The sequence below is a fragment of the Peromyscus maniculatus genome, chromosome 18, assembly GCF_049852395.1.
Source record: "Peromyscus maniculatus bairdii isolate BWxNUB_F1_BW_parent chromosome 18, HU_Pman_BW_mat_3.1, whole genome shotgun sequence".
Taxonomy (NCBI): domain Eukaryota; kingdom Metazoa; phylum Chordata; class Mammalia; order Rodentia; family Cricetidae; genus Peromyscus; species Peromyscus maniculatus.
Window position 1 is genome coordinate 45,142,743 of NC_134869.1, and position 121,896 is coordinate 45,264,638.

General features: G+C 38.9%; 1 long non-coding RNA gene across 3 annotated transcripts; it reads left to right on the forward strand.

The window, feature by feature from the left end:
* Positions 1-14,166: 14,166 nt before the first annotated feature.
* On the forward strand, positions 14,167-117,424 carry LOC143269191 (uncharacterized). 3 transcript variants are annotated; one of them, XR_013045595.1, is made up of 7 exons: positions 14,167-14,432; positions 20,061-20,140; positions 26,617-26,712; positions 30,985-31,059; positions 71,901-72,093; positions 115,089-115,195; positions 117,157-117,424. It is a non-coding gene; the product is annotated as an uncharacterized LOC143269191 (long non-coding RNA). The 3 variants fall into 3 exon arrangements; XR_013045596.1 differs by lacking the exons at positions 115,089-115,195; positions 117,157-117,424 and having other exon boundaries at positions 20,010-20,140; positions 71,901-73,475; XR_013045594.1 differs by lacking the exons at positions 115,089-115,195; positions 117,157-117,424 and having other exon boundaries at positions 71,901-73,475.
* The last annotated feature ends 4,472 nt before the right edge of the window (positions 117,425-121,896 follow it).

Here is a 121,896-nt window from a genome sequence, read left to right on the forward strand (position 1 = left end):
AACAAAAATGACTAAGTGAAATAACCGTAAGGAAATTGCTCTGAGACTGCTCCACCTTCCGTGCTTAGAGGACCATGTCAGTGGACAGAGGGCTTTGCCCTCATTGTACAAGCTTGTGAGAACTGCATTAGACAAATTATCACCTACTGCATCGCATCACAAGGATGGTTAGTGAAGGCGATATTTTGTGATGCAGGGTTACGTCTTCCCTGTGCTCAGTGTGGGTTTACAGCATAAGAAACACTGGGTAAGTGATAGGATATTTAGAGGGCACAAATTTCCCTTCATAACCTGGTGAAGAAATAACTTGAAAGAAAACGAGATAGCCGGTACATAGAAAATAGAAGTGTCTAATGGCATAGTATCTGGGATATGTAGTCCTCATGCTCCTCCCAAGGCATTAATTAACAGGCAACATTTGCAGACATGGGTTTCTAAATCTGGAGTCCTCTTCCTTCATGGAAGTTTGTTCTAGCTGCCATGATATCCTTTTCTTTTCCTTGATGATTTCTGCCCTTTACATTCCAGCTCCCCGTACACATCATGGTGATCACATTTGCTTCTCAGGCTACTGCAGCCATGATACTTCTACAAACAAGTGGCTTAGGAGCCCACTACTCCAGTGCTGTGGATTAGAGACCTTGCTTGAGCTGTCCGTCACTCTCTAGTCAGATAGGACTTGACCATGTTCTCATTCCAGCTGCTGTGACAAGTTGGCAGGAATGTCTTTGCATGCCCTTACTCTTCAAAGACCTCTTTTGTAAAAAAAATATACACAGGTTTAAGTCAGTAAAAGAGCATTTTCGATAGTGTTCTCCTGATCGTCAGCATTGGGAGGATATTAATGGGCAACTGTTGTGAGGACTACCATGATCAAATTGTTTTAGAAATGTCAGTCTGCAAACTTTCTTCTTTGATAATGCAAAGAAAAATCTAGAAAGTTCCATAGAAATAACACTTGCTTAACTAGGATTAGTGGAATTCTTTAGCTGAAGAACACAGCATTTAACAGCATTCTCTTATAGTCCTATTTTAAAATATTCACACTATATTCTTCATTGTCATATCCCATAATAATAACAAATGAAGCTAGACTCCCTGCTTCTTCTGACATTGTGCACATGGACATAATTAATTCCCATGCTTATTTTGCTCTGTTTCTTGTTAATTACCCTGTCATAGTCACAACTTACCTCCTGGTGAACTTGGGTTTTCTAGAGGCACACACAGCAGGGAGAAAAAGGAAGGCTGCTGTTTAAGAAGGCTTTGGATACCTCCTTAATGTACAGATCAACCAGAAACCAGAATCATCCTGTCAGTGACATAAACCAGACCCACAAACACAGGTGTCATGCTTTCTCTCATGGGTGGAACCTAGGAGGAAAAAAAAGGACAAGATTATGATAGGGAGACTACCAGGCATATGGAAAGGGAAAAAGCAGGGGAGGGAGAAAGAGAAGGCTGTTAAAAAATATTTGGTAAACATGGTTAAGGCATATCATGTGCATGCATATAAATGCCATGATGGAGCCCATTGCTTGCAACAATTCATATCTAATAATTTAACTGATATGCAGATATTAACTCAGCTCTTTATCTAGTTTGTTTTATTCTTTAAGGTAAGATCCAGTGATCTACATTTCAAATCAACACCCTAATGGCCAAAATATAGGAGAGTCCATTCTGAACAAATTGCATTACAGAGCGCTCATCTCTGAACATAATCGCCATTGTTTTAATCAGAGAACATGGGACTCCTTGCAGGAGACCTACACAGTCAGGTCCATTCATGATTAATATTCCAGCACAGAAGGAGAGGTGGAGTGTGTCCTTGGGTCCCTGCCTGAGACCCCAGTGCTTTTTGTTACACTTTCCAGCGCACATTACGTAATTCTTTCCCAACTTGTGAGTACCCTTTTTGCTTTGGGAGGTGGTGGAATTCAATGACTATGGAAGGTTAAATTATCTGGGAACCCCATCCATGTAGCCACGGAGAGATCATCATTTAGGCAGGGCCGAGACTTTCTTGTGGCTGCAGCTGCTTTGGGCTCTCCTGTGTTTCCGTAAGTAACTTCTCACCTGTGCTCTGTAAGGAAGCCTGATAGACTCATTGGATGCCCAGCTTGGACTTTGTAGAGTTCTGCTTTCTGTCACTGGTGCCCTGTAAGGAAGTGGTGGACATTTGCTCATGTCTCCCAGGGGAAAAGTTCTGGCGACAAATGCCAACACAGGATAACCCTGTTCCCTAAAGTAATACAAACTTAGACAGTTAGCTTACCCTAAAAGTGGGACAGCAGTTGGGCAAGCCTCTGGTTAACTGACCACCTTTTCCATGAATGTCAGGCAGCCCAGATCGCCTCCTCAGGAAATCTGTCTAATTCTTTGTTTACTCTTGCTTTCTACTGGATTTTAGGTTGATCAGCTCACTCTTTTATTTTGTGTTCTATGTCCTCTCTTTATTTTGTCTTTGTAGATAGACTTTTTTTCCTAATGATCACCTTCCCATTTCCTCAGCACAGCCCTCTAAGAGCCCTTATATTAGTTGGAACCACTCACTTGAATCAAACCTGGCCATACTTGACTAGAAAATTCTATCGTCCCTCAATTTTCCTACAGTATGAATCTTTAGCTCAAACCCCAACATTCTTGAATCTGTGGAAAATGTGGAGTCTCTTTTGTACCTTTAATTAGTCCACCACACTTTGCATTTAAAATCTGATTAATATTCAAGTATAAAGATGTGTTTATGGGTCTCCTATCTCCCCCTTTGTCTTGTTCATGGTTAAGAAATCCAAACACTGCCTTTGGATTTTCATCTGCATGCCCATCAGCTTCCTGTTTGGCCAAGAAAATAAAAGGCCTGAGAAATATGCAGAAATTGTGAGTGTTGTTTGCATTTCCCTGAAATATGTTTTTAGCTGAAGGGGATCAAATCAATAAAATATGATGAAACCATATGCTCATTATTTCAAAGGAGAACAGCTGCTGCGGGGGATATTGGGAGATTTATTAATTCCACCAGTACCGCTCAGTAAGGCTGGATATCTCCAAACCTGATTTCCTAAATAAAATGCAAGTCAGTAGGAAAAGTTCACATGTAGAATTTGCACTAATAATCTGCTTACTCTAACTCCATAATTACTTTTGTTTTTGTGAGAGAAGTTGTGATGTTTAAAATTGTCAAGCAAACCAAGATAGTCTATGCAGTGGAGAAGGTTTATAGCATGGCCACAGTTTGGAAATACCTCATAAGAAGGAGGCAGGGCAAAGTGAATGATGGTTACTATGTGTTACCTGTGCATCTCATTGACTTTAAGCCACCTTGGTGCTCATCAACTATCTGATATAAGAGACAATGTCGTCGTCGTCTTCTTCTTCTTCTTCTTCTTCTTCTTCTTCTTCTTCTTCTTCTTCTTCTTCTTCTTCTTCTTCTTCTTCTTCTCCTCCTCCTCCTCCTTCTCCTCCTCCTCCTCTTCTCCTCCTCCTCCCCCTTCTCCTTCTCCTCCTCCTCCTTCTCCTCCTCCTCCTCTTCTCCTCCTCCTCCCCCTTCTCCTTCTCCTCCTCCTCCACCAGCATTTAAAGTACTGAAATATCTTTGTGGAGGTTGTTAACCTCAACTACAAAGTGTATTCTTCTGTAATCCTAAAATTTCAAGCGAAGAATTTTTAAAGACAATTTAATTTTTATTGAAATAAAACGGACATTCATTCAATTGCACATATTTGAAGAATATTTTGATAACTTTGGACATTAATACAGCTGAGATCGTGAACCTATCTATCAACCCTCAAATGTTGATGCACAGTCCTTGGAGCCCCCTTCGTAGGACCCCTCACCCCAACCGCTGATCTGCGTTCTATGGTCATGTGTCACACTTCCCTAGAGGCTGCTCACAAATTAATTCCCAAAGCAGGGCCTTCCTTCCCTTTTTTCTTAGGGTATTGTAAATATTAATAGTGACAATAGTTAATTCTTTTGTGGCTGAATACTAATTTGTTATCTGGTTTTATCTTTTGTATATTCATATGTTGGATATTTTTGTTATATAAAATTTCTAGGAGAATTCAAAGGCAAGCTCTTCCCTCCTTTTCTTGTAGGGGCAAATGCTCCCACTCCTCTTGGGTAGTCCCTTGAATGGTTATTTATGTGGTTGAACCATGACATATGATCCAGCCACTGAACTATTACCATTCCCTAGTGGCTGTGCTATGTAACACTTCATAACCTTTATGTACAGTTCCCCAATAACCAGTGACTTTGAACATCTCTTTATGTACCTCCTTGCCAAATATGTCTTCTCTTTCTGCATATTTCTTAAACAGTTTTGCTCATTGTTAATCTAGTTGTTTTTTTCTTCTTATTACTGAATGCTGTCTTGCTTACAAGTTCAGAGTACACACCCACTATTGGATAAATATTTCATAACTTCCAATTGGTGCCTTCAATCTAATTTTTGGTATAGTATATTTTGAATAAAAATGAAATTTGGTGAAAGCTGCTGATATTTTAAAGTAGTTTTGCTTTTGATATGAAATGTAAGCCATTTTTGTCATATCAAAGTCCTCTCAGTTTTTCCCTAGTCTACTCAAAGTGTTTCAGAAGCTGGATTCTTCCATCATATCTATGATTCATAGTGAGATTTTTATTTGAATAAAGTATAATCAAAATAGATATCTGTTTAAGTTTTACATATGAATACTAATATATAACTTATTATTGAACAGTTAAATTATTCTTATTTGAATTGCCTTGGAACAATTGTCAAATTAAGGTGAGGATATCTTTTGGATCTGTTTTGGGATCCTGTCTAGTTGTATTTACCTAAGAGTCTGCCTTTACATCACTACACTGGTATTTTGTTAACCAAACTTTATCACACTTAAAAAGTCAGGTTAAATGGCCCCTCCTTTAATATTTTCAAAGTTGGATTGGTTCCTACAGATCCTTCGTATTTCACATATATTCTAGAATTAGCTTTTTAATTCTTCTAAAAGTGCTCAATTTTGACAAAGATAAATCATATTAGATTTATAGATGAATTTGTGAGATACCTTTGGGAACACAAAGCAAAGCCATAAACTGAAAACATGTTTAAATGCCCATCAAACTCGAGTGTGCAGACAACTGTGGCCTCTTCACAAAAAGAAATACCATTCAGTCACTTAAAAATATCAATACATGCAACAACATACATACATGAACCCCTGAAGCCAGCGTCAGTGTGAAATCAACAAAGACAAATGGCTTATATTTAAAAATCCTAGTCATAAGGAATTTTAGGAATAAAAAAATATACAGTGAAAAAAAGGTTAGTGGTTTTCAGGAGTTGAAGCAAGAAGAGCCCACTCTACAGGCATGAGATGGGCATGTTCCCAGTCCTGCTTGTGGTGGCAACAACATGGAAGCATGTGTTTGTAAAAGGAACCCCTGTAATTGGACACTTAGATTTTGTATGTATATGTATTATGTTAAAAAATGAACCTAATAAAAATCATATACAGAAGCTATAGTGGATATCTCCCTAAACAGCGAATGTTGAGAAGGTTTAGTTTCTGCTCTGACAATTAAAGGTGCATTACTTTTGATACTGTGCTTCCCATGGATGGCTATTAGCTATTTAAAGTACTGTAGCTGCCAAGGTAGAAAATTCAAATGACCATTTAAACTTATGGAAGAAATTTAGGTAAGTAGAAAAGCGTTGATGCAGCCAATGATTTGGTAAAAGCTTAATATTATAGAATGAGTTCTTTTTTTGTCCCAAACCACAACACTTTTGGCAGATTTATAATGAAAAGATTTCTATGTTGTTTTTCTTGAAATAATCATTTCCTCCTGGTTCTGAGGCTGAATGCCATGACTTTCTCAACTTAAAGTGACCACACCTAACATCAGTTCATTGCAGAGGGAGTTAGAAATACCTAAGTGTTTTCTTTTTTGACAACTCTTTCTCCCTTTTATTATGAAAATGATTCTCAATTAAAGAATGCTTAACAGTTGGAATGTTGTCACACAGCCTTTATAATGTAGCATCAACATTTGGTAATGATTCTAAAAATACTTTTGAAATATTTGCTTTTGGTTTTGTATTAAGTGCTGTGCATGGGGGGAACCATATGGTTAAGCATTTTGTAACTTTTTTTTCAACTGGTATTATTGCAAACCTAGTACCCTGAATGTAACAGAGAATATATAAAGTCTTACTAAAATTTAAATGCTCAAATGAAAGACACATTGAGTTAGTGAAAATGGCAGGGTACAATAAAAGCCCTTTAATTTACTAGCTACTAGAGGCGTACACACTTTAGAGCTGATATAAATTAAGGGGGAAAAAAACCCCTGATTTTGTGCAAGAAATTCACAATTCAGGGATATAGAGGTTTTCTTGTTATCACATTTACATTCTCAGTATCTCATGGAGTTCATAGATGAGACTTATATATATTTTTTTTCTCTTTTACTGGCAATTACTTTTCACTGTGTTGAAGATAATGAAACTGAGCTGAATCCTAAAACTATCTCTGTTTGTGAATCCATTGGCATCTTCTAATTCCGGTGTATAACTTTATGGCTGATGACATTAGGATGTAGCTTTGGGGCTGATGATGTCAGCATGTCACTTTGGGGCTGATGATATCATCATTGTGTAGCTTTGTGGCTGATGACATCAGTATGTAACCTTGGGGCTGATGACATCATCAGTGTGTAGCTTTGTGGCTGATGACATTTGCCCCAGGAACATTGATACTTCTGTATCCATTGTGGAGCCAACCCTGTGTGCTGGCCTGCTAAACAACCATACAGATAACATTTCAAAAGGTAAGCACAGTTTTAATCTTACCAGGATAATGATAGAAAAATAAAACAATGAGGAGAGCATTCCTGACAGAAGGAAGACATGTTTAAAATACTGCAATTGTATCACATCCAGCATGAAGTGAAATTTGAGGTAAAATATAAGTGTTATTCAGATATTTCTGAAATCCAAATAGTGTGTATTATATAAATAATACAACATTAGATATACAAGACCATTGTGGTATGCTGATGTCTGCTAAATCTCTGTTCTCTGTCTCTCTGTTGCCTCAGAATGAATTTCCTTTATTGCAATTCCCTGTGAGGTCAAGTGACGTCAAGACACAAGCTAGCCGTCAATGAGACCAAGACTTTCTGGAAGTAGGAGCTTTTGTCTTTACCTCACCCCTGTCTCTAGGGAGGCTTTTGTACCCCATACCATTTCTGGGATGTCATTATCTAAGCAGTAGGTGCAGAATGACCACAACATACACACACACACACACACACACACACACACACACACACACACACACACTTTGATAGCCGTGTATTCACTGAAACGACCCCAAAGATCTTTCTCTTGACTGAAGTATCAGACTTAATTAGCTGATTAAGCTCGGTTCCAAGAATGGACACATGAACAGAAGCTTTCATACTTTCTATTCCATAGCCTATATCCATCTATCATTTCTTGACTTATTAAATAGGCTCTACCATTTAGAAAGTTTTTTTAAAAAATAGCTCTTTTGTTTGGGCTCTGCTTCCTCCATCTGTCCCTCCCTCCTCCCTCCCTCCTTCAATTGGTCCCTTCATTCCTTCCTTCCTATACAGGGTTATACAAGGCCATTTTCATTCATGTATAGAATGCATTTTAAGTAGTGGCAATATTTTCTATTTCCATCTGCCTTCCCCCATCCCATTATTCCCCTGGGATCCTAGATAGATTCACTTCTAGTTTTATATCATCAGAACGTATATGAAATTATGTGTATGAACCATCTAGTGCCCACAAATGAGAGAAATTTCATGTCTGTCTTAGACTGACTTAATTCACTTAACATGGTGATGTCTAGTTACATGTACTTTTCTACAACTGAAATAACTTGATTCTTTTTGCTTAAAATTTCCTTTGTGTGTATACACACTTTTTACCCATCTCTGTTGTCAGATACATGGTCTACTCCATAACCAGGCCTTTATGAATAGTGTTGCAGTAATACCAATGTCCACCTTTACCTGTGATGTGAAGTGTAAATCTAATTAATCTTAGCAATAAAAACCGGAAATCAGATATTGGGGTAAAAACCTGAAAGATCAGAGAAGCTGGGGAGCAGCCACCAGTGACTTCCTACGTCTTCTGTTCCTCCAACCGGAAGAGTCTAGTTCCGGTCTCCGCCCTGCCTTATCACTTCCTTTTTCCTCTCGGTAGAGACTTCCAGACCTCTAAGGTTAACGAGTGGCTAGCTCCACCCTCTGACTCTAAGAACTTTGTTTGTCAGAACACAAACAAAATATCACACAACGGTGATGTGCCGACCAAGAAGTGGTACAACAGGTTCATAGGTAGATCTCTCTTCTGTTTGGTGAGGTACCTCCATACGCAGTTCCACAAGGACTGGGTTAGTTTACATTCCCAGCAGCAGCTACTGCTGTTTCCTTTTGTTTGCATCCTCTCCAGAATGTGTGGCCATTTGTTTTGTTGACGACTGCCATTCTGTCTCCGGTGAGAGAGGACTGAGAGCTAAATCAAGTGCTTAATGAGTTTGTCTGCCGGAAGTGCAACGCCTTTCCATGCAGATGAGGGGTACAACCAACACAGAAAGTTAGTCATGAGACTGGATGACTGTTAGGCCTATTATGTTATACAAGAGGGATTTAAGTTTTTTAAGTTAATTTATTTCTATTTTATATGTATAGGTGTTTTGCCTGCATGGATGACTGTGTGCCAGGTATATTCGGTGCCCCCAGGGTTCAGAAAAATGTGTCAGGATCCGCTGGAGCGGAAAGCACAGTCATTGGTCACTATGTAACTATGGGAACCAAACCTGGGTCCTCCTAACCCCTGAGCAATCTCTCTGGCTCCAGGATTTAAGTTTTACTAATAGAAAAAGAGCATCGCTGTTGAACTTCCTCCAGAAATATGTCATAATCAGAGCTCCGTTTCTGAAAAATAAATGGCCAATTAAAAGCACTCTGAGCTGGATAGGGCTGCAGAAATGTCTTGGCAGTTAAGAGCACTTGCTGCTCTCCCAGGGGACCTGTGTCTGGTTTCCAGCACTCAAGCAGCTTCAGAGCGTAGAATTCTAGTTCCTGGGATCTGGCTCCCTTTTCTGGTGTCTCTCAGACACTACACCCCTTTGGTGCACACACATCTAGTAAGACATAAACACATATATGCAAAATAAATGAATACATAAATAAGTAAATCTTTAGGGGAAAGTGCTGAGTTGCCAGTGTGGTATCATTTTTGTATCAGCATGCGGTTTCATAACTCTTAAATAGCAGCATCCATCTTTTTGTAAACCCATGTGTCAAATCTGAAGAACCATTTAACGTATGCAAAGATATCGGCAACCCTTTGTTTTTACTTCCCTGAACTCTACAGTCAGAAAAAAAAATAATAAAATTAAGTGATTTTCACATGTAAGTTGTCCAAATGCAGGATTGTATCTGTATGAATATGACACTTAGCAGTTCTTCAATAAGGAGTTAAATATCTAAAGCAAGTTGAACCAAAGGAGTGTCTGGCAATACAGAACATGAGCAGGGTGATAGGGTTGCAACTGGGCTGGCCAGAAACAGAATAATCTGCAAAGATGGGTGTGAACCAATGAGTCTTACTGGATTAAAAAAAAAAATGCTAGTAGCAAATAAAAGCTCCAGGCATCATAAAGTAGAACCAGTTATCATGTCTTTCCATTATTTTGTTACCAAGGTTTTTTTTTTTTTTTGGTTGTTGTTGTTTTTGCTATCCAGTTTATGTTCATGGTAATTAGTGAGGTGACTGATAATTAAATGTGTGTGCCTACAAACTCTAAGAACAAAAGTATCATAATTATTACACTTACTCAAAGGTCATTTAAAAAAATGTTAACTGCTAATCAGGACCTCGGAGATGTGCATGAAAAGTTTGAGACTTTTTAACAGGAAAAGAATTTGCAGAGAGAAAGGATATTTATAACCCTGCCTTATTTACCACTATGTGTAGGTTACCAAGTAACCTGGGGAACTTTGAAAATGTTGGCAAATAAATAAATAGATAGATAGATAGATAGGTAGATAGGTAGATAGGTAGATAGACAGATAGACAGATAGGTAGGTAGGTAGACAGACAGACAGACAGACAGACAGACAGATAGATAGATAGATAGATAGATAGAAAGTAACCCATTGTTTAAATTGGGCTCCATTAGTAAAGAATTAAATTATAATGTCTAGAACACAGCATACCAGAAACTATATAACCCGGTTCCTATCCAGCTAAGAACTTCATATGAATATGGAATCTGTATATATATCTAACCGCCCCCCCCCCACTGCCACCTTTCACCACTGCTCAGTTCCACTGTCGAGCTTTGCTCCTCCACGTTGCCCTCATCCGCATTTCTCTCAGGTCCGTGTTCACCTGTGCTTTTTCAATTTCATCTAATGTCTCCACTGACCGCTCATTCTTTTAATAAGTTCTCTGTCCACAAAGGCTGGCTTCATCATGATTTCTTTTTCACTGCTCCAGGCTTTGGGCCTCTTTGGGGAATAATACTTGATAGATGGTTTTACTATTTCTACTGAGGCCCAAAGGGTTTTCTCTGGTCAGAATGAGGTGTTATGTATATGTTTGTTTAAGATAAATTGGTCCACAGCACTTCATTGCTCAAAATCCTCCAGTGGTCTAACCTCACATTTCAAGCCTTACTTCTATCTTTCCTGCTCCCATTGTCCCGCCTCTGTCCCCACACAGCTGGATGAACCCATCATAACCTCAGGCCCTTCTCATTTGCTGTTGCTTCTGGGAGAAAACATTTTTTTTTTTTACTCTCTCTTTTTTTAATCATCTACATCTTTCTTCTATTCCCATTTCTATACAAAGTGTCACCTTCTCAGAAAAATGGCTGGCTTACTTCTTACGTAGTGTTCTCTTTTTTTTTTTCTTAAACCTCTTTCTCTCCCACTTTCATTCATTATTAACAAGTGCCAACCACTTAAGAAGATATTCTGGTATTTTCTTCCGCGAACAGAAGGTGAGGGAGGAAGCTAAACTGGATTAGAAATAATCTGGTTGTTAACATAAACGTGGAGGTAGCAACTAACATGCGATATCTGTCCTCTTCAACAAACTGAAGCTACGGTAGCCTGTAGAGCATTGGTTCTCACCCTCAGTCTTTGTGTGCATGTGTGTGTGTGTGTGTGTGTGTGTGTGTGTGTGTGTGTGTGTGTGTGTCTGGGGGGGTCAAACAACACTTTCACAGGGGTTGCCCAAGACCATCAGAAAACACAGATATTTACATTGGGGTTCATAGCAGTAGCAAAATTACAGTTATGAAGTAGCAATGGAAATAACTGTGGTTGGGGGTCAGCACAGCATGAGGAACTGTATTAAAGGGTCACAGTGTTAGCTGCTGCTGTAGAGAAATTTTACCTCTTCAAGATGAGTGACGTGTGTTTCTTCAGAAGAAGTCCATTACTCTGGAGACAACTCAAGAGAGGGAGTTCTGCTGCAGTGGTTTTCAGTGAGGTTTGCCTGGGTAGGGTGAAGTGGGACCCAGACAATAGACGTGGTTTTGACATGCCGTCTATCTAGAAGAAGGTGAATCATTAAGCAGAAAGTTTTATTCTGATAAATTCTAGCCTGAGTCTCTTCTTTTACCCTCAGATTGTAGAAGCATCAGCTTCCTACACTTGTTCCACCTTAGTTAGAAATGCAGAAAGCCTGTACCTAACCTTCTGGCCACAGAGTTATTTTCTCTCCGTTGGGCTATATTTCACTATCTTTGATTGTTCTTAAATAGCTGCTGGCAGTCCATGGCTGCTTTTTATCAAAAGCAAGGATTCTTCATCCCTGATTTTCATCTAGCATGGGTTCCTGGGAGCCTGTCCAATTCTCATCCCCCTGCAAAATCGAATGGAAGCTGTTCGTTTCATCATTTCTTTGAAAACAGCTGAGTCGCAAGCATTCTAAACTCACAAAGTAGACTTGTCCCTTCAAAAGGAACACAGCTCAAATGTGCACAATTATAGTTTCTGTCTTAACATTTAAAGGACCGACTATTAGTGACCAAGAGGGAAAATGTGTAATTCATAGACATTTACTTTATAGTAGAGCAGGAGTCTATGTGAAGAAGATCAGAAAAGGAATACTTTTTTGTTGCTTTGTTGTCTTTATCAAACATGGTGAACAAGGATGGAGAGTTCCTTGTCCCTAGAAACACAGAATAAACTAAGAAAGGACACCTGAACCACCTACTGCTTATTGGACTTGGCATCTGTCACCATCCTTGTCCCTTTCTTTCTTTACAGCTAAAGTTATGGTAAATTCTGACTAGTCTAGAGACATGAACTCCTGGGAGACTTGGAGAGCAGAAAGCAGGACTTTTTTTTTCTTATGTCGATGCTGACTTTCCACTATCCAGTAGATGCTTGGCTCTTTGAGGGTAGGGCAGGCAAACCATTTCAGTGCACACACCAATGGTTACAGAAGTAATTCCTGCCCTCTGTAGCATGCCTAGCATAGTTTTACCTGAAGAAAGATGGCCTAAGACGGCCCCTTGAAATTTACTCATCCAAACCCTTCCCTGGTGTGCTCATACTTAGCTGCCTGTGCTACCTACGCACTCTGCTTTCTTTATCTAAATCTACCTGATACAGATGTAGTGTTTCTCACCCTCAAAGGACATTGTTCAGCGAGGGCCTTTTGTGAGAGAAATGCTTTAATTTCTGATGATTGGCATGCCATCAAATTGTGGGTGGCTTTGAACACAGAAGCCAGGTCCTGAAGCACCCTGCTGCGGGGTTTCCCGATTCACTCTTCAGTTGTAAAGCAAACCTCCCCAAGGACCACAGAAACTGAGAACCTTGATCTGTAGAAATAGATGAGCTGAATTGAAAGGGGGTAACGCTGAAACAGCACTGGTGTCAGGCTGTTCCCAATTTCTCGGTTTCTCTTTAATATTTTGAACTAACAACGGACTAATTGGTGCTTGCTTATCCTATTTCCTTAAGGCAAATCACTTGCTGGGAATTTATGAGTGCAGTAAGTTCACATTTTTGAAATAGTTTAAATTTTATATGTTACTGAGAAAAATGTAAATGGGAAAAAAAAAGTCTTAGTATTTTCTTTTTTCTTATAGTGAGGTTTTCCCCATTCAAGTGGTGGTCAGAACTTTGCCTGTGTTCTATGGCTTTGGGAAGGACTGAATTATATACTCCCAGCTCTCTGGTTCTGTAACTGTTCATCCAAAGGCTACACTGGAAAAGGATTCTATTATGACCTGACACAGTATAATGTCTTTGACAGTTATCACCCCATAAATTGTTTGTTTAATGATTTTTGCCAAGAAGTGACATTGGGATATAAAGGCATTTTCTATTACCCAGATACTCATTGACTTTGCTTGCATAATGCGTTTAAGCTTTAGAGTAAATTTAAAGCAAATTTTTGTCTTATTGAGAAAAGTGATACAAACTTTGACTAAAATATAGTGAGGAAGCAACTTATTTTTCTTGTACTATCCTTTGGGCAAACGAAAGGTGTAATTTTAGACTTATTCTAAAATCTTCACTCTGTAAGCACTTTTGCCTTTAAATAATATTTCTGTGCTAAATATGGTTGTTGGACTCAGATGAATACATAAAATTCTTAATAAAAATGTTAATATAAACCAAATATAAATGGCCATTTTATAGACAGTATATTGTTTATTCTTTTTTATTAAGTTAAATGTTATTAATACATTGAGATAACTATTAAATGCATAGTTGGATAACTGTGATACATTAATAGATCTGTATATGGCTATAAAAATCCAGAAAATTTCCATGTATCTGCTAAGAGTACAATTCCTGACACAAATGCTTTATATTCCTATCATCATAAAAGGCATTTATTACAACTGGACTCACATGCTATGGATTCTTTTATGTATGGATTATTAGTCTGTTCCACTAATGATTTTGGGTATTTGCTCAAGATGATAGGCACAGCACTATTTTATTTTTTGTATTGCTAACTGCAGTAAAAGTTTTGAATTTTCTCTTCAGCCCCATGTACTATTAATTCTTCTGAGCTATTATTCCTCAAGTTATTGTAACCATATGTTTTATTTTTAAATGAACTATAAAGTATTTTTGATTATCATTTTTATCAAACAGTTATTGCTGTTAGGCTTTTGTTGCTGCCCAAAAATACCTACCTGAGAAAAAACTTCAAGGATATTGTGTCTTCAGGGGTTCCAGTCCATAGTCATCTGACTTGATTGGTTCTGGCTGGATCCTGCACGATAAAAACAGAACATCATGGAGCAGGGCTCTGTGGAGTGAAACTGCTCACCTTATGGCAACCAGGAAAGCAGAGAAATAAGAAGGGACCCGGAAGACATGGCTTCTGTTTCTGGATCATGCCCCCAGTAACCCACCTCCTCCAGGTAGGTCCCATGTCCCACTTGGTGCTAACTCCTAATAGTACCCTCCTACTGGGGTCCATCAAGGGATGCACACATTTTATGAAGGCAAAAGCCTCACCACCTGGTCTCCTCTCCACACCACCACCACTGGCCATGGTTACTTTGTGATACGTTCTTTCTATTCCTAGTTTCTTCTAGGTTTTTTACTCACAGAGGTATTTCAGACTGTCAATGGCCCTTCTGTAGTTCATTTGTCTGGACAAAAATTGTTTTTTTTTTTCCATCTGTGTGCCTTCATTATTTTTTTATTACCAATTGCCTCCAGTTCGAATATAATGAGCTTAGATATGAATTTTATATCTTTGTTTTATTTTTTCCCTTTTTATTATATTATATTATTATTTCAATTAATTTTTAAATTTAAATGTATTTTTGATCATATTCTTCCCCTTTCCCAAGTCCTTCCAGATCTTCTCCCCCTTCCTTCCCAACCAACTAAATAAAATCCCAAAATAACAAACCCCTCCCAGAAAAAATAAAATGAGGAAACAAAAGGTAAAGGTTAACAACTGAACTGTCACTTATACCCGCTGGGAGAGAAAATCCGTTTTCTCCAACAGAGTGCACTGTGTGTATCAGCCACTCTAGGACAGGCTCATGTCCCAGAGTAGCTCACCAACAAAGTTTTTGTTTGTTTGCTTTTCTTTGTGTTTGTGTGTGTTTATATGTGTGTAATTTTATTTGGTTACAGTTTGGTGTTTCTTCCCCCTACTTGAGCATTTTTAAATATTTTTTTTTTATCTATCTTTAGGTTTTACTGTATTCCTTGGATATACAGCTCCATGATTTTTAAAAACTCCACCATTAATTCTTCATATATTCTTTCCTGTGTCTTAAGCTAGCTACCTGGAAGTCTAATTATACATGTTTGTTATTCCATTTTATTATGCCCCATGGAAGGATCTGTTCTCCTCCTCCTCCTCCTCCTCCTCCTCTTCCTCCTCCTCCTCCTCCTCCTCCTCCTCCTCCTCCTCCTCCTCCTCCTCCTTCTTCTCTCTCTCTCTCTCTCTCTCTCTCTCTCTCTCTCTCTCTCTCACACACACACACACACACACACACACACACTTTTTGTGTTATGACACATATCTTCCCTATTGGTTACCCTTGTCACAGCCACAGACCATATCTCCTGTCTGCTGGTAAGTTTGTTATCAAGTGTGCCATGATTTTACCTCGCATGTCCATTTCATCCTTTCTCAGAGTCCCCTCTGCTCATGCCTGCCACCAGCATTCCCACTGGGATCTTTATCTTGTTCATCATTGTCATTTTAAACCCCCTGCTTGATTCCGTCGCTTACGTTGATTTCCAATCATGTTCATATTTGCCTCGTTTCTCGATAGCCAGTTCCTCTTTCTTCCTCCTTTTATATGTTTCCTCATCTTTAGAACTGACTAAACTAGGTAATCCCCCCACCCCTGCAGAGCCGGCCTCCTCTGTCTACTGCATTGGAAGTGTGCTGAGTGAGTCCATCTCTGGTTCAGTTTAGCTGTTTAGATTTTGTTGTTTCATTTCATCTGAAGATTTTTTTTTTCTTTTTCACTGTTATCCACAGTGCACCACATGCTCAGAATTCTTCTAGTGGCTCTTATGTTTAGTGTAGAGATATGTGGAGAGCACTTTCCCAGGGCTCCTGTTCCACCTTCCCTTTGAAGTGTGTTCTAGTGGCCCGTGCCTCCAAACAGATTTTTCTCTGTTCTGTCCAGCCCCCCCCCCCTCGCTACTCTGCTGTTACTTGTTACTGGATCTTGGTTTTGTTACTGGATCTTGGTTATGTGCAGAGGAGTACGTGTCTTCTATTATCGCAGCTTTCAATGATCCCAACTATTATTTACACAGGAATAAGATATTAGTGGTTCAAGAAAAAGATTTCATTTTCAGCCAAAGCAGAGAAATTTCCTTTTTATTTTTAGCAAAATGGGTTTTCTCATGTTCCTAGAGAAACTTGTGTGGACGGACACACACACACACACACACACACACACACACACACACACACACACACACACCTCTCCTCAAACCTGTACCTGCAGGTGATTTTACCATTTTCCATATATTTCACAAACATCTGATGAGGTCTCTCTCTCTCTCTCTCTCTCACACACACACACACACACACACACACACACACACACACCTCCCTCAAACCTGCACCTGAAGATGATTTTCCCATTCTCCATATATTTCACAAACATCTGATGAGGTCTCTCTCTCACACACACACACACACACACACACACCTCTCCTTCAAACCTGCACCTGCAGGTGATTTTTCCCATTTTCCATATATTTCACGAACGTCTGATGAGGTCCACACAGAAAAGCTTTTGAGTAGCTGCAGAGTCCAACAGTGATCCATGCTTAGCCCTTCACTGGTGACTAAACACTGAGGCTGAACCTTTCTTGCCAGGTTATAGAGTTAGCCCTTCCCCTTCCACGGTGTTCGGCCTCCGGAAGCCAGCAATCCGTGTTGACATCTGGTTGTTGGTTTTAGATTTTAGGCTTACTCAGTGGCTTTTAAACTGACTTTTCAAAGTTATGGTTTCATAGATTACCTGACTTTTTCTTGCTGTTGGTTTAAGATTAAGCTCTTGCCAACTTTATGTCCCTGAAACAGAAGATGGAAGTCTGCTTCCATTTTAAAAGACTTATTTTTTTTTTCTGGATAAAGAATGTACAGTGACAGCTATTTTTTTTTAATCTATTATAAATTGTGTTGTGTTCCTTTCTGTCCTGTGTGCTTTGGTGTAAGAAGTCTATGACTTTTCTTTCTTTTGCCTCTGTGTGTTCTCAGGATGCCGCTCAGGGCGTTTCCCTCCTTTGTGCTATTTTAGCATCTGTGCTACAGGTACCCTTTGTCTGGCTTTGTTCATCTTCCTGGGTCTGGGAGTCTAGTTTTCCTAAATTTGGATTCTTTTTTTGTTTCAATTATTATGCCGGTTCTATCCTTCTGGGTGTGATGTGATGGAACTACTTGATTTTGGCCCATCAGCCCCTCCGCTTCTGACTACTCTTTTAGGGTGTTTACTTGTTTGTTTTTCCCCTCCGTCTGTCTTGGCTTCACGGTCTCTGCTGTAGTTTCATGGAGCTTGCTGATCATCCATCATCGTTGTGCTCTGCAATCTGCTGCTGCATCTGCCCAGCATTCTAGATATAGATATGATGATGTGCGTTTGCCTTTAATAATGCACATCTTCTGTTCTTTCATTATTTATATGTTTTTCTTTACATCCTTGATCATGTTTCTCAGAATTCTGATATGGCCTTTGCCTTAACTCCGTCATTTCTATGTCTCTTTCTGCTAACAATTTCCCCTGGTCAACAAGACATTTCCCCCCTGCTGTCACACATTTTTAATAATTTCAATTGAATGCTGGATATGGGTCAATACTCAATACTCTTCCTCGAGGTATTGCAGCATTGGCTGGAAAGAGGCTCAGTCATTCAAAGAATAGTATGAATTTTTAGTGACAGGCTTATTTCCAAGTATTCTTATGTTGGTTACATTGTATCTTATATTTTAAAATTTCCACTGCTACCTTGTCTTCAGAAAAAAAGACAAGATTTCACAAGGGGATGTAGTTTTCCCTCTGCTTTTTCTTCAAACCCTGTACTGAGTAAGTTTATTCAATGCAGATAATGTTTGAACCTGAATCATCCTCCCTGCATAATACAAGATAGTATTTTAATCACTTCGCTTTCCTTAAGTGACAACGTATGAAAGACTTACCAGGACTGACTGTGTCAAAAGATTAGTTTTTGACATGGTAAAAACACTGACACATTGGAAGTCTGCATCCTTAAATCTTGGTGATGCTGTGAAAATCAGTTCTGTGGTTTATAAACTCAACCTCTGAGATACCAACTTGCCTTCGAAACACAGCTTTTCATTAGTATTTGTTTACAACTTGATTACAGGTAGCTTGCTTATGCCTGCGCTATGAAGGCATCACGCATCTGCAGTATGTCCTTTTGCTTTCGGCAAATTTTCTCAACTCTAGTAACCTGAGTTGGAACATTCTCACTCTGTGCTAGCCCTAAAGGCTCATTTAGTTCATTTTCTCCTGCCTGCGTTCACTTCACAGATAGTCACTTTATTTTTAGTAACACACCCTGGGAAACTCCTATGTAAATTTCTGGAAAATTTTGAACTGACAATTTTTCTCTCATTCTCTCTCACTAATTCCACCTGCCTCTAGCTCCCTGCTCTGCAAGTCTGTCTTATTAATTTATCAGCATTCCTCCAATTGCTTGGGGTTATTGTATATCACCATCTGGGATATTCTTCCAGGAAGGAAAATGTGTGTTTCTGGGCTCATTCATTCACTTACCTTCCCTGATGATCGTCTCACTCTCCAGTGTATAAAATAGTTCTGTGTACATTACATACTCTCTAATTTAGAGTGAGATGGCGAAGGTGATGTAGTTCATTATGATCAGGAAAAAATTTTTGAGTAATTTGTTTGTCTATATGGAGCTTTTCTAGATTACAGTTAACTCCATAAACTGAATTATAATCCAAGACATGGATGGTTTTTCATCATTCTTCATATGTAACTGTCACTTCGTCATCATTCAGACTGAGCATCCACCCTTATGCATGGCCTATGCTCACAGCAATCTCCCTTCTGATGACAGCTCATTTCTCTTGGAGTTTGTATTTATTTGTAATCACCACTTACACTGTTCCTATAGAATAGTGGTTCTTAACTTAGGAGTTGCAATCCCCCTTTTTTTGGGGGGGGGGGAAGTGTTGAACAACCCTTTCATAGGGGTGGCATATCAGATACCCTGCTTATCAGATGTTTACATTACCATTCATGACAGCAGCAAAATTACAGTTATGAAGTAGCAACAAAAATAACCTTTGGTAGAGGATCACCACATGAGGAACCATATTAAAAGGCTGCAGCATTAGGAAGGTTGAGAACCACTGCCATAGAATGTTATGATTTTTTTTTTTAAATTTTCACTCAAAAGAGCTTCAGGAAATCCATGAAATTGATAAAATTCACTATCTCCCTCCAACCCCAAACAGAGAAGAATGCTTAGAATCACCCCCAGACAAGCAAAACAGCCTAGAAGAAGCTCACACTACCTGAGCCACCCAGGAAGAATACTTTCCAACCTATTGAGGGGGCTGTCGGCTCTGCAGTGTGTTCCGTGTTTCCATCTACTGTGAGCTGTCACCATGCTGGGGTGAGCCTTGGTGATATAGCCGTCTTTGAGTCTTTTCTGTTCCTGCAAGTAACCCCTCATCTTTATTCCTCTAAGTAACCCCAATAAAATTCATTGTTGTGCGCGCACACACACACACATACACACAAACAAAAAACAAAAACAAAAACAAAAAAACAATCAACCAAACAAAAAGACCCAAGTTTGATCAAGATTTCTTCTATCAGGGAGTGAAAAATCTGTCTCATCAACCTGTATCCTGATCAAAATTAGAAAGATAGTTTATTTTTAATAATGTATTTTAATACATCTAACTAATACCAATCCTTTTTGACACATTTGTTAATTGCTGTCTTTCAAAGCACTCAGGATTATTGAAGCATAAACCAAGCTACATAAATTTTATCCAACAGAACTCCACATGAGCCTGGATTTACAGTCTCCCCACTCAGCTTTGCTGAATAGAGGGTTTGCCAACGAAGCACTTTACGAGGTGAGTGTCTTGTGGGATTTCGGACAGTGACTGGAGTCACAGTCCCTTGGCTTCCCCTTGTCATCACTTATGACCTTCTCTTTAGGGTTCAGCAAATGTGACAGCAGGCTGGGGTACAAATGCCTTATGTCTCCTGTATCTTCCAGAAAGGGCTTTCCAATGTTTTCCTCTCTGGCATAGAATTGATATTTATCCTTCTGAAAGCTAGGAGTAAGTTAGAGCTTGAACACTGAGGGAACATACAAAAGAAAAAAAAAAAGTCTTGTGCCAGGACACCAATCTGTAATGCTTAAAAACAAACAATAAAATAAAATAATTAAAAAAACCCACTAGCCTTGATGTACAAATACAAAGCTGTGTTTCAAAGGTCAGTTGGTATCTCAGAGGTCGAGTTTATAAACCACAGAACTGATTTTCACAGCATCACCAAGATTTAAGGATGCACACTTCAATGTGTCAGTGTTTTTACCATGTCAAAAACTAATCTTTTGACGCAGTCAGTCCTTGTAAGTCACTTGATGGAAAGAGAAGTGATTAAAATAATTGTCCTGTGTTATGCAGGGAGGATGATTCAGGTTCAAACATTATCTGCATTGAAGAAAAAGCAGAGGGAAAACTATATTTTCTTGTGAAATCTTGTCTTCTTTCTGAAGACAAGGTAAGAGTGGAAATTTTAAGATCTAAGTCAACAAATACAGACACTGAAGTTAGGATGAGGAAGGTCAAGGTATCTAGGAATTAGCTACAGAATGCTTTCGTTAGTTGTTGATTCATTAAGCAAATACTTCTGAAAGACAAGACCGTACTGTCCGATAATGAAGCCTCTAGTTTATGGTTTCAAACTGCTGCCATCTGATGTGCTTAGCAGACACCCATGTGTGACAGCTCTCCTACCAGGCAGTATAAACAAAATCCTTCCGCCACTGCTGAAAGTCTCAGTAATCACCGCTAAACTGTCCACGTGTCATCCTGTGCTAGGGACTTGGGACTTGGCACAAAGGTGCCATCACCTTGACACAAAAGATGACGTTGCTATCATATGGTCCCTGAGGAGAATGTTTCTTGAGAGATGAAGTCCAAGAAGTGGAAACTGGCTGGGTTATGTGAAGTCATGGCTACAAAGAGAAAGCAGGTTCACTCGGCACCATCCCAACCCTCTCCAATTTTACCTTTGGTACAACAGAGTAAAAATAAGCCTTACAGTCCCTACATCCTCTTCCTAGTCTTTCCTCTCCTTGCTTGTTTTTAACCAGGTTTCTGTGGAGGACTTTTGTTCTAAGAAATGAGCAGCTTGTGGTAGCATACAGTGCTTCAAAGAGTCTACGGGTAGACCACAGGAAAATGAGATGTACTTGTTATGGCAGCTGTTACAATTTATTTTTTGCTTATTTTTATTTTAAATATTTTGTGTCAACCATTTTCGGCTTGCACCATCCCATAGCAGAGCAAAGCATTTTCCATGGCTCCTTTGGTCCCATTTGCATGATATCCAGTATTACCTTTGTGACCATCATGTATTGTATATTTGAATGCTTTTCCTTCACCAGATAAAATGGTCATGTTGCCTGAAAATAATAATGAAATACACACTTCTGGGCTTATAGAAAATGTAGCTAAAAAGAAAGAAAAAAATCTCTCCCACAGAAGCAAATAAAATAGACAAAAACAACAACAACAAAACAAATCAGAAATGAAATGCCAGTACTGACCCAACACAAAGAAAAGGAATTAAAAGGAAATACAAAAATCCTGTGTTATTAGACAACTTTGAAGCAAAGGGCAAATTCCTAGAAAGATATAGTTTTCAAAATTGAATCAAGAAAACAATAAAATGTAAATAGATTCAAAACAAAAAAATCATTGAATTAGTAATTTAAAATATTCCCATAATGACAATTTAAGCCTAGGTACCTAATGTGGTTTGAATGAAAATGGCCCCTATAGGCTCAAAAGTAATTGTACTATTTAGAAGGATTAGGAGGTGTGGCCTTGTTGGAGTAGGAAGTATGTCACTGGGGGCGGGCTTAGAGGTTTTTAGAGGCCAAAGTCAGGCCCAGTGGCTTCTCTCACTTCCTGCTGCCTCCAGATCTGGATGTAGAACTCTCAGCTACTTCTCTATCACCATGTCGGCCTGCAGGGTGCCACGCTTCCCTCCACCCTGATAATGAACCAAATCCCCAAAGCTGTAAGCCCGCCTCAATTACAATTCTTTTCCTTCTAAGAGTCCCTGTGGTCATGGTGTCTCTTCACAGCCACAGAGCACTAACAAGATAGTACTGTTCTTGGTAAATTTTATCAGGGATATCAAACCTCCACAGACTCTTTGCCAGCAAGGGAAGGAGGAATACTCAAACATCAAGGGCTAACTTTATCCATGACTTACAAGGTTGAACAAAGAAAAAGCGATTGATTCAAATATTTCTAAGTGTGACCTTGAGAAGTCCCTAAGGTGATGGTAAAAGGTGCTACAGTTGAGATGTTCTGAAGGCCACGTTTCCCATCACCATGTTTCTCTTTGTCTTCTCTCATGCTGTTGTGCGCCATAGTCCTACAGTACTATATACTGTATATAAATAGTGCTACAGTACACCAAAGCTGTGTGGGTCACAGACTCAATTGCCTGTTATGACTTCTGAACTAGGAAATTGGATGGCAGCTCCCTCCACACTGCTTCGGCTCTTCTAGGAACACTACAGTGCACTGCTCTGTCTTTCCCTTTGTTCTTATAGAAAACACTCCCATGGGAGATTTGTGGAGTCTGTCAATGTTTTTAGAGCATTGACTGACATGGCTGTTTTTTTTAAACACCTAGCTTTTCAGGCTTCAGGTGAAAAAGCAATTGACCCCTGGGTTAACATGGTGCTTAAAGGCAGAAATGTCAGCCAACTCTTGAGAACCCCAGGGATCAATTGCTTTTTTTTTTTTTTTTTACACCTGTTGGAATTCTCTTGAACAAATAGCATCATAAATAGATCTGTTCATGATAGAAGGCAAAGCTGTGGCTGTGGCACACTTTCCCACACTCCTTTTAGGGCAGAACTCAGAGATGGAAAAGCCTATTTCTTCCAGTATGTTATGGCGTGTTGAACACCTGCAGCCTCTTCAAATCCGCTAGAGGGCAGTGTTGCTTAAGTCTGAATGACCACCTGTCACGGGTGCTGTAATTGTGAACATCCTCCCAGAGATCTCTTGAGGAATAATTTCGCATTTGAAGTGTGTGCTTTCTTGGCAAAAGTTCTGTGAAAAGATTAGCCCTTTCAAGTATGAACAGGAATAAAACTAAGGCTAAGTTTTCTGTACTAGCAAATTGGTTAGTCTACCGACTTCTTAGGAGACCAGACTCCTGAAGATCCTCAGAGGTCCATGTTCCTGAGACACACACTTGCCCTTCACAGCTCTCAGACCCTCCTCCATCTGGATTACTCATGTTTATCCTTCTCACTTCTTCCCTTTGTGGCTTCGTCTGTGATGTCTTCTTGTTGATCTCCCCTCAAACTCTACTCTGTGAACAGATTTTCTTGGAAGACAAAGGATATGAAAATATTTCTAGGAAATAAGGCATTTTAAATACCTCTGTATGATAATCTTACCCACTGCAGGAAACAAATTTGGAAATGTCTCACGTGAATGTCTGAGATGAAGATTAAAAAAAAAAATGTGTGTGCCCTGTTTCCTCTGGGGCAAAAGCATCAGACCAGTCCTAAGTTAATGAAGTCTCTATAATATGAAGGGGATTTCTATGTATTGTGTGTGGTACTTTTGAATGGGAAAAAAATCCTTCAAGGAAAGACAAATCTATTTCATTATTTCCAGTATTTATCTTAAAACACTACGTCTGTTGTAATGGTACCATATGAGCTATGCTCTAGTTCTAGAACTTACCATGCTGAATGGTCCTATTCTTGGCTTTTCCCTCATCTTGTGTACATCATCTGTGTTCTCTTTTTGTTTACAAACATTTAAAATTTACTTTTAAAAATTTCATGCATGAATACAACGTATCATGATCATACTCCCCCCCCCCCTTTCCTCACAATTTCAGACCTCCAACATGTCCCCACCCAAATCATATTTTCTTTTTTTTTTTCCCTCGAGACAGGGTTTCTCTGTGTAGCTTGGTGCCTTTCCTGGATCTTGCTCTGTAGCCAAGGCTGGCCTCGAACTCACAGAGATCCGCCTGGCTCTGCCTTTCCAATGCTGGGATTAAAGGCGTGCACCATCACTGCCTGGCTTCTTTTATTTTTTAAATAACAGTGCTTCAGCAAGTACTTCCTATATGCCCACAGATAAGGGACCATTCACTAGAGCATAGTCAACTTATTACTGGTCACAAAGAAAAACTATCTCCCTCTCCTAGTTACCATAAGCTACCATTTACCCAGCTGGGGGTAGGATGAATGAAACCCTCATCTATCCACCCAGGAATTTAAAAAAAATCATTATATTGTTTCTAGAAGTTTAAACACAAACTGAGTATGTTTTGATCAGAACCACCCCAACCCCCCACCAGTTCCTCTGCTATCCGCCCACTCCTGTCCTCTCCCTACATCATGTGCTCTATTTTTATACCCACTGAGTCCACTTCGTGCTTCCTGTACGTGCATAGGTATAGAGCCATGGGCATAGGACTGGAGCAGGTAACCCTCTAGCAGCCATCAATTACAGACGGCTCATCTGCAAGGGGTGGGACTTCCTGAGTCCCTCTCCACCCATGCTGCGATTCCAGCTGACCTTCAGACTTACACAAGTCTTAGGCATTTGGTGACAGTGGCCGCAAGCTCATGTGGACGACAGCCCTGTTTTGATACCGATGTATATTACCTCTGGCTCTTCATTTTTTCCTGCATCCTATTCCCGGATGATTCTTCAGCCCACAGCGAAGAGATGTGATGTAGGCGTCCCAATTTCGAGCGGGGCACTCCGCGGTCTCTTATTCTACTCTATACACATCGGCCAATTGTGGGTCCGCATTAGCTGCTGCCCAATAGAAGCAGCTTCTCTGAGAACAGATGGGGGAAGCCCATATCTATGGCTGTAAACGTAAATAGTTAGAAGGCAATTTGACAACACAGCCACTTAGCAAACTAACAATAGCTGATTTCACCCACCCTGAGGACTGTGACCTCCCCGGTTCTGGACATTTGAGCGGGTTTACAGTAACAGCATGGATTCTCTATTGTGGAACAGGTCTCACATCTACTATCAAAGCAGTAAGTTACCCTCAAACAGTCACTATTGCACTAGCGGTACGTCATGTCTGGCAGATCGGTATTACAGCATTCCTGGTCCAGTGCTGGGCGAGTTCATCTATGTCTTTTCATTTCTAGCAGCCTGTACAGCACCTTCCAGCACCATGAACGCCAGGCAGTTCAGCCCACAGCTGATTTCTCTATGCCCGGCAACAAATGTGTGTGGTGTCTTCAGCACTAGGTTTTGCCATTTAGTTACTGTGGACCACCAAAAGCAGTGGCAGTACCCCGTGGTTTTTCCAGACCCCAGGACCTCCTTGACCAATAGTTACCACATAGCATGTTATCCCATAGCCTTTTAAGTATTTGTTCAGTGGAATTCGTCTAAAAGTTTGGTGGACAAATGAAGTTATTGAACAAAATTTGGATTTACTTCAAGGAATGAAGCAGTTGTTTAGATGATTATTTGAATGAAGCAAGCATGACTCCTAAAAGAAAAAAAAATCATGGATGTCTAGACAGACTAAATATGAGTGTGAAAGTCACTGGTTATTTGCTCTAGTTGCAAACATGCCTTTAAAAGGTTGAGAAACTCTATCCGTAGGTCTGTGATAAAAGTGAACACATACCAAGAGATTACCTTTTCTTTTTCTGGTTAAAAAGCACCTCTCTAAAATAATTCTTAATATGTACAGTGTGGAAACTGCCCAACATAGAACCTGCTTTTATGTTACTACAAGCTGCACAAGGACATCCTATGCTTTAGAAAGGCATTTACAGTGTTTTTCTTGTGACAGTTTAGAGTTGTGGGTCTGAAGATTAAGTAATGTTAATACTAATGTAACAAAACAAGACCATTCCCTTGTTTTCCTTCCTGCTCAATTCACATACATTTTCAGGCTTACTTCTTACAAATCGTATGACACAATTGGAAACAGAGACCTTTGCCTGTGAGGGTCACCTTCCCCCTGCTGGGGGAGACCTTTCCCCCTGATCCAAACTGGAAGAATTTCCAAAACCCCAGCATTTGGCGAGGTTCCCGGATGAGAGTTCTCTTGATCCCATGTCTGTTCAGGGGCCCACTGTTGATTTGAAACACGACTGTTGTTCGGACTAAAAGAATCCTTGTGTGAGCTGTATCCTGAGTGCTGAGCACTGCCCGCTGTGTTCTCATTGCTGATGAGTGAACAGGTTAGAGTTTTATCAACCAGGTACACGCTGAACTAAATAATGCGTGTATATGCTTTAGAACAACAGAAGTTTCCATTCTATTGCTTTTACTTGCAGGAGCTATTGGAACACTTCTGAGGATGGGTAAACCAATGCAATAAAACATTTGAAAAATTCAAAGAAATGTTGAATTTGGGATAGACTATATGAAAGGTAAGTTTTTGTTTTTTTTTTTTTTTTTTTTTTTTTTAGGTGATGATCTAAAACAATTTGAGGGAACTAATATAGAAATGATAGACCAGTTATGAAAAGTCATTTACTGTGTGTGTATAATTTGTATACATTATCTTGTGTCATTCTCATAATCACTTTAAATTTTTTTCTGTGTTGATGGGGAAACAAGAGTTCAGAGATGCTGAATTATTTGCTGAGGGCCACATGGCTTCTTGGTAGCAAAGGCTGGTTTCTTATGCACATAGATCTGTAGCTAGTGAATCAGAGTTCTTGAAGACAGCTAGAATTTAAGGATACAAATGACCCCAGGTAGCTGATAGTTGAATAACTACACCTGCCAGTAGCTAAGCAATATCTTGTTCCAATGACAGACATGATATTTACAGTGAAACTGACCTTTTTCTGTATGTAAGAGATTCAGTACAGGGATATGAAATTGACTGGTGAGGTTGGACCTTCCTGTAGTGCTTTCAAGGTTAAGACCAAAGAAAGAAAGAAAAAATACTGATCCTGACAACGGGCTTATTCTAAATAGCAGCTACATAGAAGGCCGAGGAAGGCATAGGTAGATTTATGAAAGGCTGGTGTGATGGTTAATAGTGATTATTAAATATGCCCTAGCACAGTAAGCCATGATGAACACCCTTCCCCTCAAGTGCCTTTTGTCAACTGTCTTGTCTCATCAACAAAAAAAGTAACTCACAAACTTAAGTATTTTTTCCTTAATTATTATTATAGTGGCCATTTTTTTTTTTTTTTTTTTTTTTTTTTTTTTTTTTTTTTTTGGTTTTTCGAGACAGGGTTTCTCTGTGTAGCTTTGTGCCTTTCCTGGAACTCACTTGGTAGCCCAGGCTGGCCTCGAACTCACAGAGATCCGCCTGCCTCTGCCTCCCGAGTGCTGGGATTAAAGGCGTGCGCCACCACCGCCCGGCTTTATAGTGGCCATTTTTGATCAAGGTATGAATCTTAGGTTTCTTTGGGGACAATTGAGTTTCCATCAGTGGAAAGAAGCATGCTATGGAAATTATGCAAGGAATCTCCCTATAAGCTCAACACTCCAACTCAGGCTGTATTGGATATATGAGGATATCTTCCATAAAATACATAAACTGCAGTCATTTAAAATTAATTTAGAAGTTAAGATATAAGTGTACTTATATGTTATAGGGTTATACTAAAGTTATATGGTACTAACACAATGAAACAAAACAGAAGACCCAAATGTGAGTACCCAAACATAACAATAACTAGCTGATGTTTAACAAAGAGGCAAATCCCACACAGGGGAAAAGGATCTTTTATTGAAAAGCATCTTCGATAAGTGATGCTGGGAAAATGATGCCCACGTGAAGAATGAAATTAGACCTGTATCTATCGTCCTGCACAAAAACGGGCTCCAAGTTGATCAAAGACCTCTATGTGAAGCCCGAAACACTAAAACTGCTAGAAGAAAATGTCAGTAGTCCCCCACCAGACATAGCTGCAGGAAAGTTCTTTCTGACTAGGACTCCATTTACCCAGGAATTAAGGCCAATATTTAACAAGTGGGACCTCACAAAACTAAAAAGCTTCTATACAGCTAAGGAAATGATTAGTTGAATGAAGAAGAACCCACAGAATGAGAGAGAATCTATCAGCTGTACATCTTAGAAAATATTAATATCCAGAATATAAAAATAACTAAGAAAAAGGTATAGGAAACAAATGACTCATTTAAAAAGTGGGCTATGGATCTAAACAGAAAGTTTTCAATAGAAGACATAAAAATAGCTAAGAAATAACTCAAAAAGTGTTCATCATCCTTAAGATTTTGGAAAATGCCAATTAAAACAACTTTGAGATTTCATCTTAGCCCAGTAAAAATGGCTAAAATAACAACAACAACCCCTGAAAACAGCAGGTGCTGGTGAGGTTGCAGGGAAGAGAAACATTCATTCACTGTGGTTAGGAATGCAAATTGGTCCAGCTACTTTGGAAGTCAGTATGGAGAATTCAAATAAAAAAAATCTACCATGTGACCCAGCTATTCCATTCCCTGGTATTTGCCCAAGGAACTGGGTATCCTACTCCACAGCACTTGCTCAACCCTGTTCATGGCTCCTCTACTCACAATACCTTCAACAAATGATTGGGTAATGAAAATGTGGTACATATACACTGTGGGATACTATTCATTTCTAAAGAAAAAAAATGGAGCAAAAAAATTGCAGATAATTGGATGGACATAGAAAATATTGAGTGAAGTAACCCAGACTCAGAAAGACAAATGCCACATTTTCCGTCTCATCTGCAATTCCTTACCCCACATCTTCAGATGTAGACACCAAAATCAGGAAAATATAAATAAGTGGTGACTTGAGAGGGGGGGAGGAGTGGAATACAGGGGTTTTGAATCTGGAAATGAATAAAAGGAGGGGAAGGTCTAATTGCGGAGGAGGGTGGGAGGCTAATACAGAAGGAGAAGGATGGAGAAAGTACAAAAACAGTTTGATAAAGCCTCAAGGAAGCTTATCATTTTATATTTACCTTAAATCATATTTTATATATATGCACACCTATATATAGTATATATAATTTAAGTTTATATAATGATATAATTATATATAATTATAGATATATAAATTAAGATTATATCTGTACATAATCTTAAAGCCCCTTTAGGGTTGGCAACACTTCCCACAGGAACATAGTCTTACAAAAGCCTCCATACCAGGCTATCCCAGTTTCCTTAAGAGTGGTTGGTTAGGGTAGTCCAAGTGATTCCTCAAAACACTAAGACTGTGACTATTGCCCCTGTTGTCCCTCAGAGGTCAAAGGTAAGCCCCTGTTGCTGAAGACACTGCATATCTGATCTGGATCTAACCTGAAAGCCTCCTTCATGCAATCTAGCTTTCACAGTAGCAGAAAACCCGGCAAGCTGCTGAAGGAGGGAAGCAATTAACAGTCCTACCCAGACGAAACACCTGTGAGTCACAACGACCAGGGGGACAAGATAGCTGTAAAGGCACAGTAGCTGGCACTCACGTGGTCACGGTGGTGACTGACAGCTTGTTAATTGGACTCAAGGCCCACCCAGCAGGAGGGAAATCATGCCTGGTACTAGGAACCAAACCAACTTCCTGGGGCTGGTGAAATCATGGCTCTAAGGGAGAGAATTCAACTACTGCCATTTCAGTAGATCAGCATAATTCCTAATTACATTTTCAGTCTTTGCCTCATACACACATTTGAGTGTGCTACCACCCATCTTTAAAGAAGCATCTCTTTACAGCAAATAGGGATATCACACACACACACACACACACACACACACACACACACACACACCCTTAACTGGGCACAATGGAGAGATCAGCAGATCCCGAGGAGCCCGGCTCCAATGGCTGCATCTCCATAGCAGCTCTTACATCTGTGGTTCAGGAAATCTGGAAGAAGGGCCTGGAAAATTCTAAGAGTCAGAATACCAGAGAGTCTACTGTGCAATATAGTCTTTCACAGAAACAGATCTGCATAAGCAAGACCTAAGCAATGGCAACATTAATAGACACGTTAATCAAGAAGGAGAAAAACCTCATGGGGTCCACTCCTGGACAAGGAAATATGGGCAACTGATGACTGCTGGGAGAGGGAGAATTGGCCTCCTCCAGAGATGAGTCCATAATTGGTTATCCAGTGAAAGGGATCAGCCTTGAGACACATAAATAACAAAAAATGGACCACATAGTTTGTGTTTATGTACTTTTTCATACATATACATACATATGTAATGACAATAATCCAGAAGTTATGAATTTCAGAGCGAGGGGATGTATAGAAAGAGTTGGAGGGAAGAAGCTTGGGAAAGGCTGGAAGGAGGAAAGGGAAGGGGGAAAGTAATATAATAAGATTTTAATTAAAATATGTAAAAATATATGCAGATCTGACACACAATGATAGTGGCCATGGTGGTAGCATCAAAATATGGAGACAAAACTCACCTTTGGTTTAAGAGTGAAGTTATTAAAGGAACTCCATTGCTTGACTGTCATGAGCATTTCCCAGACTGGGGGTTTCCCTCTACCTACATATACATAAGCACACAGGCATACACTGTAACTAGATTAATGTATACTGGGAGACGCATGTTGAAGTTGATAACTTGTGCCCCCAAGGACAGTCTTAATGGACACTGCCAAATACTGCTTTCTCGTCATACACAGAAGAGCTGCAATTTGTACTGCACTTTCTTTGTCTTTTTTTTTTTTTCAATAGGGTGAAGAAATTCCATCGACAGTGAGAAAATTCATTGCAGTATTAGGATATAATATTTACTCTTGGAAATAAGCGGTAAGTTGACATTTTTGAATCTCACAGTGCTTACATACACCTAACTAGGGGCAAAAAAAAGGTCAAATATAAAAGGTAAAATATAAAGAGTTTCATTGTATCTATCTTTGAATTTGCTGAGAAAATTCATTAGTACTTTTAATTTTAATAGAGACATTTCACTAGAACTAATTTTTTATAAAAGAAATATATGATATAAAAGTAATGTGCACCACTTAAAGGCCAATTTATAAAATACTTAAAATAATATTTTCTTAAATCAAAGAAAATGATTAAATATAATTAGCAATTTCTTTGCAATTAAAATTAAACCTGAAATAGTTCTAACTATAGTCATAATGGCTTCAAGAAGTCATTTCACAGGTATGCTTATTTTTATTTTGAATAACTCATAATTATATCTGAACCCGTGATCTTATCGCTAGAAGATAATGACTCACTTGTATGAATCACTTAATTGGCATTTAAGCAGCACAAGCTTCAAAGAAAAAGCCGCACCCCTCAAGGGATTCAAGGAAAGAAAAGGCTTGGTGTGTGTTTTGGGGTGTTATCTGCAGTTGTCCCCCTCCTGTTTGCTTTTGCTCTCTCTGATTTTAGTTGTGTTCTGTTAACTGCGGTTCTGGGAGCGTTATTCCCATTAAAACAAGGCTTGCTCTGGCCATGCCCTAACTCAAGGAGTAAACAAAAGCTGGGATGTTTCTGAAGAAGCAAGTTTCCTTTGTGTGCCTCATTACAAGAGATAGTCACAGAAACTATGACAGACCCACAACTTTGTATAAAGTCCACTTCAGCCTCACACAGCAGATGCTCCGGCAAGGATGTTCACCCAACAGCAGCTCTCTAGTCTTTGACCGGTGCCACTCCGCTATTGGTCTTTGCAGACAAGGATAGTTGTTTCAATGTGTCTTATGTTATCCTCTGCCTCATGTCTTGAAAACCTTCTCTCTCTGCCTGGCCGACCGCTGACTTACCACAGTATGGTTATTTCCTCTGCACTGCTCTGCTGTGTGGAACTAAACTTAATCATCTCTGGGGAGCCTCTCTGAACGTTATGTAAGGTGGCAATCTGAAAATATTAAATGTGATAGTCCATAAAAAAACACAACTATTTTGAAATTATCCATGGCTCTGTACACCCCTGGAATCTCTCTCTCCACTGGTTACTTAGAAGCTATACCAGCTGTCTGGTTGACTATCACCCATGGAAGTGTCTGGGCTACAGTAGAGTAAGTCACAGGCCCTTGAAATGAATGACACGAAATGGTATGGTCTGTGTTTTCAGGAAATACTTACCATAGTCCTTTACTTAATAGCTTGACAGGACATCACTATGCTTCTATTGAGTGCCTCATCTTGCCTCATTTCATAGGCTCGCCATCATCTTACATCATCAAAAGAGGGTGTATTCATTCAGCAGGATACTATAAGGAGAGATTGTGTTCCCGTAATTATTTAGTATATCATTATAACTGTTCTGTTTTATTAGTAGTTGCGTTAAATCCCTTGCCATTCCTAATTTGCAAATTAAGCTTTATCATGGGGAGGTATGAATCGTTTAAGGAAACTATCACAGATACAGGGCTTGTTGCTGTCTAGTTTCAGGCATCCATGAGGGTCTCGTGGGCAAGGAGGGGACCACTGTCATCTTATGTTTCTCAACCAAACTTTGCATGTTTCAGCATCTGTAAGTAGCAGGTTTATGTCTGTGCCACTCTAGGAACTGTGTTTGCCTTTTTTGGAAGCCAAAAAAAAAAATTAGTTTGGGCGTTAGTGGAAGACAGGAGACTCCAAGGTTGTGTGCCAAGGCGCTGATATTCACAGTGCAGCCAGAGGCTTGTGAGCATCAGCAGACATTTGAGTTCCCCAGCCCTCCTCCCCCACCCCTGTGCTCTCAGAAGACCAGGCATGCAGGGAGCAAAGAGGATGCCTCCACATACATCCTTGCTGTATCCCGGAAGTGGCATCGCTGTTTGAATCCCGTAGCTTCCCTCTGGCCAGACTTTCAGGTGACGGTGACCAGTCAGGACTATCTGAGGCTACCTGCAGGAAGAAAAACACACCATGCCAGGGAAGCCTCAGGGCATGCAATAGTCAGGGTTCTAAGAGGAACAGGACTCATCAAATGAAAACCAAAACCACATGGACGTGTTGAAATAGGGATAACAGGTGTCTCACCACTGGGAAGCCGACCGCCTGGTAGTTGTTCAGTCCTTGTGACTGGGTGCCTCTGCAGTTCCCAACTGGTACAGAGGACCTGGAGAATTCCTGGTCCTGAGCCAGTGATGGAAATGTGAGGACCCTGGTTCTGACATCAGAGAAGGAATCTGTAGCAACAACCATAGGATGGATTAAATTGCTGGCTAGATGGAAGGCAGACAAGTAGAAGGTGACTGATCCTCCGGCGGCTATGCCCTTTCCATCTGGACTGTTAACTGGGAGTGCAGCCCACATTTCGGGAGGGTCTTCACATGTAAGTAAAGGAAATCAGGACAGTTCCTCAGCTGAGGCTCCCAACTCAAGCGATTTTTTTTTTTTTTTTTTTTTTGGTTTTTTGAGACAGGGTTTCTCTGTGTAGCTTTGCGCCTTTCCTGGAACTCACTTTGTAGACCAGGCTGGCCTCGAACTCACAGAGATCCGCCTGCCTCTGCCTCCCAAGTGCTGGGTTAAAGGCGTGCGCCACCACTGCCCAGCGCAATTTTGATGTACAGCAAGTGGACACTAAAAACAGCCATCATAGAGGAAAATCTTGAATTTTCAACTCTTATTTTTTTTTCCTTCCCTTTCATTGAGTCATGGCCCAGGAGGCACACAGGATTAGAGAAACTCCGTCGGGCCACATTCAGATACAAAACTCACGCAGTGGTAAAGGCAGGGACTAGGAATCAGGGAAGTAGAGTCAGAGATAAATTTTAAATTTGTATATGTGTATATTAGCTCACATTCTACTCAGCACTGATTTCAGAAAACAACATAAAAAGTCTAGGATGGCTGGGCGGCAATGGCACACGCCTTTATTCCCAGAACTCAGGAGGCAGAGGCAGGAAGATCTCTGTAAGTTCAAGGCTACCTTGGTCTATAGAATGAGATCTAGGACAGGCACTAAAACTACACAGAGAAACCCTGTCTTGAAAAAACAAAACAAAACAAAACAACAACAACAAAAGTCTAGGATGTCCATCTTTTGTTCTTTCAAGTTCCCTCCAAGTAGTGGATGTGCAAGAGATGTTTGTTAAGTGGATGATCAAGTAATGAATCATCGTTTCCTCCATCCTTTTAGTTTTTCCTTATTATTCCCATGGCCCCCAATCCTTTCCTGTGCACCATAGATGTTCCCTAGGTTGTGACTCTGTTTCCTTCCAGTGCATTGGTTTATGCAGCTGTCCACACTGTCTTCTTAATTTTCAGACTCTCGGGCCTCATCGCTCCACACATTTTCCCGATGGCACTGTTTCTTCTCCTTTACTCTGTTTTTTAAAAACGTTAGTTCATTGAGTATTTTACACAATGGATTTTGATTGAGAAGTTCACAGCTGGGTAAGATTAATGACTACCCTCCCTCACTCCTCACCCCTCACCCCCACCCCCATACACACTCTCCCTCTCCCCCCACCCCCCATCCCCGTGGAGGCCTGCACTGCTCCTTTCAGGGCAATGGAAGCTTAGCCAGTAGGGATGAGACATCCAGGTAAGTCCTGGTGAGTGTGGAGTGTATTCAGCAATACGGTCTTATCGTCTAGTTCTGGAAGATAACCAGAAGAAATGGCAGTAGCCTCTCATGTCTATGGCATCCTACTGACCAGCAACTGCAAAAGCTATAACCCATTCTTGGAACTGGGCTTTTTATCTGTGAACGGTGGTGTCTAGTAGAGACATTGTTGCCTGGTTTTAGGGTAACTCCATTTAACTCTTTGTATACGTGGGTATGTTATATTTTAGAAGGCTACTGCAGTACTCGGTTTCCTTATGATTTTTCCTACAGGTCTTTAGTGTTACTTGTGCCTTGTTGGTCTTATTTTAGTTTCATTACTGTCATGCAAGTGATGATTTCTCTAGCATCCTCTGCTTGGGTCTTTTATCATTTCAAAGGAAAGTGTTGATTTCTAAGCCTTTAATTCACTTGTGTGAACTTGCAGACCCCTCCATAGTGCAGCTACAGGCTTTAGTAATGTGCTCTATGGGAGGCCGCACACTTGTGGAAGAATGTGCTGAGATGTGAGGGATACGGGGGACCGTCACTTACTGTGGTTTTATCTTGAAGGGCTGGTTATCTGCAGATACAGGGTAGATCCCATGTGAGCAGCACCTTCCTCAGGCTTCCTCGGAGAGCAGCAGGGGGGGTCTTAGCTGGAGGAGGAGTGGGCAGCTCTTCAGGGCAGCCAGTTGTATGGCTTGCCCTCGGTGTGTTCCTCATCTTTCTCGTAGGGCCGTTGTTCCAGAGTTTTGGCAACATAGGGAAAAACTTTTTTTTTTAAGTTTCTGATATTTTATCTATATTTTCCCAAGGAGATTGGTAGAATTGAGTCTGTGCCCCACTTATAAAGCCTTCAGTCCAGGCCATCCATTATTTGTTCCCACTTCTCTGCACAGAGCTAGTTTCTAACATTACTGGAAAGAAAGAGATAGATTCACCGGGGAATGTTTTCTATGGCCTCCATTGCTTTAGCTAGCCCACTCCACCCATGTCCCAGTCACGAGCAATGGTGGCAAAATATGTAGATGTTGCCCAACCTCCCTTGGCCCTCCCCTTGGCTCCGTTATTTCACTGATGGTGTTCTCAGTCCTTTCTGATCCTCAATTCCTCTTTTACTTTCAGGCTTTAGACACAGAGACCTGGATCTCACAATAAAATTGATTTCCTATGTTTTTCTCCTCTTTTACCTCAGAATTCTTTCATTCATTCTCTGGATCCTGGCTGGCACCAGATTTGAGTTACCTAAGTTGATGGTCTCCTTCCAATTCCGAGAGTTGAAGCCTTCCACATGGGTCTCCGCTACAAAGCCAATATGGGATTTGGAATCTGGCTTCCTATTAGTTAGTTTCAGGTCCTGAGCAGAATGGCTTTGCCTTCCCAGGTCCCTGGTCAATAGAAGGGATTATAATAACGCAAACATCATAGGATGGTTTTTGAGGAGAAAGTAGGTTGAGAATTTATTGAGAACATTACTGGCAATTGCCAGTACATATAAGTAAATACAATAACATAGTCCACCAACTCAACTTGACTCTCCTGAATCAGGAAGCAAGCTTGATATCTGTCCTGACTGGCAAAGCTAAATAATTTTCTCTTTGAGGTTTATGATATTTCAACTCCAAACCTGAAGCAGTTGTATCTCTCTGTTCTTTATCAAACGCCCAGAATGTTCTAGTCTTAGCACTAAACAGTAATAAAATAAAAATTTACAATTTAGGCCTCTAATTAACCTAAAAACTGCCTAAAAACTATGAGGACTTTGCATTTAAGGTCACATAAAATGTATAGAGACATAGAGGATGTGTACTCCATGGGCAAATTTACCTCAAGGGTAATTAAAAGCAAGGATAAAGGTTAGTAAATCCACTGTAAAAGGGACAAGATAAATAAGGGCTGATGTTGGTAGCTTGACTTTTTAACCTGACAACTTTTGCTGTGAGTGTGCTTGGAGTATACATGTAATGAAAGCCATTCTCTGGGAGAAAGCTTCAAAACACTGGTGCATTCCCACTGCATTCTCAATTAGACCAACTCCTTGTTGAATTTCACTTTCTTCCAACTCAGCTGACTTCTGGAGTCTGGAATCCTCTGTCCTGAAAATCTGTCTGTATTGTCCAATTTCTGTTAGGGTCATGTTGACATTCTGTTTTTCCTCTGAGTTCAGATATTTTTCAAAGGTCAACAAAAAAGCCTCATTTATCTGAAATCTGCCCAGTTAGCATTTATTTCTCCTAAGTTATTAATCCCTTCAAAAATTCTATCAAACATCTAACTCTATGAATCTCATACTCAATTGTCTTCACTGAGTTTCTATTTCAATTGAAATAATTTTTACAAGCTTCCAGCTGTTTCTCAAGGTCCATCAACTAGAGGACATTTGCCTTTTATGATTAGCTTGAAAGAAACTGAGCCAATACCACTTCTGGCTTCATGAAATGCAAGAAATAAAACATGTGACTCATAATAGTCAGCATGACTCCTGTACAATGCCACCATAGTCTGATATGATGTCATGAATTTGCTGTCCTTCATACTTACAAGAATAATTAAAGAGAAGGAGAGATTCCAATCTTGCCTTCGGGAAAGAACTTGTGTCATTGTGAACTGCCCAGGGCAGAGGGATGCCAACACAAAAAGAACAGATAAAATTCTTTCAAAATATGCCAAGCAAGGTCACCGGCCTCATAGCTCCAATGAATATCAGGTTGTACTTGGCATTTTAATGTTAAAACACCGGCAGCGTTCTGGTTCTGTTCAGGTGGAAAGGAGACAGGTTAAACAATGATTTCAAATTGTTCTTACACAATGTAGGTCTTTTTCTTATATGGGAATTTGCTGGAACAAAAACAGCTGTTGCAGTCCTTTGCCTTATTAACTCCACGCTTCTTATCCATCTAGAAGTATGGTTCTCAAGTCAGAACAGCTTTGCTCCCCGTGGGGCATCGGGCAACATTTGCATGCCTGACAATGTTTACATTTGGATGTGGGAAGAGCTGTTGGTATAACAATAAGGTAGAAAACCAGGGGCTGGCTGAACACCCTCCTGGGCACAGGATATCTGCCCACTACAGAGTTATCTCATCCTAAAGGTCGGTATTGCCAGCGCTTTAAAAGCATGCTAGGCATTTAAAACCAGGAAGCAAGGTCATTCACAACCAAGAACTCATGTTGTTTCAGGGAACTTGAAACTTTAATCGCCTTCCTCCAACAAAAGACTGACAGAAATTTCAAAATAGCTTCTCAGAATGCTTTCATCTTTTCTTTGGTATTGTGATGGAGGGCTTTGGGGAAAAAAAGGAGAGGACAATGGTTGTTATAATGTGCTTGAAGTGTTTTGTAACATGAGGAAAGAGGTACAGCTACTTAGGGCTATTGCAAAGACAATGCCCGTGGCATACATGAGCATTCTTTGCTCACATTCTTAGCCACCATCCCTGGCTTCTATTTGACTTTGAGAATAATCTTTATCTTTCACCTGATACTTCCTGTGGAACCCCAACACACACACACACACACACACACACACACACACACACACACACACACACACACACCATACCTGCCCACAAAACTCAGTGTGGCAATTTTCATAAGAAGCCTCATCTTTCTCAAATGTCATAGGTTAGGTTTCCAAGTCCATTTAAATAAGCAAAACTCTTATCTGCTAGTAAAATTTTTTCTTTGTGGATGAATTACCTAGGAAATAGTCTCTCTTGCTTTAATGTGATGAAATGAGCTATTTGAAGGTCTTTAGTGACATTCAGTATCTGCAGATTTGATAATAATGATTTACTACAGGCATAATTCCTGTTGCTAATGCTAGGAGCTTTTGTAAATTAACATCCTTAGTGGTTTTAGATACATAAGATGCACAACTTAGTTGGGATGCACAGCTAAGGGAGCAAATGCGGTGAAGAATCAAACCTGTTCTTCACAAGTGAAGGAATCAACATAGCCAGAAATAAGCCACCTTACTGTTTTCAGACTGGAGCACTTTTGAGATTCACAACCTGTACAGATGGGGGTTATATAATTCTATCATTCTTTGATTCCAACTCCCTTAGAATCAGTATTTCCTTTCAATATCTGTTACTTCAGACACAGAAAAGAACCCCTATTCTAGATAAGTAGTTACAAGTCAAGACACTACAGGATTTATGAAAGAAATATTTATTACGTGAGCTAGAATTGGGATGTTCAAATTATCACACCTCTTGGCTCTAAATTTTTCACAAGGCTTTGTAAGTTAGATTGAAATTTTAAAGGGGCAGTTAAGACTGATTTATTTCTAAACACAGTATCCCAAATCATCCTTCATTAAAGCTAGGGCATTTATCTGGTATTTCTCTCATCATGGACATGTAGTCCATCAGACATTTGCTACACCAACTTATGTGAATTCAGCTTTGACAAACTAAGTAATGTGACGTCCCATTTTGTAAACCCACAGAAAATGTAGGAAGGAAGCTCTGAATGACTGAAGTCTAAGTGAATGTATATTTTGACATGGGCATGGCCCTGTCAAGGATTTCCAAGACCTTGGAGCCATGAAGCAATTGATAAAGCCATTACCACATAGCTCAGGCTCAAGAAGAATGGCAAAGATTTTCTCAGAGTATGTGTTTTCTAGGGGTGTTTAACAATTGATCAGTGCGTGCAAATACTAACAACTGCAGCTTCCCCCTACCAGATGTTTACAGTATGAGATTGCTCATGTCTGTAGAAGATACATACTACATAGAATAGCCAACCCCTTCCAATGTGCTGTTCATAGTAAACACCCAAGGTTCCAGGTTGCACTGGTACTTTTTAGAGAACCTCCCGTATCCCAGTTTTGCTGTGTCTGTGTGTCTGTCCTTTCTTCATTCCCTCACAGCCCTTAGCCAGTGTTCTGGGACACAACTCATGTGGGCTGTAGAAAGAAAACACTTTGCAACTTGGAATCTATTTGAAGAGGAAATACATCAATGCCTTTTAATAATGAATTTAATTAATTGCTACTTAACTACAAATTGAGTGACTTTATAAACAAATACAGAGTGTTTCCTTTCAGTATTTTGATATCAAACACTGACTATTGTTAATACAAAGATCAATAGTCAGAGATAATCACAAGTTTGGGGAGACCTTCCAAAGTGGTCTAATGATGTGGTCATCTGACTCTACAAAAATTTTTTAAAAACATGTTTTGTATAGTTATTTTTGTGCATGATATTCTTGAATATTAACAGCATTGAAATCCTTCATAGTGAATACCAGATATTCCTAGACCACATTGCAAGAGCTGGTCCAACAATGAAAAAACAAAAACCACTTTAAAGGAAGTGGACATTGAAAGCAGCTGAGAAGGATGTCTGGTGTAACGTGACTGCATGTGGAAAGAATTAACATCTTTGTAGAGAAGAAGGAGATGACATGTTCCTGACTTCTCCAGGCTAGCCTCCCAATTCTTCTCCATATCCCCTGTTTTCATTTTGCTCTTTTATTGAGATATAAGTTTCAGTATTCAGTCCATGGTGGCCTAAATACATCATGTAGCCCATACTCAGCCTTGAACTTGCAATTTTCCTGCCTCTGCCTCCTAGTGGGTAAGATTATAGACATCAGAATCTTCTTTCTCTTTTGTCTTTTCCTGTTGGGCTTTGGAGACAGGGTATCATGTGGCCGTGGCTGACCTTGAACTTGTTTTGCAGCTGAGGATGAGTCAAGGTGTTATGTTGGTATGAATCAATACCCTGGAAATGAACTGATTTATTAGTGTAGTAATTTTAAATGTAGTAGATCCTTTGACTGTTCTTTGAGGTTCCTTTATTCTTAGAACTTATGCTATATGCACACATTTCTATTGTTTTAAAATATTTTTTATATTTTGAGGTTTTAATATAACTGTGTAATTTCCCTCTTCCCTTCTTACTCTCTCACCTTCTGTTTTTGTACCGGTGGGACATCCACTGTCGTTTCTTTGTTCCCTCTCTTGGGACTTGATCTCACAGTGTAGACAAGAATATACAGTCTGTTCTTTTTATAGCCTGAGATTTTTTTCCCCATCAAAAGAATGGTCATCCTAAAATCATGACTTCAGATATTATAAGTCATACTAGACTTTATCAAGAATATTTGTCAATTATGATAAGAGCCTGTGGTGATATATTTGTAATCTAAGAGATAAAGCTTGCCTGAAGATAAGAGAACAGACACAGCCACAGAGTTAGCCACAGAGATCAGGCAGTGGTGGCATACACCTTTAATCCTAGTACTTGGGGAGGGGGGACGTAGAGGTAGAGATCCATCTGGATTTCTGTGACTCCAAGGCCACACTGGGCTACATGAGATTAATCTAGTCTAAAAGAGAAACACAGCCAGGCAGTGGTGGCACATACCTTTAATTTCACCACTTGGGATCACACACCTTTAATCCCAGCAGTAGGAAGGTTGAGACATATAAGGTTGAAGAATATAAGGTGGGAGGAGACAGGAACTTGGTCTCTTCTTCAGGCTGAGGAGTTGATGAGGGAAGAGGTGGTAGTTGTGGCTTGCTCTGCTCCCATCTTTCAGCTTTCACCCTGATATCTGGCTCCAGGTTTTTATTATAAGACCATTTAGGATTCATGCAACAAGAGCCTTCCCTGATGATATCTTTGTTTCTTTGCTTGCTTTTTTCCTTGACTGATCATGATAGTTTGTGTTCTAGTTTCCGTTAGTTGCTCTGATATAATACTCTGGCCAACATCAACTTAAGGGAGGGAAGGGTTTGTGGTGATATTGTGTTCCCCAAAATATTGTGTGACCCTAATAAACTTATCTGGGGTCAGAGAACAGAACAGCCACTAGATGTAGAGGCCAGAAAATGGTGGCACACACGCTTTTAATCCTATCACTTGGGAGGCAGAGATTCATCTGGATCTCTGTGAGTTTAAAGCCACACTGGATATAGCCAGGCATGGTGACTCATGCCTTTAATCCCAGGAAGTGATGGCAGAAAGCAGAAAGGTATATAAGGCATGAGGACCAGGAACTAGAGTTGGTTAAGCTTTCAGGCTTTGGAGCAGCACAGTTCAGCTGAGATTCATTCTAGATGAGGACTCAGAGACTTCCAGTCTGAGGAAACAGGATCAGCTGAGGAATTGGCAAGGTGAGGTTAGCTGTGGCTTGTTCTGTCTCTCTGATCTTCCAGCTTTTACCCCAATAACAGGCCTTGGGTTTGCTTTTATTAACAAGACTTTAAGATCCATGCTACAAGGGTTCATTTGGCTTACAACTGCAGATTGAAGTCTATCATTTCAGGAAGCCAAAGCATGAATTGAAGGCAGCAAAATTTGAAAGCCGGCCTGCTCGCTATTCTACACAGCACCCTGTTTGACAAAAGGACTCACTTCGCATCTGAAGAACTGTGACAGGAACCATGAAGATGTTTCCTGTTGCCCAGCAGGCTGGACTACACTCATCTAGCTTTCTTATAAAATTCAGAACTGCCTGGATAGGGAATGGTTCCACCTGCAGTGAACTGGGCCCTTCTACACTGATTAACAATTAAAAAATCTCCCCAAACACATCCACAGACCACTGTGTCCTCGGCCATGCCACATGATAGTCTCTTCCCGGGAAATTCTGGCTTATGTCAAGTTGATGGTTGCAGCAGGGGCCATTTGGATTTCCAGTATCCATTCATGCAATTTTGTGATGGTTTTCACAAAGCAGTGGAAATAGTCTTATGTGACTCTTAGTGCTTTGTGCTACAAATTCCAAGCACTTGCCTAATTTGGTTACCACTTCCCCCTTGAAGTGCCCTTCTTCGCTTACCAAATCACAACACCGTTCCTACAATTCTCTCCGTTTCTCAAGAGCTTCTTTTCTATCTTGCCATGTCATTCCGTCACTCTCCGCCCGATTCCACCCCTCAACATGTAAAGTCTACCAACATTTTCAGGACTTGCTGAATTCCTGATCACCACAGCCTGAACTCTCCCAGATCTTAAATCTTGCTGCGTCCAAATTTAATTCCAACTATTTGGTGAGAGTCTCTGCTATAGATGGGTTTTGTGAAGACATCAGATGATACGTCTTCCTCAATGCTCCGGTCTTTGCAGTTAGCACAATGGCTTCTTCCAGAGCGATTGCTCCTTCCAACCAATTCATCTAGGACTCATTGGACAGCATTTCAATTTTAATTTAAACATCACCCCTGAGGAGGCGCCTTCTCCAACCCTGTCTTAGTGTTTCTATTGCTGTGATTAAAAAAAAAAATGATGAAAAGCAGCTTTGGAAGGAAAGGGTTTGTGTTGACTTATAGCTTGTAGTTCATCATCCAGGGAAGTTTGGGCAGGAACTCAAGACAAAACTGGAGGCAGGCGCTGATGCAGAAGCCATGGACGGGTGCTGCTTACTGGCTTGCTCCTCGTGGCTTTCTCAAGCCTGCATTCTTACAGCACCCAGGACCACCGGCCCAGGAGGGGCACTGCTCACAGTGAGCTGGGCCCTTCTATGTCTACCACCAACCGAGAAAATATACCACAGACTTCCCCAGACAAATCTGGTGGGCACATTTTCTCAGTTAAGGTTGCTCCTCCAAAATGACTCTAGCCTGTGTCAAGTTGGCATAACACTAGTCAGCACAAGCCCTCTAAAGCTGACTTCGATTTTATTCTTCTGACTTACCACAAACCTTTGTCCATAGCTCAGTGGTACAACTCATTACATTTTCTGATATTATTGGCTTTATATTTGCTCCAGTAAAACATTTGTGATAATTTGACTCTACTGAACATACATTTTTTTGTAAAGGACAGAGATCAAGTACCAAGATTTTCTTCTATTTCCTTGGTTATTTATTAGAATATTTTTTTTTTAAATCTCTGGCACCTCAGAAAGTGTTTGGCTTTGGAAGATAATATTAACAATGAAGGACTGCTATATAGCCTGTGGTCAAAAGTAGAGAAGTGATGATATTTTTTCTTCTCTTACCATTTACCACGTGAATGTCAAGAAGCAAAGAGCCTCAGTGTGGGAATACTAACATCACTGACCATGAAGACCCTCTTCAGGAGTGACAGCTAGCTGGACTGGGGCTACTGAAACCCTCTAAATCAGTTGTTCTCAACCTTCCTAATGCTTTAATGCAGGTCTTCATGTTGTGGTGTCTCCCAATCAGAAAATTATTTTCATCACTACTTCATAACTGTAATTTTTGCTACTGTTATTAATCTGAATCAAAGTGTAAATATTATTTTTGGAGACTGAGATTTGCCAAAATGGTCATGACCTGCGGGCTGAGAACCACTGCTCTAAATTTTCTGCAACTCAAGTTTTCAGGTAGGTAATGGTCACTTGTTAGAAAAGCCAGGGTCATTTCGTATTTGGAGAATCCATCCATTTTCAAGTCATTAACTTCACTGTATCTCTAAAATTCATCTTCTCTTTATTTAGCATGTCTCTCTGAAAGTTTCAAGCACTGCCTATTGAAGGAGACCAGTATTGCTTTTCAGCGCTAAACTTTGCATTTCATTCATGATGCGACAGTAAATAAAATACACGTATTCATCCCTATGTGGACAAGCAATCGAAAGAGCCGTTCCATGATATTACTCATCTGCAGGTGTTTGCACATTTGTCTTTAACTTTCATCTCTATTTCCAATTTTAATGTTGTCTACGTTTTTCCTTCCCTTGTAGATCTTGTCAATTTCCTAAAACTTAAAAGCCATTTGTTGTTGACTTTAGGATCAGTTGTGTTCTGTGGTCACAGCATTTCCAGCTCAACACTTTAAATCAGCCAGTGTTTCATTTCATCAGCTTCTTCCTAGTGACTGTCCTGACCTCATCTCCATTCAGGAATGAGCCGCTAAGTGTTATCTCTGTCATCCGCCATTCGACTCCTTCCTTCTTGTACATGCTTGGCATCCTTGAAGTAAATTTTTATGGGTCACATATCATGAACAGAAAATGGACAAATAGATCCCTATTTTTCCATAAGACTCAAATGCCATTTATCTCTGATCAAGTGTATTGCAGATTTTCCCCTGTTCCCATTGTTTGCTTTTCATTCAACAAACATACTAGAATGTTTAAGACCAATGTTTATATCTTACAAATTTATCAGCAAGAGAAAATCTTATGCAATCATATAATTTTTCTTTGCCTCAATGTGAAATATAGCCTTAAAAATCAAAAATACTTCACATTTCTTGCAATTTGAACAGTAAATTACTTATAAAGAAAAGACTTTAAATGCCTGCCACAAAGAACACTCATTTTTCCAGTCCAGGTCAATTGTCTCCACTGGTTTTGGGTCTACTGTGAAGTAGAACATCATGGTGAGGGCTATGTAGTTGAGACTGTCTACCTCATGAATGTTGAGAAGAAAGGAGTGAGGTAGGGTAGAAGAAAAGGAGGGAAGGGAGGAGAAAGAGCGGACATAGGAACCAGGGTTTCAATATCCATTTCAAGGCCACTCCCACCCCTATAATTCAACCTGTGTCTGCTATGCTTTGCCTCTAAGTTACTACTAGCTCCCACTAGCTGGGACCGATTCAACACATGAAATCCAGGGCAGCTCCATATCAAGGACCCCAGTGCCTCAGCCACATGGAAGTGGCAAAGCCTTCTTGGGGTAAGTCTCAGAGGGCTAGCAAAGCCTTCCTCTGGTCCATGTGTGGATGCTGATAGCGTATGCAGAAAATGTCTATCATAGCTTTCTCCCCCTGGATATTTATGGTCCAAAGACTGCTTCACTACAAAGGATGCTACTATCAAGATTAGTTGGAACTACTTCCTTGTTCATCTGAATGTAGTAACCCTGTTTCCTGATTCAACTGTATAGAATAAACATGCTGAGCTTGCAAGGTGCTGTGACTTCTTCATCCAAGACCTCAGCCTACCCAATCCTAGCTTTCCTTTGTCTAAGTGTCCCTGTGTTTATCCTTTCTCTCTTCTCCTATCCCTAGTTAAGGTTCTGGGACTCAAGCCATGGAAGGGCTTGACAATGAACCTTTGTGGTGTATTTGAGATCAAACTGCAACAATGCCTAATAGCAAAGTGATTAAGATGCATTTAGAACTGTGTTATCTGCTCTAAAGACCATTTTGCATTGAATCTCAAGACAGCTTTCAGTAGGTGGAATGTCTGCTGTGCCTGCTCTTTATATGAAGCTACTGGAATTTACAGAATTTAAAATGTGTCTAAGGTCACATAGTGAGTAGAAAGAAAAGCTATAACCCTGAAACATGGCTCACAATGTTATTCTTGCCCATTTTTCAGCTAGAGAAACATAAAGTTCAACCAGGCTGAACACAGCCATGATACTAGAGGAGGATGGAGTGGTCACTAACAGTCTTCACAGTGTCACTATCCATTACTCCAGTGTTGCATGAAACAAGGGTGTCCTGAATTTTTTTTTTTAAGCTCAGTCCAGTATCCAGTTTTGTTACCTTTTCTGGGGAAAAAGTGGACAGTCTATCAAATAAAGTGTCAGGAAAGCATCTTCAAAATATATACCCATCAAAAGAACAACCTGCCATTTCAACAACAAAATAATGGGCCTGCTGTAAAAAGACCTACTGGCAACACAGAGGAGCTGCACATTTGGAAATAACTCCAGGCAAGAGGGAAAAAATCATTTCACATAAAATGACATTTTCACATTCTATAAATTTGCCCTGTAGCCTATCTGCTTTTGTAAATATAGACAACTGTATTTACTCAGAAACTATTTCATACATTTATTCTTACTTATTCTAAAATTAACTCTTTTTAATATTTGCTTAAGTGCCATAGAAGATATTGGTTTTTATATCTCAGATGTGATGTTCTTATTTGATTTTTAAAAACTCTTATAGGGAAAGGCTTTTAAAACTACTTTTCATTTTAAAAAAGAGATCAGACATTGTTTTGCAAACATATGTTTCAGCTGAACTGGAAAAATCCTGACTTCCAGATACAAAAACTAGAGTCAGGCTAGTTTGGCCCCCTGGCACTGAAGTTAATGATGGTGGGAGGGTTTAGGACTGCTTTTTTGTATTTTTATGATGCTGAGAATCAAACCGGGGTTCTCATACATGCTAAGCAAGCTGTTTACTACTGAGCCTGGACCACTATACTCCCAGTCCAAGATGTTAACCTCTTCAGAGTATCTTTCAGCTGATGGACATGCAGTCTGGCCATGGTTAGGCAGGTTGGTTGGAAAAGGTGGCAGAGTGAACAAGTATGTAGATACTGTTGCAGAAATTGCTTCTGTTCATTGTGGAAGGCAACTCATGATCGGTTATAATGAAGAGCTGGGCATCTAACAGTGGTTAGGAAATTTTCTAGAGTCATAAAGAAAGGACAGATGGCATTCTGAGTTGGCATTGGTTCAGAAATAAAAAATATGTTTTGGGGTTATGCTGTGTTTTCGTGGGTATATGATCACTACTATAGGTAAGCAAGTTTAACCAAGGTCAGTTTGTGGGCCCCGAGAGTACCTAAGTCCGCAGGTTTCTATTTTTCTCTTTCTTTCTCCCTGCAAGCAGGAGAGCTGCTTGTTATTTTACAAACTACTTTGAAGTTAGAAAATAGCAAAACAAAAAGTAGATCAGGCAGCATTCCAAAACATTGTATTTTATGTCTTGTCAAAAATTTAATGCCTATTTTCCTCTAGTTTTATTGTGATATATTGCTCTTAGGTCAGGGGGTATTTTGCAGTAAGGAAAAGAGCCTTGAGATCGAATGAAATAATGGTTCCCAGAATAAACCTCACTCCAGTCGGTGACCGAGGTCAACAAATGTTGACCAGATAATGATTATAATACTGATTTTGAAGATCCAGATTAGTTAATAAGATGATTATCAAACCAGACAGCTAAGTATTACTTTGGATAGTAATCTTTGACTCCTTCAAAAGACCAATTTCAGTTCATTGTTTAGTTTTCTACTTTTCATTCTGTTCCTCAGTTTATGACACAGCATGTGTATTGTGCTTGGGCAATGTGACCATGTAACTACTTAAAATCTGGCATCAAAAACATAAAAAAGAGCTCCTGATTCACGGCTTTCAGAGATTGTCTGCTAGTCCCCATTGGCTGGCTGACTGGAGGACTCTGTCACTGTTGTAAATCATTTCTCTCCCTACCTAGTCACACTGAATTGTTCCTAGAGAAAAATAATCCAATAATCAACAGCAGCAGTAAGTCAGAAACTCAAGTTTTATGAACTTTCACGTTCAGGAGAGCCTGGTTATATGTAAATAAGCCTTAGTCTAGAGAAGAGAAAACATGCCTAAAAAAGTTCATTGTTTCTGTTATTCACTTGGACCAATAAAATCATATGTGTGTATAGATTACAACATGGTATTTTAAAACACTTATACATGCATAATGGCTACACTCTGAAAACTTAAGATATGCAGTACCCCAGATGTGTATTATTTTAGCAAGACTCTTAACTAATTGTTTTCTTGAGAAATTTCAATTATTTCATATTTTGTTGTTCTTGTCAAAGTGATGTAGAACAGAACTTTCTAACTTCACCTGTATTCTTTGGCTGTCATCTTTCCATCCTCCCTCCCCCACAGCCCTGGTTAACCACTGCCATGTCCCTCACTGACTCTGACTTGTACAGATTCTACATACAGGTGAGGCCATGAGGTATTGGTCTTGCTGTGCTGGCTTACCTCATTTCGGATAATGTTCTCCATGTTTGCCTCTGTTGTTTCAGATGACAGGATCTAAATCTTCTTTTAAAAGCCTGAATACATTATTTTCTTTGTCCCCTCATCATTCGGTAGGAACTGAAGTTGATTTCACTTCTTAGCTACCGTGGATGGTGCCACAGCAGACCCTGGCATGCAGCTGTCACTTCCACGGACGCAAGAAAGGAGCGCAGGTGTCACGTGTTGTGTCAGCGAGTTCCTTTGGGTTGAGGCATGACCTCCTCAAAAGAGAAGGGAGGCTCCTTAGATGCAGGAAGCTAACAGAACTGCAAGCTTGGGAAGCCCATGATGCTTGAAAGATCTGGAAGCTTAGAAAAATGACAAGGTTCACAGAGCCTCTCCACAAGGTTATGTAAGCAGCAAGCAACTGCTAGGGAGGGGAGAACTCCATTACAGTTGCCTTTAAGTTGGACAGGAAGCTCCAGGGATGCAGCCTCTGGGATCTCCACCCATGCCAGGATGGGCTTTTTGGTGACACAATTACCTTATGTCACCCACGCTCTGTGAGTGACCCCAGTCAACTCTCTGGTTCATCTAGCTAGAGTCGGAAGGAATTGTTCCTTTGAGAAGAATCTTGGAGAAGAATGTTTCTGTTCCTGCCTGTCCAGAAAAGAGTCATGCGACAAAAACAAAACAAAACAAAAAAGCCTCCTGGGTTAGCTCTAGTTTAGGCTCTTACAGAAAAGAAACAGACACACAAGTCATGATAAATAAAACATTAGGTGGCAACATGACCTCATATCAGATGTAACTGATAAAAGTCTAAAGGTCTTGGTAATTCAAGGCATTTATTCTTTGATTTCAAAGCCCTCTCTAGTGAGACAGAATTATGGGATTATGCTCGCTGGTGCTGTGTCTACTCAGCATAGAATACTGACTTACTACATCTAATGGGCAGTGAGTTGTGGTTGAATCATTTTAGTTTGAATTTTCACATTTTCAAAGTAAAGAGAATTAGAGACACATTTCTGTTATTTGTAAATGGATGTTTTTCTTTGTCCCTCCCTGTTCCACAGCTGCTTCCAAATAATCACTCAAAGGTTTATATTAATTATAAATGCTTGGTTGACGGCTCAGGCTTATTACTAGCTAGCTCTTACACTTAAATTAACCCGTTTTTATTAATCTATATATCACCACTTGGCCCACAGCTTACTTTCACATCTTGCTTATTTGATGGTTTGCAGATTCTGCCCCAATTCCATCCTTCTCCCTGTATCTTCCATTGGCTTTCCCACCCAGCCTTATTCTGCCTGGCTATGAGCCAAAACAGCTTTATTTATCAACCAATGAGAGCAACACATTCACAGTGTATAGAAAGACCGTCCCACAATCTTTCCCACTTTCTGTCCAATCGTTTTAATTTCAACACAGTAAAATAATATACAACAAAACGAATTATCAAGTAAGAATCAGTTACAATACTCAGTCTATTTGTATTTGGCAAAATTATAGAAAATATTCTATCATCTGTTCTATCGTTGTGACTCTAAAGTTTCATATGAAATTTACTTTTTTTTTTTTTTTTTTTTTTTCGAGACAGGGTTTCTCTGTGTAGCTTTGCACCTTTCCTGGGACTCACTTGGTAGCCCAGGCTGGCCTTGACTCACAGAAATCTGCCTGCCTCTGCCTTCCGAGTGCTGGGATTAAAGGCATGCGCCACCACCGCCTGGCGAAATTTACTTTTTATAGTAACTAAGGAAACCTATAATGATAACTATCTAGTCTTCCACTCCATCAAAGACCCCAGAAGGATATAATATTACCAGAGTAAACAGGAAGTGCACTGCAAGCAACTTCCAAAACTCTAGCAATGACAGAGACATCTGCATGCTTGGACAGCCACCCAAAGTTCTTCTGCCTACAGGCCTAGAGTATCTGGCAGACTTCTTAGTGAAGCAAGAAATTGGAAGGACTGTCCCGCTTGTTTTGGCAAAGTTCATCAGTTGCTTTCCTCTGTGTCCTGCAGAATGTCGGACAGTTTCTTCTGTGAAGCAGGAACCCAAAGGACCATTCTGCCTTGTTTTGGCATAGTTTAGTAGTCCCTTTTCTGTGGGTCCTGCATGTCCAGTTTATACAGCATGCTGTCAAGCAGTCCAGGCAAGAGCAGTTTCTTGCTCAAATGCCTAGCCTTGCCACATTGAGAGAAAACTCCGTAAGAAGTTTCTTTGATGTCCATCATCCTCTTTTAAGTATTTGGTGCTGCCAGGAATGGATGTGTCTCACTATAGAGAAAAGTCTAAGTTTTTATAACATTTTAAATGCTATATTCTGTAGGTCTTTGAAGTGTTTGAAGATTATCTACCTAAGTGAAATATATCTTTCTGTACCTAGAAAATCTAACTAATGTGGCTTTAAGTTTGACTATTATAGATGGTTAACTATTAATCTGTATTTTAATTATACTTTGCATTTTTAAATGAACTGCATAAACATAATACCTTAAACAAGAGTATATATATATCATAACAAAATTGACCTTAAATTTGTACCAATAAACCAAAATCCATACCAATGTAAAATATGTTGAGATTAACATTTGTTTTTTGGATTAAAGTGGATTTAATAATCTAACCTTTCATTATAATCTACCCTTTTCCTCATCATTTGTACATCATATCCCCCTTCTTCAGAAAGAGATTGACTGTGAGCATTAACAATTCATAAACAACCCCCCTTAGATGAAAACAAACATTTATAAACAATATTTTTGGAATTTGGGCATAATTCTCTGATTAATTCTTGTTGATTGGAGGCACTAATAAACTTATGGGGACCTGAGAAAATTTGAGATAATGGTCATGTCAGTCCAGTGAAGACTAGCTATAACCTTTCTTGATAGATATCACCTGCCAGGGTTCCCTTGATCAAACCAGATCCATCTCAACCTGGGATGAATTCACAGCCTCTTGTTTCCTGTGGAAACAAAAGCAGAACCACTTCTCCAAAGCAATGCATCCTTTAAGTTCCATTTTACAAATATGTTTTTTGACTTCTGCTTTAATTAAGGCTTTCTTAAAACATCTAGGCTGGTGTGTGTCATCAGTCCCTCTTTCAATCCCATGTTTCTCAGGAGCTGTTGTTTGCTTGTCAGGATTCAAAAAATTCAAGATTAACACAATAACATGCGGGATCCAGACTCTCTGTGTATTTCCCATCTCTACATGGCTTATTCGTTTATATATATATATATATATATTACTTTAATTCTCTCTTTAAAGACTTTATTCATTTTTTTCTGTGACTATACCCTTTTTTTTTCTTAAGCCTACACGCATTTTTCAAACATCTTGTAGCCCATTTAGAGGCCTTTTCATCTGAATCTGTTTTTATTGTGTATCTTTAACCTTTTGTCTGTAGGAGTGAAAACTGGGCTGTGAAGCTTGGAGACCACTGTGTGTTACTGCGGAAATCCGCCATGCTGTAACTCCAGCCTGCATGCCGCAGCATCCCTGTACCATAGCATGCTTGAGAGACATGAACTATGAAGGGGCTCTTGGCTCCACTTTTGCGAGTGTAGACACCCCCCCCACACACACACACACCTTTTTAAAGCTTTCTCAGGCTTTATGTGGACATACATCTGACACGTGGAAGCGTCCTTTATAAATGGAGGCTTTTCTCTGTCCTGCCCATTCAGCAACCACTTCAAAATAATCACTCAAAGGCTTGTATTAATCATGAATGCTTAGATGATGGCTGAGGCTTATTACTAGCTAGCTCTTACATTAGTTTAAACCCATTCCTATTAATTTCTATTAATTTATGTATCTCTACATGGCCTGGCCCATGGCTTACCAGTTCTTTTACATCTTGCTTCTTGAGTGGCTAGCAGCATCTGCCCCAACTCCACCCTTCTTCTCTTTATATCCCCATTTGGCTTTCCCACCCAGCTTTATTCTGTCTGACTGTATGCTGAAACAGATTTATTTATCAACCAATAAGAGCAACACCATATTTACAGTGTACAGAAAGACCATCACACAACAGTTATTTTTGCAGATTATTGCAAGGATTATTGTAATAATCGCTGTATTTATTATTCATTGTAATCATTCGTCCTTCTAAACTGTTCTAGACTATTATTCCTTTCCAAATTATGATGTAGATGGTAGCTAGGTTCTGAGCTATCAAAGATAGATACAGCCAGGGCCTGTCCTCAGTGAGCTTTTCTTCCAATAAGGATAGTGAACATACATAGCTACATGTTGCATTAAATGGATAAGAGAAACAAATGCCAGTATTGTGTTGGGAGGGAGAACTAATGTCCACAGAGCAGAAAATAGATGAAAATGGGAAAATGCACTACATTTTTATTTTCAATAAAGCAGTTTTGGGAGCCTCTTTAAATTTAAGAATTCAAATCTTTATCAGACTTCAACTTGGTTTATACATCAAAGTAACTGAAAATGCTCTAAACCAAGCTTGCTAGTATGTAATAAATTAGGGTTAGCAAGAGAACATTCAAGTTGGGCATCTTTGAACGAGGGTTATAAGTTCTGCAGAATATTATGAGACCATGAATACTGAAAAACATGTTTTCCAATAAGAAATTAATTGCTCCCTTAAAAGTCACAGAGAAACAATGACTTCATGAAGTATGATTTCACCCTCAAAAGGCAGTTTTATCTCAGTAAGTGGTTAATCTAAACAGATGCAACAATAGAAAGAAAACTCCCCATGTTAGACTGAGGTCTTCAGCAGGCAGAGCAGTATTTAATGTCATATGGATGTAATTTAATATGAATTTCTTTAATACTTGAGTAAGCATCCTCACCAAATCTGCTAAATGGAGTTACTGATTTTGTTTCTTTCTAGAATGATGATTTAGTTGTGCAATCATGCTGTCACCAGAAGAGATTCATCACAATAATGATGAGTCTTTTTCCTAAGGACATTATCATAAATCATTTGCATACAGCCCAAGAGAAAGATTTCTAGTTAAACTTTCTAAATGTTACAAAACGGTCATAAAGCATGAGTTGTTAGAAATAGGCATTATTTTTATTTCAGTTTGGGGAACATATGGCAAAATGATTATTCACTGATGCTGAATTGATTTAGCAAATATGCACACACAAGGAATATCTTAAGAGATGTTCAGGATCTGCCATGCCGTGATACTGAGGTCATATTCTTCAAATTATATTTATAATACTTTAGGTAACTAATGTAAACACTGGGTCCAACATTTTTGAAAAGATGTTTTTGAAAGTTTTATGTATTCGTATAACATGACTTGATTATATCCATCCACCATTACTTCCCTCAACCTCCACAGTGCCTCCCACCCATTGGTTGTGAATGTGGAGGCCAAGGGTCAACATTTACAGGCTAACCATTTACAGGCTAACATCCAGCAATGCCATTTATTTATTTATTTATTTATTTATTTATTTATTTATTTATGCATTCGTTTGCTTGTTTGTAACAGAGAGGATCTCTTGCTGAACCTGGAACTTTCCATTTTGACCATTGAGCCCCTGACATCTGTCTGCTTCTACCTTAACCACACCTATCACTAGGGTCATAAACACACTCCTCTCACCTGGCTTTTATGTGAATGCTGAGGATCTGAGCTCAGGTCTTCAAGCTTATATAGCAAGTACTGAGCCATCATCCCAGGTCCGACTCTTACAAGATAATGTTACAGGACACACTTGACATTTATAAGCCTGCCACTTCTCAAAAGAAATTAGGCGATAGATTGATATAGGTAGGTGGATTTATTTATAATTAGGACAAACTGAAGGAAGACTCATAGATTCTCTGTGCTTGTGTGGCGGTGTCATAACCTTATTGAAAAAGATGAACCATGGGGCCAAGAAATATGCAAATTTTAACTAATGTGACCTTTGTGGTCTCTGCCCAAGAGGCAGGCTGGCATCAGGGTTTTAACATTTGCTTCCCTCAGTATGGGATCCTGAAGGAACTTGAATCCTTTGAAGCACATTGTTCCAACAGCCTGATAGCAATGGGGCAGTCTTCTCCCAGGCTCAGGTCCCATAATAACACACCTTTAAAATATGTTGTCACTTACAAGTGATCTTCCCCATCTCGTCTTTCACACTTCCTGATTAATCATTTTTCTTTCCTCTCTCATTTCTCTACTTTTTTAGGTCTTCTTCTGTTTTATTCTTTATTTTCCTATTATTAATCACAATTTTATCAGGTTAGGCACATATCATGTGTCCCTCTAAGAATAGTTTGCAATCTTGCTTCATCCTCACATACTGAAAGCTTAATTCAAGGGAATTATTACAATGAAGTTTTTTATTCTAATTTATTCCACTCTCAGGTTCTGAGACATTTTTTCCTTAAAACTACATCCCACTCAAAACAACATATTTTCAAATTGACAGTGTAATCTCTAGTCAAGAGCTTAATGTATGAACTTTAATTTCCTTGTTTTTTGATATGACTAATTTTAAACTATTGTACATAAAATGTGGTTTAAACTATTCAATTGCCATCTAATTACAATCACAGAATCTTCCATATCTGCTTTCTTCACAGCAGTGATTTGAGTCAAATTATCATTTGCCAATGATATGATAGTATACATAAGTAATCCTAAAATTTAAAGCTGTAGGTAACTCCTACAGCTGAAAACACTTTCAGCAAAGGGGCTAGATGCAAGATTAATGCAAAAAAAAAAAAATCTCGACGCTTTTCCCCCAACCAACACCAAACCAAACCAAACCAAACCAAACCAAACCAAACCAAACCAAACCAAACCAACCAACCAACCAAACAAACAAACAAAAAGTAGCCCCCCCTTCTATACACAAATGACAAATGGACTGAGAAAGAAATCAGGGAAAGAACACCTTTCACAATAGTCTTAAATAATACAAAATATCTTGGGGCAATGCTAATCAATCACATGAAAGATTAATATGATTAAAAACTTTAAGTATTTGAAGAAAGACATTGAAGAAGTTATAAAAATATGGAAATATCTCCCGTGCTCATGGACTGGTAGGATTAATATAGTAAACATGGCTATTTTACCAAAAGCATTCTACAGACTCAATGTAATCCCCATAAAAATTTCAACACAATTCTTTACAGACCTTGGAAAAACAAAAAGCCCAGGATAGCTAAAACAATCCTGAACAATAAAAGAACCACTGGAGATATCACCATCCCTGATTTCAAGTTGTACCACAGATATAGTAATAAAAACTGTATGGGATTGGCACAAACACAGACACATTGATCAGTGGAATTGAATTGAAGACCCAGACATAAATCTAAACATCCATGGACCTGATTTGTGATAAAGAAGCCAGAAATACACTCTGGAGAAGAAGACATTATTTTCAACAAATGCTATTGTTCTAACTGGATATCAGCATGTAGAAGAATGCAAAGAGATCCGTATCTATCACCCTGCACAAAACTCAAGTTCAAGTGCATCAAAGACCTCAACATAAAACCAGATCCACTGAATCTGACAGAAGAGAAAGTGGGGAATAGCCTTGAACTCGTCGGCACAGGAGACTAGTTCCTGAATATAGCACCAGTAGCACAAACACTGAGATCAACATTTAATAAATGGGACCTCATGAAACTGAAAAGCTTCTGTAAGACAAAGGGTACTGTCAACAGGGCAAAATAGCAGCTTACAGAATTGGAAAAAATCTTCACCACTCCCACATTCTGATGGAGGACTGATATCCAAAATATAAAAATAACTCAAGAAACTAGATTATCAAATAACAATCCAATTAAAATATAGGGTACAAATCTAAATAGAGAATCCTCAGTAAAGGAATCTCAAATAGCCAAGAAGAGACACGTTAAACATTCAACATCCTTAGTCAACAGGGAAATGAAAATCAAAACTAATGATTTCAAGATTCCATTTTACACCCATCTGTAGATTTAACCAACCGTCTTATTAAATAAGAAACACAGAGCCAACACAGAGATGAAAGCCAAGAGGTCAGAGCAATAGCTAAGAGCTAAAACCTTACCCTTCACTGTCTCTGTACCTCTCTGAAAGAGACCTACTTCCTGTGTCTATCTTTTTTGATAGAGTTTCTGTTCTGCCTTCTCATTGGTTGTAAACTCAATCACATGACCTCCTAGTCACTGCTTGTCTGTACAGACCTCCAGGTCTTCTATGGTTGGTATCGAGATTAAAGGCGTGTGTCTCCAATGCTGGCTGTATCCTTGAACACACAGAGATCTACCTAGCTCTGCCTACCAAGTGCTGGGATTAAAGGCATGCACCACCACCGCCCAGCTTTTGCTATGGCTTGCTAATAGCTCTGACCCCCGAGCAACTTTATTAACATACAAATAAAATCATATTTCAGTACAAATAAAATATCACTATACCCATCAGAATGGCTAAGATCAAAAACACAAGTGGCAGTTCATGTTAATGAGGCTGTGGAGCAAGGGGAACAAACACTCTTCCATTGCTGGTGGGATGTCAAACTTGTACAGTCACTATGGAAATCAATCAATGGAAATCATTATGATTGTTTCTTAGAAAGTTGGGAATTGATCTACCTCAAGGTCCAGCTATATATGACTCTTTGGCATATACCCAATGGTGGCACAGAGCTAGGGAGAGTAGCCAAGCAATATCTGCTTTTTCTTCAGGCCCACTCCATGAGAAGGACCCCACACTTGACACTGCTTGGGTAACCAGGAACCAGAGACTAGATGGCCTAGAGACCTAGGGTAAAACCAAATACTACTGGTCTAAAAACAAAACAAATCAATTAAATGATTCATAGTGTTAATCTGCTATACTTGTGGATCAATGCCTTATCCAGTCATCCTCAGAGAGGCTTCCTATGACAGCAGGTGGGAAAAGATGTAGTGAACCACAGCTAGACATTACGAGGAGAGACAGTCTGAAGTGGAGGTCTCCATTAATTCCCTCCCTTCGGAGCTCAGGCATTCCTGTGGAAGAGGAAGCAGAAAGACTGTAAGAGCTATTGGGGATGGGGCACACTAGCAGAACAGGACCCTCTGAATCAACTAAGCAAGGCAAATATGAACTCACAGAGCCTGAAGCAGCAAGCACAGGGCCTACAAGGGTCTCCACCAGGTCCTCTGCATATATATTATAGCTATCAGCTTAGTATTTTATGGGACTTCTGACTGTGAGAATGAGTGGGTCTCTGACTCTTGTGCCTGCTCTTGGAACCCTTCTCCTGCTGTGTTGCCATGTCCAACCTCGATGCGATAGTTTTTTGCTTCCTCTTATTTTATTTTGTCATGTTGGGTTGTTAGCTCTTAGAAGCCTATTTTGCCCTTTTTTAAAAAAAAAATAAGAGATCTGAGGGGAGGGAAGATGGGGAGAGAATGAGAAGAGTTGAGGGAGGGGGAACTGTAAAAAAAAAAAAACCTTAAAAAATGAATAAAGGTTATATACACTTGGACTTTTTAAAAAAGAAAATTAACTAGAAAGAAATAGTAAAACCTGTTGCTTATTCTGAATGCTACTGAAATACTATTGAGGAAGAAAGCATGAGACGGCTAAGAAATTTCCATTCCTGGTAGTTTGGTAATTTGTTGATGTTTCTGAACTTATTTGGTCTATGCTTTCTGTTGGCAGGAGTTGCTAATGGCAGGGATAACACTCAGCTTAGTCACAGAGAGTGAGTCCTCAAAGAACAGAGAAAGTATTAGCTAGACCCAAATGAGGAAAGAGCTCATTTTTTAATCCCTTAAAAACTAAACTTTTTTTTTTGAGAAGCTGTTCATTTGCACACAACTTCCTATCTCCTTGTTGGAACCTATTAAAGTTAATTTCTATTTTATTTTATAAAGCATTTTAAATATCCAGTGATTACACCTTTTCACTTTACATTGTGAGACAAAGTCTCACATGTAGCCCAGTATTGGCCTTGAATTTGCTATGTAGGCAAAGATGGCTTTGCACTTTAATTTTCCTGTCTGCAGCTTCCATGAGTTTATGGACATGTGTCACTGTCCCTGACTATGGAGTGCTGTGACTGAGAGTTGGGGTTTTGTGCATGCTAGGCAAGTGCTCTACCAACAGAGCTACATCCCCAGACTATTATTTTTTATAAGCAACAGTTATTTTAGACTTTTCCTTTTGTTGCTGTAGAAACATACCACACACCAAGTTATTTCCAAGAAAACCAAGAATTTAATTTAGGAGTTCTTGAGCCTTGGAAATCTAAGATCAAAGTATATCCACCATCCTGACAGTGATTTTTGCTAATATCATGGGATGTGGAAGAACTATTTAAAAAGAAACAATCCTGCTATGTTGGGGTGTTGGGGCCGTTTGTGAAGGTAATTAAATTACCATTTCCAAAGACAAAGTCCTTATGACCCAGATTCTTCTCAAACACTCCACATCTACACACCAGCTTTTTGGGAAAACTTAGATTTTAGATGGTTTACCTCAGAATATGCAAGATGAGACCTGATCATCCTTAGTCATGACACAGGATGCTAAAACTGAGAAATTTAGTTTCCTGTAGTGTATTGACTCTTAGAATCGTCGAGGAGATCCCGTAGGTGGTTGAGACTTCTTCAATGAAATAACATACCCTGAGAGTGAATGGAGGTTACTTCAGTTCTTACAAGGCAAAGGGAAGCCTGTGTGTGTCTCCTCCAGTCACTGAGTGTCTTTGTACCTGAGTTTCCTTCTTTGTAAAAAATGGTTGGGATGATAGGAATCACCTATCTCCTATAGTCACATAAGGAATAAGTGAGTTACAGTGTGGACCTAAATATGCCTGGAAGAACAGGATGGCTGAGAGATGACAGTATCTCAGCAAAGATAACCCTGTAGGCTCTGCAACACTCCCTGAGTTTCTCAGAGGCTTCTCCGCCTCATTGCTTTCCTTCCCAAACCCATCCTCTTTGGCTTGACTTTTGCTTCACTTTCCCTTAGACCATGGTGGTCCTGTGATAGGACACTTTACTTGCCCAGCCCGGCATCAAGTACTTATACTCTTCCTTCACTTCTTGCGCCTCCATTTTGGCTTAAGACTTTCTTAAAAACATCGATTCTTCATGTTGTAAGAAGCTGGAATATGAAATGTATTGGGGAGATGATATTGGAATGTCAAGTTGCTTCTATTTGCTGTTGATAATAACCAACGTAGAGCCCCCCTTCCAAATTGGGCAAGGTACATGGAATAAGAATGTGGAATTCCTAAACGGAACACTTGTATTACACCATCTCTTCCCAAGGCCCAAGCATCATTGTGGCAGGGTGAATAGAAAGCATCACGCCCAGAGGAGTTGGATGACACAGTTACCCGTGTCTTCTGGACGCAAGAAGGGAGCAGCACCGATGAACTCACAATGGTTGTGACAGCATGTACAACACCTGAGCACGCTCAGGTTAGATCAATCCCCAAACGGAGAAAAGAAGTGGCCATGACGTTCCACTCTCAGCTCTTTGCAATTAATAGCTGCTAAGAGAGGTCAAGTCATTCTCTTCAAGGGTTTTGCTTCTGTTGAGTCTACCACACTCTAGTGGAAGACCATGCATCCAAGACTATATACAGGCAGCTTGAATTGTACTTCATAGGTGTAAAAAAAAATAGAATAGAAAAGAAGACACAAAATTGGGTGGGTATGGAAGGAGGGTGGATCTGAGAGGAGTTGAGGGAGGAAGTGAATGTGATCAGAACACATGGCAGGAAATTCCCCAAGAGCAAATGAAGACATTTGAAAAATGTTAATTATCACAAAGGGTTTCTTCCACAGGAGTCTGGGGTGGGGGTGGGGTGGGGTGGGGGGAGGTATTCTTTAATGCTGTACAGACATGTCCAGCAGTCTCCAGGACTATCCCATGAAGAAAAACACGAATTCCATAGGCTCCTCCACTACAGAACCATTGTCTTTCCACCAGTGTCTATCCTCTATGCTTGGTTAGTGACTTGATAGCATCTACAGTTTGTCCCACAGGCCTCAACAAGCTGCAGTGAACAGCTACAGAGTAAATGAAGCTGTGTCTTTCTCAAATGAGACTCACTAAAACTACATTTAAGTTTTAGGCACGCTGGAAGCTAACTGTTCACTTATTGCTACTGTTTTCTCTGTAAAATGAAACACATTGAGAAATACAACTTTGAAGCTTACAGAATAATAATGATTAAAACTTGTTAAATATGTATTCTGTGACAGGCTTTCTAGGCAGGATTATAATAAATCCTACCTTCCCCGGGGCTCAGTGGTATTTTTATATTTTTCTTCTATACATAAAGAAACTGCAGCTCTACAAATGTATGTAACTTGTCCAAGTTTAGACAGGGGATGAGTGTAGTCAGTCAGACACAATGTTTGTTCTGCAGCTCAGATCCTTAATTATGCCAGACTGATAAAGGGAATAGACATTTATATGACCTTCATAGTTCTCCATATGAAGTAGACTTGCATAATTCAGTGGTTGGTGTTGACTGTCTATTTGATAGAACTGGGAATCCTTTAGAACAAGCTCTCAGACATGCCAACCAGGGATTATCTAGATTAGGTTGGCCTGTGGACATCCCGTGAGGGATTATCTTGATTAGGTTAGCTGAGGTTGAGGTGTGAAGGAGGGGGCAGCATTCCTTGGTCTTGAATCCCAGAGTAGATCAAAAGAAGGAAGCTAATTGAGCAGCAACATTCATTATTCTCTTCTTACTGACTGCAGACCCAATGTCAACAGCTGCTTCAGATTCCCATCACCCGCCATGATGAACTGTCCTCTTGAACTATGTGCCACAATAAGCCTTCCTACCTTAAGCTGCTTTTATAAGAGTATTTTAACACAGAGGCAGGAAATGTAATAACAGGGCAGCATACAGATGCTGATGTGAAACCCAGAGTAGGTCATCAACCATGGAAACAACTCACTTCCTGCCATCGCAGAAGAACCTTCTTTCTCAGTCTTCTTATCTAAATGGATCCTAGAACACATTTCCTTGGCAGGATGGGCTTCCAAATAGCAGCTTATACTTAAGCAGCCATTTAGTGATGAGCCCTTTGAGCTGTATTAATTATTAATAATTTAAATGCAGGCATTTGCTGCATTGGAGTCTGAGGTCCATTGTGAGTGATGTCGTGGTCTTACAGTCAGTAAACCCAGCGCTCTCAAGAATGACCTTTCTGAGGCTCGTAAAGTGAATGAAGAGGAAGAAAGCATACTTTAAAATTGCAAAAGCTTCTTCGATTTCCAATCTAAGGAAAAATCGTGTATTTGTCTGGGAGCTCTCGGTGCTGCTGATTTCTTTTTAATGTCTAAGTACAAAATAGCAGGTTTTTTTTGCATGTTCTTTGAATATTGAATACAGCGTGAAATCAAAAATATCTCACCTGGAGATACTGGAGGAAAACAAAGAATGAGAGTCAGAAACAGCATTCTGAATGATAGACAGGAGCCAAGTACCTGTATGCATTGACAGTCAGTTTTGTACATTTCATTGCCTTACTAACCCTCCTGAGGAAATTGGAGGCATTGACGATGGAATGCACAGTTTTATACATCTCCCACATGTGGAAACAATCTATTTGAATAGAAGAAATATTGGAAAATAGGACTCCATTTCTGAATAATTTTAGCTCTACAGAATTTGTATCACCCATCCAATCCTTTAGAGTCAACAACTTCCTTACCTCTTTGCTAAAACTAAGTATCATCACAGAGAAACACACCAACAAAGATGACAGAGAAAACTAAAAATAGCTCACATTCGGGAAGAAGACTAAATATCAAATTGCTCTTTCATGTTTTATTTCAAAAACATATTTCTCTTTCACTATAAAATCTCATGAAAATTTATCCCTTGTAAATTCATGTATTTTTCAATATACTAAGGGGATAGAAATATAAAAGAAAACATCCTACAGTAAAGTGTATAAAAATAAAACATTCAAAACTATGCACAGACCAATAGACCCAAAATGAGGTGGGTTGGAAATAATAGAAGGAGAAATTTCAATAAATCTTTATACAACAACAAAATTATGTTATTTTCCAGTCAATCATGACCACCAAATATACCCCATCATTCTTTTCTTACTCTCTGCCTCTGGAACATTCTCCTCTCTCTCCCTCCTCCTCTTCCTCTCTCTGTCATTGAGAGCATCCTTTATAGATGATAAATGCTATGAAAGTAATCATTATGTGAAGCAGAAAGAGCCAAAATTTAAAAGGGTTGCTTCCTTTTTTTTTCTAGGCTGAACTGTTCATTATTCAATTAGTTGTACTTGTAAAACTGAGTAAGAAAATAATTTTACCTGAAATTAATTAATTTCCTGTCCTTTAATTTGAATGTTAAAATTATCCAATTCAATGGCAATTATAATGCACATGTAAAAAAGGAGCTTTAGAAAAAAGACATCTTTAAAAATGTTCTTCATAGTCTTGTCTCTGTTCATTTCTGATCTTTGTATGAGTAAAAATGCCATTAATTGAGCCAATTTTGTGATACCAAATAGCTTCCCTTATGCTTTGAATTACAAAGGAAGATTAACACTGTTTTTGTCATAATGGCAAGGCTTTTAGAGAATTATCCATTATACAAGAGAGAGTCAGTTTTATTTTGTTTGTAACATGAGTAAACAGTCCATGGTAGATAGTCATATAATCTACTCAATTCTTGTTAGCCTAGAATTTAAGATTAAAATGTTTTCACCTGTCTGTTTCTTCATACATCAGTTGTATCAGCCAGTTGTAAGAAGCTCAGGCACAACGTGTTTAGCCATCCCAGCATCCAACTGGATGTGAGTTTATCTGGAATGTGTATGGTAATTCCCTTTCTAGCTAGTAGTAATTGGTTCATTTTGGTTTAGTGCTGAAATAACAAATTTCACAACCAATAGATGGCACTAGAAGTATTCCAAACACTTTCTTTATCATTTCAGTTCCACTCAGTTTGATTATTCCTGACATCAACTGACAATTTATATAGTTAAACCAAAAACAAAGGTGCATTTAGAATATCTATGTTGAAGAAATTCAAATAATTGATTGCCGCACAGGTGCTAGGCGTTTCAGTGTCCTAATGCTATGGAAGGTCTTTCTGCTCGCACACATGGAAACCTCAATGTGTTATTCAGAGACGCATCCCCACCACCTGCTGAGGTTTCTGGGCTGTCTGTAAGCTCAGTGGATGTGTCCGATGTCAGGACAGATTTTGAGTTTGGTGCTGTTTGCCTATTCACGTGATTCCAGTGGGAAGAGAATTGGTGCAAAGTGTTAATTAAGTCTTCTCTTTTCTGTTCTTCACCTGGATTTTTCAAAAATCCAACTTAGCAAGTAACCTTTTCATTCTCCATAATAAACGACATCATAAAAATGCTCAATGAAACACACAGAGAAAAGAGAGAATGGATGGATGATGGCCTTTCAACAACAAACTACAGCAAATAAAGTAATCTGCCTGTAGCGTAGAATTTATTTCCCCTGCATTTAACAGTCATTTGTTGGCTTACTTATTTTTATGTCTATGCATGTTCTCTTTCATAAATTTATGTGCAATACATGAGTGTATTTTCAAAATTATACACAGATTAATAAAGCAGAAGAGAGTATCAGGTCCTCTGGGTCTTGAGTTATAGGAGGTTGTGAGCCACCATGTGGGTGCTGGGAAGGGAACTTGGGTCCTGTGCAAGAGCAGCAAGCTCTTAACCTATGAGCCATCTCTCCAGCCCTTTTTCCTAAATTTCACAAACAATGGATGCCATGCTCTAGAGTAGGTTAAAAAAAATTTGTAGGTGGAATTTAATGGGGATGATGCATATATAGGTAGCCATGCTAGTACTAAGTCTGTATTGTTAAGAAAGATTAAATGGCTGTTTTGATCTTTGCCTTTGGTTTTTTTTTTGGGGGGGGGGATATTTTGCAGTTATAGCAAGTGTTCCATGACTCAAAGTAATATTTTCAGAAAAGTACTCTTAGTATAATACAGTGATACAGCACTAAAGACTTTAGCTACTCAACCTACAAATTATCACCTTTTCAAAACCCCATCTTAATGCATTGCCTTTAAATCTTGGTTTCATGAATACTCCACACCAAGTGAACCTCACCTTCAGTGAGAGATGGACCACATGTCAATATTTGCTTTCATATAAAAATAAAGCATCTAAGTTATAAATACCTTGATATTTTATTTAAAAACTTTCATGATATCACCATGGAGAAGATGCATGCATACATAGATTAACACTCATGGGTATTTCATGATGGTGCCTCTCATGTACATTTATCTGAAATGAGACAATGTAGATGCAGAATGGAGCACAGTGCCTTGCTGTACTTTTGAAGTTCCTACTGTTATGTTCCCTTAAAAACCACAAAATCATGTTCAAAGATTAATTACATACTTTCAGTGATAACATTATACAAACTCCTCTGTTTCTGTTACTGAGGTCATTCTTTAATATCTGGCTTTAAGAAATTCTCTGTGCTCATGTTCCTCATTCAGAATATTCAACACTCTAGCAGCTATTATGTAAGTGTGATCACATTCCTTTAACTTTCTTTAGCCACTATCTATAGGTGGGGAGTGATCTCTGAGAATCCCTCAGGGAGATCAGACGCTCTTTTTTCGTGAGCTCTGTGGTATGCAAAATCAAACTAAAACTAAAGCAATTTATTAATGTGTCTAAGGATGTTTGGAATTGCAGTTTAATTGGGGGCACGTAAAACTTGTCCACAAATTACACTCCTAGGGACTTCCTAGAACTATGCAAGGAAAAGTCCCTATGGGATAGTGCATACTGTCACATGCAGGTATTTTTATCTTTAATGCAAGAGTATAACTTTGATGCCTGAAGAGCCCAGAATTGACAGCATTCACTTGATGTCTGCATCATAGTTTCAGTGACATTTTCTTCTTCCCCAAGTCACTAGATCCTCTTTTATAGCAAAGAAAAAAACAACAACAGACCACCACTCTCCCGTTTTGCATTTTAGATAAAAAAAAGATTGCAGCGTGGATGGGTGGGTGCTGTGTAATATGAACAACTTGACATGTTGTTAAGCTTGGTTTGCAGGAGGTAGTTCATCTTAAGAGGAAACAAGGTTGATTGAGAGAGTTTAATTCAGTCAACAACAAAATAAATGTCACCACAGCAGTGGTGCTCTTCTATATTGTAAGAAATAGATGCATGGGCGATGATTTACTGTCAAAGCTTTTGATTGTTTGACATAGCCTTCTGGGTGGTGAGCTCCACCCTCAGGAGAACCCCAAATTATATGTACTGACCTTCAGTAAGTTACTAGCTCCTCAGACTTTCAGCCATGTCGTTGATGTAGCAAATTTATCTACCTCATAGATGAATGTTAAGAACTACATTTAAAATAAATGCGCTTCACATAAAATAATGTGTTGACAGTCATGTGTCAGCATTTCAATAAATTAAACCTAGAATTATCTGAGACCCCAAAATTGTACTCCTGGGTATTTATTGAAAATGATTAAAAACAGATGTTCAAATAAAAACCTATATGTGGATGTGCATAGCAGGTACTGTTAAATATAGATGAAGTAATAAGAGCAATTAAATGTGGTATATGCAATGCAATGGAAAATTATTCCAAAAGGATGAAATATTGATACCGGCTGTCACGTGGGTGAGTCTTGAAAGCAAGTTAAGTGAATGAAGCTATATAGAATATCTGTATATTATATACATTATAGGAAACATCCATATTATGAAAGTCATAGAGAATGAGAGCAAGTTATTGGTTGATAGGGGCTAGGAAATAAGAAAAGTGGGGGGAGGCTACTTAGTGGTTGTGAGGGACCAGTTGTGGTCCTGAAGTTTTGAAACCCTATAACAACAGAAATGGGCTAATACTACTGAATATGCCTTGATATTTTCACCGTTCCCTTATGGACAGTAGGCTAAATACATCTTGGGTGTGCATGGGTTGATAATTTGGGGACTTACTGCTACTAGTTTAGACGCTTTCAATAGTAATGTCTTTTGCAAGTCATTTGATATTAAAGAAATGTAAACATCTACCAATAAAAGTTTATAAAATTTTTATTTTTCCTTGTAATTAGGGGACAAAGGTGGCCATTTATTATATAGTCATGACTCAGACAAATAGAAACCCTGGGTAAGAGATTGAAAGGTTCACTGATACCAATAAAATATCCCTGAGCCCATTGACCTATTTTAGGACATAAAAATTCTGGTTTTCATAAAGGAAATTATCTTTCATGCAGCCTTACCTAGAACAACTTCAAGATAAAAATACCTACCACAATCTACACATGCAGTAGCTTATGCACCTATGACTCCAGCAGCCCCTGTGTGGAGGTGGCTGCCAGAAACAGGAGAATCCCCAGAAGGCCCTGGGCCAGCTAGCTTCCTCTATGCAGCAGGAGGCATCAAGAGAAACCCTCTCACACAGGTGGAAGGCAAAGATCAGTTCTGAAGTTTGTCTTCTGATGAACACAGGGCCTTATGGCATGTGTGTGCCTCTCTACATGAACACAAGAACACACAGTAAGTAAACAAGCAAAACAAACACAAATCCACGCCAAAGAACCAAGTTCTAGGTTACCAAAGTTACATAATGATATTAAGGTCAAAGCCCAAGACAGTCAATAATCACATTTTATGTGTCCTTTTTTTAAATTAATTATATGATAACTGAGGTAAGAAAATATAAAACCTCATCAATGAGATTTCAAGTGCCAATTCCATGAGTATATTGTGCTAGATTATATGTGTGAGGGGATGCAGCTATTTATAGCCCTCTCCAAACTTGCAATATACATAAAGGCTGCACATAGAGGAAAGGGGAACACTTATTCACTGCTGGATGGAGGAAAAAATAGTGCTGCTACCATAGAAGTCAGAATGGTGGTTCCTCAAAAAGCCAGAAATTTATTTGCCACATGGTCCATTTATACTCACAATAACTAGGAAATGGAAACAGCCTAGATATCCATGAATGAACGAATGGATAATAAAAGTGTGGTATACTTGCACAATAGGTTATTATTCAGTGGTTAAAAAAATGAAATTATGAAATTCTCAAGTCAATGGTTGGAGGGGAAGCAACCATTGTGAGTGAGGGAACGCCAAGCCGAAAAGACAATTGCACCATGTTCTTTTTCACTTATGGAAGTCAGTTTTGAATCTTCAGATAAACATGTCTTGTTTAGAATACCCGAAGAGGTCGGGAAACTAGTAAGGAGTCACTGGAAGAGGAGGTGCTTTCCAGGGAGGGAAGATAAAATGCAGTGATGCAGAGTGAGTAATAGAACAGGAAGGGTAAGTTGGGGTAGGGGTGGGAGGGAAGGGCAGTTGAGAGAACACCTGGCTGGATAACTAACACTAAAGACATTCTGAAAAAAGTCATACAAGAAACCACTGCAGAATACACACACACACACACACACACACACACACACACACACACACACACACACACTAAATGAAGTCAGCCTGTAACGTAGGGTTCTACAATCACCCTACTAGAAACTGCAGGCTAAAAGTTTAAAAGCCCAGTGTCAGCATTGGGTTACCTCTACTGGAATTGTTGGCCAGTGAAGTCCTATAGAGGCCCCCCTCTTCCCCACAAAATACAGGCCATCGCCACTGCTCTTGGTTACCCTCCAGAACTTGATGGGAAGACCCTATTGCTGAAGACACCACACACTTGAGTTATAGAACATGGAGAGAGCAAGCTGGAATTGTTCTGGCAGCTTCACCTGTACTGTTCAGCTTTCACTGTGCTGTGTGGCCATCGGAGAAAATAAACCACCAGTCTTGCCTAGCTGTGAACCTAGTGATCACCAGCCTATCTGATTAAGACACCTGTTGGTACAATAGTAGCAAAAATGTCCTAAGAGTAGCCAACTACTTTTTGAATGGATTTAAGGCCCAATCCACAAGATAGAAGCCAAACCCAGAAGAGTAACTAGGAACAAGAACCTGCAGGCAGGCAGGTCCTAGGTCCTGGGGGGAGAACCTGTAAGTATTACTCTGCTAATGAGAGAGAAACAGCATTAAACTGACTCCTAATAACTCACGCTCATAGATTAGGGCAGCTCTTACCCCTTGTCATAGAAACCCCCCTTTGCAGTAGACAAAGATGAACTCAGACTTCAGGAAATAAGTGACCAGGGAGTATTCATCCCTAAACAGCACATCTACATCACACACCCCTCTTCTCTGGGCTCAGGAGTCTTTGTTGAAGAGGGGTCAACATAACTGTAGGAACCACTATTGGTGGGTGACTACTGGGAACGGTGTTCAGTGGACACAACAGGGAAGTTATGCACAGGTACCTATGGAAGATGTAACAGCATATGTCAAGACCTATGAATCCTCAAGCCAGACAAAGTTTCAGCATGGAGAAGGGAGGTAGGCACAAAGTCCCACCCCAGTCTGAGGAACTATTGCCAAATGCTCTAAGAAATTTACAGGAAGTTGGGCATTCCAAGTTGCAGTCACCCAAATAAGCAACCAGAAGAATCCAAAGATGTAAAATAACAGTTGTCATCTACCCAGAAAAAAAAAAATACGTGTAGGAAGCTGGGTGATGGCCACCAGTTTTAAAACTGCTCATGTCTGCCAATAGTATACCAGAGCTGTGAGCCTCAGAATATGTAAGAAATATGTCTTGTCATTCACAACACTCCCCCAAAGAGGCAAACAACCACCATGAAACTGTTAGGCCAGGAGCCAATCTGTGGGAATTAATGGAAATATTTGGGGATTAAATTCACCAGGGGGGAGCGAAGGCATGACAAAATTGTTGGGAAAAAAATTTATTATTAGATATACAAAGTAGCCTGGATTTCTAGCAACAGATGAAGCAACCATTGTTAGGGTACAGATTAGGAGACATCCCTAGATCCTGAATAAAGGAACTATAAATGTTGTGCTCATTCACATATCCACAGTTGCTAGACAAACAGCCTTGTTGTCCTCTGTGTACTGACAAGGGCATGCTGGAGCTGTCTTTAAACACAAAATTGCATTCTGTTACCTGTTTATTAGGACTCTTGCATCGTGCCAGACTGGTGACTTGCATGTGACTAAATGCTTGACCCTTACTTGAATTAGCCAAAGTTTCTCAATCCCTTTTGACATTTTCCCCTCATTCATTCATTTACTGAGCCCCACATGGATATTAGACATAGTGGCGAATTAAGCAGACGTTATAGGTTTATAAAAATAAGTGTGTTCCATAACTTTCAGCTCCTATGACTTGTCTTATTTTTTTATTCTCCATGGTATCATGCCCTATAGCACATATCACTACTTCTCAAGTCACAACTTTTCCAATATGTGTCTAGTAAAATTATCAAAGTCAAAACCAGAGATGAGAAGTGCATTTAAAGTTCAGAAATTAAACTGGCTAAAATAAAAGTTCCGGATTGCTTTTCTGCAGCTCCTGGTTATGTGTAGTTTCTTCCTCTTCTTCTTCTTCTTCTTCTTCTTCTTCTTCTTCTTCTTCTTCTTCTTCTTCTTCTTCTTCTTCTTCTTCTTCTTCTTCTTCTTCTTCCTCCTCCTCCTCCTCCTCCTCCTCCTCCTCCTCCTCCTCCTCTTCTTTCTCCTCCTCTTCTTCCCCCTCCTCCTCTCCTCTTCCTCCTCCCCCTCCTCCTCTTCCTCTCCTGTCTTCCTCCTCCTCCTTCCTCTTCTCCTCTATCCCCCCCAATCTTTCTCTTTTTTAAATCTTTAGATGCTCAGAAACAGTTGTGGCAAGGAAAGGCCCCCAAGGGGTGGTTGTTAGCTCTGCACTGGGAAAGCTAAGTCTCTTCTCATTAGTGTGGAAAGCCGTGACTGACTGCACTTAGGGAGGGAGAATCCAAACCCAGGTGAGTGAGGGTAGGAGATAACAACCTATTAGCACAAGTAAATCATCTCATTATTTTTGATGCTTTTATCGCCCATCTGAAAGCCAGCCGGGGTGCATGTTCCAATCATCTGTTCTTCCAATGATCCCCTAATCTGACTTGACTTTGTGAACCTTTTAATGTTTATTGATTTATATTTTTTTTTAAAGAAAATTCATTTTGGTTAAATAAAAAAAAATTCCCATAAATAGGAAAAAGAAATTCATGATAATGATTTTACCTATGGGGTATGTGGATTATTTTCTCTTTGGAATGAGTTTATTGGCAGTGTTCTGGCCCCACAATTATACATAGCTTTTGATCCTAATAATCTTTTAAAAAATACAAAATGATTTAAATGGCTATCATATAATTAGGGATCTAAATATAAATAAACACATATAAAGTGGGCTGATGTATGTCGAAGTTACTTCATTTATTAACAAAACGTAATTTATTTTGAGCAAATGATACAAACCCCAAATAAGATGGTATTTTGGAAACAAATGGAAGAGGATAAAAAGGATAAGGAAAATGCTGGTTCCATGATGTATGACTGAGCCTAGTGTGAGCTCCTGTGTTCAGGGTATCTGCAGTGTAAGAGTAACCCCGATACAGAGCCAACTCCTGTTAAACCTGGAATAAAAGTACACTCTCTCCAGAGTTAGAGAATTTAGGGTGCAAACAAGGAATAAAGGGGAAACCGACAAATGAAATAATTTATGCATGAGATTTTGTAATGGATTAAGCTTCATAAAGCAGCTTGTTTTTCTATAATGTATTTTTTTATTTTTTGAAATTGTGATGTAATTAGATCATTTCTCACTCCCCTTTCCATTCCTCCAGCACCTCTCATGCACTGCCTTGCTGTATTTCAAATTCATGGCCTATTGTTGTATAATATATGTGTATGTATGTATGTATGTATTTATGTATGTATACACACACATATTCTGAAATACATAAATATAATCTGCTTGGTCCTTGTATTATTACACACGTGAACATGCTCTCAGGGCTGACCACGTGGTATTGGGTAACCAGTTGAAAAACTTTTTGGGGAAGACCACTTCTCCCCTCTCAGCACTCCCCATTTACCTGTCCTTCTTCATCTACAGATGAGGCCCCCCCAGCTCCCCCCCTTTCCACGTTAGCATGTCCATTGGTGTTGCCAAGCACCAAGTTGTTCTAGTCTTCTTCGGCTATCCATACTAGTGAAGCATCATGGGTGCCGCCTCTCTGGCATCTCTAGGGCAGCACAAGCTCACACCAAACTTCCGGTTCCTCTAGTGCTTACACTGTTTCTGCTTCCTCTTGCACATAATCCCCAAGCCTTGGGTGTAGGAGTTGTGTTATAAATGCATCCGTTGGGACTGGCACCGCACAGTCTCTTGTGTGGTTTTCTGTAATGGTCTTGTCTGTTGCCAAGAAAAGTTCCACTGATGAGGGGTGGGAACTGCACTTCTCTGTGGGTCCAGGAATAAACTGAGGATTTAGTTAGGCATTCTGCTGGTTTAGTACAGTAGAAGTTGTGGATTCTCCTTGAACATCCACACTGTCCCTCTTGTTGAGCAGGGCTTAAGTTCAGTCAGAGAGCTGTGGGTTACCTCCTGGTTATGCATGGCACTCACATGAAAATTTCGTTTCATTTTTCTTTATAGCTGCATATCAAAAGGTACACTGGAGAAAATATCTATTTCAAACCGCGCTGGGAAGACTGGATGTCCACATGTGGAGCAATAAGATTAGACCCGCATCTTTCACCTTGCACAAAAACTAACTCCATATGGATCAAGGACCTACGGGTCAAAACTGAAACACTGATGTTGCTAGAAGGAAAGAAAAAGGTGCAGGGTGAGTACCTTACAGGATGTCGATGTATGGACGGGCTTTCTGAATAAGTTCCAATTTTCCCAGGAACTGGGGCCAATGATTGACAAGTTGGACCTCATAAAACTAAAATGCTTCACAATTAATTAATAATAATAAATTAATGCAAACATTAATTTAGTGAAGAAGAAGAAGCCTGTAGAATGAGAGAGAATCTTTGCCAGCTACACACTGAGTATTAATATCCAAGATATACAAAGAACTAAAAATTAGACTCAAAAACCCAAATGACACAATTAAAAAAAAATGGGCCAAGGGTATGAACAGAGAGTTCTCAAAAAAAGAAATAAAAATGTCTTAAGAAATATTTCAAAAAGTGTTTATCATCCCTAGCAACTAAAAAAACTGGAAATCCAAACAGCTTTGAGATATCATCTTACCCCAGTCACTGACTAAATTCAACAAGACAGATACGTGCTAGAGAGGATGTCTGGAAATGGAGGTCCCCATTCACTGTTTATGGGGTTGCACACTGATCCATGCACTCTGTAAATCAGTGTGAAGACTCCCCCAAAAGCTAAAAATAAATCTACCATGTGACCAACCCAGATGCACTATTCTTTGACAATTGTCTGGAGGACTCAGCATCTTGCTATGTCCACTGCACTTAGGAAACAGAACTAACCCAAGTGTCCTTCAACTGACGAATGGATCTAAAGGATGTGGCACATATATCTTATGGACTACTATTCAGCAGCCTGGTTTTTGCAGAACCAAGATGACTGAGGAAGAAGGAGACAGTAGAAGACTCCAATTTACAGAAAGAAATATGACACACTGGGCTCACTCCAAACATTGATGTCGAGAATGAGTAATGCCAGTTCAACTGTGGCATTAACCCAGACAGGGCCAAACTTTGACCTTTGACTCATAACTCAAATACACTTAAGTAAAATAATATAAATTTCTAAGAACAGGACTTAAAGTACAGAAAGATCTCTGTAAATATTGGCTATTAGTATTATAGCCTTTTACTATAATTATTAGTATTGCTAGTAGTCTTAACTTTGGAAAAAAATGGCATTTTCTCATGGAAAATATAGTCTTTCTTAAAGATACCAGAATTAATATTAATGGGTGACATATAAAGCCTACTGGGACAGTGTTAGTCCTTGGGACTCTTTATTACATAGTAAAAATACTCTAATTTTAACAGTTATTAAGACCACATAGTAATCGCCTACAGGAGATTGGTTCCAAGACACTGTGGATTCTAAAATTCATGTTCACTCAAATCTTTTTACATAAATGGTATATCTACATATAACTTTTATATTTCCTCTAGTGGACTTTAAATCATATCGAGATTACTTCTTTGTCTTAATATTAAACATTATGGAAATGGATGCTGAACTGCTTAGGGAATTACAATGTTTTCAGTATGTATGTTATTCTTTCCCCATTTATTTCTAGTCCCTGCTTAGACTCTGAATATGCAACCTGTTGATAGGGATGGTTGATGGTACATGCAGAATAACTCCCTCAGATGTTGAATTTTGATCATTTCAGAAATGCATTAAAATTTTCACATGCTCACTTTGAGAAAAATGACACATACATTCAGCAAGAAAAACACAGGGTTGTCTTCTGTTTTAGCATCCAAATTAACAGTTGCAAGATAAGCTCTCCAATCTACATACATCTAAGAACTTGATGGTCCCTATCTCAGAGATGTACAAACTGAGCTGCAGATGGATTACTTGACTTGACAATGAATTCTGCATGTGACTTTCTCTGGGGGAGGTTTTTTTTCTACCCATTCTGGTAGAGAGGGCCATGGCAGCCCAGAGAAACATCCCACTCAAATCCCTGTTGAACTACACATTGTGGATCATGATGGTAAGCTATTGCTACTCACCAGGGAAGAGTATGTAGCTTAGCATCACACCTCTTTCTCTGTAATGAGTTCAGTACCATGTGAAAAAGAGTTGGGGGTTGCACTTACACCTCAGAGGTGTGAGAAAAAACTTTGAGTAACTTCCTCAGCTAACTGTTTTTAAAAGTCAAAAGCGGTTTCTCTTGGATGCATCGTCAACAAAAGCATAGGCACTGAGTAAGACATAACTCCCCCAGGGCAGGAATATCTTTAATCTTTGTTTTCTGTTATATATGCAGCCAGAGTGAAACAGTGTTTTAGTTTAGAAAGTAATAAATAGTCCTTTAATTCTGAGGGATAAATGTAAGTAGTCATAGACAAAGAAAATGAACATCAAGGTTAATTAACAAATTTAATTAGCAGCAAGAGCTTTGTGTTTGGCACTTTCCCCTAGAAAGTGGTAATATTATTACCTACCTAACTTTAAAGAGGCTTGGGGACATTCGACCATTTTCTCTAGCTAACAAAGCTAGGGAATTAACCAAGGAGTACCTGGCAAACCTTTTCTGCCTCACAGCAGGACGTGTCTGCAGGACTTTACAGTTATTTACTCTGTTCTTTTTTTGCTACTGTGACCTCCAACTAGAACATTCAAGTCAAAACAAGATAGGGATGATGGCAGAACTGCTTTGTTCCCCGAGTTATCCTCAGCATCCCAAGTTATTTCCGGTTCATTGCGAACACTTGGTAAACCCTGCTGAATGAAGGCATGAACCAGGTTGTGGTGATACAGTGTGTACCATAACTTGCCTGAGGATCAGACGCAGAGGTCAGGTAGTGATGCAGGCACCTTTAATCTCAGCACTTGAGATTTCATGCCTTTGCTTGGGAAGCACTTCCTTTAATCCCAGGAAGTAATATGGCAGGGCAGAGAAAGGTATATAAGGCGTGAGGAAACAGGAACTCACTCTCTTCAGGCTGAGGATTTCGTAGAGGTAAGAACTAGTGACTGGCTGCTCTGTTTCTCTGATCTTTTAGCTTTCACCCTGATATCTGGCTCTGTTTTTGTTTATTTATTTATTTGTTTATTTGTTTGTTTGTCCGTTCATTTATTTATTTATTTATTTGTTTGTTTATTTATTTTTACTAAAAGACCATCTAAGATTTGAACAACACTAGGTGACTGCATTTGACCCTGAACCAGGTTCTGGTGCCTACATTTTACTTAGTGTACTCTACCTGTGAAGCATAACCCAAGGAGGGTGGCACTGTACATCCTTATTCTAAGGCACCAAAGGTGGCTAGCTAGCAATGTCTTCCCTTAGCTTCCTATGGCCAAAGGGATGATGGATCACAGATAGCTACCTGATATGGATTTGACAACACAGAATAGCAGCAAATAATTAGTCTCACAAATTAAATCAGAGTGCGACACCAGAAACAAAAGAAACCCTGGAATTTAAAACAGCTATCCCTTATTTGTTTGCAAACTAGTTTAATTTAAGCTTAAAGAACAAAGAGACTCTCAGCATTAGTCTGGACTCGCTGGTTGCTGTATATCGTGATTTCTCTTGAGATCTTCCTATTATTTCAGAATTGTGAGCTATATGAAGTTAAAATTAGTAAGGGGATTTGAAGCTCTGCATTTCCCTGCTGGGTTTCTTTTAACTTGAATAATTTGCATGCACACTCTCAGGGTTTTGATTCAGAAATTTTAATGTAAGCGATGAATTGGTCAGGGCACAGTGATGTTATAAAGTGGAGGCTGCGGTTGTGTTACCACAACAGCGCTTCTTCGGTGGGCATCCTCAAGAAATCAAGTGAGGACTTGTGACTCCCTCTTGGGTGAGTTTGTTTCAATAGCCCTTGTCTAAAGTCCATGGCACAGGGCTCCCTGCTCCTGTGCCTGGACAGCTGCTGTCATAACTGCCATAATTAGTTACGTTCTACTCTGTGCCACTGATGCTCTGCTCGGCAGCTTCCATCCACCTGTGACTTTATAGGTAAGTTTTACTTGAACCTGACTCCGTAGCAGCAACAAGGACCCATGAAACCGCCACATTGCTAATGCAAAGTAATCCAGGCCCTGAAAGACGTGTGTGAGAAGTGGGCATTCACAGAAGGGAAAATATAATTTATATTACTCATGTATTTCCCCAGAGTGTTATCCATGGTAGCATTTCACTAAATTTTAAAGTCTGTATCATGTATACATTTTACACACACACACACACACACACACACACACACACACACACACACACACACACACATATATATGTATGTATAAAATATATACCTCATAAGGATGCTGTGCCTAGCGATTACCACTCTCTTCACATAGCAAGTCAGAAAGTAACTCCATTGCACATCACAGTAAATGGCCATGACTGTGGGTTTATTTGCCAATAACTTAGTCATTCTTGTTCTCCAGTTGTTTGTAATTCTCATGATACACATACAATAGCAATAATCTTGCCTGCTTCTAAGAACTCACTAAGGCACCTGCTAAGAGTTCCTTTGTTGGGTTGGGAAACCTGTTCTGCCTACACACAAGGCAATGGGGATTGTCACTGTGATACACAGTGACAACACACAGCAGGTGGCTTATTTGGAACTGGCCTGATCTTTTGTTTACTAAGGCTTGCTTTGGGGTTACCTTGAAGATCTGCTTATAAATGTCTTTTTTTTTTCTTTTAAAATATTTTTCAGCTTTTGAAACTATATCATTTCCCCCTTCTTTCTCCTTCCTCCCTCCAAACCACTCTTGTTCTCTTTCACGTTAATAAATCTGTGGCCTCTATTTCTTTGATTGTTTCCCTAAGTGTATAAAAACAACCTCCTTAGTACAGTGCAAGCAACATTGTGTGTATGTCTTCAGAGCTGACCATTTGGTACAGGACAACCAATTGGTGTGTTCTTTCTTGCTTTTGTGTTTCTTAGTTGCCTGTAGTTCTTTGTCTAGGATTGAGGCCTCATGGCTTTTCCGCTTCCAGAACTATTAGTGTCTTCCTTGTGTAGGTCATGTGTGGGCAGCCATGTTGATGAGGCTTTCTAGGTATAACTTCTCTGATGTTTATAGGAGACAAAATCTTACAGCAAATTTCACTTTCCTTTGGCTCTTACAATCTTCCTGTCCCCTCATCTACAATGATTCTCAAATACCTTTTGATGATGATGATGATGTGTCTGATTTGAGAGTTTTTTTTTTAAAGTAAACACGTGTTTGCATTTTATCCATGTTAAGACATATTTCAGAATACATCTCTCTTTTGGTAAATTGGATTTAAGGGGCAATCATAGGATTGAAGGGGTAAATAAGGGGTTTCCTTTCATGAAATAAAATGAAACTATGTCTAAAAGTTTGAAGAGGTAAGTGTGGATTATATCTTCATAACAGAGCCCACTCTTTTAATCATTTTTTATATTCCCTGACACTGATACTCTGCCAGGAAGGAAATATTTATAATCTGAGAGAAGCTGTCTTCATGGACCTCCTATAGCCTTATGCTCATGAACCTTCATGCTTTCAGAAGAAAAAAAAATCTCTATATTTAAACATCTCGTTTTGTAAGACAATATGACCTATGGTGATAAAATGTATATACTCATTGGAATTAGATGGACTCTAAGTTCTATTTATCTTGACTTTTCTTTTTGTTTGTTTGTTTGTTTTTGTTTTCAGAGACGGGGTTTCTCTGTGCAATAGCCCTGGCTGTCTTGGAACTACTAGCTCTGTAGAGCAGGCTGATTTCAAACTCTAAGACATCCATCTGCCTCTGCCTCCTGAGTGCTGGGATTAAAAGTGTGAGCTACCACTGCTGAGCTTTTCTTGACTTGTATTTTACTTTATATGTGTGGATATTTTGCCAGTGTTTATGTCCGGGTGTTATGTGAGTGCCCAGTGCCTGTAGAGTCCAGAAGAAGGCATTGGATCTTCTGGAACTGGAATTATTGATGTTTGTGAGCCACCATGTATGGGCTGGAAATAGTCCCCAGGTCCTCTGAAAGACCAGCCAGTGCGCTTCACCACTGAGTCATCTCTCAAGCACTGACTCTAAGTTGTGACACCAGCTTTTCCATGGGTGCTACAGTTCCAAACTTCAGTCCCCATGAGTGCATCAGGCACTTTGTGGATGGAGCCTAAAGAGTCATTTTTAGTTTTTACTTGACCAAAGTCATGGGTGACTCAGAAGGATGTTCTGAGATGGAGGAGCCTCTAAGGTTGATAGCTTCTTGCTTTTTTCCCTTCCTGATCTTGCGCTAATAAGGACAGGCTGGATCAGAACACTGATTCTACACCCTTGGTCACATATTATCATGTAGGATTTTTCATCTGCCTCATCACCAGAAATGGCAGCCAGCTGGTATTTTAAGAACTCTGGGTACTTCTGCATAGCCTGAACTTGCCTTTCTCGGGAAGTTCATGATGTACATTGACCCTGAGTTGGCACTCACTTCTGAGACAGTTTGATTAAAGAAGATTTTGGGGAAAAATAGCTTTAGGAGGATTTTCCAAAATTAAAATAGTTAATTACTTAATTTATTATTTTTCAGAAAGAAAGCATTCCATTCTCAGACCTCTTGCTTCTTCATTAGGAAGCAGTAAATTTGACTTTCCACAGTGGCGTCTGACTCCTCTGTGTCTGCTGGGTACCACCTTTCTGTAGATGTCACTACATGCAAATTTTGCCTTCTGGGTTTCCTTTCTGATGGAGCTGATCCATATCTTTTCTTCTTGTAATTATTCATATCAAAGTTCCAGGCCTGGCTTATTGTGCCATGATGCATTTTGTGGAAACATGATATGATGAAAAGTGATGTTCCAAAATTCTGAATCAATATCACTGTGTCCAGACTTGATTGTTAAATTTGAATTGGAGACTGAGGCTAATTTTTCATTTAGAATGCTAATATGAAAAGTGCTCCAATGAATAATGATGTTGCTAGATCAGAAAATTGTTTCTGGATGTGATATTCTCTTTTTGTTTTTATTTGTTGTGAATGAGTATCAATATGTAACTGAAAACAAATTTCAGATATAGTATGGTCCCTAAATAATCTGTATTTTAAAATTTGATAAAAAGATGCTAACATAGGCTACTTTATAATGTTTATCCTTAAAGGGTCAATGGAGTCAAAGCTTTTTTTTTTTTTTTTTTGAGATTATAATTACATTTCTTCCTTCCCTTTCCTCCCTCCAAAACTTCCCATATATCTCTTCTTGTTTTTTATCAAATCCTTGACATACTTTACACTGTTATTGCATGCATATATGTATATGTATATATATATAATAATCCTGACTGGTTCAGTTACTTGTACATACATTTTCAGGGTTGATCACTAGGCACTGGACAACAATTGTGTGCTCTATCCTAGAGAAAAAAACCTCTCCTATTCCTACATTTAAAAAATAATATTAAAAAGTGAAGTATCTCTAGCCGGGCGGTGGTGGCACACGCCTTTAATCCCAGCACTTGGGAGGCAGAGGCAGGCGGATCTCTGTGAGTTCGAGGCCAGCCTGGGCTACCAAGTGAGTTCCAGGAAAGGCGCAAAGCTACACAGAGAAACCCTGTCTCGAAAAACCAAAAAAAAAAAAGAAAGAAAAAAAAGTGAAGTATCTCATTTTTTTAAAAAAGGCAAATACAGGAAACTCACATCATACTGGATGAATGGTTCACTGTGGTTACTAATTGGGAAAACTCACTTTCACCTCTTTGCTGCTGGCTATAGGTCAGAAGATTTGGCACCTCACTGGAAAACCTTCATATATACATCTAAAAAGTGCAATTCTTCTTTCTACGTTATTCTATTATATTTGATATATAGCTACCAAGTAAATCTTTCCCTTTATTGAGAATACATTTTTTTCTCCCACATGACACACTCTGATCATGATCTTCTCCCCTCCCCTCCACCTTCCCTTTCATCCGGATCTACCCCCATTTTGTCTCTCATTGAGAAACAAACAGGCCTCCGGAGGGATAATAATGAAATAAAATAAGATAACAAAAAAAAAAAAAAAAAAAAAAAACTAACACACTGGAATTGGGCAAAGGAAACAAATGGAAAGACCGAGTCCAAGGGATGGCAAAGGAAACAGAGGCCCACTGATTCCCACACTCAGGAATCCCACAAAACTACCAAAGTCAAAGCTACAATATATATTCAAAAGCACTGTAGGGTAAAAAGAGTCAATAAGAATGTATATTAATAAAATAACAATGATATAAAATTAAAATACAAAGGAAAAACCCTGACATGACATTTTTCAGCAAGGAGCCTGCAAAGATGTCATTGAATTGGTTTTCGTTGGCCATCTACTGCTGGCCTACTCTTAACAGTAGTTTGTTCTCCTAGGGAAACCCTCTTGGAGGAAACCAAGTTTTCATTTGCAAATGGGCATCAATTGGAGATTTCTTCAGATTAGGGATGGGGCATGGTTCTACTCTCCCTTCAGTGGAGACCTGTGTGGGCCTTTTGCATTCTGTCTCAGTCTGTGTGTTCATATGACTTTGACCACATTGATTTAGAGGGCCTTATTCTCTTGGTGTCCTTCATCCCCTCGGTTCTTACACTCTTTCAACCTCCTCTTCTACAGGGTTCTCTGAGGCCTGAGGGGAGGGTTTTCATAGAGACATCCCATTCAGAGCTGAGTGTTCCAAAGTCCCTCATTCTATACATAATGTCTGGCTGTGGATCTCTGCATTTGTTCCCATCTGCTGAAGGAGGAAGTTTCTCTGATGATGGCTGAACAATACACTGATCTATGAGTTCAACACAATGTCATCATGAGTCATTATTTTCCCCTGTGATTTGCTTTTAAGAACAGTAGTATTTGGTTTTACTCTAGGTCACTGATAGAATATTCTCAGTTCTTGGTCACCCAAGGAGGGTCTGGTATGGGTTCCATCTGGTGGAATGTGCCCTTAGTCAAATCAGATATTGGTTGCTTACTCCCACAAGCTTTGTGCCACTGTTGCCCTAGCATATCTTGCAGGCAGAACACCACTGCAGATCAAAAGGCCCATGTCTGGGTTGGTGTCCAGAGCTTGTGGCTCGATTGGAGTTTTTGTTTCTCCTTTGGTAGGTAGCATTCAGAGTGCCCTCTTGTACTGAAGATGCTATAATATAAGGGCTGAAGGCTCTAGGTAGATACCAGCTCGACTTCTTCATATTCAGTGAGCTGTATAGATGCTGTCCTCAGCAATGGAGCCTTGATGTCAGTTTGTGGAGATCAAGCTATATTCAGCTTGGTTTGTTTGGGAATTCCCATAGAACCCTTTTGGTGAAAAACTTAGTTAGATATAACCCTGTCCTGATACTAGAAACTTCATTTGGTGATGAGAGATAGCCAGTTTGGATTCTATCTTCCCCATTATTTGACAATTCTGTTGAGATCACCTTTATATACGTAAATATTATAGGAAGTTTCTACTATATTAGCTATCCATACTACATGTCAAATGGCCCTCAGTTTTAGCTGTCTCTCCCTGTATTCCCTACAACATCACTCTTGCCCCCTCCTCCCTCCTGATCCTTTCATTCCAGTCCCCCTCCCCAACCTATCCATAACTCCATAGTCTATTTCCCTTTCCTAGGGAGATCCATCTGTCCTCCCTATTCCCTTACTCCATACTTGAATTCTGTGGTTCCAAAGACTGTAGCTTGGTTACTATTGACTTAGCAGCTATTATCTACATGTAAGCAAATACATACCAATCTAAATGGAGAGATAGTTTGATTTCTTAGTTACCAATTTGCATCCCCTTGATCACCTTTAGTTTTTTATTGCTCTAGCTAAGAGTTCAAGTACTATATTGAATAGATATGGAGAGAGTTAACAACATTGACTTGTTCCTGATTTTAGTGGAATTAATTTGAGTTTCTTTCTATTTAAGTTTATGTTGACTATAAGCTTTCTGTAAACTGCCTTTATTATGTTGAGACATTACCCTTGTATCTGTAATGTCTCTAGGGCTTTTATAATGAAAGGGTGTTAGATTTTGTCGAAGGCCTTTTCTGCATCTAAAGAGATGAGCATGTGTGTGTGTATGTGTGTGTGTGTGTGTGTGTGTTAGTTTGTTTATATGGTTGATTACATTTATTTAACTTTGTATATTGAACCATCTCTGCATCTCTGGGATGAAGCCTACTTGATCAAAGTGGATGATCTTTTTAATGTGTCTTGGATCGCAAGTATTTTACTGAGAATTTTTGCCTCAATGTTCATAGGGAAATTGGTCTCTTATTTTCTTTGTTGGGTCTCTATGTAGTTTGGGTATCAGGGGTGCTATGGATTCATAAAACAAATTGGGAAATGTCCCTTCTGTACTATTTTGTGGAATATTAGGGAAGTATTGGCATTAACTCCTCTAGTTTTTCCAATAATAATTTCAATAATTTTCCAATAATAATTGCAGTATTGGGTAGAATTCTGCACTAAAACTATCTGGCCTGGAGATTTTGTGATCTTTTTTTTTCTTTTTCATTTTTCTTTATTAAGAAATTTTCTACTCACTCTACACACCACCCACAGATCCTCCCTCCTCCCTCCTCCCAACCCTCAGCTCTCTCTCCCAAGCCACCTCATATCCCTACATCTCCCAAAGCAAGAGAGGAGGGATTCTGCAGGTGGGGAACAACGACGAGATCATGATGGGAAGACGTGTAGAGATGATCAGCCACACTTGTGTTCTTTTGTTTGTTTGGTTTTTTTTTTGTTTTTTTTTTTTTTGGTTGGGAGACTTTTAATGACTGTTTCTAATTCACTATGGGTTATAGATCTGTTAAATTGCTTATCTGATATTAATTCAACCTTGGTGAGTGATATGTATCAAGAATATTATCCATTTCTTTTAGATTTTCCAAGCTGTTAGAAAGGTTTTGAGATGATATGCCTGTAATTCTCTGGATTTTCTCTGTATTCATTGTTATGACCACCTTTTTATTTCTAATTTTGTTAATTTTGGTATTCTCTCTTTGCTTGTTAATTAATTTGTGTAAGGGTTTCTTAATCTTATTAAATTTCCCAAAAAAGCCACTCTTTCTTTCATTGATTCTTTACATTTTGTTTGTTTGTTTCTATTTTATTGATTTCAACCCTGAGTTTGATTATTTCTAGCTCTCTACTCTCTTTGGGTGTGATTTATTTCTATTTTAGAATTTTCAGGTGCGATTTTAAGTTGCTAGTATGAGTTCCCTCTAATTATTATAGTTTAGAATTATGAACTAAAATAGCCTTCATTGTGACCCCTAATTTGAGTATGATGTATATTCATTTTCATTCAATGCTAGGAAGCCTTTAATTTCTTTCTTATTTTCTGTCTTGACACTTTTTTTTATTCAATAGAGAGTTGTCCAGATTCTATGAGTTTTGAAGCTTTCTGTTTGTTGTTTCTGTTGTTGATGATAGCCAGCTTTAATCTGTGCTGATCAGATAGGATGTAGGGTACCATTTCAATTTCCATGTATCTGTTGATACTTGCTTTGTGTTCAAGCATGTGGTCAGTTTTGGAGAATGTTCTCTGAGAGGCAGAGAAGAAGGTATATTCTTTTATTTGTGTGGAATGTTCTGTATATATCTGTCAGGTCCACTTGGCTTATAACATTAATTAACTCCATTTAGGTTTTATCTGGATAACCTATCTATTGGCAAGAGTGTGGTACCAAAGTCTCTCCCTGCCAGTGTGTGAGTGTCAATGTGTGATTTAAAGTGAAGTGGTGTTTCTTGGATATCCTTGTGTTTGAGGCATAGATGTTAAGAATTGAAATGCCATCTTGATGGGGTTTTCCTTTGATGAATATGAAGTGTCCTTCCTTATCTTTTCTGATTGGTTTTGGTTTGAAGTATATTTTGTCAGGTAATAAAATGGCTACACCTGCTTGCTTCATAGGTCCATTTGCTTAGAATATCTTTTTCCATCCTTTTACCTTGAGGTGATGTCTATCCTTGATGTTGAGGTGAGTTTTTCTTGGATGCAGCAGAATGATGGGTCCTGTTTTTCACTCTATTCTGTTAGTCTGTGTCATTTGGGGTTATTGATGTTGAGAGATACCAATGAGCAGTATTTGTTGATTCCTGTTATTTTATTGTTGTTGTTGTTGTGGTGGTGTGTGTATGTATGCTTCTCTTCTTTTGATTTGCTGGTCTGGGATAATTTATTCCTTTGGTTTTCTTTGGTGTGGTTATCCCCTTTAGGTTGGAGTTTACCTTTTAGCATCTTATGTATGGCTGAATTTGTATATGAATATTGCCTAAATGTGGTTTTATCATGGGATGCCCTATTTTCTCCATCCATCGTGATTGAAAGCTTTGCAGGGTGTATAATCTGGACTGGATCCTGTGGCATCTTATTCTAGTGCCAGGTATAGAATATTTCTGTAAAACGTATTGGTCGTAAAGTTGCCAGAGGCCCTCAAGCATTACGTGCTTTTACACTTCACTTGATTTACCACAGAGCTACATGGTAAAACCTTATTGTTGAAGACACAATGAATCATGATTGCAAAATACAGAGCAGCCAAACTGGAACTGAGCTGGAAGCTGGGTGGTTTCCACAGCATCAGAAGGTGCTGTGCAAGCTACTGAGAGAGAAAAGATATTAGCTGTCTTACTCAGCTTTGGGCTCTATAATAAAGGCAACACCAACTTCAAGGCAGTATGTGTCCACTTGTGCAGTGATGTCATGATTGTAAGCGAGTACCCTCTGATTGCATTTGAGGTCACTCTGCAGGAGGAAATCCATGCCAGGGACTATAAGCCCAGTTTAAAAATGCATGGATGGCGAAGTCATAGGCCCTATGGGGGACGTGAATACTGCTGTTAGCTAAACAGACATGGTGTTATACTGTCTCCTACACATCGATGTTTATACCCATAGACAAATATACTCTCAGCTTTAATCAGAGAACCGCCACTCCCTAGCAGTGATTGGTGACGGATCTAGCAGAGCCATGGTTGTTTCATGGTGTTAAGACTGAGTTGTGGTTGAGTGATGAGCCCTAAACAAACCATGCACATCTTCCACTCTAAGGTGCAGGTAACAGTGCCGAGGAAGGACAGAAATGATGCATGAACTGGGTGATATAAAGAAGGGCTGTGACAAGCCATCTTCTGGGATAGACACAGCCATTACTATCCAAATTCACAACAGCTTCAATTGCCTGCACAACTGACCTGGAAAGCAGCCACGGACGGAGGAAGGGCTCCCATGGTTCTATATCTCTCTCCTGAATTAGTGTCTACTCATAGATGTGGAAGGGAGGGCCTCGATGTGTTCGGCTTTGTTCCCATTGGTGAACCTACCAGGATTCAGGGGATGGTTTCAAAACTGTGGTCACAACAACAGCCTTGGTAAATGAAGTGAGTCAGAAAACAGAAGGCATGAGTGTGCGAAAAGGACTTTTAGGGATGCGGGTGTTGATAGGTGGGGGACCATAAGACAGAATAGGGGCTGAAGGTAATTGGAATCCATTTTTTTTTAACATGTACAAAATTCTCAATGAACAAAATTAATTAATGACGATGGAAAATAGCAGTGGTACATCTCGAGTGCAGGGATTTTCTTCCTGAGGACTCAGTGATAGATCATATTGCATCAATGGCCTGAGAGACTAATGCAGCAGAAGAGTTCACATTGCCCAGTGGTATCATCGGGCATTTGCGGTGCAATGCACACTCACAATAATGATATTGTTAGTCCCAGCAATGGTATACTTGAGCATAGTGCAAAGCACTTGATTAAAAAAAAAAAAAAAAAACAAGGATGTTACTGCCTTAGGTATTTACTGGACTGTACTTTCATCCCTATTTTAAAACATGCTCATATTATATATATCGAATGGAGAAAAATCATAAATAATTTACAAGAATATGATTAGAGTTAATATAAGAGTCAACAAGTTTTCAGAACATGAGTTCAATATATAAAAATCAATTCTACAAAAAAAACTAGTAGGAACAGTCTGGAAATGAAATCAAGAAAGCAAATATAATACAGTAACTTTAAACATAATAAAATATGTATGATAAACAACAGAAGAGGCACAAAGCTTGCACACTGAAAAAAACAAAACAGTGTAAGGAAGGCAGTGTAGGGCTGCATTCGGATGTGATATTCTCCTTGGTGGTCTGCGAGAGGAAAGCAGCCCATCCAAAACTTCCATTAGTGGTTTTCTTTTCTTTTCTTCTTTTTTTTTCTTCGAGACAGGGTTTCTTTGTATAGCTTTGGAGGCTTTCTTGGATCTCGCTCTGTAGACCAGGCTGGCCTCAAACTCACAGGGATCCGCCTGCATCTGCCTCCCGAGTGCTGGGGTTAAAGGCGTGCACCACCACCACCGCCTGGCTCCATTAGTGTTTTTGTAGATACTTGACGACCTGGCATCAAAATTCATGTGGAAATGTAAGGGACCTGCAATAGCCAATTATCCTGGGAAAATGGTACAGAGTTATATTTTCAGATTTCTAAAATGTTTTTGGCTTTACTGGGTCCCACAGTAGACAGGAAGTGTGGTGATGACAAGGCGAATGAAATGGATTTAGAACTCAGCGTGTAAGAGCTCACGTTTACTTCAGTTGTTTATCCCACACGAGGCCCTCTTACCCCATTGTGCCGCTATGAACAGGTATCTGAGTCTTCTTAACAATTCATCAACAATGATATTTATTTTCACATAGTTCCAAAGTCTAGAAATCAAGTATTTGAAATTTGGTGAAGGCTGCTCTTGCTTCCAAAAACAGACCATGGTTGGTGTGTAGCCACATAACAGAAGGGACAAACTGCTAGACAAACTGTCTAGCAGCAAGTTTCATAAGGCAGGGTGGTAAGAAGGTTCCTTGGAGCTTGTAAGTGAGCCCCGAATCCCACACATGAGGTCTGATTTTGTTTCAACTGCCTGCCCAGGGCCCCCCACCTCCTACAACCACCGCATGCAGGAATATATTTCAGCGTGAGTTTTGGATATCATAAACACTTAAACCACATCAAGTTCCAAGATAACACCGAGAGAGAAGAATATATTCTTGACAAACCAATGCATGGAATAACCTGATAATATTTATTTTCTCATATTTAGTTTAGCCATTAAAAGACTCCCAACCAAATGACGAGAGAAATTCATACCATGGTGGTTTTTAATAGTAATCATCATCTTCTTCAAGTCCTCATAGATCAATTAAAGAGAATGAAATCCCAACTCTAGGCCATATAGAATTAAATCAATCTGCATCATAGACCAAAGTGCAAGAACTGTTTAAAAAAATCTTAGAAAAATTCAAGATTTTTTTTTTACCTTGGGTGAACCTCTTTATATTTCTTTTCAATTTAAAATTTTAAATATTTACATCATTTCTACTCCTTGCTCTCCCTTCTCCGAATCTCCTATGCCTCCTTTCAAATTCTTTACCTCTTCTTCTTTAATTATTACTGTTACATTTACATATATATGATATATTATCACATATATCCATTATTTCATATACACATACACACACATAAACGTATGCATATATAAGATTTGGGATTAGGTAATTACTTCTTTGATATGACACCAAATGTATACCAAGCTAAAGAAAATAAATCTTAAAATAGCTTAATTTTAAAACTTTGTTTCCATAGGCACTGTCTTAGTTTGTTTTCTGTTGCTGTGATTAAAAAAAAAAAACACTATGGATAAAAGTAACTGGGATAGGAAAGAGTTTATTTGGCTTACACTTCCCTGTCACAATCCATCCTTTGGGGAAGTCATGAAAGAAACTCCAGGAGGCACCATGGAGGCAGGAAGTGAAGCAGAGACCATGGAGAAATGCTGCCTTCTGGCTTTGTTCAACTCCCTTTGTTAAATAGCCAAGAACCATCTGCCCAGGGGTGGCACCACTCACAATGGGCTGGGCCCTCCCACACAATCATTGATCAAGAAAATACCCTAAAGACTTGCTGACAGACGATCTGAAAGAGGCATCCTCTCAACTGAGTATTCTGTTTCTAGATAACTCTAGCTTCTGTCAGGTAACAAACAGTAGGAACGGTCACCATAAATAAAATGGAAAGACAGCTCAGAGAATGCCTGAACGCATCTTCAGAGTGTCTGAAAACCACTCATCTCTTGACCAAAAACAAACAAATTCCCCAAAAAGTAAACACTAATGAATTATAAACGGGCAAAGCATTCACATGAACATTTCTCCAAAATGTACACAGAAATTTCTAAAACAAACAAAAAAAAGTACATAAAAAGATGTGTTTAGCTCAAGTGGAAAATCAAACTGAAACACATTGAGAATCCACTGCTCACCCATTAGTGTGGCTCTCATGAAAGAAAGAAGAAGATGGACAATTTACAAATGTTGGCAAAGATGCAGAAACATGCACCCCTTATTACACACTGCTGGATGAGATTTAAAACAGGGCAGTCACCATGGAAAGTTGTTAAGCTCAAAACAATGCACACTGAGTTAGCAAACAGCCATGTAATCCCACTATTAGGGGAAATGTAAGCCTGTGCACCAGTGGCCATAAAATCACCATTCATACCAATCAACAGCTGGTGTGTGTGTGTGTGTGTGTGTGTGTGTGTGTGTGTGTGTGTTTGTGTGCGCACACGTGCACATTTGAATTTATGTGTGTATATATATATACATATGTGTATATATATATATGTATATATATATACATATATATACATACACATATGCATACAAAATGTGACATAGTCAGGTATGGGGAGATTACTCAGTGGGTAGGATACTAGCCACACAAGCATGATGACCTGAGTTCAGAATGTCAGCACACACATTTAATTAAAAGTGTGTCAATGCATGCCTATAATCCAGCATTCACAGGGCAGGTATAGGCAGATTTCCCCCAGCTTGATGGCCCTCCAGTATAGTCAGATATGGAAGGTCCAGGTTCAGGTAGAAATCATGTCTCAAAATATACAATAGAGAGCAATAGAGGAAGACATCCATGTTGATATCAACTGATGCTTTCTACAAACAAACCAAAGGAGAAACACATCGGCACACACATATGATACATGCATGTGCTACAGGTAAAAATAAGTGGAAAAAAGCAACATGGCCACACAGTATAACATCAAGCCAATAAATCAGTAAGGTCATAGGAAATACAAGAAAGATGGATCTTGATTAAATTATTTGAAATGAATGAGCTCAGCAGCAGAGGGCACAAGAAAATTTCCACCAACAGAAAATAGCTTCCAGGGACTGTGGAGGGCTGGTATGTGACTGACAGTGCATGAGGCATTAGGGTTAGGTTTACTTATGAGATGTTCAAAAATGTTCAAAATTGATGATTAAAGAACATTGTGGGCATACTAAAGAAAGCCACACTCAACTGTGCACATTATGCATATGTGAATTATGCCTCTATGACTCTCTTTGAATTCAAACTTCGTAAGCAAACATTAAAACAAATACAGCATGCCATGGTCCTTAAGAAGACCATTATATTCTTCCGAAGAGTTCACCAAGAATATGCAGTGGACGAACAACATTAGCATAAACAGAAGAACATTTAATAAATGAAATAGCCATTTCTAAGACAAGACTCCAATAAACCACCATTTGTATTTCCTTAGTACAGGATTTGGCCCATTATGCCAATGAAGTAGACAGAAAAATTATTCCTGTGATCTTAGCAGATCCTGTTGGATTTTAGTTGGCTACATTTCCCCATGTAGACCGATTCATCCTCTCTCTCTCTCTCTCTCTCTCTCTCTCTCTCTCTCTCTCTCTCTCTCTCTCTCTCTCTCTCTCTCTCTCGTAGTTGCAATTTCAGGCACTAAGATTTCTAGTAGAAGTCCTAGTGCAATTTATCTGCTTCTATATAAATTTAATTGACTCTTCACAATAACTCCATCACTTCCTGTTATGCTAGTTATATGCAGAACCAGCATGTGCTCGCCTTAGCTTTCACCAGGTGATCAATTGCCAAGCCATTCCTTGCCTTTTGTTCTCGTGACTCCAATCATAGTTTATTTCTACTGCTTTAGTTCTACATTAAATTTCCAGTCCTCAAAATCTTAAGAGGAAGAACATCTGTGTATTTCATACTCTGTCAGTTAAGAAAGAGAACTTATATAAAAAGAACACTGTACATAACAGAGGTCCAGGACTGGTCCTCATGACGTGGACTTGATCCAAGACAGGCATCTGAACTCCAGCTACTACATTTCTCTTCCTATCCTAAACAAGATGATTTAAGAAAGGGGTGGGAGGTGAAAATTTATGACCTTGAGGTCAGTCTTAGGAGACTGAAGTGTATAACATCACACATCACACAGCTGCCTCTGTGGAACAGACCAAGTTGGGAAACTTATTACAAACAGAAAGAATGGTATTGAACTAAATAAGAAGTCCTATTAGTCATGTGACAGTCTTTAAAATACCCTACCCAGACACTCAAATTTCTGTTTGAAGAATATTTGTAAAAAGTGGTGAAATTAATTTCTTAAATGTCAGGGTAGCTTGTCCTAAATTCTGTTAGATGATAAACTTTAAGAGAAAAAAAAGTGGTTTTATATCAAGTAGATTCACAATATTTAAATCTGAATTGCCTTTTATTCGAACACATTTTTTCATGTATTTCTAAGTCCAAAGATGGATATGCATTATAAAGAGCAATCACATTTAAATGATTGCTTTCTTCTACAAATAATAATAGAAAATAATTTTCCTGGTCACCTATGTGCTAGAGGCATAATGCTCTTTAAAAATTTTAAATGATAATACATGTTATAAAGCTTAATAGCTAAGATTATATTTAATGCTTATACATCTGTATTGAAAAGATCTTTCACAAAGCCAGAGAAGTGGCTTTGTGAACAAAAGTGTGTGCTACGTGAGCATGCTGGCTGGCATGAGTCTGATCCATGTGTAAAGAGAGATCACATCTTAAACGTTGGTCTCTGGTCTCAGCATGCCCACTGGGACATGTGTGGACCCACATTTCACACTCACACCATATACACACCTACCATAGGATAAAAAATAAAATAAAAAAATTTAAAATATGTGTTGATAAGCCCAACTCTGCCTAAAAAATAATATCAAAGATTATTAATATATGTGTATTTATGGTAAAGTGATTATTAATATTAAAATTCTCCATCTTCTCAGTTACTCTGAAGCAACCATTTTGAAGTACTCTTTATCTTTTGTAATTTCTATTTCTATTATTTCTTCATAACTGGTCATTTTTCCTATTGATGTCTTCTGGTGATAGGTCATTTTTTTACTCCACTTCTTCCAACTTCCTTTTCCCAACCCTCTCAAAATGTATGCATCATTTCCCTTTTGCTGTCCCTTGAAACTATAGTCAGAATTATCAGTAGCTAATGTGTCATCCTGAGGAGCCCTCCTGGGTCTCCCATTTTAGAAGGAGTTGATGCTGTAACTGAGCCCAGAGACCGGACGTTTCTCTCAAGGCTATTGACTTTGTGAGCAAGGCACACGCAGGTTATGGAGGGCAATCTGCTTTCCTGAAAGACAATTGACTGAAGCAGTAACCACATGTATATATATATATGTTTTTAACACATCCAGCTTAGTGTTTGATGGAAATCGCCAGGCGGCTCCGTTGCCTAGGCAAGTTGGCACCTAACGTTTCTGTACTAGGAACAGCATCTGCATGGGGATCTCCTCCAGATGTTTTCAACAGTGTGTTTCAAAAGAACAAAGAGCTGTACCTTAAATAGCTGCATTCCAGTTGTGTCAGCATACTGCATGGAGAGAACCTAATACTCCTTTGACTCTGACAGTTTTTTTTTTTTTAAATAATGGCTTTATTTATTCTTTGGGAACTTTTTGAAATGTAGTTTGATCGTACTCATCTCCCATCCCAGTCCCTTCCAGATCCTTTCCCACTTCCCTACCTATACGGCTTTATGTTATCCCCTCCCTCTTATTCTTTAAATTCATCCAGCTTATCCTGTATGTGAGTCTTCCTTAGAGGCATCAACATTTGAGGTAGTACTCCACTGGAGAAAAATGACTTTCCCTTTCTCAGCAGCAACCAAATACCAACAGCTCCTTTGCTGGTGGTGGGGCTTCTTTCCCACCTGCCCTCTTCCATTCCGGCGTTTTTATCTGACTTGAGTCACGATCTCTGTGAGTGCATATGCATCCTCAAGATATGCATCTATGCTGTTATATCTTGAAAACACTGTTTCCTTGAATTCATCCACCACCTCTGACTCTTTCAATCTTTCTGTCCCCAATCTGCAAAAATCCCCGAGTCTTCATGGATGAGTGCCATTAAAACATTCAATTTGGGGTTGAGCATTTTGAAGTCTCGTATTCCCTTCATGTTCACTGGTTATGGGTTTTTGTGTTAATTGCCATTGATAATGAGCATTTGGGTATATCTATGGGCATAAGAATAAGTCATTAGGAAAAGGTTTAATAGTATGTTTATTTAGAAGAATAACAGTAGTGGACATTCATTTTTTTTTTTTTATCCATAACATATCTAGGCACAGGTTCTTGGCTTCATTGACAGTGTCATGTGTGGAGTCCATCTTCTGGAACAGGCCTTAAATAAAATTGTTTGTTTGTTTTTGTTTATTTTTAAGTGGTTGGTACTTCCATAAGATCTGTGCTACTGTTGCACAGGTGGGTGTACCTTATAGGCAGATCATTATTGTATCTCTCCAAGTTCATAGCTGGGTGAGACGAATTTGTTCCTCCTTTAGTCGTGTGTAGCCAGGAGGAGTGGAGATTCCAGTGACGATCAGCCAGATGTCCCATGTTTTATGATTCAAGTGCATGCTGTCTTCACCAATAGGGTCTTCCCAGCAAAGTTTTGGAGGAAAAATCAAAAGCATTGACACTAGACTATTATGTTCGGGGGCTCCATGGAATTTCATTGGCTAACAGCTTAAAGAATGGTAATCCATTTCGAGTACTGGAGATTTCTTTGTTAGTATATGGTGTCCACTTGGGGTATTACCCTACTTCCCAATTATAAAGTTACTCTATTTAAACTCCTTTTAATATTTGTATGTGTTTTAGGGAACTTCTACACTAGTAGGTTTCCATGTAACAATTTTAAACTAATCACATAATTTCTAGAGCTCTTTATGTACCAAATCCAGATCTGGTATAGGATCAGATATTACACTCAGCAGCCAGGCTCCTTTTAACTTAAACCTCAGTTAGCCAGTCTTACTTGTTTTGGGTTGGTTGGTTGGTTTTATTTATTTATTTATTTGGCATCTTTTAAAAGTACAGTCATATCTTAAACTTACCCGTGTAATAGAATACTCAGAGTTTTTTTGTGATAGTGATCTGTTTTATGTTTCTTCATAATTAGACTTAGGTAAAGCCACCTGGAAAACTACAAAAGTGATGTGATGTCCTTGTAGCACCAAGTGCAGAGCCTACTAATGCTATTTTTGGGATCATTGCTTGGGTATTAATGAATGTCTTCACTGTACACTTACTTTTTCCCCCTATAATATAAAAGTACTCTGTTGTTAGGTATTTTGAGCTCATATACATCCCATAGTCATCAGGATATACCCATGGCTTTAGCATCTGCCTCTATTTCTTCTAGTACCCCGTTGAACCCATGATGTGTCCAGAAAACTTGTTTTCTACCTTAGCTTTTTCCTCTAAATCCCCTTCTCCCTGACGTAGATTAGGAATATTTATATGCTTGATAGTAGTATTTGTATAAGGATTATTGTTTATTCAATGATTCATATTAGTTGTCATCTGGATTTCTCTGTACTCAAATTGTCCCACCTTTGGCTATGGGAAACACTCGGGCCTTCTTTGTTTTTTTCTGACACAACCAGGTGTCATCATTTCGTCCTTCTTCTTCCCAGCCCCACCCCCAGAGTCTGTCATTTCTGGAGAACACTCTTCCCTTTCACCCTCATTGAGAAAATGCATCCATCAGATTGATCTGCAGGCAAGTATGTGGGGCATTTTCTTAATTACTGGTGGATGTGGGAGGGCCCAGTCCACCCCACCCCACTGTGGGTGGGGCCACCCCAGGCCGGGGAGCTCTGGATTGTGTGAAATGGCAAGCTGAGCAAACCATAGAAGGTACACTGGTAGCCTGTGTTCCCTCATGGCCCCTGCTTCAGTTACTGTCTCCAGGTTCCTGCCCCGATGTCCCTTCTTGTCGCTGTTAAACGGTAAGATGAAATAAGCGCTTTCCACCCAGTGCCACTTTAGGCCATGGTGTTTATCACAGCATTGGGAAGCAAACTCAGACACCCAGTTTAACAATGAGAGGCTTCAAAGTTTGTTTTTGGTATCTTTGGATTCTGCTCCAACCTCATAAAACATTCTACTCATATATTATTGATAAGGCTCACTCTCTTTTCGTTGATGAGGGGATGTGATTCAGCTGACACACAGTTGGATTTCTTTGTTTCAGATTTCCAGTTTTTCCTTCTTCTAACTTCTGAGTTTGCTACCTTCAACTACTTCTTAAGTCAGCATGCACCAGAAGTAAAGTTGGAAAAGAAAGCACACATAACGTCATTCCTTTTCACTTTCTCTTGACTCTCCCATAATTTGCAGCTGACCAATTTCACTGTCTTGTGGTTCCCTGAGTTTCCCCTGCCAATATAAGCAGCACATGTAACTTTGAATACTTCTCCTTTTTTTCCTCTTGCATCAAAATAGTGTACTATAATGCTTTTTTTAAAAAAAATTTGTTATTTATGCTTAACAATATATTCAGGAAATGACTTCATATTAATTCATGAAATACAGCCTCAATTATTTTCTAACTCTACAACTATTCCATTGGGTCTACTTGCCATTTGTGGTGGTTTGAATGTAATTGGTCCTCATAAGCTCATAGGAAGTGGCATTATTAGGAGGTGTGGCTTATTAGGAGGTGTTAGCGTAGATATGGCCTTGTTGGAAGAAGTGTGTCGCTGTGGATGCATGCTTTGAGGTCTCATACATACTCAAGCCCATACCATATTCCATACCCATTCCCTACAGCCCTCCTCTAACTCTCCCATGCCCCCAATATATCACACAACTTCATGTTTATATTCTTAATAATTTACTGGGTCCAACTCATGCTGCCCATATGTACATGGATATTGGACCATCCACTAGGACATGATCAACCTACCAGGGACCACAGCCCCGCAAAGAAAAATGACTCTCCTTCTCAGAGCAGCTATGAACTGCCAATGACCCAAGTTGTAAATGGATTTTGATCTAATCAATCACAGTTGTAAAAAGTTGTATGCCAACTTACTATGAATTTTTACCCGTGTTAAGGGGTAAAAGTGACATTTCCTATTGTGTCTCTTTACCAGAAGACATATTGTTTAAGGAAGATTCAGCTAATATATATTTTGGGTGCCATTTCTGTTTCAAGATGCTCCAAAAGAATGGTTCCCCAAATGCTTAAATGACATGTTTGCAAATGGAAATAATAGCATTGCAAGTTCATATAAAACAGAGTCCTTAGAAATGATACAGATTGCCAGTGCCATCTAACTGGAAGGAATAGTTATTTTGTCTAGCTGGAATGATCAAGAGTTGTCATGGAGGAGAGAACACTTGACAAGGATTTTGAAAAATGAGGGTTTTAGCAGACATGAGAAAATGACTCATAGCAAATAGAGTTTTATTGTTCTCTCTATGCAAGGATTTGGCAAATCTGACTTGACACATTTTGACTGTAATTTTTTTAAAGGGATACCTCAGCTATGTATAATGCCTTTTAAAAGTTGCAATTGCCTTCTTTATTTATGACACAATATAATAGCTATTTCTTGGTATTGTTGTACTCTTCTATAGTCTTAGCATTCTTGGTACTTTACAGGCTGAGACAGGAGGATGAGAAATCTGAGTCTATTGGGGTTGAAACATGAGACCCTAGCTCAGAAAAAGAAATCTCTAAAATTAAGTTGGGCTTTATAAATAATCTTGATTTAAAAGAAAATACTCCTAAAACCAATGAACCATAAAATATTAGAAGAATTATCATTGAAGTTTTTATTTTTATTTTTTCATATGTTTATGTGTATTGTAGGTCTTCGATCTATTTGGAGTTCAATTTTTGATAACTATGGACCTATTTGTAATCTTCTACATGTGGACATCCAGCTTGGCCATCACCATTTGGTGAAGATGCTGTCTTTTTTCCCCCAGTGTTTACTTCTTGCTTCTTTATAAAAAATCGGGTGTCCATAGGCATGTGGCTTTCTGTCTTGTTTTTCAATTTGATTCTATTGATCAATGGACAATAAAGAAAGTAAATAAAAACTGAAAGTTTGAAAAGGTCTTTTCCAAACTGTCTCTTTGTCTAATATTAGTGAGTTGTGGGAAGCACAAAAGCAAACTGTGTCACCCTTCTTCCCCCTCAGAGACTGGCACTACAAAAACTACAGAGCAGGACGAAATTTTTAGTTTACTATTTCTCAGAGAGACAGGGACTATGACAGAGCGATGGCACTTTCACAGCAGCCATTGATGTCCTGAAGATGTCACTTGGCACTGGCACATTTGTCCTTCCTGAGATCTGATTACGTTGAAAGTAAAGTATACATGCACCGTGGCTGCCCCATCAGTCAGCCTTAACAACTGTTACTTTGAAAACACACAAAAAGCAATTGGGAGGCAGAGGCAGGTGGATCTTTGTGAGTTTGAGGCTTGTCTGGTCTACAGAGCTAGTTCCAGGAAAACCAGGCCCACACATAGAAACCCTGTTTTGAAAAATAAAAAAACAACAACAAAAATTTAATTTTTGTCCTGTTGCTCATTTGGTAACTATTAATTGAGTACCTACCATGAACCAGCCGATATCCCTGGTTTGGAGGATATAACTATGTCTTGGTTTCAAAAGCTTGATGAGGAGAGACAATAAGCCAATCAAATCAATGAATATAATAATTACTACATGATGGGAAGTCAGTCTCATGTTCCAGTGTTGCCTAGTCAACAATGGCTGCACTTCCCTTGATCTATTGTGTGGTCATCAGTGCTGACTTCTTGTCGGAGTAGAAACATCATTGCTCTGATACTCTCCTAGCATAAGCCCTTCCTTCTTGTATCCATTTGAATCTCCTATTCCTCAGTTGCCTTTTTGAAGTTACTCACAACTACAATATTCATGTCACATTTGAAAAAGTTGCTGTCCTAATTTGCTCAGGAAGATGATCAAGGATGGGATATTGCTGAATTCACAGCAATATCCACCACTTTATAGGATATGAGCAGCATATGCTCTGTGGGTCCTTAAGCTGTGCTGCACATGGATGTAATTCTGCAGTGTCATGAGAGTGATATGCAGGTGTGACATGCTGAATTTATTTATTTTTTTAGTAGATGTCTATTTAAAAATATACTCTCTATGTTAGAAGTCTTTAGAGTGGAAAAAAGATTCTGAGGTTTCTATCAGCTTTTTGTGTTTGTGATAATCAAGCAATAAATAGCTCCATGGAGAAGCTTGTTTGTGTCTTACTTTATTACTATCCTCCTGGATAATTTTTCCTTCCAATTGCAATTAATTTGAAGGCAATCTAGGCATAAATTTACTAGAAGGTGAAGTCATAGATCCAACTAATTTTGTAATATATTTCAAATATTAGCGTTATGTGGAAAATTCATTTGGAGAAGGGGAGACGTTTAATTCCTCACATGCAGACGAAAAGGCAAACTAATTAAATCCAGCTTGATAAGGCTGAAATATAGCTGTTCTACAAAGGAAGTGAGTTGTGTGTATTTGTTGCTGAAAGCACACTGTTATTTAAGTTTGTTGTTTACAAACTGCTGTTGAAATTGTTGAAAATGTCACTCACCTAGCTAGAGCTCTGCATTCATAAATGCCACAGTCGGTTTCTAGGGAAGAGACTCATCACACAGGAGTCAATATTCTTAAGCAGTACTGCATTGGGCTCACGGAAGGAATGCTGTAGTGATTCACGTGAGGGTCAGGAATAGAGAAACCAGAAAGGTTGTCTAAGAGCCAATTAATTTCCCACTCTTCAACAAAGGATGCCTGTGATGATGAAGACACTATCTCTATGATGCATGTGTCTTTCAGGACTTTTAGTTTATAGGAGTTGCTCTAAACTTCATCCTGAGTAACATACCCATTCAAAATTTTAGAAAAGACGTTAATCACTTAATAATTTTATGCCCTTTGAGTGCTGTGTTGGGGTAAAGAGAAATGGAAACAGTTATAATCCCAAGGGATTATGCCACATAGGTATCCCCTCTCAAATTCAAGGAATTATTGGAGAGATGGCTGCCAGTAAAGTGCACACCATGCTAGGACAGAGACCTGAGCTTGGATTTGTAGAACTCACACAAAAACTTGGGTGTGATGCCGCACCTATAAACCCAACAATGGGGAGATATAGATAGGAGAGTCTTTGGAACTTGATGGGTGTCTAGCTAATCTTGCCAAATTTTTGAGCTCTAGGTTCAGTGAGAGACCCTGTCTGAAAAAAATGAGCCAGGGAGTGATAGAGAAAAGCACTTGGAAGTCAAGCTTTGGCCTCTACATGCAGCCACCCACCCACATACACACACAAACACATACACACATTACACACAAAAATACACACACACACACACACACACACACACACACACACACACTCCCATTTCAAACCAAGATGAGCATTGCTTGTTATAAGAGCATCTAAGGCTAGTCGATTCAACTGTTCTTGCTCTAATTTCCCATGCCTATGTCACACGTGACTGAGACAACAATAGCATTAGTCTGATCAGAAATTCCATATCTAAATGCTGTGTTCTAACAAATAGCCACACATTAAAATACCAGTGCTGCCCTTTACTCACTGTTGTTTGGAATACCCCTTCTCAGAAACTCATACTATATTACCTATGCACATGATGAATCAGCTTATTACTTTAATGTTATATCTTTAATTGCCATCCAAAACATTTCTAATGTGACTGCCACGTAATCATTAGACTCGGATCCAAGTGGCCTGCAGTCATTGGGAAAATAAGTAGAGGAAGTTTGCCACCCAAATAAGAAAGTTTGCTTAATTTTGGTTAATTATTGTTAAAACTTTGGTTCATTATTTTGAAGAAATGACTTTTTTTTCTATATAGTCATACTGAAAATGGTAGGGAAAAAAGACTCATTCTCAGGAGGTCAAACACTGAGACTTGATTCTATTTTGAATCAATGACTCAAATAATTGCATTGTCTGAAAATTTAAATACATATATAATTGTTCTTAAAAGCATAAATTATACTGATACAGAGTATTGGGTGTGGCTTTAGTATTTTAACCCAACACCAAATGAATCCAGCAGGAAGGGTGAGTCTTCCCACCTCCAGTTTGATGCCCTATTAAACATTCTGCTGGCCTCTTTGGGCACTAGAATTTATTCAATTATTTTTGATACTTGTTTATATTTGTGACACAATAATTAAATAAAATGAACACTATAACAATAAACTTTTTACTTTGATTTTAAGAAGGCAATGAGCCAATATAAAAAAATTTAAGGTGGAATTGATATGTAACACCAGTTCTCACTTTCTGCCCTCCCCCCCAGGAGGTCCTGGTCTCTTAGCCCTGTCATGGTCATCCTGCCTTGTTTATGAGTCTCTCCATGTTAAATAGCTCCCATCCCTCTTGCCTTACCCTACTTTATGCTTGATTTTTCCCATGAACCTTATTTCTTTCCAACAGTTTACCTTGTCCTTATGTTTCTGATTTATTCTCTCTGTATATTGGGATATAAGGTCCACATGGCCATGGGTTTCTCCTCATTTCCCTCCTCCCAACATTAGCATGTGTGACATAACCAAGGATTTACTAGTTAATCAACGTATTTGATTTTAACTTTTAGTTCCCAGCAGAACTTGCAGACACACTGACTCCAGGCACCTTGCCTCTCGCTCTGAGCTCTGCTTTTGTTGTGTCTCTTCCATCATCTTGGAAAGACCTGATCTTAAGTTTCCTGTTCATCCCCTCAGGCTCTCTTGAGTTTCTGTCGGGGAGTCCTGGCATTCTTTTTTCTCACTCTGGTACAATGCTTTGTTTGCTTTCTGAACAGCTTTTATCAAAGTCAAGGGACATCCATGATTATCTGATTTTGTTCATTCTTCAGTTTTGAAATTTTTTTGTAATATTTCTTAAGAATTTAACACAGGCGCACAATGCATTTTGATCCTATCCACCCATGCACACCCCTCCTGGAACCCTTCTCAATGTCCCTCTTGCAAATGTATGTCCTCTTCCTTTTTATTTAATGCCAAGTCAAAAAGTAGTGCTACCTACATGTGCATGGGTGTGAAGCCATCCATTAAAGATCACAATCTGTGTAGGATTTATTGCCCAGACATTTTGATATTTTAAAATAATAGCCAATTTTTATAGAAATGTGCAAGCATCTATACTAGTACTGTGTTTTATCACAATGAATGTTGATGGATATGTGAATAAATTCTAGTATCCAATAGGTATGCTCTTTCCAAATTTTACATGTTGATTTTGGATTCTACTTTGTAATTATAATACAGGTGTGAAAAAAAAATTGTATGTAATATATGGTGGCCGATTTTGCATAAAATTTAAAAATAACTGTGTATCTGAGATTAGAATAAAATGAATTTAATTCTGTCTATGGCTGTAAAATTCATAATCCTTGATCTTACCCTGAAAGGTGTGTAGAAAAATTATCTATTCAAGGCCATTCCCATGTGGATTCATTTAGTGAAACTTTACTAGCAAGAACCTGTAAAAATGCTAATCAACTGCATTCCTCACCAGTTTAAACCTAACTCTTTATTTGTTTCTGGCTTTGAGATAACTTTGAATAGACAATGTAGTGTCACCATGGGTAATGAATGATGCATGTTAGAAATAGTGACCTTAAACCGGCGCATTTCTCTTAAAGGAATCACTTTACACATGAGTGCTGCTTACATTTTACCAGCAATTATGGATCATGTCTTTCCCATATAAATGATAGAAACTCTATTTTAATCAACATTAATTTCCATGACATTGTAACTTCCTTAGTCCCCATTATCAATGAACATAGCTTCAAGAAATTAAAGATTAATGGGAAATGCAGATAAAACTGTAGGGAAAATAGTTTACTTTGAAAGTTAAATGTCTTGGAAAAATTACAGGAAATGTCAACAATGTAACAGCAGCATAACATGACTCAGAATATTGGCAGGTTTGCACATTGGAAGGACATTCTGAACACACTTGTAAATTAAAAGACTCTGTAGGATTTCCGAGGTCGTGAGATAGTATTCATATAGTACAGGTAATTAGTAGTGGAGCATATTTCCATTTCCTCCCTTTAAATACTTCCTTCTGATTTTAATCTTATGGAATCACAATTTGAGGCACTCCTATTAATTTTTTTTTGCTTACCCAGAATAATTTAGTGATTCCTCCCGGTAACATAACAAGACGGGGAAAATGCAGGCAGATGTACATTTACACCACTGATTGGCTATTCTTTTCAAGTTCTTCGCCAGAAGAAAATTACACCTGAAACACAGCAGCCTTGAATGAACCCAGCCATCTACTTCATGTTGTCTAGTTCAAAAGACTTGAAAGAGCGATCCAATCATGCAACCAGGCAATGTGCTCTCTATATTGTTTTCCTCACAAAACTCAAGTAAATACTTAACTTTTTCATGAGAATTCGGTCCAGTTTCTACAAACTTGCTCTCAAATTTCCCCTATCTAGTGTTTTATATATTCTTAAATCTTCTTTGTCTTTCTCACCACCCTGCCTACACCTTTCAGTTCATGACTTTGCTTTGCGCATCCTATAGGCAGAAACGATCACACGGGAACTAATCAACAGGAAGCAAACCATCATTAACTCTGTTCCACAATAAGTCTACCCTCTGGGTCGATCCTACCTCAACATTCGCTAACTCTGGGACCTAAGGTCGTGTTTATTCCTTTTATGTATGATGTACATACAGTGCTGGTAAGCATGTCAGCCTCATGAAGTCAATAATAGGTTACATCAATTCAAGAAAATATCATAGCAAAATTAATGATTCACATATATTAGGAAAAGATCTAACATGTAGCAAAAACAGTTCTTAGCTATGCTCATTATATTCATTTATTACTCTCTTCTATTATAAAAAGTGTCTGTTCTTTTGCCAATGGTCCTCTACCTGACCCCATCTTCTGAGGATACTGACTTTCTCTTTTGTTACCTTCCCAGCTCCTCATTCTCACTTTCTGTACCTCCCCACTGTTACATGAATAGATGCTAACACATTCTATCCCTAAAATGTTACCTCCTCTGTTTACTAATCTCCATTCTTACCCTGTTTCTCTGTCAAGACTTTGTAATATAGAATGAGACAGGAAACCGTCCATTGCCTTTGACCATGTGGAGAATACTCTTCATTCTTATCAGCACTCCCTGGCCTTGGCTTCTATGACATCATTGATCAGCTGATTTCTTCCTATCCTTTTTGTTTTTCAGGTTAATGATTCTCTACTTCTATCTTCCTTCACCTTTGGAGTTTTCTTTGTTTCTTATTTCGTACTGTCTCCTCGTGGGAGCTCCTTTAGTGCCAGGGATTAAAATTTAAGTTTTCCTCCTTGTTTTCTTCCCTCATTCTACTTCAATGCTTCTTTGTTCTTCAGCGCATGGCATGCTGTTCTGTTCACACAGCTGCTGAAAATAGAAAATAGAAATAGTGTTCTACATGGTAATGCCTTTATGCCTTTCCTATTCCCACTTTATAGTATAATGCTCGTGTGTGTGTGTGGGGGGGGGGGTTGTGTGTGCCTTTGGGGCTGGAAAAGTGACTCAAAAGTTAAAAGCACTGGCTGCTCTTCCAGAAGACTCAGACTCAATTTCCAGCACGCATATAGTGGCTCAGAACCATCTATAACACCAGACCCAGGCTATCTGATGCCCTCATCTGTCTTTTGTGGTCACTTCATAAATGTGGTCTTTGGACACGCATGCAGACAAAACACTCATAAATAAAAATAAATAAATTTAAATTGTATATATGTTTACTTCCTTATATTTATCCATCTTTATTTTAAATAGAAACATGATTCTTTCATATCAGAGACCTGGGTACTGACTGCAAACTTCATATGATATCATTTTGTCCCTTCTTGCTGGCCACACTGGTCTTCACATTCCTCGAAGAGTCATGCTTTATTCTGCCTCATAGCTTTTCACTGTGTCCTCTGTGGAAGGCTTTCTTGACCACTGTTTACTCCGATGATCTTATTCAATGGTTTGAGCTTCACTTGTCTGTCTCAGTTCTTTGGGTTCTCTCATTATTTTTCTCTTGTGACAGTTACAGAAGTTATGATATACTTCAACTTCTCTGCTAGTTTAATATGTGAGTTCCATGTGAGAAGACACAGAGAATGTTTTGCTCCGTTTGGTGCCATGTATGGCCCTCTATGGGCATTTAACATGGAAGTCAATGAACCACAAACATGTAAATTCATGAATCACTATGTATTATAAATGATGTAGCTTCTTTTGTTTCATCTGAACTTAAACTGTCAAGGTATTCTATCAAATGATATAACAAACACACATCACCTAAGATGGATTTGTGTCAAACTATTATTATTTCTTCCACCTAGCTCTCTGCCATATTCAGCCTTCAGCTCAGTAGAGCACTAGTAGTTCGAGGTAACTTGACTTGGTTTTTAATTTTCTGGTTAATACCTGACTAACTTTGGTCAAGTTATTTAATACCTCTGACCATCTCTATAAAATAAATATCTATTCCTGTGAAATAGTGGCCAACATTACATTGGATAACCTGTTTAAAGTGGGAGGAATACAGACATTCCTCACGTATGTGAGCTTGCAGTTCTAAATACCCATGATACTATCTACAGCACAACTTTCTAGCATCTTCATACAAAAATCACACATTATCCTACTTTTAGGCTAAAATGTCCTTTGAGGTGAAAATCAATCAGAGGAGGTATTTCACGTCTTGTATTTACCCAGAGCGCTTAACAAAAAACGTAAGTGCAAGGCTACCATTGCTGGCCTCTGATTCAGCTTCTGCAATGAGCTTAGAAGTTTGCACTTCGATGAAACCTACTGACTGAAGCAGGTGTTCCATTAACTCCACTTTGCAGACCAGTGTCTCAACACAACCCAGTTTGGGATGTGGTGTTTTCAGCCCCAAACACCATATATTTGTAGAAGCCAACAGTGATAAACGAGACTGTTTCCTCAAAGGGCACGTTTATTTTCTTCTGAATTGTAGGATTATTCAGGATGCTTTATGAAATAAATTTAATGCTGAAATTAGAAGATATAAGAGCAGTTCCTTTCCCCAAGGCACTGTGCATCAGACCATACTATAATCTGCACATAAATCTCAGCTCTTACACCTGTGCATGCTCTTGTATTTGGCAAGGAACTCCATATACCAATGAGACGTGATATTATAAATGTAGATGCACCTCAGAAATAATGTGTTTTCAGGAAGAAAATCCACTATTATTCATTGGCTTGACATGTAGGCTTACATTTTATTAAGGGCATTCTTTAAGGGAGGCTTCTTTATATAAAGCAGCAGCCATGAGATATGAAATGATCAGGAATAAAATAATGGAAAAGCATTGTAAACAAAATACTAAATATGTAATTTCTTTTAAAAATTCAAGAAAGTTCTAAATATCCCTTGATAAATTTTTTACATATATAACCCTACTTTTAAAGTGATTGATGCTAAACATTTCAACTCCAGTGGCTTCTTATATGAAAGTCATTTAGTTGTCTTTTAAAAACAAAAATGTGAAAAATAAAATTGAATTTCCAGTTACAAAAATGCCCAAGGCATAAAATCCATGTGGAATAGCCTCTAGATACCTTACACAGGCTAATAGCATGCTTGAGCTGCTTCCACTTCTTAAAATAAATACATTCCTGATTTTTGCCTATGCCATGAAATGCTTTAATAGTGATTAAAATATTTAAATGTGTAACATTTGCTTTGATTAATTTAAATTCAGTTCCTAAAACACTGAAGATGAAATTTATATCTTGCCAGCATGTCGTGTAAACACATTTTCCTCTAGATCTGTGGAAACTGTGTTCTGAGTTTCACATTTATAACAGAAATCGTTCAAAGCCTCACTGTCTTCGGCTCCTGAAATGTCAGAAGAGAAATAGTTGAGCTGTGAGAGACGGTGTCAGATTTTGGCTTCTTATTGCTGAAAGTAAGATGCATTTTCTGTTGGGTAAATTAGAAGACTTGAAAAGTCAAGCTGGATATAATACCAGATTCTGAAAGCCCCCGCTGTTTTCCACACCTCTATAGCACACTCCCCCTGGTGATCCTGAGCAACCACTGTGGGAGAGGGAACAGAATGATTGTAAGAGCCAAAGCCAGAGAGGACTGGGCTGAACCAGTGTCTTCTGGGCATGACTGGACTACTTTATTCATGAGCTCACAGATGCTGGGGTTACCTGCATAAAACCTGCACCAGATTAAGACAGCAGATAGTCAATTTTCTAGCACTGAAAACGAAAGGGGCTCCTGAACCTCCACCTCTGGGTAAAGAGTTATTGACACTTGGTGGCTTCTGGGGCTGGGAGGGGTCAGTTTTCTTTAAGGGTGTGGCTCACTGATACATCCACCATGCTTTGGTGAATAGCCCCACATCAATGGGTATGTGGGTTGCACAAATTAGACTCAGTTTGCTATGAAAACCAAGTGATAACATGAAGTTATGAGGATAGGCAAGGTGAATCTGGGAAGAGCTAGGAGGAGTAGGTAGCAAAACTGGTCAAAATACATTGTAGGTATGTATGAAATTCTCAAAACATTAATTAAAATGTTGTATGTTCAAAATCCCCCCTTTTCTTCAAGTTCAGCAAGCAAATATCCCCCTTCTTCAACCTTCATCAAGAGTATCTCAAATTCTTTGGTCAGTTTTTGAACATGACTGATGCCATTGAATTATCCTTAGAATTACTAAATTATCCTGATACCTCACGAACAATATTAAATTGATCCTCAAACACAAATCTCATGACGAGCTCACTAGCACTCTCCACTCATTAGTCTCTCCACGATGTGATCCTTGATCCAGCTTTCCATTGATCTGAGGGATAACATCAACCTCAGAAGATTCCTTGGCTTTGGGTTCCTCACATTGTGTAGGGTGTCCTCCATGTTCCTTGTTTTGAAATGACACTGAAATGTGCAAGTTGTAAGAACATACAATCTTTTCCTCTATTATTGCTCTGTCTAGAGAAAAATCAAACTCTGCATTGTGAAACTGGCCTACAGCTCTGGATTAACAAAGAATTCAAAATATTTGCACTTGCTGAGAACTATCTAGAAGCAGATCTCTTATGAATATGTTATAGAAAATGACAAGGTTTAGACAATATTGGTAAACATTTGAATCACTGAGAAATCATACATGTTTACTAACTATGACATGCCAGAAAATAAAACAGAAAGAAAGGGAGATTTTATGTGTGAAACTTAAAAAGATGAAGAATAGGTGTTTCAATGACCAGTGTTTGTTAATTCCTGTTGCTTTTTTTGTTTTTGGTTTTGTTGTTGATGATGGTAGTATGTATGCGTTTCTCATCTTTGGGATTTGCTGGTGTGCAACTATCTACTGCCTGTGTTTTCATGGGTGTAGCTAATTTCCTTGGGTTGGAGTTTTCCTTTTAGTACTTTCTGTAGGGCTAGATTTGTGGATAGGTGTTGTTTAAATATGGTTTTGTCATGACATACCTTGTTTCCTCCATCTATGGTGATTGAAAGCTATTCTGGGTAGAGTAGTCTAGGCTGGCATCTGTGATCTCTTAGTGTCTGCAAAATGTCTGTCCAGGACCTTCTGGCTTTTAGAGTCTCCATTGAGATGTCAGGGGTTACTCTGATAGGTCTGCCTTTATATGTTACTTGGCCTTTTTCCTTTGCAGCGCTTAATATTCTTTCTTTATTCTGTAGGTTTAGTGGTTTGATTATTATGTGGTAAGGGGCCTTTTTTGGGAATCGAGTCTATTTGGTATTCTGTATGCTTCTGTATCTTTATAGGCATTTCCTTATTTAGGTTGAGGAAGTTTTCTTCTGTGATTTTGTTGAATATATTTTCTGTCTTTGAGCTGGTGTTCTTCTCCTTCTTCTATCCCTATTATTCTTAGGTTTGATCCTTTCAGGTGTCCCAGATTTCCTGGACATTTTGTGTTATGACTTTGTTGGCTTTACTGTTTTCTTTGACAGAATAATCTATTTCCTCTATTGTATCTTCAACAACAGAGATTCTGTCTTCCATCTCTTGCATTCTGTTGGCTATGCTTGCACCTGTAGTTCCTGTTCATTTACTCAGCATTTCCATTTCCAGCATTCCCTCTGTTTGTGTCTTATTTATTGCCCCTATTTCAATATTCAAGTCTTGAACTTTTTCCTCCACCGTTTTGATTGCTTTTTCTTGGCTTTCGTTAAGGGACTTATTTATTTCTTACATTTTTTTTGTTTGTCTTTTACTTGTCTTCTTTAAGGGAATTTTTCATTTCCTCTTTAAAGGATTCTATCATCTTCATAAAGTCATTTTTAATGTCATTTTCTTCTGCTTCTTCTATGTTGGGATGCTCAGGTCTTGCTGTTGTAGAGCCGCTAGGTTCTGGTGGTGCCGTATTGCTCTATATGTTGTTGAATGTGTTCTTGCACTGGCATCTACCCATTTCTTCCTCCAATCAGTGCAAACAGTGTCTGTCTCAGAGAGCCATGCTTGTTCCAATCTGACCTGGCAGAGTCTGTGTCTCAGGGAGCAGTTGTGGTCTTGGGAGATTGGGTGGGTTTGGGGGATGGAGTGGGGCTTATAGATTACAGGGTCCAATGGAAGTGGTGATAGGCAGGCCTGTCTTCAGAGTCTTGCCTGCTGGCCTGCAACTGGAACTGCAATGGGTGGGGGTAAAGGGGAACAGGCTGTGCATCTGTATCTAGGGCTTAGAGGCTACATGACCGGCTAGGAAAACAGTCACTCACCTCCTGTTCGAATCAGAGCTGGCAGAGTCTATGTCCTCGGAGGGTTGGATATCACTGTTCTAACCATGTAAATGCTACTATAATATACTTGAGAAAAGAACTAACAGAAATATTGAGAGAAATGACATATCCATAATTACTGTAGAAAACATCAATCTATTCTCATAATTATTGCTATACTAAGTGTTTATAAAGATCAGTAATAATATAGAAAATTTGAATTTCATTCCCAAGCCAATTTACCCATTTGGTGTTTATTCAAGGATCCACCCAAGGCAATGTGAAAGTACATTGAAATATTTACCAAGAAAGAAGAAATTTTATGGCATAAAACAAAACTCAATAAATATGACATCTATCATAAAATTTTCAAACACATATCTACCATCTGGCACTGCTACCACAGTCTTACATATATACACACAAGAAATGGAAGAATTGTATACAAGTGTCCATAAATGTTTATATTTTAATAGTTCCCAACTGGAAGCATTCCAACCATTACCGACAGATGGATATAGATTTCATAATACACACACATACATATTATCAAAAAATGAATGAAATATTAGTATCAGTGAAAAATGGATTAAAAGTCAAAATGATTATTTAGAGGGAACATGGACAGACAAGAATGCAAAAGGTTGGACCAGGGAGCCTGCATCGGACTAACCATGTGTAGCTTGGTCTATTCGTGGGACTCCTAACAATGGGAACAGGGCTGTCCTTAATGCTTTGGCTGGCTCTTGGGAACCTATGCCTCCTACTGGATTGCCTTTCCCATCCTAAATACAAGGGGAGGTACTTAGTCTTACTGCATCTTGATATGCCATGTTTTGTTGATACCCATGGAAGGGCTGCTTCTTTCTGAACAGAAACAGAAATGGAGTTGATACCGGGTGGGGCAGAGAGGAGGGGAGGGAACTGCATTCAGGATGTAAAATAAATAAATATGTTAAATTAAAAAAAATGTGAAGTATGATTCTAGTTGTACTGAATTCCAGAAAATTCTTATAGTGACAGTGTGCAGCGGTTAGTTGGGATGAGAAAGGATGACAGACAACTGAGGTGACAAGAAGAGAAACTTCTGAGAGACCATGAGTTAGACAGACCACCTGATAGATGAACAGATGGAAGAGAGGGACCATGGATAGATTTAAAGGTGGGGCAAATTTCCAAGATGGCTGACTTCTTCCTCAACCTTGACTTGAGACATAAGCTTGGCTGCTTTTGTCTCCCACCAGCAGGCTCCCTGCTGATGGACAAGTTCAAGGCCTGATCAGTTGTGGACCAATCAAGCATTCTATCTGTCTTCAAAAGGACCGACCCAAAAGTAGGGGAGACGGACTCTTGAAAGTCTTCAGAAGCCCAGGCCAAGAGAACAGACTGGATTTTCAGCTTACTGAATACCCCTCCTCCTTTGCAGAGGGTGGTCTCTTTCTTTGTATGTTTGCCCTGTGAATGTTTCCTCACCCCCAATAAACACCTCCCTGTAACTGCCGAATCTGTCTGCAGTGACTGAGATTTCTCTGCGGCTTCCCACTGTGCTCCAGATTTTCCTTGCCCTTTATTTCTGTAGCTGGCAGGGAAAACAACCCAGTGGATTTCCCAGATCAGTGGTTCTCAACCTCCCTCATGCTTCAACCCTTTAACACAGTTCCCCATGTTGTGGTGGAATCATAAAATTATTTTTGTTGCTACTTCATAACTGTAATTTTGCTACTGTTATGAATCATAATGTAAATATCTGATATGCAGGATATCTGATATGTGAACCCTGTGAAAGGGAGGTGGGGAGGGACCCTTAAAGTGGTCACCATCTATGGGGTTGAGAACCATTTTCCTAGGCTATCATTTTAGACTGTATCACTTCCAAGTACAATTACATTTAGTTTAGTGATAATGACCTTACAACTATACACATATGTTAAAATACATACTCTGTCAGTATGCATAGTTTATTGCCTACCAATTACACTCCCAATAATGTTGTTGTAATAAAATTGTCATCTTCCTGGTTTCTAGGAAAACAATCCTGAAACTCTAGGGACACCAAAGTTAAAAGAAGTCAGCAACAAGAAGCAGGCTCTTCTTCTAAAAGTGTTCCTTGTAGCAGGGTCCTTGCTGTTGTTCCCTTTGGGGGCAGGGGCCAAGTAGGCGCAGAGTCAAACCACACAGACTCCAACAGAATGTCAAAACAACAAGCTCAGTTTATTCAGGAAGAGGCAAGCCTTATATACCCTCTACCCGACCCTGGTGGGAGGTCTAATGAATATTCATCAGCTGGTGTGACATGGCTGCCTCTCATTGGTCCAGGTCATCTCCAGATCATGTTTCAGCTGTTGTTGCTAAGACCATCAGGCAGACCCAGGCTGGCTCTCAGAAAGTATCTTTTTTACTTGTTTGGGCCTTCTGGCACTCAAGCCTGTTAGGGATGAGTCATCCCACTTTCCCTCATTAACTTATCCAGAAGAAAGTAAAGCAATAGAGGATTTTATCATGGTATCCAGAGCATTTCTCAAACTGTAAACCTCTCGTACCATTAAATGTAGAGAGTAGAGAAGCTGGTCCTCAAAACATTCCTCAGAGACACAAAGGAATGAGCTGGTTAGATAGTGCTGAAATTGTTTATTTAAAAAAAGCCTTTCTTTTTTTGTTTTTTTATTTTCTTTCCTAAAATCTGGTATTCATGGAACCAAATTTACAGGAATTGCATAATGTTTAGGAATCTTGCCTTGTTCTGAATTCCTTAACATTACCTTTTTGTTTGTTTGTTTTGTTTTGTTTTTGGAAGTAGAATTAAAGTGGCATTTCTTATATTTTAATATATTTTCTTCTTTCCTTAGATTATTAATTTAATAAGCTTATTAACATTTCTTCTTTGGCACTTATACCAGCAAATGTTGATTTTTTTCCCTAATGGGAAGATTATCAGGAAATAATATCTTTAGAATAAATAAATCTTTAGAATAAAACAAAACATTTCACAATATGATGTTTTTTATCTTTCAACTTTATTATTTTCGTTTGACTTGTTAACAAAGACCTAGAGATTGTGGAGATGGCTCAATCATGAGGACCTGAATTTGGATCCTGAGCATTCACAAAAAAAAAAAAAAAAAAAAAAAAAAAAAAAAAAAAAAAAAAGAGCCAGGCACCCGTCATCACCCAGGAAAGACTTAAAAGAATAAGATATTCAGCAGCTTAAAATGTTTCTACCTGTGTTGTCTGTCATGAGGAGAAAACTGGAGGCTGAACATGACTTTCTTCTTGCTTCTATTCACTCTCCTAAAAGCCATATCAATGTGGAGCACATGTAACTAGATTTACATGAATTACATGCAGATTTAGGGAGCTTGCATTTCTTGTTATGAATCCTTTCTTCCTAGTGCTGGAGCAGCAGAGACTACCTGGAGCTTGCCAGCCAGATATTCTAGTCAAAACAAAAACATGTGAATATAAATAAATAAATAAATAAATAAATAAACAAACAAACACAGACTTGTAAGGAGAAGAAAGAGTTGATAGAATGGGAGAGACACAAGTAAAGGTAGGAATAATCAGAATGCATTATATATATGTATAAAAATATCTAAGAACAAATTTGGCAGTAAAAAATTGTAAATAAAGATAGAATGTGATAGACAAAGATATTGATGTAACTAACCGTCTTATTAAATAAGAAACACAGAAACAATGTAAAGGAGAAAGCCGAGAGGTCAGAGCTCAGAGCTAAAATCTCACCCTTCCGCCTGCGGTGTCCCAGCTTCCCGAAAGAGAGCTACTTCCTGTCTGTAAGTCGATTTTCCAGTCATTCTGCCTTCTCATTGGTTGTAAACCCAAACACATGACTGCCTCGTCACTGTCTGAATGTACAGCCCCCTAGGTCTTAAAGGCATATGTCTCCAATGCTGGCTGTATCCCTAAACACACAGAGATCTATGGGATTAAAGGCGTGTGCCACCACCGCCACACTCTTGCTATGGCTCTAATAGCTCTGACCCCCGGGCAACTTTATTTATTAACATACAATCAAAATCACATTTCAGTACAATTAGATTACCACCACACAAAGACACCCAACATAAACCTCCAGCATCCACATGCATATACACCCACATATGTGCACACATGCACGTAAGCAAATGTACATACATATGACACAAAAATAATTTTAAAAACTCACAGATCTATTATCCTAGAAAAAATACTTGATTTTTGCCATATCATAGAACTTGAAGAGCTTCCTAGTTTTCATATGTACAAGGAGAAATTCCATTGTGCAGTTAGAAGAAGAAATATGAAAAAGATGACAGAGTGGGAAGGGAACACTCTGAATTCACTTGGAAAATTTCCGCAGGTGACAGCCATTAAGAGAATAAAATTCAGTAAAATTAGGCTTATCTATCACTTTTCTAGCACTCAGCATTTTGAAAATACTCTTATACAGTATATTATTTGCAGTAGATTTTCTGTATAATACATTTTTAGGAGTAAAATGTTAATTTGCCAAAGTGATAGGTAAGACTGAGATAAAATAATCTATATGTGCATGAACAGTATCTAGGTAGGGTAGATTGGTGAATAGACCAATGTAGCACGAATTGTTAGAAGGTCTTATTAATAAAAACAAACCCGGGTATTGGGGTGAATTCTGAAAGATCAGAGAGACAGAACAAGCCACAGCTACCTCACCTTACCAATTCCTCAACTGATCCTGTTTCCTCAAACTGGAAGTCTCTGAGTTCTCATTCAGCATCAATCTCAGCTGAACTGCTGCTAAAAGCCTAAAAGCTTAACCAGGTTCTAGTTCCTGGTCCTCATGCCTTGTATACCTTTCTGATTTCTGCCACCACTTCCTGGGATTAAAGGATGTATCACCCTGCCTGCCTGTTTCCAGTGTGGCTTTGAACTCACAGAGATCCAGATGGATCTCTGCCTCTGGAATGCTAGGATTAAAGGTGTGTGTGCCACCATTTTCTGGTTTCTATGTCAATCTAGTGGCTGTTCTGTTCTCTGACCCCAGATAAGTTTATTAGGTTGCACAATATTTTGGGGACACAGTATCACCACAGACCAATGAATGGTAGATGACTGGATAGATAGTTAGATGACAGATAGATAGATAGATAGATAGATAGATAGATAGATAGATAGATAGATCAATAGATACATGGATAGATAGAGAGTAGGACATACAAAACTGATATGTTTGTATCATAAACTAAAGTTCTTTTAATTGAGTACCCTAGATAATAACCAATTTATTCCTATACTAGGCCTTAATACTTTAAAGTAGTTAATTCCTTCCCAAACAACTAGGCTGCCTTGGGCATTAACCATATATCATTAACCAAGCAATCTAAACCAATTTTTACAATTAAATATTAAATCCCCAAAGACTATCTGTGATTAATGGTATGTTATCATTGTTCTTAACTCATAATATTTACCATAAATATATAAAAATAACACTGTGAGAAACTGTCCTTAAGAATTTTAATTTTATTTGTCATAGAAGAAAAAAAAAGAAAAATGTTCTTTCAATCTATATAATAAAGCTTGTGTTCCAGGATGTTAAAGCCATTACTTGAATAACTGTATTTTATGTTTACTAGTTTATTGTCACAATTAACATTTATTTTCTAAAGTTCTAAGATATCAAATGCTATTTTAATAATTTCTAGATTTCATAGATTTAGTCTTTCGTCATAACATTTTTGGGAGATTTGATAATTTAATTTGGTACATTGCAAACATTATTTGAGAATTTGAGAAGCTGTATTAATCTGATAAACCAAAGGTCTTGATATATCATATTTCCCTATGTGCCCCGCTGACCTTTAGAAGATATGTGCCATTTTCTTTCTGATGTCTTATCTGATCTCAAAAATAAATGAACAGGAAGCAAAAAGCCTTTTCACTCTAATTCTCAAGGTGACATTTAAGACTGGCATCCTGCTAGCAGAAGAAGATCTCAAAATTTATTCTTGTCCTGTGGGGATAAGCAAATCATTAATATAAGAAGGTATCAGGCCATTAAGTGCTTTAAACGTCCACGATAAAACTTTAAAATCAATGGGAACCCTGACAGGAAGCCAATATGAAAACTGGAGGACAAAAGTGATGTACTTTGAACAGGTAAGTAGCCTCACTCCGTGAATGAGACGAGTCTGGAGATTGATTTATCAAGAAATCGAAACACCAAGATGTTGAACCAGTCCACTCCCTGTGATTATCACATTGCAGGAGTTTCAGGACCATTCACACATCTTTACTCAAAAGATGTGCGCTGCAGGAGATAACCAGCTCTTAAGAAAGCATCACTTTGTAACTGGACTCGAATTAATTGTCATGCTAACATTTTGTAGACTAGCCAAGTTGTCACATTCCACAGGGACAGTGCGATTCACATCTGATAAGAATACCTCAGCAAGCATATCTTACATCAATGCCATCTGAATAATAAACAATTGTAGAATGCAAATACCAAAATGAAAGTATCCTTTAGTTTTAAGCTATACTTCTAATCTGCAAAGTTTCTAATTTATAAGGATAGCTCTATTTTTTTAATATAGTTTTGTGTGTATGATACCTTAGATAAAGGGGATAATGAGAGCTAATTTTGAGTACTTACTACAAGACATGCGTGGGCTGATTCAACCTACCACTGGTATCCATATTTTAAAGATATGGAGACTGAGGCACATCTGATAAATAATGCAGACTCACCAGTATTCCAAGACTTGCAAATATCAGAACGAGTATCCTGACCTCACAAGCTGCAGGGCTGACATGGGCACGGTATTGTAATATGTATGTTGTCATTCACATTTCTGGGTGTGTACACATAATTTGAAAAAAATCACCAAACTGCTGCCATATTGAAAATAGAGAAAAAAGCAAAGTGAAGAGTAAATAAAGCCTCTAGACAGCATAACCTTTGCCTTCGTGCATAAAACCTTTCAGGGACAGTGTTTGTACACAAATGAATGTGTCACATTGCACCTGGAAAATTTGTTCTGTGACTTTTTTTCTTTATCCTATAGGTTTAAGTGAACATGGCTGGATGAGATGATTAGGGAGAGGAGGGGTGGTATCTCTTAGCTACTCTCAGCCCTGATCAGAGATACTTCTTTTTGCCGTAGGTCATAATAACTGCAGAGACTCATAACCGATCAAAGGGCTGCAAATAAATGATGGTTGAATGTTCAATCATAAATGTAGCATCTATGTCAATTTCTCCAAGAATCAGGTAATATCAGAAATGGGAGAAAAAAAATAATGTGAGAACCCTAAGAAGGTGATAAATATTACAGGCTGCTGTCTTCCACATGACATTGTTACTGTACTCATAGACACACAGCAGCGAACTAACTGTATCCAAATAAAAAGGTTCAAAAATAGAAGGAGAACTGGCTAGAAAGGAGAAGTGGATGGGTGAGATGGGAAGATGAGAGGGTAATGGGGATGAATACAGTAAAAATATATACAGGTATGGAAATGTCATAATGAATCAAATTACTGCATGTAATTAAGATCAGCTAATTAAAAAAAAAGACTCCTTCTGAGTATGCTATGGAATGTTCTGTATGCTATGAATGTGTTGCTCTGATTGGTTGATGAATAAAAAGCTGATTGGCCAGTAGCCAGGCAGGAATTATAGGCAGGATAAGCAGACAAGGAGAATTCTGGGAAGAGGAAGAGCAGAGTTAGGAGACATCAGCCTGCCATCCAGGGAGCAGCATGTAATGGCACACAGTTAAAGCCGCGGAACACATGGCAGCATATAGATGAATAGAAATGTGCTGTGTTTAAGTGTAAGAGCTAGTCAGTGGTAGGCCTGAGCTAATGGTTGAATGGTTTGTAATTAATATAAGCCTCTGTGTGTTTACTTGGGTCTGAATGGCTGTGGACCAGGCGGGACACAGGAAAACTTCAGCTACATGAGTATGTTCTTGCATTGATTCCACAGGACTAATAATTATAAAGGCACATGTGAGTTCCTAGGATATTTTCATATTAGCATCTATAAAATACAAGGATCTTGCTTGAGAGGAGAAGTAGAGTTATTGGTGGTTTTATCCTCAAGGTTGAAACATAGTCAGATAAAAATGCACTTTGCTTTCATAGTGTAAAAATGAAAATATGTATATAGTATATTCATTTTAATGGAATCCAAGCAGAAGTTTAAGGCATGGATATTTTCTATTCTATCACTTACGTAAATTCAAACTGTGTAACAGGAAACTGTAAAACAGTTTTTAAACAATCATGTCTAAGCTGTATTGACCAGCTTGGCACCAGGTGCCCTCAAGGACACTCAAATTCGTAACATCACATTATAAATTACTGATTAATTCATCAATTTCTTATCTTGGCTATGAAACATCTCTGAGTTATCTTTGTTCAGCTATCAAGATAACCTCCTTCAACACAATGTTCATTATTGAGAGAGGAAATGTGTTGAGCAGGTAGCCAGTAAGTCCTAATAGTCTCACCTAAAACTTACTAGTTCTTCATTTGCTGGCCCCAAATCTTGCTAGAATGCAATATCTTCCTCTGGACACTGAAGAACAAGAGTAAAAAGCTTTCACATACTACCATTATAAAATTCAGAAAAAAATCCTCATACAATCAAAGAAATATGGATAACAACTTTCAGAGGCATTTTTTTTAAGTGAGAAAACCCTTTCTGTGGAGAAAAGATTATGATATCCCTTTCTCTACTTCTTAGGAAACAAAAAACAAGCACTGGATATGGTGGTTTTATTTGTACTGAAATGTGATTTTATTTGTATATTAATAAATAAAGTTGCCTGGGGGTCAGAGCTAATAGCAAGCCATAGCAGAAGCTGGGTGGTGGTGATACACACCTTTAATCCCGATCACATAACAGGTAGATCTCTGTGTGTTCAAGGATACAGCCAGCATGGAGACACACGCCTTTAATCTCAATACCAACCATAGAGACCTAGAGGTCTGTATAGACAGGCAGTGATGAGGAGGTCATGTGGTTGGGTTTACAACCAATGAGAAGGCAGAACAAAAAGTCAAAAAAAAGACAGACATACAGGAAGTAAGTCTCTTTCTGAGGGGAAGGACAGCAGTGGCAGGAAGGATAAGAAGATGTTTTTAAGTCTCAGCTCTTAGCTACTGCTCTGACCTCTTGGGCTTTGAATTCTGCATTTGACTCTGTGTTTCTTGTTTAATAAGACCGTTACATCTACAACTGGAAGATGAGAATATCAGTTGAAGCAAGAACAAATTAGACGTCTATTTGAACAAGCTGGACTCAGAATATTTAGGTATTGTTCAGAAATACTAATGTGCAATTCATGTCCTTCAATATGACAGCTCATGACTTGAATACAAAAGGCAGCTCTAGCAGGTCATCGCAGTTGGATTTGGAAGAGTAGTTACCAGCCAGAACAGTTTGTCATCATATTTTTCTATACACAGTAACAAGTCAAATACCATCACTACCACCCCTTTGTCATGGTGTTGCCCGTACTAGAAGGCAGGAATTCTGGGAAGAAAAAAAATACATTATCTCATTAAAAGGATAATTATTCTACCTATCTCTTTAGTATGGCTTAAAGGCGAGTCTGCCTTCCCAAGGGTGGTGCCCTAATTCAGGTCATTCATTGACCCTGCTTAGCGAGAATGTTAGATCTCAACCCAGACCAGAGCTTTCATCCTCTTGACCACAAATTCACCCTTAATAGAACTTAAATATTGCTGTGGTAAAAATGTAGGTTTATAAAGCAAAATTCAAGCACACTGAGTTTTTTTTTTCCTCTTCTGTTCAGGGTTGGGTGGTTATGGACGTATTATGTCAAATGGTCAAGAAGTTGGGGACTGGCAGAAGTTGTGGATACTTCCATAGATAGCTAGTATCTATGAAAGATGGACATACATGATTCTTTGAAGAGTGAATGGCAGTGGTCAGATATATCCATACTGTTACTTATCATATAAGAAATAGACCATTGACATATCTTCCAATAAACTAAGGGAGAGTGAAAGTGCTAATATCAATATTAATATTTACCAAGGAAGATTAGGCAAAAAAAAAAACCAGCACATTTCCTTATTGCTATAGATTCTACTTCCTTATTCATAGAATAAATAAATGCAAAACAGCAGTACATCAAGTTACTTTTGTCTTCCTGTAGCCACATAGGTGTAGCTCACAAAAAGTATGAATGTGGATACTGCTTTAGGAAATGTGAAGAAGGGCTTCTGAAATAGTTGTTTTATTCCCTGAGCCAGACCCTTTGTGGGCATCGATGCCTAGCAATATCTTCTCCCTAAGAAATTGTCTATGTTTTCCTTAGGGAAAAAAAAATCTGACTTTTATTCCTTGTTCTAGCTGCTGAAGTTCACACATATCAACTGAAATGAAAATTATACCAAAAGACTTAAAGTGGTTTCAGATGTGGTTTGGATTATGTTCTTTACCTGACCATCCAGAGCAGATCAGGCCACTGGTCTTTTAGGGAAGATTTTTGAGTGTAGCAGGTTGTATCACAAATGTGTTTAATATCTTATTGGTTCTTCCATATGTCTTTGACTTTTGATGGGATGATAACAACATAAATTCATCGTAAAGTTTCAGCATAAACTCATCAAGACGACTGCAGGTCATCACTTGACTTGGGCAATTCTCTTTTTTCACAACTCAAGCATAGTAGTGTCACTTGTAAATGGTAGATTCCAATGCCAAGAAGAAAAAGAACTAGTTTTTATTCTAATAAAAATGGGACTTCTTGCTTAATTGGAATAAAAGAATTTGAAGAAATTGATTAACCTATTCCCTCACCTGGAGTAAAAATATGCAGAGCTTATGTATTCACATGTGCTTACCACCAGCTTGAACACTACTTCCTTCTGGAAGTACTGGGTGCTTCCTGGTTGTCAGGATCCCCTCCTTGATGTTGTGAAAGACCGTCTGTGGGATGGGAGGTAGATAGATGCTCAGCAGGCTTCCAGTTCCACTAAGCAAAGCTTTCTCGGGGCTGCAGGGCCTTGACTCAGAACACGGGTCCTTTCCCATCTCTCCAGTGATGCCGTATGTATGTCTGCTTTTTTCAACTTCACTCTAGTGGGCTCATCTCTCGATGATACTTTGAAGAATGAATGATGCCCTTTCCATTTCTTCTCACTGAGCTAATCTCGCCTTATCACTCAATATTCCAGGTGTTACGGGCCTTGTCCCTGTCACTTTCTTCTGAATTGGTACTGTTCTAGAGCTTTTCTCCACATGGTTTTGAACCAATACAATCTTCAATCCTTACACTTCTTTAACACTGAAGATACCAGGGGATCTGTTTTATTTTCAATGTGAGATGCAAAATCTGTGCCAGCCTTTCTTTTAGGCCACCAATGAGCTCCTGAAACATGACAAGGAGACATATTATTAGTTATGATTGCTTGTCCTAACTTAGGCACATTTCTGACTAGCTTTTTCACTTAAATTAAACTGTTTCTCTTTTCCACCTTTTGCCTCGGGGCTTTTTACCTTTTCTTTCTGTATGTCCTACTTGTCCTGCTTCTTTCATGTCTGTCTGTCTGGCAGCTGCCTGGCTGGCCCTTGGTGTGTCTTTCTCTTTTTCCCTGCTTTCTCCTCCTCCTCCTTTTTTTCCTTTTTTTTCTTCTTCTTCCTCCTCCTCCTCCTTTTTCTCCTATTTATTCTCTCTTTCCATCTATCCCTTTTCTGCCTATTTATTGGCCATTCAGCTTTTTATTAGACCAATCAGGTACCTTAGGCAGGCAAGGTGAAACAAATGCAAGACATCTTTACATAATTAAACACACATCCTTACAGCATTAAACAAATGCATCAGAAACAAGTATAGCACACCTTTACACAGTTAAAGTAAATTTCTGTATCATAAACAGGTGTAACACATCTTTACATAGTTAAATATTCCACAACAAAGATCCACTTTGCCCTCTTTTGTATGATAGACAGTTTTCAGAGGAAGTTCGCCATTCTTGGTAAGGATAAAAATCCTGACTGTAAAAAGAATAGCTTTTGTTTACATTACATCAGAAGTGAAAAAAAGGTGGCCCATTCCTATGTGAACATGCCCCACACTGTTCTTAAATATTCAAACCGTAAATTAGTATATAATACTCTGTAGTATTGCATGCTGGCAGGAAATGTACTATATAAAGTGATAATAGAAGTTAAAGGCACCAAGATTGACAAGGTTTGTAAAGAGAAAATCAGCATAGTCAGAGATCAAAATGAACGGAAGAGGATTTAGGTGACAAATGGAGAAAAATGCATGAAAGATTTATAGAACTGAGTCATCCCTAAGAAGGATTTAAATTTCATTCCAGAGTTCCAAGCAAAGACAGGTTGTACTGTCATGTTTGTTTTAAGAAGAACACTCAGGAAGGTTGCAAAATATTTTATAGTTGAACACTTTGTACAGGAGCTACAGGGATGGCTCAGTTCATTAAGTATTTGCCGTATGAGCATGAGAACTTGATTGGGAATCCACAAAACTTATGTAAAAAGCTGGATACAATGGCCCCCCACCTGTTAAGCTATCAGTGAAACACTTTAGGAAACACAGCTAAATTTTAACAGAAAGAAAAGTAAGTTTGAATTTGGAGAGGGTGAGATTTTTGGGATATATATATATATATATATATATATATATATATATATATATCAGCTAAGAGTAGGGCTGTAAGATACAGCAAGGCTACCCTACACATCGAGAGCTAAGGAATGGTAATATGAAGTCAGTTGTGTGAGAGAGAACAGTTATTGAGCTACTAGAGCTACAGAATAGGTTGAGATATTAGTGATGTAAAAGTGAAGAATAGAACAACGGTCATCAGAGCCTTAGAAGCATGCGGAACAAGGGGGTAGAGAGAGGTTGGCTCAGAGTCAGGAGTGCATTTGGATAGGGAAAATCAGCTATGGTTGACATCATCTAATTCAGTATTTTAAATAGCTAATAGAGAGGACTGCAAATGTTTCTAACAAATAGACATGTCAGATGTGGAAGGTGATAAAAGTGACAATTTCCCTGATATGATTGTTATATACTCTATATCACATTTTAGTCTGTAAATATGAACAATTGCTATGTTTTATATGAAAAGAAATCTAGTTTTAAAGAAGGTAACTATAATTTTAGGCCACAGCAAAAGAAATATTTTTGCCTTTGTATGTATTTATAATAGCACTGAGCAGAAAAGAAAATACTCCTACTTCCTCCAATATTTGACAAATAATCCCTATTTTAGACATGGGAAAATTATGGAGTGATGGTTTCCATTATGCAGACAGTCTTTCCTGGTAAATGGGAGTTTTAAAAAGATAAATGTCTGTGCTCACATAATTTCTAAACAGCACAGTCATATTTAGAAAATGCATTTGTCATAATTTTACACAAAATCAAGTCTGTGATTATCTACCACAATATAAAAAAAGGACACACTGATGTTTGAGATGCAAGAGATTTTCTATTGTCTTGTTCCTTTTTCTCTGGGAGCAATATTGACTTGGTTTTGGGGATGGTTTACAACTATTTCAGAACGTTTTTCCAAACTCATTAATAAAGGTTGTCTGGAGGGTCGTGATCAATAGAAGGAACATTTGCTGGGTTAGCTTGCACAGGTAGATGAAAAGTCTGCCCCAGAATGACAGACGACTCAGGAAAGCTGCGTCTATGGAGCCTCCTGCGTGAGTTGCAGGCAGATCAGTTGGTAACTTTCCTCTTCGCAGAGACTGCTGACTGCTTATATAACTATGGTGGTATTTTATTTGTACTGGAATGTGATTTAATTGTATGTTAATAAATAAAGTTGCTCGGGAATCAGAGCTATTAGAGCCATAGCAAGAGTGTGGTGGTGGTGGTGGTGGTGGCGGTGGCGGTGGTGGCGGTGGCGGCGGCGGCGGCGGCGGCGGCGGCGGCGGCGGCGCACGCC